General features: G+C 46.1%; 3 protein-coding genes across 3 annotated transcripts; 2 read left to right on the top strand and 1 right to left on the bottom strand.

Moving 5' to 3' along the window:
• The first annotated feature begins 35,868 nt into the window (after positions 1 to 35,868).
• ALDH1B1 (aldehyde dehydrogenase 1 family member B1) lies at positions 35,869 to 41,011 on the top strand. Its single transcript, XM_082842293.1, has 2 exons — positions 35,869 to 35,903; positions 38,184 to 41,011. Exon 2 carries the CDS (start codon positions 38,194 to 38,196, stop codon positions 39,745 to 39,747), a length of 1,554 nt encoding a protein of 517 aa, XP_082698419.1. The 5' UTR covers positions 35,869 to 35,903; positions 38,184 to 38,193; the 3' UTR covers positions 39,748 to 41,011.
• Positions 41,012 to 51,744: 10,733 nt separating this feature from the next.
• Positions 51,745 to 62,721, bottom strand: IGFBPL1 (insulin like growth factor binding protein like 1; the record flags this gene model as incomplete). The annotated part of the gene is made up of 4 exons (XM_082842241.1): positions 51,745 to 51,897; positions 53,491 to 53,607; positions 54,246 to 54,355; positions 62,274 to 62,721. 4 exons carry the CDS (start codon positions 62,719 to 62,721, stop codon positions 51,748 to 51,750), a joined length of 825 nt encoding a protein of 274 aa, XP_082698367.1. The 3' UTR covers positions 51,745 to 51,747.
• Positions 62,722 to 82,886: 20,165 nt separating this feature from the next.
• On the top strand, positions 82,887 to 134,355 carry LOC309964485 (stimulated by retinoic acid gene 6 protein-like). Its single transcript, XM_082843542.1, is given in 19 exon segments — positions 82,887 to 82,989; positions 100,420 to 100,495; positions 102,253 to 102,353; positions 105,042 to 105,172; positions 108,938 to 109,058; positions 110,645 to 110,690; positions 111,744 to 111,872; positions 114,502 to 114,572; positions 115,979 to 116,090; positions 118,452 to 118,605; positions 124,022 to 124,097; positions 127,187 to 127,268; positions 127,588 to 127,636; positions 128,094 to 128,211; positions 129,303 to 129,422; positions 130,703 to 130,866; positions 131,575 to 131,721; positions 132,455 to 132,565; positions 132,568 to 134,355. Coding segments are annotated over 19 exon segments (1,863 nt in total). The 5' UTR covers positions 82,887 to 82,969; the 3' UTR covers positions 132,603 to 134,355.
• The last annotated feature ends 9,824 nt before the right edge of the window (positions 134,356 to 144,179 follow it).

Genomic DNA, 144,179 nt, shown 5'->3' with positions numbered 1-144,179 from the left:
GGCTAGCCCCCCTCCTTCAAGGGGAGAACTGAGAAAGGGGAAGAGTCTGGAAGGAGCCTTTTTGTTAAAGGGTATAGCTGGGCATGGGTCCCTTCCGTTGCTTAGGGTCTGATTACTTCTCCTTCTAGCTATTCTTTGTCTGCTCTGAGCCTCCAGCCTCTCCCTCTGGGCTGACTCCTTCTCTTCAAACAGCCCACCCTCACCCCACACTGGGCTCCCCTCCCCAAGCCTTGCCCACCCCCCTTTCCTAGGGGTGTCCTCACCAAGGGCTGTGGGTCAGGGTTCAAAGCCTACACCCTCCTCTTCCTGGGCACCCCAGCCCACCCGCTTGTCTGAGCCAATCCATTTTGTTTCATATTTATCTGCCCTGACTCTGAGGTAAAGTTTATCACACAATCCACACAGCTGGAGGGGCAGCCCAGGTTTCCATCTCATCTCCACCCCTTATCCCCAGGTGCCCTGGGCCTGTCCCTACACCACTCGGAGGCTCAGAGTCCTCACCTAAAATGGAGGGAACAGTGCCTGCCTCACAGGTGCCGCGGTGCTGACCAGGCACACGGAACTGCCACATACCATCAGGAGTGCCCTGTCCTCCTTACTCAGTGTCACAGCCCCGTGGTGTCTACTCCACAGGTCTTTCCTTGTGAAGCCCACCTTTCCAAGCAATCTTTCCTTCTCTATCCACCCCTCTCTTCTGCCCTCCTCCTCTCTTCCTGGGCAAGCCCAGCCACCCCTCGGCTTCTGCAGCCGTGAGGACACCACCGGCTCCCAAGCCTGCATCTCCAGCCTAATCTCTCTCTCCTGAGCTCTGGAGGCCCTTCTTGGCCCTCCCTCAGGCACCTCAAACTCAACAGTCCCAAACAACGTGTCTTCCCCATCATACCTTCTCTTCCTCCTGAGTTCCCCATCTCAGGGAGTGGTCCCACCATCCACTCAGTCCACAAATCCTGAAGTGATCCTTCCCTCCAGACAGCCCAAGTTCAGTGACAGCTCTGTCACTTTCAAGCTGTGTGACCTGGGACCTCAGTTTCCTCATCTATGAAATGGGATAACAGCCCAGAGGTTGTGAGAGGATTAAATGGCATCATTCACTCAGGGTGGCAGCACAGAACATGGTATGGCCTAAAATCTATTGTAAACTATTGTTATTATGATGATTACTAGAGGGGCCCTCTTCTTAATCTAACAGCCACTGTCCCTCTGGATTGGCTTGGGAGGAAGGCAGGATGATGCCCATGGAGCCATGGAAGGAGACAGGGGAGGATGGAGCCAGATGAGGAGGAGGAGGGTTCATGGAGCAGGGGATTCCCAGTAGAGGACTGTCTGTGGGCCACGAGGGGTAAGGCTCCTGGGGAAGAAGAGCTGGCATGGGACAGGGAGATGTCCAGGACATGCTAATGGGGCCCAGGTTAGTGCCCAGATGACTCCCTCTCAGGTCCTTTCCAGCTGTACATGCTCCCATTCTGGGGAGTTCTCTGCGTCTGACACCATCCCCTTCCTAGAACATTAAAGCCAGAGAGGCATCTCACTGAGCTCAAGACCAGAACTTCCAGCACAGCTGTACCACTATGCACTAGGCTACCTCAGGAGGTAGCAAGCAGCTGGTCAAAGAAGGTATGCAGGCAGAGGCTGGTGGGCACTTGGCAGGCAGGCTCCGGAGGGGACTCTGGTGTCTGATAACACCAGAATGAAATGATCTTTACGTTTCCTTCCTGCATGCTGCCCCAAGGGCCTGTTGTCAGAATATTCCTAATTAAACCTTATAATAAAGATAAAATATACAGGCACTAAAAAGTGCTAGACTTAAATCCATACCATGGAATACTACTCAGTGATAAAAGGGAATGGACTTTTTAAATCGATATATGCAAGAACTTGGATGCATCTCCCAGGAATTATGCTGAGTGGAAGAGTGGTGGTGAGGGAACCAATCCCAAAAGGTTACATACTGTATGATTCCATGTATGTGACATTTTTGAAATGACAAAATTTTAGAAATGGAGGACACATTTTTGGTTGCTGCTGGCGGGAAGGGTGGTAGATGCTGGAACAGAGGCGGGTATAGTTATATACGCGTGTATTCATTTCCTGTGACTGCTGTAATAAATTACCAAATTTAGTGGCTTAAAACAACACAAATTTATTCACTCACAGTTCTGGAAACCAGAAGTCCAAAATCAGCGTCACTAGGCTAAAGTCAAGATGTTGACAGGGCTGTATTCCTACTGGAGTCTCTGGGGGACAGTCTGTTTCCTGGCCTTTTCTATAGCTTCAGGAGGCTTTGCTGCAATGCTTTGCTGCATGACCCCTTCCTTGCATCACACCAACCTCTCATATCCATCATTTTCTTCTTCTTTCTTTGGCCTTCTTGCCTCTCCCTTACAAGAACTCTTGTGATCACATTAAGGGCCCATCTGGATAATCCAGGATAATCTCCCCCATCTCAGAATCCTTAATCATATCTGCAAAGTCCCTTTTACCGTATAAGATAGCATTCACAGGTTCCAGGCTACCTTCGGGGAGAGGGGTGGTGACATTCTTTAGCCTACCACAAAGGGCACCCCAGGGATCCTGTGGTGTTGGATACACAGACGTACACAGGGGACAAAATTGTATAGAACTTGACACTCAAGGAAACACCACTGAGTACAAGTAAAAACTAGTGAAGTCTGAATAAGATCGGTGGGTTGTACCAATGCTAGAATCCTGGACGTGATAATATACTATAGTTTGGCATGCTGGGCAAAGTGCACAAGAGCGCTCTCTGCATTATTTTTCACAATTGCATGTGAATCTACAATTATTTCAATAAAAATTTCAATTAATAAAAAAGTGCTAGACGGAAGTGTGGCAGAAGCCAGTTTGGTTATCTTCTGAGTGCCTCTTCCCTGGAAACGTCAGTCCCACCCACACGGTGGGCTCTTAGCAGCCATGTGTTGTGAGGTGAGCTTTCCCTCTAGGCTACAGGTGATTGGGCCAGGAATGGGCACTTGACCCAATTAGAGCCGCTTCTCAGCTCTTTGGGACAATTTAGAATTGGGACACCAGAGAGTTACCCTTTGGAAGGCTGGACTAAAAACGCATAAACATGTGCTTTGGGTATCGTGTTCCATCACACAGAGGGAGGAGCAGGGGATGCACATTCACAGGCAGAGATGATCAGAGCCTCTGCAGAGAGAAGCAGACCAGAGCTGGAGAAGAGGGCACCCTGGGTTCTGCTTAGCTTTCTACTTCCTGTTTCTAATCCCTCTGGGGTGTGGCCTGACCTAGCCCTTGGATTTCATAATATTCTCTCTGCCTTGGTACAAAATCCCCTCCCTCCCCATCCCCTAACCTCCAGCCAGCCGAAGAGGATTTCTCTTATTTACAATCAGGAAGCCCTAACTACTACAAATGGAGTGTGTCAGGACTCTGAGCTCCACAGCCTGCTTGTCCCCACCCAGGTGCCATGGAGAGGTGCATGTGTCACCCCTCCTTGGTCCTTTTTGTATCTTGGGCTTTAATTCCTGTTTCTTACCCTCTGGGCAGAACTTGTCTGTCTGCACAGTGAAGGAGAGGGCCTCGCCCAGGAGCCCTGTTAGCTCCCCACACCATCACACCGCAGGCACTTGACAAATGTGCATAAGATTGAGTAGAAGCCATCCTGAGAATCCTTAGTCTCAAGGCAGAGGACAGTCTGAGGGGTGGGCGAGCCGAAGCACTGTCACATCTTAGAGAAAAGGAGAATGAGAAGAGTCCAAGTCAGCTCCCCCAGGCAACCAGGAAACAATTTGCAAGATGGAATTCAACAAGCAATGCCAACAAGATCATAATGACCATATTTATGGGAGAATGTGGAGGCCCGAGCGTGGGTTTTCATTATCATGTGTACAAATGTGATCATCTCCGTGCAGCCAGCCTCCCGCTCCAGGCGGCAGCTGTTGGCTGGTGCATGGTAATTTGATGTAAATTGCCCCCAAATATGGTAATTTTCTCTCCTACCAGGGGAGTTTGAAGTCGCAAACCTGGAGATGTTGGCAGCAGATGTTTTCTTACTTCTTTGCAGGCTGCTGGTATTGTAGAAAAGGGCAAGCAGATCTGGAGACAATGTTTACCTTTGCTACCTTCAGCATGCATGTTGTGTGGACTGGAATGAGCCACTTTACCTCTCCGAGCCTCCAGTTTCCTCATCTGTAAAATAGGCACGATGTCTGCCCGGGCTGCTTTGAGGAGCAAAGATATAGTCAGAGCACCTAGTACAATGCTTTTATTAATATTATTGTTTCAGTTCTCAAAGTTGCCAGTTGTGGGGGGGTTGAGCAGTCAGTGCCCAGGGATTTCCCCTGGTCCCCAGTAGTGAGTTCCCCCAGGCAGAAAACAACAAGAACAAGGTGATTAAAATAAACATGAAAACTGCTGTGGGAAAAGGTCAGACCGAGGACAGACTGAGGGTTCAATATCTGTACAACGTAAGAGCTCATTGGAATTTGTAGGGAAAACATCAATACCCCAATGACGTAAATGAGCAGAGGGTACAGATAGACCGTTCCCACCAGAGAAGGGCAAATAGCAATCCAACACAAGGAGCAACGTAGCCTCCTTCTTTTTCTTTTCTTCTTTAAAAGGTAGTGAAAGACATCAAGTTGAAACAGCCTCAAGATGGCTTTATTCCCATAAAACGGGAAAATTATTCAAAAGAGGAACCTGATCCAGGTGAAGTTGCTAGTAAGGGTGGAACACCCAGCTCTTGGGGTGGCAACCTCCGCGGGCACGGATGCTTTACTAGGTGACCTAACTGTGTGTACCAAAAGTCACAACAGAACGAATGATCTGGGGGCCTCGCTAATGTGTGTTTCTCCCGAGGAAATAATCTAATAGAAGTAAAAAGCTGAGTAAACAAAGATGCTGTGGAAAAATGTGGAAAAGCAGGGTGTGCATGCATTCATGGTAGATGGTGAATCGAGCCACGATGCTTCCACATGAAATACTCTGACATGCTTAAAAGGGGAATGTTTTGAAGGGTGGGCATACAATGCGGAATCATGTTTATGGTATATTTTAAATTTAAAAACAGAACAAAAGGCTATTAGCAGCATGATTGACAATATAAGCACATGTGCCCATGTGAGGGGAGGACGGCTGTTATGGAAAGGAGAAGCCCCCTTGAGAGAATTGGGGAGATGGCACAAAGGGAGACTACCTTCATCATGAGAGTTCTGTCTCTAGGCCACAAAAGGTCGTCTCAGAGTAGCTGCAGCAGCAGCAGACAGGCTTTGACGGCCCTGAAAAGCTGACCTGGGGTGTGAGGGGAAACTCCTTCTGGGGGCTGCTGGCAGCTCAGCTCCAGGAAGAATCTTCTTGTAGTCAGAGCCTTCTCATGGTGATGTGGGCTGGGTCCTGAGGTAGTGAGCTCCCAGGGGCTGGAGGTACGCAAGCAAAAGCTGGGGCAGAGTCAAGTGCAGGTAGGCAGCTGGATGAGACGTCACCCATTTAGATGGTTAAGTGATGCTAATCTCCTGCCTACTCATAACAGCACATCTAGCCAGATATCCCCCAGACGGAAACAGGGTAAACTCATTTGTTCACGGAACACAGGGAAGGAAAGAAGGAGAGAAAGAAGAAGGAGGAGGGTGGGAAGGAATGAGGGAGAGAGCAAGGGAGAAAAGGAGGGAAGAAGTGAGGGAGGGAGGGAGGAAGGGGAAAGGGGGAAAGGAGAAGGAAGGAAGGGAGGAGAGGTGAGCCCCATCACAAGCTAAACAGGGATCTAATCCCTTTGTAAACACTGTCAGAAACTTCTCCTCCTAATTGAAAAGCCCATGCAGCTGCTTAATCCAGTCCATGTTAATGAGACCAAAACACATTACAGCAGATATTGACTGCAGGCATCACAGCGCCAGGGCTGAGGATACCAGAGTGAATACACTGACAGAAGCGAGACTGGGTCAGTCTTGGCCTTTATGGGCATCATCGTGTTGTTCCCTCACTTGAACCACCCTGCGGCGAGACTCTGTCAGACGCAAAGGGTCTGCAGGATTTTCATGGGGGAAAGTACCACTCCCACTACCTAGATTGTTGTCCCTCTGAAATGGAAAATAGTGGCCTCTAAAGGCCTAGATAACAACATCTGCTCAAACAAGTATAGCAAAGTACAAATCTGTTCATAGGACTTTTTTTTTTTTTTTTTTTTGCCTGTTTAATGACTTCAGAGAAATCGTTACCAAGGTAAAATGGGCCATTTGGGAGGCTGTGGTTGAAGCTATGTTCAACCAATTCTCCCCTCCTGCTTGTGACATTTAACTCCTCCTACAAAAGGTTAATGCTGTTATCTTCAGCCTTGCTCTTAGCAAAAGGTCTCTCGTCGTATTTTCAATTAATTAGTGAGGCACCAAAGTGCTGTGGCCGTGGACCTAGACCTTGGAGTCGCACCAGCCTTGTTCCAGCCTTGCCATCCCTCACATGGGTCTCAGGACAACTGTGCATCAATTCCCTGCTCCAACCTCACCCTCCCCAGGCCATCCTCCACACAGGCTACCAGAGTGTTCTTTCTACTTTACCATTCTGATTCTGCTTAAAGACCTTCCACGCTCCATATTGCCTACTGGATAAAGCCTAAAATCATTCATCTCCATTCATTATTGTTCTAGCATTAGCTCCTCTCACCACACCCCTAATCATCACCACCCCAACTCCCACTACAATCACACATCCTACTGCACCCCAGCCATTACCTGCTAGGAGAAAGCTACCTCACTCACAGGGCTGGGCTGAAACCACAGTATCTAGGCCAGCGCACTTCACATTTCACAGAATATGTAGTCATCTGGTTTGAAGGGTTCTTAAAAATAGAATCCTAGCTTCGCACAACACTTCTCAGTTTACCAGCCTTGTCATGTAAATTATCTCATTTAACCCTGACCCCAGCCAACCTCATGAGTGGATATTATTATGCCTGTTGTAAAGGTGAGGAGCAGAGGCTGAGGGAGATGGCTCAGAGCCTGGAGGCAGAGCTGGAACCCAAGGGTAGGAACCAACTCCCCTGAGCACATCGTGCAGTCTGGCCCAACAGTTTGTTTCCAAGATCCGAGGTATTATTTCTCCTGTCTTACCAAAGAGGAAGCTGGAGGGGCCAAGGAACATGCTGGTATCACAGCGCTACTGAATAGCAGGGCTAGAGAGACCCCAGTCCATCCAGCTCAATGCCCACATCCCAGCTGCCTTTCCGAGACAGCCACAAAGAGGCCAAGTTGAAGTTACCCTTTGACCTTGGCAGTCATTCATCGTTGGGTTCCGGGGACAGGGTCTTCTAGATCATTATTTAGAATGTGATGGTAAGTGGGCATTTAACCAGACAACAGCTGTCGTTTGAATTGAGTGACCCAATTGTCCTTGAGAAATGTGTGTCTTCTGGGAATGACTCCCAGCCCTTTCTGTGCCCTGATCTGAGATGACTAATGGGAAATCTACGGCCGACCCTGAACCCAGTGGCAAAGAGAAAAGGCTTAAACCCTGGTCTGGTGCATGGGGTGCTGCACACCCTCAAGTTGTGTTTCACAGATTGCTTTGAAATCCTAGTTATCTGCTCATTCATTCATTCATTCCACAAACATTGCTTGAGACCTATGCTGTGGCAGAAACCAGGCATTCCCACATATGTGAAATGTGGCTTCAGCCTAGTGGGGAGCTAGACAGGTAAACGTATAAGTAGGAGGCTTTCTTAGCCAGCTCCTGCCTTTACCACAGGAAGGAGCGGAGGCCTAGAGCAGGTAGAGTCTCTTCTCTGCATTCAGAGGACATATTTGCACAAATGTGCGTTTGAGCCAGAGACTTCACAGTGGCATTTTTTCAGGAGGCTGAAGGGGTTGAAATTTCTGTTTTCCCCCAGGCAACCTGTAGGAGAGTTCCTTTGACAAGAGAGTAAAACATCTGTGTTTACAAGAGAGGCAGCTAAGGGCCTCTGAGGCTGCCTCATGAAGGTGTTGCCTCAAAAGACACAGTCTGAGGTGGAGGCATCCAGAGGCGGCGGCCAGAGCCTGGCTTAGAGCCTCGGGTGCCGGTTTCTTCCTTCTGGTCTCCCGTCTTGGTGGGAGCCGGCAGACCTGGCCCGGGACCAGGTCTAGACTTGCTTCCCACTGAGTGGTTGTTTGATGGATGGACATCGTCTCATCTCTACCCTTTTCCATCCAACACTCAGCTCACAAAGACCTCAGAACACTTCTTCATCCTGCTGTTTCCCATCTCCTAGATCATATTGAGCTCCTTATCTTCACAGTCAAGGCCTTTACTACAGCTCGTCTCTCCTCCTCAAACACGCCTGCATCCCATGCTGAACCCGGATCAAAGTCCTTATTCCCAAACATGTGTCTTCTTTCCTGCGGGCCTGTGCCCTTGCTGTCTGTCCCGTCTGGCGGGCACACCTCTTCCCCAGGCCTTTGCTCTTGTCCATTAAGACCCCTCCTCCTCCTGGCCAAGAAGACTGGCCTCCTCTTTGAGCATGCTCCACTTCCCTGGGTGTTGAGGCAGCCCCAGAGGCAGAATGTTCTGAATTCTTCCTCTGCACATTCCCCTGGTCAGAGTAAAATGCACAAGGAGCTATTTGAGAACAGTATCAGGCAACACACTATCAGTTAAGGAACTAGTGAGAATGCGGGTAGGTGCTTTGCTTTTCCCAGGGAACAACAGCTGGATCAACCCCATGACAAGGGTGACTGCAAAAGTAAGTACAAACAAACTCTCTGTTGTTGACACAACGCTCCTTCGTCCCATGGAAGGCTTACTTCGACTCAAATTGTAAGTCTCTGGTTCAGTCACTAGGTCATGATGCTTGTACTCTCAGAGCCTTAGTTTCCCCATATATAAAATGGGATGGATGAACCCACCCATTTGCGGAGGTGGAAGTGCTTTGTAAACCGTGAAATGAAGTAAACCCAGCAGAAGATCCCAGGCACCCGGTGGCATCTGAGTTCTATCCCCGGGACCAAAGATATCACCTAAACAGCCTTCAAGCAACGAGAGGTCTCATCACACAAAGTCTCACTCAGAGTAGCCAGGAGTAATCCCACTGAAGAGATGCCAGCTGAGCTCTTCCCGAGACCTGGAGGTGCAGAGGGCTGGTGGAGCCAGGACTGACTGCACACAGGAGCCTTGGACGCCCCACAACGAAGAACAAGGAGGGTCTGCAGGCTCCTGGCAGGGCAGAGTCCGTGGGTCCGGGGCCAGGGCTGTAGTATCAGGGAAGAGAAGCTGGAGAGAGGGACCCATTCCCAGTCCTCTGCGTGGTGATCTGTGACCGAGTCAGATACAAGGAGGGACAGAGGCCAGGGACAAGTCTCTTCCCCTCAGTTTCCTTACTTGTAAAATACGAACGAGGTGCCCTCCAAGTCCCCCTTTAGCCCTGAAATTCTGTGGGTCAGTGAGAGGTCTCCCCCGGTGAGCAATCTGCTCCTGCACAAACACACAATATGAAGAAACCAAAGCAGATTGTTCTATATTCATTTGGAAACTAACTCCCTGAAACAGCCTCCTCTCCCCCAATGCTTGCTGTTGCTTTTCCAAATCTCGGCATCAGAGCCACAAGTTCCAGGTATCTCTGCATTTGATGCAATCAGGCTAGAGAAATCTCTCCTTCCAGACCATAGCCAGGTGGAGCCATCTGCAACATGGAGCTGAGAATAAAGCAGCAGAAAGACTGCTGTGTTGTTGTGAGTGGAGAAGAGGTCAAAAATGACCCCTCGGCCTCGGGAGGCAGAGGTAACGATGGAATGCCAGGCCTTGACCACGGGTGGGTCAGACGGAGGGACAGTCTGTGTCCCATGAAACTGACCCTCCTAACCATAGCCTCAGGAGTTAGATGTCATTTCCCCCATTTTAGAGGTAAGGAAAACAAGGCTCAGAGAGGGGAAGTCACCTGCCTAAGGTCACACAGCCAGTGGCCAAATCAGGCTTCAAAAGGTAGTCTCACTGGGCTACAGGACCTCCCTGCTGCTGACACTCATCTGTTATAAGCATGTCCCCATTAGTGGAGTGTCCCTCCAACAATAAGTGCTGGGTAGACTCAGCTCTTATCCCAGGGCTCTCAGACACAGAAAAGATGCTCAGTAAATGTGGGCGGAATTGAATTTAATTGAACTGAATTTCCATGGGAGCCCACCTGACATTGGAAATAAATGGACAGGTGATCCTCTATCAGGGCCGTGGTGTGTATCATCTCTGCAGTGGCTCCCAGGAGTCAGGCGGACAGATAAAGTGTTTCTGTCCCAGCGGGGGGCACAAGATCAGACTCTTAGAAGGAATTAATAATATCCAAGGAATTCCTCTGGAACAGTAGGGGGGAATAAAGATTCTTCAAAGAAAGCCTAATAGCGAATTCTCTGGATTTTCCAGCTAATTTGAAGGTACCTACTTGGAACATTTTCTTGTCAGAAAAGATTTTAAAATATATTCATTCAGTGTGACATGATAATTGAGCCTGGCTGCCTGATGAATGCCTTTTATCTATTCCTGAGCTATTGTTCGCTGGGATCAAGCTGATGGGCTGGAACGGGCACTTTGTTAAGTGCACAAACAGAGCTACTTTCAATGATATCTGGCCATGGGATGCAAGGGGGTCTCAGAAAGATGCTGTTGGGGGTTTGTAATGGTAAGGTATCAGAGAAAGAAGGAACTTTAGAGATCAGAAAAGGCAACTTCCTCATTGTTCACCTGGGGACACCAAGGCCCAGGGAAGGACAAGGACCTGCCAGTACTACACGCCAGGAAGATGGCAGAGGTGGGACTTAGACCTGGATGTTCTGACCCAGAAGCCAAGCCTCGCCTTCCTGCCTACAGGACTCCTATGGAGAAAACACAGCAATGGACTGTGTGTGTCCGTGTCACTCACACCCCCACTTGATCCTCTGCCTGTTGCCCGGGGAACACTCACCTGTTTCATGCCAGGGCTTGGCTGTCAGAGCGCAGTGCATTTCTGACAGCTACCTCTTCTCGGCTATACAATACTGTTATCGAATCAGCTATTTTCACAGGCCCTTTTCCCTTTCTCCATCTTTTATCTTTTCCTTTATTTTAATGCCTTTGTCTCATGGAAGGCAAATTTCCAGGCCTGGCCATCTGATAATCATTTGCAAAGGCTCCATGCTTCTTTATCATCCTTTCTAAGATGAAAGGACTTGTTTGGACTTATTGTTTATCTTTACATAATGTTATGGCTTATATTGATTTTTCTATTGAAGTTTCTTCAGTATTTTTAAAAACCAGTTTCTGTGTTAGGGTGTCTGAGAGAACTCCATATGTTAATAAATTGTTTGCAAAATTGTGACTTAGGTTTTCTGCCTTGTCAGAGCAGGGTGGCTATTTCTGTCTTTAAAAACTCAGTGAACTGCCTTTCGTTAACATTTAACGAATAAAACAGTTCCATCGGGAGTACAAAGTTGACATTTTCATTGTTTTCCTTAGAAAACACCACAGTGTTAATCATCCCTCAAGGGACTTCGTTTTCCACAAAAGTAAGATAACAAAGGCCCAGGGTAGGTGTGCATGTGTGTGCACACTTGTTGGTATTTGGACATGTATGCATGTCTGTTTTTCCATGCTAATGTCTGTGTGTCTGAATGTGTATTTATGACACTATACACGTGACTATATTTGTCTGCCAATGTATAATTAGCCATGTGTATGTCTAGGTTTTTGTTGTTGCTGGTGGTGTTGTGTGTGTGTGTCTGTCTGTCTGTATAGACGAATCTGTGTGGATCTGAATGTGTGTGAATATGTGCATTGTGTGTGTCTGTGTGTCTTACGGCCATGTGACTATATTCATGAGTAGATGTTTTCATGTACGTGTGCTGCTTTGTATGTATATACACATCTATCCAGGTGTGTGAGTGGGTGTTGTGTGTGTGATTTGTGGGTTTGTGTGCCCATGTGTCTGATTGTAGGCACTTGTGTGGGGATGTCTTTGTCTGTGTTTCACTACTCGAGTGTTTGCAGGAGGGGATGCCCAGATTAGTGTTCAGAGCCTCCTGTATACATGCACACAGTACCCTCTAGTGGACATCAAAAGAAAGCATCCCCCCAAACCCCCACAGAAAAGAAGGATCTGAATCACCTCTAGTTCTACACTAGTCCATGGCTACATACAGGGCAAAGTTTCCAGGATGGTCCTTGAGAGGCAGGGGAGGGTAAGGCTTCCACTTAACAGGGAACTCCCTGCAGGGTCCAGCCCTCTGGCAGCTGCTTCATAGTGTGGGATGAAAGGACTCATCCTCAGGTATGGAGGCTAGATCACTGAGCTTCTACTTAGTGGGGTCAGTGGGCCAGGAGGAAGGGAACCTTCATGCCATCAGATCAGGGTGCAGAGGAGCCTTACTCAGAGCTTCCACACTTGCTGGGGCCCTGCCTTTTCCATTGTCCCAGTCAGGCCCAATTATAAGAACACGTTCAGCTCCACGCCCTTCACGTACCAATGTACCAAGTTCCACGTCCCAGGAAATAGGATCCCTTCACCTGAGATGCTGTATGAGCTTCCTCTTGCTGCTGTAACAAATTACTACAAACTTAGTGGCTTAAAACAACCCAAATGTATTATTTTAGAGTTCTGGAGGTCAGAAGACTAAAACAGATGAGCAGGACTACGTTCCTTCTGGGGGCTCTAGGGGAGAATCTGTTTCCTTTCCTTTTTCAGCTTCTGGAGGCTGTCTGCAATCCTTGGCTCATGGCCCCTCATCATTCTGGCATCTGCTTCTGTTGTCACATCTCTGTCTCTGACTCTCTTGCCTCCCTCTTTCCTTGACCCTTGTGATTACATTGGGCCCACCTGGATAATCCAGGAGACTTCCCATCTCGAGATTCTTAATCACATCTCCAAAGTCTCTTACTACATGGGATAACATTATCAGGTTCTGGATATCAGGATGTGGACATCTTTGGGGGACCCATTGCTCAGCCTACTGCTGATACCCATTCCAGAGTCCCTCATCGCCCTGTACAGTTCTGTGTAGGTCAGGACAGACAGACTTGAGCACCTAGTTTCATTTGTGGAATGTTCACCCTGTGTCTGACATTGCACTGAACTCTTTATGGACCATCTCACTGGATCCTTTCAACATGTCTATGAGGTAAGCACTGTTGTTATGGTATAACTGAGACATAGCAAGGCTAAATAATTGGCCCAAAGTCACACAGCTGGAAGTCATGGGGACAGATTTTGAAAACAGAATTTTTCAGCTTCAAAACCATGTTCTTCACCATTAAAAGACATCACAAGGGTCAAACTTCCATTTTATAGAAGAGAAAGCTGAAACCCAGAGACAGAGCATTTGACATCAATCAATGCCTTAAGAGAAATGTAAACATCTGTCCTTTTAGAGACTACGGTACCAAGCAGTCATGGGTGATCCAGGGCATAAAGATTGTTTAAAAGACAGGTGTAGGGACTTCCCTGGTGGCTCAGTGGTTGACTCCATGCTCCCAGGGCAGGGAGCCCGGGTTCGATCCCTGGTCAGGGAACTAGATCCCACAAGCATGCTGCAACTAAGAGTTTGCATGCCACAACTAAAGAGCACACGAGCCGCAACTAAGGAGCTCGCCGGCCGCAACTAAGGAACCAGTGAGCTGCAACTAAGGAATCTGCAAGCCACAACTAAGAACTGGTGCAACCAAATAAATAATAAAATAAATAAGATTTAAACATTTTTTTAAAAAAGACAGGTGTATTAAGGTATAATTTACATACAGTAAAATTTACCCGTTTTTGGTGTACAGTTCTATGAATTTTGACAAACATATAGCGTTTTATAACCACCACCACAATCCAGAAATAGCATATTTCTGTGACCTGCCCAAAATTTACCTCATGCCTCTTTATAGTCAAACCCCTCATTCCATCCCAGCCCCTCCAACCACTGACCTATTTTTATGTCCCTTCAGTTTTTGTCCTTTCCAGAATGTCATAAATGGAAACATAGATGACCTTTTAATTCTGTTTTTTATTGGGGTCTTATATACATGTTGTAAAATGTATGCTTTTTTGTATAGAGTTCTACAAGTTTCAACAAAAATGCCCACAGTCATGTAACCAATGCCACAGTCAAGACACAGAACTATTCTATCACCCCCCAAAATTCCCCTGTGCTGTGCTTCTGTAGTCATCTTTCTTCCCCACCCTGACAGTCAGTGATCTGTTTTCCATTCCCATAAGTTTGTCTTTTCCAGAATGTCATATAAATAGAATCATACAGTATGTAGCCTTTGAGTATTTCTTCTTTCACTAGCCATAGTGCATCTGAGGTTTATCCACGTTATATGTATCAGTAGTTCATTCCTTTTAATTGCTGAGCAGTATTCTATTGTAAGAATGAACCAGTTTGTTTATCCTTTGACCAGTTGAAAGACATTTAGGTTATTTCCCAATGTGGCGATTATGAATTATCCTTTGTAAGTTGTGCTGGATTTGCTTTGATAATATTTTACTGAAGCCGTTTGTATTTATATTCATGAAGAATATTGGACTATAGGTTTTTCTTTTTTCAGAATATCTTTGCTTTTGGTATCGGGGAAGTGATGGCCTTATAAAATGATTGGGAAGTGTTTCCTCCTCTTCTACTTTCTGTAAGAGTTTGTGTAGAATTGGTATTATTTATTCCTTAAATAACTTGGTATTAGAATTCACCAGTGAAGCCATCTGAGTCTGGAGTTTCCTTTGTTGAAGGTTTTCAGTTATAAATTCAATTTGTTTAACAGATACAGGGCTATTCTTGTTATCTATTTCTTCCTGAGTGAAGCTTTGGTAGTTTGTGTCTTCCAAGGAATTTGTCCATTTCATCTGAGTTATTAAATTTATTATTGTAAAGCTGAGGAGAAAGTATTGAAATAACCAAACACAGGAGTGAATGAGTTACTTAAGGAGACCATAGCAAACAAAGAACAGAAATTCTGGGTTAGGAAATAATTTGAAATTCATGAAAAACTTTATGCTTTTTTGAAACGAGTCAGTGTATTAAAAAGTACAATTATGCAGAAAGATGTAGCGCAAAGTCTTATCAAAAAATTGGAAACCACATAAATGTCAAAGTTAATAGAGTATATTCACTTGATAGAATATATGTCATTTAAACCATGTAAAAATATGCATAGCAAAGTCTAGAAAGAAAAACACCAAAATGTTCATAATTATTTGTTAAGGTTTTGAGTCTATGGGGTCCTTTTCTTCTTCTTTTCTATTTCCTCCAAATTTGCTATATAACATTTTTTAATGGGACAAAAAATCACATTTCCTCCCACCTCTAGTGGGGTATAGAGTTCCTATCAAAAACAGGACCTGACACATAGTAGCTCCTCAATAAATGGAGTAAAGGACCATCACCTGAGATGTGAAGGCCCCTCTCTCCTGGGGCCTTGGCTGCTGCCAAGTCTGCTACTTCTGTTGCCACTGTCACCATCACCGCCACCAATCTGGGCTTAGGTCCAGCCCTGCCTGCCTCCTTGGGTCCTACATTAACTCCACACTGCCCCAGGTATAGTGTGCGTGCACATCAAGTGGCCAGGCCAGCTGCTTGGTCTGCACACTGCCCTCTCCCCATGGGGCTGAGCCCACGCACGCATGTCCTGCCACCAGGCATGTCTCCCCTCTCACATGCGTGCTCCGCTGTCTCATTAGACTTCATTTACAAAACACAAGTTCAAAGGTAAACGTATTAAGCATTTCAAGACAATGGCAAATGCCCTGTGCAACTGCACAGGTTGCTTTTCCGGAAAACCAGCCTGGTAAAAGCATGGTGGCTTGGGCAACAGGCTTTATGTGGAATGATATCCCTTAGAAGTCAGAGTGGGTGCCAGGGCAGGCCCAGTAGTTGCTATTTTTGGAATACACATATACTCCATAACTACAATTGTGTAATTGTATATATTGTGGAAAGTAACAGGAAACCAAACATCATGAGGACAGAGAACATTTATTGGTTTTATTTACAGCTATATCCTCAGAGCCTAGCACTTAGTGGGTAATGAATATTTATTAAATATAATTCTAGAGATTCCTAGCCTTAATCTTTCTCATGAGCTTGATAACTCCTATACATCCTTCAAGATCCTATTGAAAATGCCCCTTCCTCTAGGAATCCTTCTGCAACCCTTCCACAGTTGGTGATTCTTCTTGTGCTTTTACTGCACCTTGTGCAGCCCTCTATATTAGCACAGAGCCAAAGCATGAGATTATACAGCAGCACATTATATAAATCCTCGTAGCTTGGTTTAGTTTCAAAAACTTTCCTTAGGAATTTTGTAACTATCAAAATTCTTAACCCCATCAACTAGGATAAAGCAAATTATTCTACAGCATTTTCTAAGAAGGAAGGTATCTTATCTATTAATCATCCTTCCCTCCTTTTTTGCCAAATGCTTTTATTTTAGTCCTGAAATGTGGCTGTTTACTTTTTTTAAATAAACTTTTTATTTTGGAATAAACTTAGATTCAAAGTTGTATAGATAGGAGAGAGTTCTCCCTGTAGTTAGCGCCTTACATTACCATGGTACATGTGTCAAAACAAAGAAATTTGACATTGGTACATGACTATTAAGTAAATGCCAGACTTTATTTGGATTTCATCAGTTTTCCATTAATGTTCTCTTTCTGCTCCATGATCGAATGCCAGACACCATGTTGCAGTGAGTTATTGTGTCTCCTCACGGTCTCCTCTGGTCTATGACAGTTTCTCAGTCTATCCTTGTTTTTCATGATCCTGACAATCTCGAGAGTCCTGGCTGGGTATCCTTTGGAATGTCCCCCAGTCTGGTTTATCTCTTGTTTTTCTCATGCTTAGACTGGGGTTGGAGGTTTATGGAAAGAATAGCACAGATGTGAAGTGCCTTTCTCATCACATCACTCCAGGTGACACTTGACATCACTGGTGAGGTTCTCCTTGTTGCTTGGTTGAGGTAGTGTTTGCTAGGTGTCTCTTCTGGAAAGTTACTATTTTTTTCCTTTCCATGCTTTATTCTTTGGAAGCAAAGATAGGATCTAGAATTCTATCTCATGTGTCCCAGAACCTATCACCATATTATAATTAAGTGGACACCCAATGATCTGAGAATTACTATAAACATGTGATGCTGTGTTACTCAAATTACAAAATAACCCTGATTTTGAGGAGGTAAGATGAGAGTGTTAGTGGCCCTAATTAGTGTTGTTTGTCATAAGCCCTGTTCATATTTCCAATGCTGGCTGCATCTGGCCCCCTATGACAAATGACATAGTTGTTCCCATGCCCCTACTCTGTCCTAGATGTTGTCTTGGGCTCTGTGGCTTGGACCATAGAGTTGAGCTGCTTCAACCCCTCTCTTATACAGTAGGGGAAAGTGAAGACCAGAGAGGGAGAGGGCTTGCCTGAAGTCACACAACCCTTGAGTAGCAGAACCAGAGCTGGAACTTGAGTCTCTCACTTGCCCAGTGTTTACAGTAATACTAGCCATAAACTGGGACCCTCCTTCCCCAAATTCCTATTCAGACAGGAAGGGTTCTCTGCTTTTCTGCATGGCTTCCCATTCCAGTCTCAGTATCTGTGTCCCTATTGTACAATCAAGCCTGGGTCTAGCATGGAAGGTCCAGAGAAAAATAATCATACTTCCACACGGCCCTAAAGGAGCCTCTGGCAGGCAGGGTGACAGTTCCACTGAGGGCTTAGTACATGCTGGGCACAGAGTAGATGTAAATAATTGTTGGATGAATGGATTAGTAGAAACATTTAAATTCACCAGCCCCTTCCACCTGGTTAAGGCCCATGATGGTAGCATATTCCAGCTCTTGAGAACACTTAGCAACCTCAACCTTTACACCAGTGGTTTGACTAGAGACCTACTAAGGGCCCTTCCCCTATAAGAACCTATACTCTGAGGGCAGGGGCCATGTTGGTCATTCTCACCAGCTGGATGTCAGCATTTAGCACAGAGAGTAAGCACCTAGTAGATGTTTGATGGGAATGAATGAGTGAGTGAATGAATGAATGAGGTCCCAGGCACAGAGAGGACTGGGCTGTCACACACACACAGCAGCCAAGTCTTCTAGTGGCCCAGATGCATCTTCCATTTCTCACCAGCTGCCAGGCCATCACATCCGATGCAGGTTTTCAAATAGAAGTGAGAAGTTGAATGTTTGAAGCTAAACAAAGCAGTGGGCTGAGCCAACCTTCCTGGAGGCAAGCTGCTTCCCCCTCCACCCCGCCTGGCACCTCAGAGCCCACAGCCAGGCCTGTCCCACAGCCAACCCTCAGCTTCCAAAATCTGCACCCAGTCAGGAAATGTGGGGCTAGGGGCTTCTTCGAGGGAGGTCCCCCACCATCTTCCCATCCTGGACGGCCAGGGCAGACCTGGTTTTCCTTTCCTTATCCACCCCCCTCCCAGCCAACACACCCAGATCCTGGGGGCAGAGGGGGGAGGAGGTCTACATTCAGCAGTGGAAAGAAGGAAAGAAGGAAGGAGATCTCACACCTGGGCACCCGCTGGGAGCTCTGCTAGGAGCTGGCTGCCCCATTTGGACTGGTTGCTCACAGCTCATTACACATCAGAGGCAGGGGCTGTGACCACCTTTTACAGATGTGGAAAAGGAGGCTCAGAGAGGTTATGAACTTGCCAAGGCCACACAGCCCCATTGGTGGCAGGGCTGATTGGACCTCAGCTCTGTCTGATCCCAGAAACTGAAGTCTTACTCCAGGCTGTGGAGAAGAGGTTTCTGGTCCCAGACTCTCTTGTCTTCATTGCCAGAGTATTTCCCTTTTCTCTTCAGTCCACATGAACCGCCACTAGAATGATTCACTCCTTTGTTTATTTATTTTGTTTCTGCTCTTAAGGCTAATATAAGTAATGGGGGACAGGAGTGTAGTTATGGGGCTACCAGCCATTCACTCCCTGGTGTGAATTACTGCAATCCATTTGCTTTCCTTTTTTTTTTTTTTTTAAATCTATTTTATTGAAGTATAGTTGATTTACAATGTTGTGTTCATTTGCTTTCCTTTTGACCCTGACCCCCAGCTGAGTCTCCCTTGTATGGAGCAGGTGGAAATGTTGTTAAGAAAAGAGAGTCAGGGTCACTTAACAGCCTTCACTGTAGTCAGTGGGCAAATTGGGAAAGGTCAAGGGCAAAGAAGAGAAATGCCCAGAAGTGGGGTTAGGAAAGCAGGCAGAATGAGACCCCAGTTCAGGAATAGAAAAGGAGATTCCCAACACCAGAGTGAGCTCTTCCCACCAAAGTCCCCTGCTGAAGGTGAAGGAAAAGCAAAGGTGAAGGTGGTGGGGGAGAGGTGTGGAAGGAAAGACGGAGATTTTCAGAGAAAGCGTCTTTCTGAAATGGGCCATATCTCCTGGGATACAATTGCCTGTCCCAGTAAAGGAGGCCCAGCCACCCCGCCCCCCAGCACCCACACACTTATCTGAAGACCCTAGTTTAAAAAGATGCAAGCAGAGACTTACCTGATGGCGCAGTGATTAAGAATCCGCCTGCCAATGCAGGGGACACGGGTTCTATCCCTGGTCCGGGAAGATCCCACATGCCACGGAGCAACTAAGCCCATGCGCCACAACTACTGAGCCTGTATTCTAGAACCCGCAAGCCACAACTACAGAGCCCGCATGCTGCAACTACTGAAGCCCGCACGCCTAGAGCCTGTGTTCTGCAACAAGAGAAGCCACCACAATGAGAAGCCCACGCACCGCAATGAAGAGTAGCCCCCGCTCGCCACAACTAGAGAAAGCCCCCGTGCAGCATCGAAGACCCAATGCAGCCAAAGATAAAATTAATTAATTACTTTAAAAAAAAAAGATGCAAGCAATCTAACCCCATAGCTGGCAACAGCCTAGTATCTTAGAAAGTCTGTATTCTCTACCTGGGTTCCAGCCCCTGCTCCACCACTTGACGAGGCTTGTGGATTTCTCTGAGCCTCAGTGTCCTCTTCTGTAAAATGATTGCTTCCTTTTGAGGGAAGAGTTCATGACTATAAAGCATGTAGTACACCTAGTATATGATTGGCTTTCATGAAAAAGAGAACAACTACCTTTTGTTAGGACTAGAAATGGACCTTTTACTCGCTTCTCACTCTGGTTCCTCCTAGGGCCTGACCTGAACTCTCTCACTGGTCTGCACAACCCAGCAGAAACCCCTCCCAGGCAGTGCACAGAGGCCAGGCCTGGAACCCAGGAAACCTAGATTCGGTTCCCACCTCTTCCAGAGACATGCTGTGTGACCATAGACTCGTGCCTTCACCTCTCTGGGCCTTAAATCTCCCATCTGGCATTGAGGTTAACAGTCTGTAAGTGCTTTATTTCATTTATTCCTTATGCCTATCTTAGATGATAAGTATTATTGATACTCCTTTCTCACAGATGTGGAAATTGGGGCACAGAGAGGTAAAGAGACATGCCTAAAGTTATTCATCTAGTGAGGGGCAGGGTCAGGATTCAGTCAAGTGTCTAATTTCAGTCATCCTGGAGAACCTCAGGAGTGGTGAGGCAGATGGTGAGCATGGTGAGCTCCAGACAGGCTTGCAAGTCTGTGACAGATTTGAGGAGAAGGCAAAGGACCAAAAGACTGGGAGGAGGTGGGGGAATGTCTGACTCATCAAGGCAGCTGCAAGGAGAGGAGCCGGTGAAGACTGAAGGCAGTGGGGGAATAGGGCCAGAGCCAAGTCTGTGGCCAGGGGCAGAGGGCGCTCCTTGGAGAGTTTGAGGGGCTTCATGGGCACAGTAAGGAGCCCTGGACTGAACTCTTGGATGGCAGAGGATTTGTGTTGGGGCAAAGGCTGATGTAAGGAGTCATGGCCTTGGGTGTAATGCTGATCTATCCCATGATTATTGTACATTTACAGCCCTCTATCTCGTCACTGTGTGATCTGCAGGTGTTTATCAGTATGTCCTCATGGTGATCTGGGGAGGGAAGTGGGGAGGTGAGGCCTGTTTCACAAACTTTAGAGGTGGGTATTGAGTGGGAGCAGAGAATTTAGAGAGATTTGAGCCATTTGTTGGAGCCAGTCCTGGGCTCCCCAGCAAAAGAGATGTAGGAAATCCTCCTGTCTAACCCTCAGCTGCTCTGTCACTTGAATTCTCTCCACCAGAGAGGTTGAAAACAGGTGGTCACCAGTCAAATCCGTATTTTGTTTCGCTTGCAAAGGGTGTTAAAAATTTGTAGTTAATATTTTAAAACAGGGAGATGTGGGGCAACTGGAACTCTCATCCACAGCTACTGGGGTGTAAATGAGAACAACCTCTTTGGAAAGCTGTTTGACATTTATCTGCTAAAAGCTGAATACCTGCATGCATGCATGCCCAGAGGCCCAGCAATTCCTCTTCCAATTGTATCTGGGCACCAAAAGACACACGCTGTTCAAAGTAGCACAATATGTAATTGACCCAAATTGGAAACAACCCAAAAGCCCATCAAGAGTAGAGTGAATGAATAAATTGTGGTATATTCACACAAAGGAATAATACTATACAGCAGTGAGGATGAAATAACAGCTACATGACTGAATCTCTCATGATGTTGAGGGACAAACACTAGATGCAATGTCCTATGATTCCCATTAATAGAGTCCCATTTTTGTAAAGTTTAAAAACAGGATAAACTGGTTTATGGTGTCAGAAGTCAGGACAATGGTTACCTTTAGGGAGGGGCACTGGAAGGGGCACTGGCTAGGGTGGGGCTGTCTGGGCACTCATAATATTTTGTTTCTTGATGTTGATGCTGCTCTCACAGGTACATTCATCTTGTGAAAATTCCTCAAGCTGTACACTTGTGATGTATGTATCCACTTTTCTGTCTGTGCATTATCCTTCAATAAAAAGTTGGGTTTTTTTTTTTTTTTTTTAAAGCAGTACAGCTTAAAAAAAAAAAAAAAGAGGGAGGTTGTTTATAACTACCCAAGTTTTCTGCTTCTTTGGAAAGTAAGAAACTCTGACCACTCTGGCTTGTGACCCAGCCTGGCTGTCCCAGTGAGAGTGTGTGGGATGCCTGCTGACCACAGTCCTCACCACTTTGTTCCCTGTCCTGAGACAGAGGACTAGTTACTGTATATCAACCCAGTTGCAGCATTATTTTTCGTAGAGTAGAGAAGTATTTGCATCTACCAAAAATAGAACAGAAAGAAAGACAGAAGGAAAGATGGAAAGAAAGAAAGAGAGAAAGAAGGAAAGCAAGCATGCAAGCAGGCTAAGAGGGCCACATGATCTCAGAAAAAAATTCGGAGAGACGATTCTTGTTTGGCTCTCTACATGTATATATATATATTTTTTTCTGCGGTACGTGGGCCTCTCACTGTTGTGGCCTCTCCCGTGGAGGAGCACAGGCTCTGGACACGCAGGCTCAGCGGCCATGGCTCATGGGCCCAGCCACTCTGCGGCATGTGGGATCTTCCCGGACCGGGGCACGAACCCATGTCCCCTGCATCGGCAGGCGGCCTCTCAACCACTGCGCCACCAGGGAAGCCCCCTCTACATGTTTAATATACAAACCTACTTCACTCTTGGCAGGTCATTTGCCTGGCCCCTGGATGCATTTCAGTTTGCAGCCCTTGCTCTACAATCACCCCTGCCAATGTCTGGCCTCTGTTTGCATACCCTGATGACAGGGAACTCATTCCCTATCAAGGCAGTGCTTTCCATTATGGGGCAGTTCTGGTTGGAAAGTTCTTTCTCAAGCTGACCTGAAATCTGAGAGTCTCAGACTGCGACGACGCCTGGATGAGACTTGAGAGATTTCCCAGCCAGAAGTCCTCAGCCTTTTTTGTCCCCAGAGGCCCCTGTCATTACCCATTCCCTCAGGCTCTTTGCTGGGATCTATTGTGTCTACCTCTCAAGCTCAGTTTATTAAGTACTCACCTGAGAGGACGTATTTCCAAGCAATAGTGTCCTCTGGAATTTTTTAACTCTGAAAAGCCTTTTACTGGGAACCGCTGGTCTAGTCTAGCCCCCGGGCTTTGCAGGTGAACAGCAGATGCCCAGAGAGGAGAAGAAAAGTCCAAGGACACATGGTGAGAATGCCTTAGCAGATATAGCTCTCTGACCACTCCAAACCCTAACTGGTCACTGGGGTTGTTTTCATCCAGCCTGACCCAGGCAGAGAGCAGAGGGAAATGGGAAAGGGACAAAGGAGGGGTAAACTTTGGTGAAGAGAAGAGGAAGGACACAAAGGTGAATCCAGGGCAGTTTGTGCCTCTGTCCAAGGCAGAGAGTGCCAGGAGGGAGGCCAAGTGCACTGGGCAAGGGGCAGTGGATCTGGGGGCATAGGCTGGATGGGAGATGAGCCGGCATATGAATAGAGGGCAGATTCCATCACAAGCTTACTTACCCAAGCTTCATGCTCCCTCACTCACTCTGAGCCACCCGTTCCCAAACCCTCCCTCCCCTCCATGCTCTTCCCACCTCCAGGGCTTTGGTCCCAATGGTCCCTGGGCTGTTCCCTCCTCTCTCCTCTGCTGCTCAAATGGATCACTGACCAACACAATGCTGGACTTGGTTGTGCCCTTTGGTGTGCTGGTCACACTCCACAGTCGTGGTTCTCTTAGTCCTTACCGTGGCCCTGCAGAATGAGTATAGTTATTTCTAACTTACAGACAAGAAAACTGAGGCTCAGAAAAAGTACATTTTTTAATTTTAGGGACCCCTAAAAAATGAAGTGGGGAAATGAGACTGGGACCCCAGGTCTTCAGGCTTCCAGGTCAATGTTCTTTCAACTACACTTCACCACCGTGCCTTTCATGTGAAAAATATTCCAAACCACGGGGTCTCATGTATATTCATAGAAAACAAAACTGGATAGAAACATCCAAAAATGGGAATAGTGGTTATCACTGGATGATTTTTATCCTTTTCACTCCAATATTTTCAGTTCAATCCGTTTTTTTTTTTTACAATGAACATGAATTGTTTCTATAATCAGAAAAAAAAACCCCAAAAAACATTAGAAGTTAAATCATTCTCATCTCCCCAAAGCCCAGCTTGGTTTAGAAGAAGAGCTCCCTGGAGATTAGCAGCTCTGTCCTCTAAACCTTAGTAGTTGTGTCCTGCAGTCCTTGCTATGGACTGAATTGTGTCCACCCAAAATGCATATGTTGAAGCCCTAACTCCCAGTAAGACTGTATTTGGAGATAGGGCCTATAGGGAAGTAATTAAGGTTAAATAAGATCATATGGGTTGGACCCTGATCCAATAGGATTAGTATCCTTATAAGAAGAGAGCTTTCTTTCTCTGCCCACCATGTGAGGACACAGCCAGGAAGTGGCTGTCTGGAGGCCAGGAAGAGTGTTCTCACCAGAAACTAACTCTTGGCCTCTAGCCCCCAGAAACATGAGAAAATAAATTTCTGTTAATTTAGCCATTCAGTTTGTGGTATTTTGTTATGGCAGCCCAAGCAGAGTGAGACACCCCTTCAACAGCAGAGAGGAGTGGGCCTGGAGCAGGGGTTAGGGTACTCATGAGGCTCCCCGGGGGTGCTTGGGTGTTTGTGGAGGACACAGACTACCAGATCAGCCCCCACCCCCAGGATTTCAAGTGGGCATGTCGGAGGATGAGCCCAAACAGATTCAGGTCCTAATCCCTGGAATCTGTATTATTTCAGATGGGAAAAGGGACTTTGTAGATGTGATTAAGTTAAAGATCTTAAAATAAGGAGATTATCTTGCATTATCCAGGTAGGCCCTAAATGCAATCAATCACAAGTATCCTTACAAAAGAGAAGCAGATAATATGCTGCTGACTTTGAAGATGGAGGAAGGGGCCGTGAGCCAAGGAATGCAAGAAAAGTCATTCTAGAAACTGAAAAAGGCAAGGAAGTGGATTCTCCCTTAGAGCCTGCCCTGTGCTCAGGAAGGAGTATGGCCCTGACACCTTGATTTTCTTTTTTTTTTTTTTTGACACCTTGATTTTCGTCAATGAAACTGATTTCAGACTTCTGACTTCCAGAATCATAAGACAGTAAATGTGCATTGTTTCAAACCACAAGTTTGTGGTAATTTGTTACAGCAGCAATAGCAAACCAATACACAGTGTCATATCCATTTGGTACAACCAGGAATGTTTAGAGCAGGAAATAAATATCACCTCTGGTTCCAGAGCTGTAAGTGCTGGAGGTTTCAGGCTCACATATGCCTTTGTTGTTAAGGGGAGAAGGAACTTCCTCAAAGCCCCAGTTCCTCTGAGAGAGCAATGACTGACACTGATTTCTGGAATGTTCAAGTGAGTCTGGGTGAGTTGGACATCCTGGGTTAGAGTCCACCACTCATTAGCTGGGTGACCTTGAGCAAATTATGCAACCTGATCTTTTCTTCTGATTCTGACTACACATTAGAATCACCCTGAGCATTTCAAACCATACCCGTGGCCAGTCCCTATCCTTAGAGACTCTGATTTAAGTGGTCTGGGGTGAGGCTTGGGCATCAGTGTTTTGTTTCGCTTTTAATGGATTGTTTTTGGCCGAGCCACATGGCTCGTGAGATCTTAGTTCCCCAACCAGAGATTGAACCCATGCCCTCAGCAGTGAAAGCACAGTGTCCTAACCACTGGACCGCCAGGGAAGTCCCAGTATCAGTGTTTCTATAAGCCCCCTGGTGATTATAACATAGAGCCAGACTGAGCAACCCCTCTCTCAATCTGTTCCTCCTCCAAGATAGAAATCATAGTTAGGTACATATGACATGGGTGTGAGGAGCCTGAAACGAGGTAATCCATGGTAAGTGTTCAGCACACAGTAAGCCCTCAGTAAATATTAATTATTATTATACTTCAATCTAGACAGGTGGATCATCTTTCATCATCATCATCTTTCAGTGTCCCCTACTCTATCCCTTTTCAAAATTTTCAGGATAAATAGAAAGGCCCAGTAGATCACTAACATGATGACATTTTCAGGTACACTTAAAGCAAGCATTTCAAACTCCAGGGAGACACAGACGCGGTCTAATCAGAGGTCTCTCTGGCTTTGTGGGAATCCAGTGCCACACAGGGCAGTGTCACCTAGGTGAGTGTCTCACTCCCAGCATTGCCTTAAGGTTGCAAGAAATGACCCATTTATAAATATTCTGGATGGAAAGGACCTGTCTGGCAAGCAGACCAGTAGTTTTAAAAAATCCTTCAGGTTTTAAGACCAAGAGCTTGATTTACAATGGACTCAAGGGCTGCCTCGAAGGGGTGGCTTCCAGTTTTCAAAAATAATTGCTTTTCTTCTTCCGTGCTCCTCAGAGCTCTTCAGGCAGAGGGAGAAACAGTTTCCTAACTGGAGAGAGCTTTGGGAATGGAACCCAGCGGCCACAAGCCCTGGGAGCAGGAATCGGGGAGCAAGCAAGGGCAGACCCAGGTTTTGTGGGGCCTGAGGCCTATACGTTACGGGTGGGGTGCGGCGCTCTCTGCCACACCTGGGGCTCTGGGAAGCAGAACCGATGATGTTGATTATAAAGAGATAATGATTAAACAGGTTGGCAAACGTTGCTTGGTGAATAAACCACCTGCCCCAGTATAGCTGTTCCTTTGTCCCCGCTTGAGGTCTGAGATGGGCTGAGGTGGAAGGCAACCAGAGATTCCAGCTGGAAGATTGTTCTGCCCCCTAGTTACCCGTCTTTGTTTTGATTTTGCTTGAAAACAAGATTGAATTATCCTTTTTTCCCCTCTGGGTGTTACAAGTCAGGAAGCCTGTTAAATAAACATACCTATTAAAGGCACTGATCTGTCCCCAGCATGCAGTTAATTGCAGCTCCAAGGCCACAGATGTAGTGGCTTTCAGATGTGGAGGCTGCCTCTTGGTGCTACTCTACCCTGCCCTGGCCTGCTGCGGTCTCCTTGCCTGGCTCAGGGTAAGTCCCTGTCCCTCTCTGGGATCCAGTATCCTGTCCCATATAATCAGGGTGACAATACTATGAATTCATAGTCAACCCATCACAGTGATGAACCCCTTTGGCGCAAGCCCTAAATGACAAGGCAGGACTCATTTTCAGCTGAAAAGCACTAGTATTGCCGTATGGGTACTTTAATATAAAACGATCACCTACTACTTTGTAAGCAGCCGATGTCTAAGCCCCCAAGAGCCCACCTCCACTCTGACCTCCCAGCCCCTGCCCTGGGACCCCGCCCCACCCCAAACCTCCCCATGATTCAGCATCTAGAGGAATAATGCCTGGCCGAGTGAGGGGGACCCAAGGACTGGCCATAGAAAAATTACAGCCAGGCTCACGTACATTGTCAGTGCTGGATGTTCTGTTAGTTAACATTTGGAAGAGCATGCCTGGGCCCTCCACGGACTCAAGCACTTCCCAGTCTTGATATTGTCTCTCTGAGGAGCCTCTCCCACCCTTTGCATCCCAGAGTGGGGCCCAGCTTGTGGAAGAACCTGAGTGCAGCTGGGAATGAAGCCACTTCCCAGCCAGGAACCCGTGATCTCTCTACCCACCCTCCTTTCTGGCAGGTCATCTGGTCCAAAAAGTTGGCCTTGAGAGGACAGAGCAGGCCAGCTGTCCTCCAAACCCATGGAGGACTCTCACCAGACCAGGTAGAGGCCACGTTCCCTGGTTCCTGCTCCTGAGTCACTTTATACTGCCCCTTCCTCATGAATAGTCCCAGACCCCTCTACCCAGGAGCATAGCTGGGAAGGACCACAGAGCTACAGAGACCCTGGAACTGCCTCAGGGGTCACCAGGGTAGGGGTCTAGCAAGCTACTCCTCTTTACCTGGCTTGACATTGGCCTTTTGTATAAAATTTCCCCTCAGTGTGTGGACCGTTAGGCCCAGAGGGCACATAGTGAGGCAGGCCTCTGGCCCCCCCAGCCACATGAGATGCCACTGCATCTCGTGTCCTCTCTCCTCTGTGGTTCCATTGTCCTCATTGTGCAGACACATCACTCTGTTCTGGGGAAGGAATATTCCATGACCCATACATAATCCATATGAACAGATGTACAATGGGAAGCAGCTTCCTTAGTCCAATTTCACCAACCTGCAGCTAATGCCTTAATCAGCCTATCTGAAAAGGTGGTTTAAATACCACACCTGACACCAGGTGAACAGTAAATAAGACTGTGGCACTTGTGGGTTCTTATTATGGTTGCTGGTCCAACCCCCTCCTCCCCATGAATTGATTCCCTGAAGGACCTGGAGAAGCCCTTTTGCCTCTCTGGGCCTCAGTCTCCCCATCTGTACAACGGTGAGGTTGAAGCTCTAACAGCCCCCTTGTTCCCTGATCTGTCCCTGATTTTATAAGGCCAGGGGCAGGATTAGCCATCATGGGAATCCTCTCTGCTAGGGGCTACTCCTCCTGGATGACACACTGAGGCAGATACATGGCAGGATCTTTAGAATCAGATTTGGAGAGGAGAGACTCAACCTGGGTCAGTCACCTCCAGTAGCTTGTGGGGTGCTTAAGAGAGTGGCATTCAAATGCAAACTTTGCAATTCCAGATGTACTACTTACTAGTGAATCATTTTCTCCTCTCAGCCTCAGTGTCCTTAGCTGTCAAAGAAATTGATAACACTTGTCTTCACAGCAGAAGGGTCTGTAGACTCCTAGTTACCCCATGTCTTGTCTTTCCACAGTCACAGAAATGGAAGCCCTCAAAATGACCACCCAAAATAAAAACTACTTTCCCAGCCTCCTTTGCAGCTAGTTGTACCATGTGACTAAGTTCTCGTCAGTGGGATGAAAGTATAAGTGTTTGGGGGCAGCTTTGGGGGCCCGTCCTTTAAGCAGCTGGCATGCATTCTTTGCCTTTTTGTCTTTGTCCCTTCCTCCATCCTGCCGCCTGAAATCTGGATGTGGCAGCTACCATTTTGAACGATGTAGACAATGCTTACTGCTAAGATTGACCAAATCATGAATTGGAAGGGGCAGATGTCCTTGAGGATCATTTATCACCTTCCTAGACTGCTTACCTCTGGGCTTACTTTACTTATTTAGAGAAATCAACTCCCATTTTGCCACTGTTATTAGAGTTTCTGTCACTCAGAGCGAAACCGAATCCTCACTCACTGCCATGGGATCTGATGAAATTAGAAGGTTCTCTCTAACTAAGGCACCCTCCTGCCTTAAAGTCCTTCTGTGCCTTCTCAGGATAACATTGAAATGCCTTAGCATGACATTTAAGACCCTTCGTGATTTGTCCCCTCTAACCCCTCCAGCCTTGGCTCTCTCACTGCTCCCCACCCTGCGCATCATACTGCAGGCACCGGCCAGCAGGAGCTACTCACAGCTCCCTGACACCAAGCCACCACTCACCTCTGGCCTTTAGCACATGCAACTCTGTCTTCCAGAAATGCCATCTCTCCCCTGGCCCTTTTCAGATTTCAAGATTCAGCCCAAGTATCACCTCCTCCAGGAAGCCTCCCCAGACCTTCCCAGGCTTTGTTTTGCTCCGTTTCTTGTTTCTCTTTCCTCCACCGCGTGAGAGACGCACACCAGTTTCTGTGTCTGTCTGCCTCCCCAGTCTATGGGTGGCCTGAGGATGGGGATGGTGTCTGGTTCATCTGTGCACTGCCAGGGCCTCTGTGACAGGGTTGTCATAACAGGAGCTGAGGGAGGGAGGGATAATGGGTGGCAGATGCTTGCCAATGTGGAAACTGCTGGGCCTGGTGAGGGCTGTGCTGAGGGAATAGTCTTTGAAACAGAGAGAACTGACTCGAGACAGAGGTGAAAGTCAAGGGCATCCTGAGCAGCTGTTCATCCCTGCTGCCCTACTCTGGTCACCTAGGAGCTGGATACTGCTGGATCCAAGATACCCTGGTGCATTCGTTGGCAGATCTGCACTATGTATCGTTAACGGTGGGGCAGCATTTCAGGATCACTCAATCAGAAAGTGTGTGAAGATACACTTGGCCCCTGCCAACTCTTTGCACTTCAACCGTTGCCTCATTATGGCCCAGAACCAGCAAAGATAACAGGAAGGGAAAGTCAGTTGAATGGGTTTCATAAGTAACATGCATTTGGAGTCCAAAGTTTGTGGTCCAAGGACTCTGCTAACAATGAACATTATTTAGCAGCTTTACTAGAACTTTCTGGGGCCCTGATCACCTAATGGCCCTTACGTTCATCTCATATCCCCTCCTTTTATAGTGGAGAAGACCAAGGCCAAGAGAGAGGAAGTTGCCCAAGGTCACAGGGAGAGGCTGGTGAAGGGACCAGGAGCCAGGCTCTCACTCCAACCCTCATGCCCTTTGCACAACCCTTGCCCGTTCTGTGATTGCTGTCCAATAATTAACTGTGGATTTAGAAAGACATGGACTCCTTGGAGCCATTCATGAGGGTCATGAAGGGACAGATCCATTATACAGAGTCTTTGAACCAGGAAGATACATCCTATTGATGTGGTAACATAATCTTTTCCTATTTTTTTGAAACTTTTATTATGAACAAATTTAAATATACACAAAAATAGAGAGAGAGAGAGAGAGAGAAAGAAAGAGAGAGTATAATGAATCCTCTGTGCCCATCAGCAGCCAGCTTAATAATTATCAACGCCTGCTGTTCTTGGTAATATAACTTGGTAACATAACTTTTCCCCAGGAAACTAGAGGAGATACGTGCTCCAACCAGTATGACCTTTTCAAATTGCACACGGGATCGGGATCGTGTTAACTGACCTCCTTGTTCCTCAAAAGTCTAATAGGATCCTCTGCTGTCGAAAAGAAGACAGAGCAGGGCTCCCACCCTGCCCTAGACAGCCTACCTCTTGACTTCTTTTAAGTGAGGGAAAGATACACTTCCCTTTTCTTTAAGCCACTTTTATTTTGGGTTTCCTCTTACGTCAGTAGTTCACAAGTGTAGCTACATATTAGAATCAACAGAGGAACTTCAAAACAAAAAATGAAACAATAAAAACCAGACAACGCAGTACAACACTGAGGGAATTCCAATTCAGTTGGTCTGGAGTGTTTCTCAGGCATCAGTGTTTTAAAAAGCTTTCCAGGTGATGCTAACACACAGACACAGTTGAGAACCTCTGTTTAATCATATGTGTCTGAACTGATTCTGGTACATGGCTCAGCTGAAAGGTCATCTTCTCCCAAGAAGTCCCAGGAGAAGGAAACCTGGACTCCCTCTTTGTGCTTCTACAGAGCTGGGTGCTAATCTCTATTAGAGGTATATGGCAGTTTATTTTTATTTTATTTTACTTTTATAAATTTGTTTATTTTATTTATTTATTTTTGGCTGTGTTGGGTCTTCGTTGCTACGCACAGGCTTTCTTTAGTTGCGGTGAGCAGGGGCTCCTCTTTGTTGTGGTGCGCGGGCTTATTGCGGTGGCTTCTTTTGTTGCAGAGCACGGGCTCTAGAGCGCAGGCTCAGTAGTTGTGGTGCACGGGCTAAGTTGCTCCGCAGCATGTGGGATCTTCCCAGACCAGGGCTCGAACCCATGTCCCCTGCACTGGTAGGCAGATTCTTAACCACTGCGCCGCCAGGGAAGCCCTATATGGCAGTTCAGTGCATTCATTTTGTTTGGGTCAGTCTCTCTGCTGTCTCCAGGTGGTACCATGTGTGCCTGGGCCAGGGGTCAGAGTTCTTAACTGGGCCTCCAAAATTCTGCATGGCCCACGCCTCCAGCCTCTTCCAGAACCATTCACCCCTTTGCGCTTCCCACTTCTGCCCACTTGTCTTTTCCCAGTTCTTTGAATGCATCTTGACCCCTCCCACCTCCAGGCCTGGGCACACGCCTGTCCCTATTACCTGCAGTGTAACCTGCCTCTTCATTCAGTTGGGCCCTCCTTGTCTTTCAGATCTCATCCTCTATCCTTGCTACTCAGAGCGTGGGCTTGGCACTAGCAGCACTGGCATCACTGGGCAACTTAGACACGCAGAACAGAAGGCATTTGTAGTTAACAAGGTTTAACAAGGTTTCCCAAATATGTAGAATGTAGCTATGATGGGTAGTTCTGACTCAAAAATATGATTGGGGTGAAGGCAGGAGAAGGGGGTGCTGTTTTTAGAAGAAAGGAATGTTGGGCAGACAAAAGAAATGATGTCCACCATAATGATGGAGTGTCTACACAACAGAATACTGTCGACCACCTGGCCTGCTCCAGCTAGGCCAGAGGCCATAATCCCAAATGCCTACAAGGCCTATAGATTGAGTGAACCAATGTATTAGTTTCCATTTGTTAGCTGTAACAAATTATCACAAATTTAGTAGCTTAAAACAACACAAACTTTATCTTGCAGTTCTGGGGGCTCAGAAGTCTGAAATGAGTGTCACTGGGCAAAATTAAGGTGTTGGCAGAGACCCATGTTCCTTCTGGAGACACTAGGGGAGAATTGTTCCCTTGCCTTTCCCAGCCACTTGCATTCTTTGGCTTGTGGCTGCATCACTCCAACCTCTGCTTCCATCATCGTATCTTCTCTGATGTTGACATTCCCGTCTCCCTTTGATGAGGACCCTTGTGATTACATTGGACCCACCCATATGATCCAGGATCACCTCCCTACTTCAGGATCCTTAACTGCAGACATCCATGTGCTGCCACAACATCTGTTTCCATCCCAGTGTTATTTGTGTGTTTGTGTGAGAGTCTCGATTCTAGTCGGAACTCAGACACTCATTCTCCTGTGTGACATTGGGCAAGTCCCTCTCCCTTTCTGGATTTCAGTTTCCTCAACCATGAACTGAGGTGTAGAGGGAGGGAACGAACAAGGAAGCCAGGCAGGTGGGAGGGAAACAGTTTGTGGTAAAGACTCAGGGCTGCTTTGGTTTGACAACATTCAGACTTAGTTCATGTTCACAGACTGTAAATTTAGCAGAGTGTAGAGGTTCACGTAGGAGAAAAAGAGGGGGGGAGGTGTATTTTGGGTTGCTTTTACATGCATCTTTATTTTTAAACTTCCATTTCTTGCACCTCCCTTGGTGTCTTGACCCCATCTTCCATCTTCTGTTCAAATGCAGAGAATGGAGGCACCTGCTATGTTCATTGTAGAATCAATGCCCAGGGAAGCTGGCATGTCTTTTTGTTTGGAATCTGTCTGATCCATTCATTATCTCAGAGCCTGGAATCTTCTCCAGCAACTTCCTAGACATCCAAGGCTTCAAAACCCTGAAAGAGAGATATAGCTTCTCTTTCCCCACCAGGCCAGTGTAAACACATCCCTGGGTGACATTCTTTGCTGACAATGACCTGACTATGGCTTGTGTTATCTCATTATTCCCCTTCAGTCCTTTCAGTCCAAACACTCACAGTGGCTCCAGGCCCAACTTGCATTCTAGAGGCCTGGATCATTTTTTGCCAATTAAAAAGATGAATCTAAAACATTCCTTCTGCAGAAATAATCTGTGCATTTTACCCTGAGCCATTGCACATTCATCCGTCTCTCTAAACCATAAATGTCAAGCACTGGGGAAGGTTTTAAGTTTTAAAATTTTTGGATGCTTTTACAAATGCCTTGCAACAGGACTACCTTCTGGTGCCAGCCACAGCTTATGAAGTGTCAAGGGTGGGTCTTCTGGATGGACTCTAGATATAGACAAAGCATTCACTTGTTAAGTCCCTTTCTTAAAACCACCCATGATGGAATCAAAGAATCCCAAAGACCACTTAGGCTGCTGCTTCCCAAATATAGTTGTGCATCAGAAGCATATGGGGAACTTAAAAAATTCCTGGATCACAACCAACATCTAATAATTTAGAATCTCTGAAGGTAAGCCCAGGGAGATTATAAAGTTTTGCTTTTTTTTTTTTTTTTTAATGCTCCCCAGGCAATTCTGATGCACAGCTACATTTGGGAACCACTGGTCTAGTTCAGTCCTTATCTGGTATTCTCCTCTATAGGATTTTGCCAAGTGGTTTTATATCCCTCCTTGTACTCCTCCAGTGATGGGGGACTGACTGCCTTTCAAGGCAGCCCCTCCCACCCATCCTTAGCCAGCTCTGCTTTATCATGAAGTTCTTCCTCTGACCTCGTTAACTTCCTCTCATGGGTCTGGCTCTGTCTTCTAGGGCCCCACAGACTACGTCTGTTTTTACCCTTTGGAGATTTGGAGGGTGAAATCCTGTCCCTTGAGCTCTGAGGGATGGATACGCCCAGTTCCTTCAGCTGCTTCTCACAGGACGCAGCCTCTCCCAAGGGGGTCACTTCTTATTTGCTGCTGGCCTCTCACACCTGCCACAGCTTTCCAAGTGGTCTGACCATATGAAGACTGACTGATACTTGCTTTGTCAGACTCACTGCCTCTTATCAATGAGGCCTGTTAATAGTTGACCAAATAATCCTTAAGTTAATCTACCAAGGAGTGCCATGCCAAGTGCCCAAGGGGTGCTAGGCTGGCCATGTGCTGTGTGGGCCACATGGTTGCTGGGAAAACATGAACATAGATGTGGCAAGACACAAGATGTAGTGCTTTTAGTGAAGAACTAAATTTTGCCTCAAGGACTGTGAACATCCTAAGGATGACATGGTAACAAAAGATTGCATAGAGATGTAGCTTAAGGAAAGAATCATGTGAATTAGTCAGGTTCAACAGGAAAATGTGAATACTCTAAATATGTGGAGAGGTAAAGAGTTAATACAGACATTGGGTGCTGACAGAATTGCTGGAAGGGCCAGAGGGAGGGAGAATCAGGGAGGACTCGACCTTCAGGACTGATGCCCAGAACGAGATGGATGTGGCCCACCAGCGTTGTTACTATCTGAGGCCACCTCTGGAGCTATTTAGCTCAAGACACACCCCTGCAGCCATGATTCAAAGAGCAAGGGAACAGGTAGCTGGAGTCAAGGAGCTGCAGTTGCAGTGGCCACCCCGCACCCAGGAAGCTGGAGAAGGATGCAGAAAATCCTCATGTTTCTGCCATCACGCTAGTGATGACCCAAGGGGGCAGGACAATACCCTCCACCTTCCACATGTGACAGGGGTACTACTAATCGGCACCACTGAGTTCACATCCAGAGCTCTAGCTGCAAACAAGGCTGCGAAACAGCTTGTAGCTTCCCAACGTCTCCAACCAGAAGGAGGGTGCAGTGTAAGTGAAGTGACTGAGAGATGCAGGTTCTGGATTTAGCTTCCTTTATGGCAACAACAAGATGGAGACAATCTAAATGTCCATCAACAATCCACCCTACCATGGAATTTTACACCACCCCGGAGAGGAGGATGTTGTCTTTTAATTAGTGACATGAGAAAATGTTCATAATAAATTGCTGTTAAAAAAAAAAAAAGGTAGCAAAATAGAGGTCACCATATGATTTCATTTTTATTAAAAGAATTTTTGAAAAATGCAGAGGAAAACATACCAGCAAGGTGAATGGCAACTTTGGGGTGAAAGGATTGAAAGTAATATGTTTTCTTCTTTTATCCTTTTCTGTGTTTTCCAAGCTTTGTACCTTGCACATATACTCTTTATGTCCTTTAAAAAAAATGCAGCTTTTAAAAACACAAATATAAAATCAACTGGGAAAAAGAGCAGAGAGAGTGGAAGACAGTCAAATTAGTGAAACAAGGAAAAAACAGAGAGAGAGGGGAGACCCAGAAGGGGTTAAGGAGAAGTTCAAATGATGGTAACCTAACAAGGCGCCTCGTGGTGCGAGAAAGGAAGAATACAATTGGGGTCCAGTCTCCGATTGCTGTGTGACCTGTGAACTCCTACCCATTCGGGCCTTAGGACTCCAGCTCTGAGCGGCGATGCGAGAGGAGAGCGCTGGCGTGTTGCGGGATACCCCGCGGGGTACGGGGCGCTGGGACGTGGGAAAGGTGGGGCGCTCCCCGCCCCCAGTCCCATCACCCCAGTCCCAGCAGCCCCAACACGCCTGCGCCCGGAGGGAGGAGCTGCCTTAGCAGCGGGGCTGGAAGTCGGCGGCGCGCCAGGCGCAGGCGGAGCCTCATTGGTGGCTGAGCCCCGCCACTGCGCGGAGGCGGGGCCTGCGGCAAGCGCCCAGCTAGAGGCCAGGCTAGACCTGTGAGAATCCGAACCTGCACCGGAGCGCGAGCGCCAACCTGCTGCAGGTAACTGGCGCCCTTCCCACTCGGCCCCCCGGGCAGGCCGCAGCTCCCCTTCCTGCAGTGGAGGCTTCCTCTCTGGGTCTCGGCTTCTCCACGTGGTGGCCGGCCTTTCTGCCCCGGAGGCGTGCCCTGTAGGAACCTCTTCACGCTTCCCACCCCTCCTTACGCACCCGGGTATCGGGGTGGCGCCTTATCGCCCCGTGGACTCACACCCTCGAAATCTTCCCGGGTTAGCTCGGCCTCATCGCTCCCGCCCACCGGGCCTACTGGGCCCTCGACTGGTAGCTGAGAGGCCAGGACACGCACCCTCTCCCCGCAGAAAGGGTGAGGTGGGAGCCACCCGGTCCTCGATGACCCAGAAGGTCCGGTCCTTGGCACATTGGGCGCTAATAGTGGGAACTGTAAGAAATTGTCCGTAGTACGGAAGAAACACAAAGCTAGGGCTGTGGGAATCCAGCCTGAGGCTCCTATTCTTTTTTTTTTTTTTTTTTTTTTTTTTTTGCGGTACGCGGGCCTCTCACTGTTGTGGCCTCTCCCATTGCGGAGCACAGGCTCCGGATGCACAGGCTCAGTGACCATGGCTCACGGGCCTAGCTGCTCCGCAGCATGTGGGATCTTCCCGGACGGGGTCACGAACCTGTGTCCCCTGCATCAGCAGGCGGACTCTCAACCACTGTGCCACCAGGGAAGCCCGAGGCTCCTATTCTTAATTGCTGTGTGTCCTCAGTGAGTCCCAGAACCTCTCTGATCCCCAGCTTTCTTCCACAATGAGGGTCATCAGGGCTGCTGGAAGCCTCGGTGAGTTAACTACTGAGAAGGTGGCCTAGAAACTGCAAAGCATGGTGTGCTTTGAGCAGTCCTCTTCCCATATGCAGGTGGAGGCCCAATGTACGCCCCACGTAGGCTCTAGAGTAGAAACAGCCTTGGCTGGGCGTGAAAGCAGGCTTGCCAGCCTTGGTCTGTGACCACCCCTCCTGCCATTTGAACCCTTGCACCACCACCCCATGGATTAGTGGCCCCGCATCCCCCTTATCCTGACCTCCCCTGGGACCCCTCCTTCCTCAGACCCAGGCCTGTTGGACCCAAGGCTGCTTCTGTCCCAGCATGGGGCAGAGTCCTGAGCAGAGTGGACCTGTGTGCACCCCTGACAGTTCTGCTGGCTCAGCTTCTTCCCAAGGGATGGCTTCCTGGGCAGCACTGATTTGCGTGGGGCCAGGGACCTGGCCGGGGTCTTGTTTTCCTGGATGAGTTCTCTGCTCCTTTCCCTCCCCAGTGGCAGAGGGTGTGTGTGTGCTGGGGTAGGGCAGGTGCAATTCCTTTTGGGGGCTGGTGGGGTAAGGCTCAAGAGAGACAGCAGGAGTGGAGGGATTGATGTCCTAGCTGGAGAGCAACTGCTTTAATGAATCTAGGAAATGTATATACCATTTAAATTATATTGAATAAATTATATAGACTGTTGAAATGTTATAGTTGTTTTAATAAAGTTGAAGGCAATAGAGTTGTAGGCAAGAGTAAACAGAGCCTTCTTTCCAGCTGCCGGACTCACTGCACTCCTGGGAAAGCTGAAGCCAATCCCCCGGGGGGACTGGGCTGGGCTGGTTTCTGAGGGTGCCGCCAGCTCCGATGACCTGGGTGGGCGTGCCAGGCTTTTCATACGCACGACCCCATTCAGCATTCAACAACTCTGGCTCTGAGTCCCTTGGGGTTTTACTCTACCTGTAGGTCAGTTAAACAGCCTTAGTAAACAGCCTTTGTGGATACTTTGATGTTTCCTCTGTCTGTCATTTAATAACTACCCACTGAGCAGCTACTCTGTAGCCAACGTAATTCTAGGTATCAGGGACATAGCAATGAATGAAACAGGAAAAAAAGTCCCTGCCCTCATGGAGCCCATTTTGTTGGGGAGAGGCAGACAATAAACATAGAAGCATGTACATGTACTATTTGGTATGTCAGATGGGGGAAGATAGAGCACAGTATGGGGGAGAGAGAGTCCTGGGGCTGAGGAAAGTTGCAGTTTTATAAAGGGTGCTCAGGGAAGGCCTCACTAAGAAGGTGACATTTGAGCGAAGACCCAGAAGAGGTGAAGGAGTGAGCAAGAGGCTAGATCGGACATGACAGAATTGAACCAGAGAGTTCTTCAGGGCTTCTGTAGCCCTTATGATCCGTGTTTTCAGAGGTGACACCCCTTTATGCTAGAATCTTGGAACATCTGAGCTGATGGGCCTTTGGGGGACCCCTGCTTCCCTCTCCGTGTTCACCCTGGCTCCTGTCCCTCTCCAGAGTACTCAGCATGCTGCGCTTCCTGGTGCCCCGGCTCTTTTGCCTGCGCCGTCTGGCCACCCCGTACTCCTCAGCAGCAGCCCTCCCCAGCCCCATCCTGAACCCTGACATCCGCTACAACCAGCTGTTCATCAACAATGAGTGGCAAGATGCGGCCAGCAAGAAGACCTTCCCAACAGTCAACCCTGCCACGGGGGAGGTCATCGGCCACGTGGCTGAAGGGGACCGGGCTGACGTGGATCGGGCGGTGAAAGCAGCCCGGGAGGCCTTCCAGCTGGGGTCTCCATGGCGCCGGATGGATGCCTCGGAGCGGGGCCGGCTGCTGAACCGCCTGGCTGACCTAGTGGAGCGGGATCGTGTCTACTTGGCCTCACTGGAGACCCTGGACAATGGGAAGCCTTTCCAGGAGTCTTATTTCTTGGACCTGGATGAGGTCATCAAGGTATACCGGTACTTTGCTGGCTGGGCTGACAAGTGGCATGGCAAGACCATCCCCATGGATGGCGAGCATTTCTGCTTCACCCGGCACGAGCCTATTGGCGTCTGTGGCCAGATAATCCCGTGGAACTTCCCCTTGGTCATGCAGGGCTGGAAGCTGGCCCCGGCACTTGCCACGGGCAACACTGTGGTCATGAAGGTGGCAGAGCAGACCCCCCTTTCTGCCCTGTACTTGGCCTCCCTCGTCAAAGAGGCGGGCTTTCCCCCTGGGGTGGTAAACATCGTCACAGGCTATGGCCCAACAGCAGGAGCGGCCATTGCCCATCACATGGATATCGACAAAGTTGCCTTCACTGGCTCCACCGAGGTGGGCCACCTGATCCAGAAGGCGGCCGGCGAGTCCAACCTCAAGAGAGTCACCCTGGAGCTGGGTGGGAAGAGCCCGAGCATTGTGTTGGCCGATGCCGACATGGACCACGCCGTGGAGCAGTGCCACGAAGCCCTGTTCTTCAACATGGGTCAGTGCTGCTGTGCCGGTTCCCGGACCTTCGTTGAAGAATCCATCTATGATGAGTTTCTCGAGAGAACTGTGGAAAAAGCTAAGCAGAGGAAAGTTGGGAACCCCTTTGAGCTGGACACCCAGCAGGGGCCCCAGGTGGACAAGGAACAGTTTGAACGAATCCTGGGCTACATCCAGCTTGGCCAGAAGGAGGGGGCGAAACTTCTGTGCGGTGGGGAGCGTTTTGGAGAGCGAGGCTTCTTCATCAAGCCCACGGTCTTTGGTGGTGTGCAGGATGACATGAGGATTGCCAAGGAAGAGATCTTCGGGCCTGTGCAGCCTCTGTTCAAGTTCAGGAAGCTGGAGGAGGTGGTGGAGAGGGCCAACAGCACCAGGTACGGCTTGGCTGCTGCTGTGTTCACCCGGGACCTGGACAAAGCCATGTACTTCACACAGGCGCTCCAAGCTGGGACGGTGTGGGTAAACACCTACAACGTTGTCACCTGCCACACGCCATTTGGAGGCTTTAAGGAATCTGGCAATGGGAGGGAGCTGGGGGAGGATGGGCTTAAGGCCTACACAGAGGTGAAGACAGTCACCATCAAGGTTCCTCAGAAGAACTCGTAAGAACGGCTGCCAGGGAGCACCAACTCTAGTCCCAGGATGCCAAAACCACCTACCAGTGGTTGCCAAACAGTTTTTTAGCCACGGACCCCCTTTATTTGTTCCAGATGAACACTTAGAGGAACCTCAACAAATAAAGCAATTAAAATGAGAGCTGCTCTAGTTAAAGCAGGGATGGGGGCTGGGCTCAGAGGCCTGTCCACCTGCACTCCAGCCCCCTTGGTGGCCCTGTGTTACTTCCATGAAACCTTAGGAGTCTCGGAAAACAGATTAAGAAACACTGATCCAGACCATGGCTCTCAGTTCTTCTTACTGATCCAAGGACTTCCCGGTGGATTAACTGATGTCTTAGTGGGTAGACTCATCTCAGACATGGGATTGGAAGGCATTAGGAGTTTTAAGCTAGACCCCATAATCTTGGCCCCCTTCTTCAGTGACATACCCTAAAAATCAAGGCTGCTTTTCTTTTTCTAAGTACCAGTTGCTGACTGGTTTGCTTGCTTGCATTGCTTCATTTTGCTACTGATTGTCCTTAATTTGAGGGAAGGGGTAGACAGAAAATGCATTTATATAACCATTCACTTAAAATAAGCTCAAACAGGGGCTTCCCTGGTGCCGCTGTGGTTGAGAGTCTGCCTGCCGATGCAGGGGACACGGTTTCGAGCCCTGGTCTGGGAAGATCCCACATGCCGTGGAGCAACTAAGCCCGTGCGCCACAACTACTGAGCCTGCGCGTCTGGAGCCTGTGCTCCGCAACAAGAGAGGCTGCAATAGTGAGAGGCCTGTGCACTGCGATGAAGAGTGGCCCCAGCTTGCCGCAACTAGAGAAAGCCCTCGCACAGAAACGAAGACCCAACACAGCTGTAAATAAATAAATTAATAAAAAATAAATAAAATAAGCTCAGACAGCTCTAATGTCCATCAACTAATGAGTGGATAAACAAAATGTTTCTATGGAATATTTCTTATACTGTTCAGCCTTAAAAAGGAAAGAAGTACTGACACATGCTACAACGTGGGTGAACCTTGAAAGCATTATGCTAAGTGAAAGAAACCAGACGTACAAGGCCACATATTGTATGATTCCATTTATATGAAATATCCAGAATAAGCAAGTCCATAGAGACAGAAAGTATACTAGTGGTTGCCAGGGGCTGGGGGAGGAGGGAATGGGGAATAGCTGCTAATGGCTATAGGATTTCTTTTGGGGAGGTTTTGAAATGTTCTGGAGTTAGTGTTGATGGTTGTACAACTTTGTGAATATACCAAAACGCGCTGAATTACATACTTTAAAAGGGTGAATTTTATATGTGAATTAATTTCAGTTAAAAATTAAACTCACACATTCTGTTTGCAAATCAATTTTGTATCAATATTCTTTCGCTGCTGAACATTTTACAGAGTCTTGGGGATGGAAGGGACCCCGATAGTCAGAATTCCCCTCCATGATATTTCTAGTTTCGATTTTGTTTTCTCTCACCTGAGTGACAATGTGCAACTTTAAGACCCACAGAGAAAAGTGCTGGGTCCTGCCTAAAACCAGTTTATTTCAGCTCTCATTTCAAGGCTTCTGCTGGCGTTGTCCCTCCAACCCTCACCAATACACACCAGCCCTCAAGCCAAGCTCAGCGTCAGGGCCATCCTGACACGCTAGCGTTTGGGGAATTTCAAACCTGAGAGTTCAGTTTGTTTGTTGTTAGTCTCACAACTCCATTCCGCAGCTGATGAGAGTGAGACCAGGTCAGCCAGACCCCGATTCAGAAGCAGAATGCTGATCCTCTCTCTCCTTGTCGTCCATCTTTCTAGACCATGCTGCTCATGACTCACCATACTTTTAGGTCCACTCAGCCTTGTGAATGCACCCGCCCACCCCGTCATCTCTTTAACACCCCATTATCTCACCTAGGCATTGAAACGATTTTGTTCAGTATCTTACCTTGGAGTTGGCCTGAAACTGCTTCCTGAGGACTCAGGGTCTGTTTGGTCCCTTCATCTCGCCTTCCTAGGATCTCCTTTCTACACCATTTGTCTAAGGCTGGGGTGACCCTGACTGCCCCGCAAAGTGCACATTTTACCTAGTTTTCTTGGAGGCTATTGGCACTTTCCAACATCTCAATGTTTTAACAAATTCATTCCTCATTTGCTTCTCAATACTTCTAAACCGGACTTCCCTGGTGGTGCAGCGGTTAAGAATCCGCCTGCCCATGCAAGGGACATGGGTTCAAGCCCTGGTCTGGGAAGATCCCACATGCCGCGGAGCAACAAAGCCCGTGCGCCACAGCTACTGAGCGTACGCTCTAGAGCCGACGAGCCACAACTGCTGAGCCCGTGTGCCACAACTACTGAGCCTGTGCTCTAGGGCCTGCGTGCTGCAACTACTGAGCCCGCGAGCCACAACTACTGAGCCCGTGTGCCACAACTACTGAAGTCCGCATGCCTAGAGCCTGTGCTCCACAACAAGAGAAGCCACCGCAATGAGAAGCCTGTGCGCCGCAATGAAGAGTAGCCCCTGCTCGCCACAACTAGAGAAAGCCCGCGCACAGCAACCAAGACCCAACACAGCCAAAAGTAAATAAGTAAAAAATAAGTAAATTTTAAAAAAAATTTCTAAACCAAAGAGGAGTTTTGTAGAGGGTGTCCCAGTATGGGGTGGGACTGGAAAAGGTTAATCTTCTCGGTCCCTCATTTCAGTCCCTAAAATTCTGAGACTGAGGAGTCAAATAGGTCAGATTCCCAATCAGCTCAGCCCCCAAAATCCCTCTGTTCTCATCATCATTGCTCTGAATGCGGGGAAGTGTGAGCAGGGAGGCTGAACCGGGCATCATTACTGAGTGTGGACACTGCCTGCATGATGACTTCACTTGGTCATAGACGTTGCAATTCCGGGGCATCCACCCATTCGACCAACTTATACCAAGCACTTAGTTTGTCAGTCTCTATGCCTTACATGCCTTTGAAGTCTCACAATAATCCTATCAAGTAGGCAGTGGGGTTACCCTATTTTTCAGAGGAGGAAAGAGAAGCTGAGAGGTTTTGTATGCAGCTCATTTGGAGTAATTTTCCCATGTGCCTACACTATGGGCCAGGAGGAAGGTGTGATACTGTGATTTATAATGAGACATATATATTTGGTCTTCATGCATTTCTGGCACGGCTCCTAAAACCCTTGGAATTTCCTAAGTGATGAGAGTGATAAAGGTGTTTTTCGTTATGTTAATGAAGTGACTTTTGGGCCTTGTCCATCAGAAGCACAGGTGGACTTGTGGCTGGCATCTGAAGGGGGGGGTGGAGCGACGACGACGACGGACGGACGGACGACAACAGTCTAGTAAGACTGACCCCTAAGTGGGATTTGGGTATCTATCTATCTATCTCTGGGTAGTGTCAGAATTGAGTTGAGTTCTACTACCTGCTTGTGTCTGAGAATTGCTTGTTGGTATGGGGGACCCCCCCTTCTGAGCAACACGCACTTTGGAATTGGGTCCAGGAGACAGGGGAGGGGGAGGCAAACTAAGAGCACATATAATCAAACCCCGAAGCCTGGAGAGCCCACAGCAATGCCAAACAATCCCAAACACCCAACCCCTTTGCTGGAGTGGTCAGGCTGCTGCTCCATCACCCAGATGCCAGGCCACTTAAGAACCTCAGTTTGAGTTGGCTGTATTCTGGGTGTGAGGCTGCCCTCTGGTGGCCACTTTGTTAATTAATTTGAAGGCTAAGGTGCTGGCTCTAGGCAAGTTGTAGGGAAACAGAATTGAATGAGGCCGTCCCTGCCCTGCAGGGGCTCATGGTCTGGCAGGGGGATAATTACAGACCAAGGTGAAAAGTGATAAGTTTTAGTGAAAAGTGATAAGCTGTGATAAGTAGAAGTACAGAGACTGTAAGCTCACAGAAAGAAATAATATTAAGCACCCACAATGTTTGTAAAGCACCTACAATAATGTTTGTTATATCATTTAATGCTTCTGATTACCCTCAAGGCACTTATTATTATCATTCCATGCTTGATAAATAAACATGGAAGCCCAGCCATGTTCAGCTAGTAAGTGGAGCCAGGACTCAAATTCAGGTCTTCTGACTGCCTTCTGCACCCAGCTCAGCCCAAGGGAAAGGCCCAATGGCAGGAGCATGGGACTCTGCAGCATGAAAAGGAGGTAATCTGGCACAGCGATGCAGGAAGGGTATTCCTGGGAAAGGAAAGGGCATGGAGTCTGTGAGAGAGCACGGAGGGTGCAAGGAATGGTGTGAGGAAGGGAGAGACCTGGGAGGAGGCAGGGACTGGATGGGGAAGGGCCCTTACCCCTGCGAGGAAGGCCGCTTGTTGTCCAGCCACGAGGGTTTCAAGGGAAAGTGATTGGGTCATATTTTGGTTCCTAAAGCTGGCTCTGCTTCAATGTGCAGGATAGGTTGAGGGGTCAGCTTGGTGTGGGAGCCCACTCGGGACACTGCTGCCTATGCCAGGGATGCTGACCTGAACCAGGTGTGAGGGTGGGTGGGAGATCCTGGGAGCCAAGAGGTGGGCTTTGGGGTGTGGTGACAGACGGCTTGCAAGAGGAGAGTGAAAGTTAGGGTGACCCTGAATTCCTTGCTGGGATAACAAAGTGGGTGATTGTGCCCCCACTGGGAAAGGGAGCCTAGGTGGAGGAGCAGGTTTGGGGACAAGGTAGTGAGTTTATTTATCTATTTGTTTGTTTATTCAGCACACTTCATTGAGTGCTGGCTATGTGCTGGGCAGTATTGTTGGTGCTGACGATACAGCAGGGAACTAAAGTCCTGCACATCCTCCCCATCAGGGGGAGGTTGACCATAAGTGAAATAAATGAAACATTTAGTCTGTCAGATGGTTAAGGTTATTAGGGAGAAAGGTCCTGCTGGGAAGGGGAATAGGGAATATGGGTGGGGTGGGGTAGGAATTGTTATCTTCAATAAGTGATAGACCATCTGAAGAGGTCCATCACTTAACAAAGGTCTCACTGAAGAGATGACAAAGGACTGAAAGAGGTGTGGAAATGGCAGGTGCAAAGGTCTGGAGGCTGAAGCACACCTGAGGTGTCCAGGGAGCTGGATGGAGCAAGCAGTGGGGAGAGACAAGGACAGAGAAAAGGCAGGGCTGGGGGAGGGGCAGATGGGGAGAGCTTTGAAGGCCACTGTGCCGACTGGGGCCTTTACTCTGAACCGTGAAGGAACCAGAAGGGGAACAGGGCTGTAATGTGATCTGACATGTTTTAAAAGGATCACTGGGTCTGCTGTGTTTTCAGCAGATTGCAGGGAGGTTAAGGATAGCTTGATCTTGATGATGCTGACATCAAGGGGCGGGTGGAGGATGAGAATTCTGTGAAAGACACTAAGGAAAAGCAGGAGAACCTGGGAGAGAGGAGTCAAGAAGCCAAGGAAGGTGGGAACGGGAGGGAGCCACGGGTGGAATCAAGTGTTTCCAAGAGATCAAGTAAGAGGAGGCTGAAGCCATGGGGCTCCCTGGAGACCTTGGTAAGGGCAGGTTGTGTGAATGGGTGGGGGCAGAAGCCAGACTGCTGTGTGTTGAGAGCACCACTTAATCCCCCCAAGCCCCAGTGATCTGTACATTAATCCTAGATTGGAAGGAAAGCAGGAAGGCACATTGTGAGGGCCTTTGAGAGCCCCTAGCCTCCCCATTCACTTAACTAGAGTGGACCGAGTGACCGTCCAAGGCCAAGGAACTCAGTGGGGTCAGAGCGTGGCCTGGATTACAGGTCTCTTGCCCCCAACCAAATGCTCTTCCCACATGTATCAGGGTAACATTAGCTGCCACAACAAATAAACCCCCAAGTTTTCAGGGTTCAACACAACAGTGCCTTATTTCTTGCTTATTAGATAATAATCTAATGCAGGTGTGGTTAATCAGCACTTGTCCTCCATGTGGAGATTCAGAAACACAGTTTCCTTCCATCTTGTGGCTCCACTGTCTACAGTACTTCTTGACCATTTTTATGTTACGTATTCCTTTGAGACGCTAGTGAAAGCTAATATTTTTCACCAGAAATAAATACACACATGCACATCCACACAAAATCTGGCACACTTTCAAGGGGCTCATAGACCCCATGCAGTCATCTGTAGAATTCCTATGAGTCCATAGGCCCAGGTGAAAACCTGCTGCATGGGGCCTTAGAGACCTCATGTCCCCTGTTAGATGGGGAAGAAAGCACAGAAAAGGCACAGCTACTTCTTAAGGCCCTGGCATTGTCGTGGAATGCACTGCTTCCATGCCCAGCCGTTGGCAAAAACCATCTGACCCAACTGAGGTGCAGAAGGAAGCGGAAACGTAGTTATGGGGACACTTCCATGTTGTCCTCAAGTTTTGGAGGACAGCTCGCTCTGGCGCACAGAAGCACCTCTTTGCAGTTGTGCACAATGGTTAGAGTGTGTCTTACAAAGATGCTTTTAAAGCTTAATCCTCTTGTGGGCTGTTCACTCCTACCTTCCAGCCTTACTCAATGCTGTCTCTTTTTCCTTCCTTCTTTCCTCTCCAAATTCAGGCCATTGTCTTGGAGCCTTGTTGGGGACCTACCTCCTCCAGGACGCTTTCTCTGACCATCTCAATCAAGTCATCTCTGGCCCCTTTGAGCTCATAGCACCCACCCTTCCTTTAGTCTTGCCTTGTGGAAGCTCTTGTTCGTTATCACAGGTCTGATTTTCTGTCCCACTAGGCTGTGTTTCCCGCAGACCCCCAGCATGTCTGATCTGACTCCCTGTGTCCTTGCCACTCAGCTCACAGCCCTCAGTATCCCCTAGAGAGTGGACGGTGCATGTCCGTTCATGCATGGGATCCTCAGGGCAGCAGGACAGGGCAGTGATGCTGACCTGCCTGGACTGATGAGGAAATGAAGGCTCCTAGAGTAGAGGCAAGTGCCTCAGACCCACAGACCATGGCAGGGTTTGACCTTGGTTCTGGGTCTTTCAACTCCAAATCTAATGCCTACTCTATCCCAGGGATGACTGCAGCGCCTTCAGTAGCAGAGACAGGTCCAGCTCTCTGCACCAGGGCTGCTACTCCGGGGGCTGTGAGCAACAGTAGATCCCTCAGCACCAAGCAGTGCCTGGCGCCCAGTAGGTGCTCTGTAGATGCGTGTGGTGGGTGGATTTACCAATGGAGATGAGAAAAGCTTCTGCTCCCTGCCTCCCATCCCCTAGCATTAATGATTTTTACTCTTCCCCTGACATCCAACCACTCCCTAATATCATGGGGGAGATTTAGGATAACAAAGAGACAGCCATAGTGAAAGGAGACACAGGTGCAGTCAATGCTGAACTCAGAGGCAGCCATGACTGTAAAAAAGTTCAGGCTCCAGGAGAGAGGTGTCGGCTTGAGCTGAGAGTGGGCAAGTGTAGCCACTTCTGCCCTGGATGATGGGCTCCCTACGCGCTGAATGCATTATTCAGCTGCAGACACCAGGGCACTTTAGTTTCCCTTAATTAATTAAAATATCACATAATAATCATTCTCTGATTTAATGTTCAAGAGGCTCTGGCGAAGGCTGGGGATGAGGAAATTTATTATGAGAGACTGTTCACTGTCAACTGGTTTGCTCGTTCTTATTAATCTTTCCTGCATCATCCACCTCTGGAGGAACGGAGAGGGCAATGTTTTTTAAAGACATGGGATTAATTGCACCCTAAAACTTGAAGAAAAAAATCCATTTTGACTAAAAACTACCCTTTCTTGTTTAAGGTGGAAAGTGGATACCTTTGGGATTGAACACTAGCTTTTGGATTATCTTCCTCAAGCCTAGTTATAACCCAGTTGACAACAGAAGACTGAGATTCAGGCCCACCTCTTATAGCATCAAGTCCAACCTCTTCTGGTGGCAGTTAGGGGTGTGGCCAAAAGCTACCCCATTACCTGCCACTAGAGCTCTCAGCCACAACTGGTCACTACTCCCCATGCACAAACTACACTGCACTTCTCCACCCCTGCTCCTTTTACGTGCTACTTCCTTAGCCTGGAATCTCCCACATCACTTCAATCCCCAGCTCAGATGGCTCTCCTCTTCCAGGAGGTCTTCCTTGATCTCCCCCTACTCTGATCACAAAGCAGACACCTTGTGCTGTGTGGCAGGATGGCAACCTTGTCCCACTCATCCCCACTCAAGTCTCACCTGAGTGCAGGGCCCAGGTCCCACATACCTTCATATTGCCAGTGTCTGCACCCTCTGGCCTCTGGAGAATGCTGTTCCGTGTGCATGTGGGGTAACAGAGGGCAGATCTAAGTGAATGGATTAAATAGTAGAATGCTTATACAGTGGGAGACACCAGTTCAGAGGGAGTTAGAAGGATCAGGCTGGCAGTAGATGATTAGTTAGGGCTGGTTAAAAATTGGAAGCAGGGTGACCAGGTACGACAGTAACCACAGCTCAGGTGTGAGAGGTAAGGACAATTCGGATGACAGTAGTTGATGTGGGCAAGCAAAAGAAGGGAAAGATGCATAAGGGATGATGGAGAAGTATCAGTGGCACCTGGGCCCACCTACAGCAGCGTTCCAAGGACAGAGACCACAAAGACTGTCCCTAAAAACATTTATTTTCAGAGTGCAGGGGTCCTGTGACATCATCACATCTATGAAAATAGGGTAGAAAACATAGGCTCTGAGGGCATCATGTTTCCAAATGATAAAAGCCACAGCACGCACTCGCTTAGCCTCTGAGAGGTCTTGGGGCTCTCGCAGTTGAAAAGTCATTAGGTTGGAACAATCATGCTAACCTGCCTTTTTGGTTTTGGTGAAAACTTCAGACAGTGTAACATTTATTATTATTATTGTTTGTACATCATTACGAGGCTACACCCAGCCTCCTGCGGGCTTGATGCTCAGCCCTGTCACCCCGGGGCTCCATCTACCCTGCTCTTTGGGTCCACATCCAGCTCTCCAGATTTGACTGGGCAAATGTGAGGTGATTCAACTGATTTTGCTGAATGTGCTTATTAGCAGATGCATGATGTTGTTCTACTACCTTCTCTACAGTTCCCTATGCCTCTGACATGGTTTCACTAAGTCTCTTCCGAAGCCATCTCCCAACCACTCAAATCACAGAGGAATTAACTGCAGACTTGGATACGGAAATCACTGCCGTGGGGTTTGGGGGAGCCTAGTAGGGAGGGGACGTGAGCAGATCCCCTGGAAGGCCCAACCTCCAACAGACAAGGACAGCTTCCCTTTTGATCAGGTTCAATTTTGACTTTATTTGAAGAAGGGGTTCCAATGTTTTTAAAGTTTGAAAACCACCCATCTAGTTTCGTTCCCTTATTCAAATGAGGAATTGAGGTCCAGAAAGTGAAGGGGACTTTCTCAGGGTCACCCAGAAAGATAGGGGTGAATTCCCAAATGGATCTCATGTTTCTGGATTCCTGGGCCACCCTCCTGCTATGTACGTCAGGGTGATGCCACCCCAGCATTTCAGATGTGGAACAGCCAGGCTTAAAGGCAGAAAATGCAATTCCAGAAAGGACTCCAAAATGCAACGCCCAGTGTGAGTGGCTTGAGAGTGTTGCTTTAAAAGTTGAGATGGACCTTAAGGAGAATCCCTGAAACCTGTGGAAATGGCAGCATCTTCCTTTCCATAGTTACGAGATTTTTCTGAGAAGCAGCACCATGGAGTGGAAAGGGTGCCAAAGAGGACCAGATGCCCTCAGCTCCTGTCCTTCTCAGAGGCTTTCAGGCCTCAGGCAAGCGCTTTACTCTCGGAGCCTGGTTTTCTTCATCTGTAAAGGGGGAGGGACATTAATGCTTATCCTGCCTGCCGTCCCAGAGATGGGAAGTGACCACAGACAGGACAGTGTTTCTTGAAATTTAACAACTATCCATATGTGAGATCCCAATTCTGATTTTAAAAAATTTTAGTCCCCTAGGGGGTCTATTTTTTTAGGCCAGATATTAAATATTCTCCTTTTTTCTTTCTTGATTAAAAGAAAAGAAAGAAAGCTTTATTTCTAGTTAAGGTCAAAACATCTCTAAGTAAAATGTATTCTACTACACTCTAATTCCACAGCCCAGAGAGAGCAGTTAACCCCATTTTTACAATTTGATGTCCAAAAGCCAGGTCTCCACTGCCAGCTTGGTTAGAGAATTCTGGGCGTGTTAATAAGTAGACATCTTGGTCCCCAGATGCCCAGCCGAGGGGCCCCCGAGTCTGGTTAAGTGTTCCATCGAGGACTAAGACTCTTTAAAATGGGAAAGCAGCAGGAATAACAGCTATCCACACCTTCATGTGAAGCAATGGCATTTGTTTTTGAGGGAATATTATTTTTAAAAGAATGCTAAGACTACACTTCCCATATTTTTTCTGTAGGACCATCTTACTCCAGGATGGCAGTGTTTGAAGGGACATGAGTAACATCCAGTCCAAATACCACATTCACAGCTGAAGAGAACAAGGCTCAGAGAGGGAGGGACCTACCCAGTTCACACAGCAAAGTTAGAGAGGTCAGGCAGAGGACAGCAGGACCCTCCCCCCTCTTCCTACAACACATACTAAGTCACTAATCAGCCCTAGACAAATGAGGTAAAGAGTCACAGCTGACACACACCTCGGTCCAGCCCTTTAGAATTACAAATATACCTAAGGTGACCTTCCCTTGGAGGGAGAAGTTAAAAAAAGAATTCTCACAGAGCTATTCATTTCAGAAGTATAAAAAGGCTACATGCAGTCTGTTTTCCCAATGTTTGCCCTGCTAAAAACTACATCTGCATACGAATCTAGTTTGCATCTAATTTTTAAAAACATACGAAAGCGGTTATCTACAAACACAGTTCTTCCAATTCTTCACAAAGCAAACAAGATCCATGACTTGACTTTTCCATCATCCTGTAATCAATGTTTCTAAGACCCTAGAAGAAAAGAGGGAAAAGAATTAGAGAAAAAAAGCCTGCTCTGTCATAGTCAACTATGTGTTAGATGAAAGGTGGGGGAAATGCCCCTAACATTAAATCTCTCCCCAACCAGGAGTGGTGCCGGTGGGAGCAGAGATGCCTGTGGGGGTCTAGGAAATACATGTAAGGCCAATGGATGGGCATTTCAGGGAGGCAGATTCCAGCTTAATGTGCAGAAAAACTTTCAACTATTGGAAAAATCCACAGATGGTTGTTTGGTGGTAGTGAGCTCTGTGTCCCTGGAGGTATGCAAGCAATAGCCGGCCAATTCTGCATGTTGTAGAGGGAACTCACGGACTGGGCTGTGGCAATGGTATTAAAATTCCATGGCTCTTTGTGACCCCTTTGAAAACTCATTTATAGTAGACTATATTCATACCCTGGTATCATTTCTGTTTTTAAAATATAAATATATGTACTTATAAATTATACATATATTTAAAACATGAAACATACACACACACACATATGTACATACAGAAGTATACATACAAGTGTACAGGACAAAAAGTCTCGATACTTGACTTTTTGATACATATATATAACTATACACATATATAAAAAACTAAAAGTTAAGTATCAGGAGGGCAACTTTAAGAGCCATCTCCTCACTGAATTCCTATTTGACGATTTTACACCTTACATTTTCCTCCCTGTTTCTAGAAGCTCTAACTACTTGCAGAGCTACAGACAAGGAAGAACCTGGGAATAGACCCATGAAGCTCAGACCGTCTTCTTTGCAGGCGTGTTTTCACCTGGGTGCTGTCATAGTGACCACATCTGCTCTCTTAGCACCCTCACTGGGCAGACTTGGAGAAATAGAAGAAAATAGGTGGTCTTTTTCACCTGACGGACACCCATAACACTCACAGCTCTTGACTTTGCATCCTAGCGGGAAGCCCAGTGTGATACGTGTGTAGAACATACCACAGAGTCTACCTGCCAATTTTGTAATATGTTCCTACTCTTGGTTTGCATTTCTCTGGTTTCCTTGATTCATGTATTTTTCTTCTTATTTATTATTCATCTTATGACTCATCTCAATCTCCCGTGACACAGGTGTACAAATACTGCAGATGACTTGGAACATGCACATTACCCCCTCACATGTGGTCATCTGGACCTGGGAAGCGGGCGGCTCTGTACTGGCTCCGATCCACCACGGTGACTGTGCCGTGCGACTGGGCCTCCCCAACCGCGTTGGCTGAATGGCACTGGTACACCCCCTCGTCTTCCTTCCTCAGAGGGTTGATCTAGAAGTTAAACAGGCAAGTTTGTACAGTCATATATGGCATAGCAAAATTACTTATTTAGTTCTTAATGATTCTGAACACTTACTCCTTTTCAAAATAAGACAGAGCTCACCCTCTATTTCTCTTCTTGCCTCGGCTGCCAAGAAAGAGTTAAACTTCCTTCTCAGTACCCTCTCTATCCTGGCTCTCATTTTAATGTTTCCTCTGCATTTCTGCCTTTTACTGTGAGCTACCTGGTCCTTTTATTGAAGGTGATAGGTATAGATTCCAAGGAAAATACTGCAAACTAAAAGAACAAAACTCTACTGACCACAGAATAGCCCTCAAATGCTCCCAACGGACGCAGCCTTTACAAAATAACACCAGAGACAACCTTCCCCCACCTCTCCTTGTAATAAAAGGAGGGGAATATGCTTGATGTGAAAAAGCCATGGACCCAACTGCATTCTGAGTCTCTGAGCTGGGTGGAGAAGTTGCCCACGCTGGCCGAGATGGGGGTGGAATGAGGAGGACACCCTCAAGGGCCCATCTCACGCCCCTGCAGAGGAGATCCACGGTAGCTCCCTCCTCTCTTGCTTTCTCTCGTCATAACAGCTTCTCTCAACTGTGAGTCACTACAGACTGGAGGGGGTATGTGCACCCTATCTCACTTTGATCCCATGGTGGCTGAAGGCGGAGCATCGTTACCCTCACATTACAGGAGACTCACAGGTAAGTCACAGACTGTTAGGGTCACTGGACATGGTCCAGTCCAAGGCCCTCTTTTTATGGTTGTGGACGCTGAAGCTCTGAGAGGTAGGGTAACTAGCCCCACTCGGGCCCCCATCTCGTCATTCCATCGCCCTTTTAAACACAGGGCGTTCCCTCTAGAGCCCTGGAGGAGGGTGTGAATCTGCCATCTTCTGTCTTTATCAGCCATGTGGTCTCAGGCAAGTGTATTAGCTTCCTATGGCTGCTGTTGCAAATGACCACACGTTTAATGGCTTAAGACAACACAAATTTATTATGTACAGTTCTTGAGGTCAGAAGTCCGAATGGTCTCAGTGGGCTAAACCCAAGGCATCAGCAGGGTTGCCTTCTTTCTAGAAGCCCTAAGAGAAGCATTCTAGAGGCTGCCTGCAGTCCTTGGCCTGTGGCTCCCTCTTGCATCTTCAAAGCCAGCAACAGTAGTTCATGTCTTCTGACACTGCCATCTCTCTGGCTCTCTCTCCTGCCTCCCTCTTCCACATTTAAAGGACTCCTGTGATTATATCGGGTCCACCCAGATAACCCAGGATAACTTTATTAAAGTCAGCTGATTAACAACTTTAATTCCATCCTTATTCCCCTCTTGCCACAGAACATACCATATCCACCAGTTCCAAGGATTAGCACATAGACATCTTTCCGGGGCCATAATTCTGCCTACCTCTGAAGATCACTTCTGCTCTCAGGGGTTATACTACCTGCCCTACTTTCCTCTCAGTTACTGTAGGGTCCAAGGAGAAATGGATCAGAGTATTTGAAAGGTGTAACATGTTATAGAAATACAAAAGGTGCTTTAGAAGGGCCAGTCAATAATAGCCAATAATCCTAAACAAATGAGATACTCACCAAAACCCAGGCCGTGGCTGCATGGTCAGAAGGGCCCCCTTGCACCTGGACAGCTATATTGATGTGGTCCCCAGGCAGGTCCTTCAGCACCTGGGTGCCCTCAGGAGACCGTGTGACCTACAGAGGACAGAAAAACCAGGAGTGATTTAGAAAAAGCATTTCTGGATAAGGACCACCCCACAGACACCCTCGTTGTCTTCACCCTCCTGCTGACTTGAAGGCTGACCCTAGTATCTCTTATTCCTATTAAATGCCAGTTTCTTCCTAAGCCTGAACGTATGTACAGACAGTGCTCCCTGCTGGACAGCGACGATGTAGACACCACCACTATCAGAATCTCATTGTCTTTCTCAGGGCTGTTGAGATAAGGAGACAACATATGCCAGTCTCTCAAAAACTGAACTGCAGAAAGATCTAGTTTTGGAATAGGATTGGGTCATTTGCCACCAGCCAAGTCTTTCTAAAACCCAGATCCAGTGAAGGAAGCTCTAACTTCATCCCAGCTGACCTAGGCTAGATAAACAGCAGAACTTCCTGGACAGCTAAGTGGCAGAGGGAGCAAATGGCAACACCCCTTCTCTGGGGAGAGGTTTGGGGTAAAGTTTTGAGGCATAAATCTGGAGGCAGAGGAGTGGAACATAAGTTTTTTTTTAATCCTCCAATTCACATATAAACACACACACACCCTTAAAAAACATTTATACACCCCACCCCCCCAAACACACACACACAGAGAAGTTCTTGGATATAAATACCTTCCTCCATGTGACAACTGGGGCAGGCACAGCTCTCACCTCACAGGACAGGGACGCCTGTGCCCCGGTGACATTGTGAACACTCCGGGGTGGAGTGATGACCACAGGAGCTGGGAGAAGAAGACAAGGGAAGACAGCCTTGACCCTGATCAAGCCCCCCACATCTAAGATACCCTGCCTGCAGAGAGCATGTTGGGGCAGATGAGAGCTCCCCACAGAAAGGACACACTTAAAGGCAAGGAATCATAGAAGAGAGTTTTCTTAGACCTGGAAGGATGCCTACTTGTTTCCTCCTACATTGCCTTTGTTCTACCAACAGGAAAACAGGGATCCAGAGAGGAAAGGCGACTTCTCAAAGTCGCCCAGCATGTCTGTCTGTGGTCTCATCACACTCCCTCCCAGGATCCCTTCCAGGACCCCAGCTGCCATCTGCTTACAGCTCAACTACACTGACAGTGCGCCAGGCTCCGGGAGGGGCTGGTGTCACTTCACCCAAGGCAGAGTCTTCTACCAGATGGGCTTTTCTCCTTCCGCATGGAGGGCATTTCAAAGAATAACGCCGTGCAGAACAGCTGCCCTCACCCCCTGCTGAGACCCCCTGCGGTTCAAGATGCTCATTTGCATATCACAGGCTCCACACACCTCCCCATCCCCGAGGATAAAACTGCAGGCATGGACATCACCTCGCTGCGTGGAGAAAGGTAAATCAGGGAATCCGGCAATGTGGTGCTAGGCTGCCAGCACACTACAGAAAGGACAGGGCGGGTGTGGGCCCGCTGGGCGGGACAGGAGAGCATGTGGCATTTGAGTTAGACATTCTTAGCTGATACTCCACACTCTGCCCTTCTCCCTGTGCCTGGCATCTGCTCTGCTCACACTGGAACTAAAAGAATCAAGTCCAACTGCCTCAGCTTTCAGGCCCTCCGCCCGGCCCTCAGCGTACCTGCCTGCCCTGCCTTCCCTCTACGTGGAGTGCGCCCCCAGCTCCCCATCCTGAGGGCCTGGGGGTGTGTCCTAGTCCAGGACCAGGGCGTCTGCCCGCTTTGACTTACTGAAACCCAGCCTGCCTTGCAGTGCAGGTGCTTCATCTCGTCTCACAGACCCACCCTCGCAGCTGGCCCCGTGGGGTCTTGGGCGAGGCGCAATGTGGAGGCTTGGTGAGGAGTATGCTCTCTGCTCAGGTCTGCTGTCTGTAAGATGGGGATAATACCCCCTGCTTCACAGGGCTGTTGAGCTGATCTTACCACGTGATGAGTGTGAAACTGAGGGTTTGAGTTAACACAATATCCCAGTGGGGGGCAGGGGAGGCCTGTTAAACAGATGACTCCTCGAAGAAAGGCATGACAAAAAAGCAAATACATTCACCCTTGGGCCATCAAAATGCAGAGTTCACGACTCTTGGGGCTTCACCTGGGGACTCGGACATCCCTGCAGCCCTCCACAGGCCAGCCTTGGAGAGGGAAAGGGCCCTCGCCCACCTAGGTGGGGCTGCAATGAAAAAGGAGAACAAAGGGAGAGAGACAGAAGGCTGGAGCAAGAGCATGGAGGGAAGGAGTGAAGGGGCGCAGAAATGAGACTGGCCTGACCCCTCCAGACAGACTGGGAGGCAGACCCTGTCAAACTGGTGCCAAAAAATCTCTGGGAAAGTGTCTTAGAGCTATGGAGTCTCAAACTGGAGGGGCCCAACTCCCCAAGAGCATGTGCCTATCTGTGACGGGCTCATCTAGTCTTCACTTGCATGCCCCCAGTGATGGAGAGCTCACTACCTATGAAGCCAGGTCCTTCTGTCCTTGGCTCTGCTGGTTAGAAACCTTGTTCTCACCTGGAGCTAAAACTCACCTCCTGTAACTCCCACCTATTAATCTCAGGGCTACCCTCAGGAGCCCCACAGCACCTTGGGTGCCTCAAATGGCTTCCAGTGAGTTGAATACAGACCCTGCCCTCCTCACCCCCAGGCTGCTTTCTTCCCCCTCAGCCTGATCAGCTCACTCCTTCAGCTGTGACCAACTGAACGCCCTCCAAGCACCACACCGCTACCCACAGCCCCGAGTGTAGCCAGTCCCCTGAATGGACTAAGGTTCTAGGCTTCTAACATTGCCCAGTGTGACCCAGCCACCTGCTGACCGCTACAAAGAACCACAGCACTGCTGCTCTCTGGCGGAGCCCCATCTGCAATGGATGACAAAGAAAGTCTAATTTATTCACAACCCCCTGCCAGCATTACTTCCTTTGGAGCCCAAACCAGTCGTCAAATGGCTCGCTGTGGGAACAATCAGACCTGCATCTTATTCCAAAGCCCTCAGTAGATTCCAAAGGGACACTCAATCAACATGCTTTACTTTCTTTCATGTAGAGTCATAAATTTTAAATGAGATTTCATCAGTCCCTTTCAGGCCTAAATGAATAAGCCAGTAAATCACATTTCATCTTTCTCTCTCTTTGCATTTCCCCCTTTTTCCATAACTACAATTAAGAAAGACCATCTTGGAAATACTGCCTTTGCCACTAATTTCAAGGCAGAAAATAGCACTTCTTTTCCAAAAGAGCCCCCTGCTTTTGGTGATAAAGTGATGTTCAAATTTTGATTTCTTTTTAAATGTACATACAGTACATTCATTCCTTCTAGTATACAGTTCTAAGTTTTGACAAATGCATACGCCGTGTAACCACCACCATACCCAAGATATAGCATTGTTCAGTTATCTTGAAAATTGTCCTCATGTTGCTTAATCTGTTTTTAATTTTAACATCTGATTTTAAATTTAAAATATTTTTATCCGTAATAGCTCTTTACAATCAGTCATCATTATCATGATAGTATTAATGGTAATAATACCACCCTTCTGCTTACAGGCTTAAGCCATTCGATCCTTCCAGCAATCTCCCCAGCTGCCAGATGGGGGAGCTAGCCAGGGTTACCCAGCCTTAAACAGCTGGGTGAGGCTATGAGCCCAGCGGTCTAGCTCTGAGCTCTGTCCCACACCATCCTGCCTTCTCCTGAAATGACAGGGAGTTCCATGTCTGCTACTCCTTTCATCCTCACACCAGCTCTGTGAAGTAGGTGCTTTTAGCCCCACTTTACAGATGAGAAATCCAAGGCTCAGAAAGGTGAAGCACCTGGAGGAGTGAAGATGCAGACCCAGGCACGCTGATTCCATTAATCCCACATGGATTTTTAAAGTGAAACATTTGTTAGCCATATGGAGTCCATTCCAGAATAAGAAAGAGTTCCTTAGGGATTGTGTTGGGGGCCCCCAAGATAAGTCCCAGGATCAATGATTTGCTACAAGGACTCACAGGACTCGGCACAGTTTACTCACAGCTGGGATTTATTACAACAAACAGAGACAAAGCAACTCAGCAGAGGGAAAAGAGACTCATGGGGCAAAGACCCGGGAAGCCAGGAGCACACTTTGAGGAGCCTCTCCCAGTGGCGTCACACAGGACGTGCCTAATTCCCCAGCAACGACTTGTGACAACACGTGTGGCGTGCCCTCTACTAGAGAAGCTCACTAGACATTCAGTGCCCAGGGTTTTTATTGGCGTCCAGTCCCCCAGCCTCTGCCTCCTACGTACCAAAATTCCAGACTCCCAGAAGTAAAGCAGGTGTGCAGCATAAACCATGCTGTTTGTACAGTGAGCTACTCTTATCAGTTCTGGAAACGGTGGGAAGCCTCCCCACATCCAAATTCTCAGACACCAGCCAAGGGTCAGCCTCGCCAGCAGGGCTTTCTAAGGATAACAGCCTCAGGCCTGCTATGTTTACTCTTTTCTGCACAGCAATGAAACTCTCCATAATCACCCCAGGGAAAGCTCTTGTGAAGATACCATTAAATGGGCAATGTGTCCTTATCCCTGGCAGGACATTCCCAGTCTTACTGTCCCCAAGGGCTCATTCGAGTGTGGCGCTGGGGTCCTCCACATATGACTACCACAGGCAGGTTCAATCCTGTCTCTGCCACACTCCAGTTTCTTCTTTAAAATGGGCACAGGAGTCCATTGTCTCTGCTGTGCCCTCTACACAGGCTGTTGTGAGGGCAGTAAAAAGACCTCTTGCCAACTGTAAAAGGCTTCCACGGAGGGACCTGAGGACTCGGCAGGTTGTGCCACCCCAAAGGGTGGTCTCCTCGAAGATGCCCTGCCTGCTCAGGACCCTCTACTGACCTCTGGTGAGTGGGCCTACCGGTCGGACCCCGCCTGAAGGCTCCAGAGGCCGTGGCCCAGAGCCCTCACTCTGGCGAGCCCGGGGTGCAGCCTCTCACCTTGCTGCTGCCCGAGCTGCCACACTCCTGGAAGAGCCAGGGCTCTCCTTTCTACCTGCCTTTGGCAAGAGTCATGTGGCTTTCAGGAGGGAGGATGGTGTCTGGTCAGCCCGGTCTGTGAATGTGCCAGCTTTGTCTCCCTAGTTCTTCCTTGCTAAACACTTGTTTCCTTCTGCTTGTGTCAGCAACAGCCCTGGAAATGCTAGGCTGGCACAAACCCACCCATCAGGTAACAGAATAGTCACCCAGGTGGGCACTGGGGGTGGGCCAAATAGCACCAAGGGAAATTCAAATGCCCAGGGGCCTGGTCGCTAACCATTGGGCAAGCTGCTAACAATTTCCTCCTTATCTGCAAATGAGGATAATGACTGTGGCCCTACATCCTCCGGGGTGAAGGGAGAGAATGAATGTGACTGTGTTATTAACCGTGTGGATCTATACAAATGAAAGGGATCGATATTGCTAAGTGTGTGGGGATCTGTCCCCCCACCCCGTCAACTGAGTGTCTTTGATGGCTGGAATGAAAGATCTTCCTTAATGCCTCTGAGATTTCTTTAAAGTTAATGGCGCTCGGGAAGGAAAGAATATCAGAAGTCATCCGCCAGGAACCCATCTGCTCATATGAAAAAAGCACACAACCAAAGACTTTAATAATCAACACACTGAACAGCCTTGATAATTTATGCTAATAGTCAACGTGAGGATGTGGAACCAGAAACAGCTTAATCCGGCTCCCTGCAGCCTATGCCTCAAGCCCCCTCCCTCGGCATGAAAGGCTTTTGAGCACGAGGCCCCCCTTTCTTTGTCCCTCTCACAAAGTGGTATTCGCTCCCTCTCCTGGTTACCTGGTAACACACGCCTTGCACAGACTGAGGTTTCTAAGTGCAGCTGGAATTTCAACCGAGGCGAATTTTCTAAGATTTTGGATCTCAAGAGCTCACTGAAGCTTCAGGGGCTCAGTGCCCCCACGGGCACTGGCACGGGACCCCGTTCCTATTTAATGCAGCATTGAAAACACGACCTCAGCCTGCTTTCTGCAGGATCCCAACTCCTCCCAATGCTAGCAAACAGGGTGCATACATGGAACAAAGCAGCCTTTTATTTTATTTCATTTATTTTTGGCTGCGTGGCATGCAGGATGTTAGTTCCCCGAACAGGGATTGAACCCATGTCCCCTGCAGTGGAAGCTTGGAGTCCTAACCACTGGACCACCAGGGAATTCCCCCAAAGCAGCCTTTTAAAGTAATGATAACAATAACAATTACAGTATTGTCACTGATAATAACAGTAACAACAACGCCATGCCACCTTACTGTTGAGAAATGGAACTAATAACTCAGTACAGAATGAAGTGTCACCCTGCAGCATGGCACTCAAGGCCTGCAATAAGCCTGCCCCAGACTACTCTGGGTATCATCTCCTCTGCCAACCATCCCACTGGGTACTGCCCACGGGTCCACTGTTCACACTCGGCCCAGGATCTCCTTCCTCCTTGTATTCGTTCATGCTGTGCCTCCCCATCCCCCCTTCTCAACCCAGGAATTTTCTACCCATCCTTCAAGGCTCCTCTCAGGTGCCTCCCCTTCTGTGAAGCTATACCTGTTCCTCTCAGGAGCCATCACCTGGTGCTAAACAGAGGAACCAGCAACAAGCCTTGGGGAAAAAAAGGAAGGTGGATTCAGACTGAGAAACCCTGAAGATTCAAGGGTAGCCAATCTGCAGCACCTTCCAGAGTGCTAGAGGTGCATGGCCCCATCTGAAAACAGCCAGGAAAACTCAGGCTGGAGCCCACCTCAGCTGGGAACTAGTTATGTGGCTCCAGGGAATTCGCTTCTGCCTGCCTCAGTTTGCCCTTCTATTAAATGGGAGTGAGACCTGGCCAGGGTAGTTGTAAAAATCAAGGAAGAAGATGGAATGCAAAAGCGATTTCCAACAGCAAAGAATTATTCTTATGTGGGAACATAGTGGGTCTTCAATACATGTGTGTTGATCAAAGGATTACTCTCATTAATAGCATTTTGGGGCATTTCAGAGAGTGGGGGAAAGGTCAGAATTTAAGCCTGAAAACTGTTTCCAAATGCCCCTCAGAGGCATGGGTAAGAACACTTCCCACACTCGGGAACCTAATATTTACAGAGGCCTCATTCCCTTAAAGTCAGGTGCTTGCTTATTTGAAGGCACAGGTGAGGACTGAGGAGGGGTGATTTTATTACCAATATTGAAGCAGAACAGCTGCTGCTCTGACAGTCTGTTTCCCTTCAAGCAAGGTCCCCAGGGGCATTGTTAAAAAGTGCTCCTGCCAAGTCATCTGGATAAAGGATGGCTTGAGGGCAGCACAGAATGAGGTGCTGCCTTCCCTGGCTGGAAAAGATCCCCCGTCCACACCTTCATGCTTCACCAGGACACAAGGGCAGGGGGGCCACACAAACATTTCAGGACAAAACGAGATGGGGAAACAGTGCCGGGGTCTGGATAGTGGCTGATGACACAATCGCTGGTAGGGAAGGAGAGCAAAATTCTGGGGAGGCCCGATGCCTGTCACTAATGGGATCATTAAGAGCAGCTTCTGAATTGCCTCTGTTCGGCCCCATGAACATCTTTACTCCCAGGGCCTGTGCCTGAGGTGGGCTCAGAGCCCACAGATCAGAGTGGAGGGGCTGTCACATTTACTTGTCATTTGGTAATTTTCAATGAATTAGGGGTATGGGGCTTCCATCTGCCATCTGGCCACACTCTGGTAACCATGGCAACCGCCACCTGCCTGACTTAACACTATCAAGTCCTGTCTTGAAACAGTACTGAATAGGGTGCCGGGGACCCAGAAGCTAGCCAGGCTTTACAGATCACCCTGGATGAGTCCCTTGCCCCATGGGTCTCAGTTTCCTCTGCATAACAGCAGATTTGGTCTAAATGCCTTCAAGGCAGCTGTCTCTTAGGAACAGAATACCAGCCCCAGGAGGAATCATCTGAGACCATCAGCACCGGTTAGAGTCTGGGGATCTGGTCAGCATTTCTCATGTCTCCTGCATGTGAAGTGAAAGTGTTACCTGTCTGGAAACAAAGAGACCTGCCTGTGAATTAACTGCTGAGGAAAGCAGATTGTAAAAGCAGGTGACAGGAATGAGAAGAAAGGAGACAGGACTGTCTAAATGCCACAGGGCAGAAACAAAGGTTTGAAGTGGAGGAACCTCTACAGTGGCTCCACAGGGGCTGACACAGCCCCTGGAAGGAACCAGCCCAAGGCTGCAGCCAGGGAAACACCAGCCAGCTCTCTCCTCCACTGGGAGCCCCAACCAGAAACAGCCAGCGGTGACTTTCCTGTGCTTCGGGGGCTGCCTCAGACCCCCCAGTGGGCAGCACATTATTTCCAAGTTTCCAGGGACAGGGGCCTTCTTGCCTCATCTCCAGTAGGAACATCCTGCTCCCCAAACTCCCAGTCTCCTGGAGGCAAACATGCCAGGCCTGGAAATAACTGTACCAGCAATTACTTAAGTACCAAAAGGGACAGCAGGCTCATCAAAATTACGACCAGCTCGGTGGCTGGTGTCTCCATGGGTTTGGTAAGGAAGGGTACAGGTTGTGGATTCCTGCCCCGGCCTCCTTAAGTAACTGGCCAGGTAAGGAAAAACTGACCCGAGGGAAAACTGAGGCCCGTGCAGTGCTGTCCATCGCGGCGCACGGGGTGATCCTTCACCCCACAGCCCAGGGGGTCGGGGTCCCTCTTTCTTTACCCGCCCCAGCAGTGCAGGGCAGAAGCCAGACTCACCAAATTCGCAGGGTCCGTCCCGCGCCTTGTGCAGGTGGCCGGGGTGCGCGCGCGGCACCTGCCGGGCGCGCAGGCGCAGCGCGCAAACGCTGGGGTACGAGCGGCCGTCGGAGCCGCAGACGGCGCCGCGCTGCGCGCACACGCAGAGCCCAGTGCCCTCGGGCCCGGCCCCCGCGGCGCGACTCGCGCACACCAGCCCGGGGCCGCAACGCACGCCGGCCCACCCCCCGCAGCTCGCGCCCTCGGCGCCCAGGCAGCGCGCGCAGCAGCCGCACTCGTCGCGCGCCGCGATGCTGGGCGCGGGGCAGCGCGCGGGCTCAGGACAGCGCTCCGGCCGACACGGATCGCACTCGGGGTTCTGGCCGCCCGCGCCGCGGAGCCCGAGGCCGGGTGCCGGCTGCGGCTGCAGCAGAAGCAGCAGCAGGAAGAGCACGGGTGAGCGTGGCATGGTCCGCTCTGGGACGGCAGTGGCGCCTCTATCTGGAGCTCCGCTCAGCGAGCGCGGCGCCTCCACCCCGCCCGCCTCGCAGTCGCTGATTGGCCGGGCCTGCACCGCGGGGCTCCCGCACTCGGCTGCTCGGCCCCGGACTAGCGCGGCCCGGTAGGCTCCTGGCCCGGCCCGGGTTCCGAGCTGGAGGGGTGTTCTGAGACCTGCTCTCCGACAGCCAATGGGCTCTTGGAGACCCAGTCGGGGCGGGAACTTGCCCGAGGTCGCTCTGGTAGAGCAATGATTGGATGTACGGTCTCCGGATCCGAGGTTAGCTCCAGGTACTATTCCACTTAATCCAGAAGGATGCGCTCTTTTATTTTATTTTGCATTTAGTAGTTTTCTAAGTTTTATTTTAAAAAGGGAATATATAGTTTAAAATTTCAAAGTTTACAAATGGATGTAACTATGAAATGAGGGCTTCCCTTCCACCCTATGACCCAGTATCCCACCCCCCAGCTTCAGGAGGCTACACCTTTTATCAGGTTCTTGGGTATCTTTCCAGGAATTTTGTATGTTTATAAAACCACGTATGATTGCATGGCCCCTCCCTTTAAACACACACACACACGCACACACACACACACACACACAAGCATGCTCTACACATTACTCTGCACTTGGTTTTTCTACCCACGGTATTTCCCATAGTTTCCCCACCTCTTACCATCTGTGAAACTGACCGTCTGTAAATACAATCAATGGAGTGGAGTTTAACTGGCTTTCTTCCGCCATAATGCTACATAAAGTCATGGTGCATCTCAAAGTCAGCCGTGACTTTGGCTGTGATGAGATGGTGATACATTTTGGATTGTCCTTGGACATTTTAACTTTGCAAAGTGTTTAACTGCACAAAAACGTAGTTATTTAACCAGTTGTTTTCAGTACTTTTGCTACTGCAAATAATGCTCTGATGTCCTGGAGCACAAGCGGCAGCGTATCTCTGGCATAGTGGGGCGTGCGTGTTGGGAAGACACAGTGGAACAGGTTCTTTCAGTCAGATTTTTATTCCTGTGGCCCCTGTGCTTGCGCAGAGTCAGACTCTGCACCCCGTCCATGGCCCAGTCCTGGCAGGGGTCCCAGACGAGAAACTCAAGGGAGTCTTGATTGCTGGAGTTTAATGTGTGGCCAAATGAAGACACTGGATGGAAAGAAGGACTTGTTGACCAGACTTTACGAGTGGCTTTTCATGCCTTCACCCCCAGCCCTCATTTGCCCTGTGCTGTTTTCTTTATTTTCTGAATTTCTAGAGAAGAGATGAAGGAAGCCTCTTGGAGTCTGGGAAGACCAGCTACAGTACTCTTGTGTGATGTCCATTTTGCTTTTCAAGGTCCTTTCCAGTTTGCAGCTTTCAGGAGATGTCCTTATTCCCAAAAGGAGCCCCTGCAGAGGCCACTTTATGTAGTGTTCAGAGCAGGGCCAGCTGCCTGGCCTGCTGCAGCTCTTCCCTTGCAAGTAGATACATAGAACAGGTACAGGCAAGCACCATGGGAGTGGTGGTAGATGGTGATAAGGACTAAATATAATAATGTCGGTATAGCACTCGACATGGCTCTCACTACTTATTAGCAATTGATTTCAACCAGGAGGCTGCTGTCTTTACCTGGAATGGTCTTTAAAAGTGCTCACACCCCTTGACCTTCTACACCCTTCTATAAGCCTCTCCTAAGGAAATATCACTATGTGTGAAGATTTCATTCTGGAGTTGGTCACTACAGCAAAAATTTGGAAAAAACCTAAATGCTCACTGATAGGCAATGATTAAATAAATTATGGTATATCCAACAATAAAGGATTATCTGGGCATTGAAAATGAGGAAGGAGAGGTAGCTTAACTGCAATGAAAAGATGTTTGTAATATATTGTTTAGTGAAATAGCAATAATAAATTGCATGTCTAGTATGAAGGCATATTTATAAATATGTGGTTTTGTATACGTGCAGAAATTCAAGATAGTTTAATGATGTAAAGGAAACACTTATAATGTTAAATGGAACAAAGCAGGGCTTGAAAACAAAAGAGATAAGCTCCATGCTGGTTTTCAGAAACATCCTTCCTGATGGGTTCAAACTTTTAAATGGTCATGGCTGTCCAAAGTGAGAATGGCCTGCTCCAGAGGTAGTGAGCTCCCTGTCAGTGGAGGAGTTCAAGGATGGCAAGGAGTGTGGAGGGGATCAAAGCGTCAGGGATTGGGTGAGAGGATCTCTAAGTCCTTCAAACTGAGCCACGATTCCCATGGTACAGTGCCCTGAGACCTGGACTGGACAAAAGCTGGTCGTGATTGGCAAATAAATGTACACAGGAATGATTTGCCAGCTTTTAATGCAAACATTGAGAATGCAGTAATTGAATGGTGTTATAATGATGAAGTTAATGTGTGCTTACTGCAGGTTGGGATACACAGTCACAGAGGCACATTTACAATGATCTACATGCCTTTTAAGTAGTAGGAAGAGCATTCTGTAAGCATGACTCAGAATTAAAGCAGAAGACTCATTTTCCAACACTGAGCCTGTGGTATCTGGTTGGAGAAAACATTCCAAAGCTTTGAAGGTGATAGGCATCCATTTCCTTTTAAAAGTTGCCGGCAAGCCCATAGCCCAGCGAACTCTGGTTCCCAGAGCACCAGTTAGCACTGTGAGCAACACCTGTGGGCCCATAGGATTATGGGAAAAATGGAGATGAATTCTCCCGGCGGGAAAGGGGGTTGAGGCACCTCTGCCACGTGGCAGGTATGAGCTCCCATGTCGTGAGTGTCTACCTCCTCTGCTCCCAGCGAGCACACAGGGAAAGCTGGCTAATGCCCCACTCAGGGTGGATGCACACACACCCAGCAGCTGCTAACATGGGTGTGAATGTCCCAACCGATTCACTCCTCCTGTGAATGTAGATATGAACGGCTCCGTTCATATCTAACTTGCCCTCCGGGAGTGGAGAGGGGCTCACGTGAGCAGAGGACCCTCCATCCACAGGCCATACCCTTGAATCTCAAGCATGACAGTCAGGCCAGGCATAGAAGGTCCCCATCCAGGCTGAGGGAATATGAAAGCCCTGTCTCCAGGCCTCTGCTGGACCATTCTAGAGTAGAAGGAGAGGTGGGTTTCCAGAGAGAAGCCCATGAATGAGGGGTGGCAGTTCTAGGGACACAGATGTCAATCCAGTGCTGTGTAAGAGGGAACATACAAGATGTAGAGCTCTGCAAAGATGGGGCCTCAGATGCTGAGCAGCCAAGTAAATGGTAGAGGGCTTTGCCCTCCTGCCGTAAACAACTAAAACCTGGACAGATAAAGAAAACAGCTGTGTGCAGGCACTGCATAGTATTTTCCATCGTGGGGCTGTGATCCTTGAGAGGGGACACACGTAACGTGAGCCCCACATCTACCCAGACCTTCCTCCTAGATAGGTTTCCCAGGCCACCGTATGGGGAGGTAGAGCCCAAGCAGATGGCAGATGAGGCAGAGATCAGAGTTCAGGGCTCAGGTAGCTGGGTTTTGTGGGGAGGCAGCCACAAAAGAGGGAGGAACCACAGAGAGGGAACCCTGGAAGTCGGTGTAGAAATTCCCCTTCAACCTTTGGCTGATCCTGAACCACACAGGTGCAGGGTGAGATCCGGAGGCTCCGTAGAGAGCAGCCGCTGGGGGGCTGAGGGCTGGGTGGAGATGCTGGGGCTCACACAGGCCCATCCAGAATGGAGTGCCCCAGCCCACCAGGAACCCTTTCTCCAAGCTCAGAGACACCAGGCAAGCAGCTACCCACTGCAGAGGTGTGAGTTTCAGCTCTAAGAGCTCATGCCGTATACTACTAAGTTTAAATAATTCCAACCTTTCCTGTTTTTTTAAAAAAATATTTATTTGGCAGCTCCAGGTCTTAGTTGTGGTACATGGGATCTTCGTTGCGGCACGTGGGATCTTTTAGTTACGGCACGTGAGATCTAGTTCCCTGATCAGGGGTCGAACCTGGGCCCCCTGCATTGGGAGTGCAGTCTTAGCCATTGGACCACCAGTGAAGTCCCTCCCTTTGTTTTTCTAGTCCTGATAGTGATAGCTGCTTTCTGCAGTTGCTACCTCCAAATTACCTAGTTAACAGTTCTTTATGTTAACTTCCTTTTTTTCCACCTGATTAGACCCTAAATGGAGTGGTCTCAAGAAACAACCCTTAAAGATGGGTCACAATCAGAGAACCAGAGAGCTTAACTAGAAATAAGCACCAATAATAATATAAGTTATTTACTAAAATAGTAAATTTATTTCTTATAAATAAATAAGGTGAATTAGGGTAAATATTGCTGAAAATGACATAAAATTTAATTGTGTGGTTTGCATAATTACAAAGTGAGTTGAATTTACAGCCTTGCCAATCTCTTGTGTGAAAGTTAGGCCATTGATTAGGAAGGAGTGGGAACTTGGATTTTGATTGGTTAGCCTTAATTATATGTGGCATAATCATTTCTGGTAACCAAATCATAAAGTTCTATCAGGGTGCCCATGTCAGTGGTGCTCTGCTGGTCAAAATTTGAGACTTTGAAATAAAAATTTTGTCGTATTTGTGCCTCCAAAAAAAGAGAGTTAAAATGGGGATATCTGGTGGGCTCAGAGGAAGCTGAAAGTTTGGAGCCTCTGAGTTACTCTGAGCCTCTCCTGCCAGTGGAAGCAGCTTGCAAGTTATGTGTGGGAATACTCACTTTCCCTTGCTTAAGGACACTTTGATAAGGTCACCCAGGGCAGTTATCTTGCAAGGGATACCTTTTCTCCTCAAGACTTAACCCGCCCCCTCTTATGGCCAGTAGACTCACAACTGGCATCAGAACTCCACATGTTCAAACAGGGCAAGTACAGAGTGTGATCTGGGAAGATACAGCTTCTCCACTGAAAGAATGGCAAGATTTTGCTAAACTACATTGCAGCATCCTGGGGAGTATGTGCAGGAATGGATTCTAAGGGTGTTAGACCAAGGAGGACAGTTGAATACATTCAATAAAAGTTGAATTTATTGATACAAGTGCCTTACCTGAGATTATGGGCTTAATGTGTTGGTTTGTATAACTGGTTATGACTTAGCTGTTTGAGTGAAATTGAGACTTGATGAGCATCTTCCCTATTGTGTTATGAAGGAAGGAATCAAAAGGCTTATGGGAGATGTTGGAAGAGAGTTATTATTGACAACCTGCACGCCCACCCACCCACTACATTCCCCAAGGGGGGGCCCAGAGGACTTTCCTTTCCCTACAACATGGGGGAATTCATTAGTGGGGGGAGCAGTAGTATCCTTGAAAAGCCCTGTGGTGGCTCTCCTCTGTCGGTCACATATGAGGATGGGAGATTCCACCATTGAGATTGGCTCCTTGAATCCACTGGGGATGATGGAATCCCAGAAGAACAGAGGCCAACTGCCAAAGACTTAGCTGGGTGCAGGTATCATAATGGATGGCAGGGTGAATTGGATATCACAATATTTGACCCACAGGGATCTTTGGCCTTGGCTAATTGTCACAGTGTCCCTAGGAATGAAATAGATGGCCTCCTACTAAAAGGTTACTTGCTCTATTACAATAGGAAAAACTCTTGGTCTCATATCCAAAAACCAGTTTGAATCACTGTAGAAGAAAGCCATGGTCTCTATCTTTTTTTTTAATTTTAATTTAATGTATTTTTCTATACAGCAGGTTCTTATTAGTCATCCATTTTATACACATCAGTTTATACATGTCAATCCCAATCTCCCAATTCATCGCACCCCAACCCCCGGCCGCTTTCACTCCTTGGTGTCCATACGTTTTTTTCTCTACTTCTGTGTCTCAGTTTCTGCTCTGCAAACCGGTTCATCTGTACCATTTTCTAGGTTCCACATATATGCGTTAATATATGATATTTGTTTTTCTCTTTCTGACTTACTTCACTCTATATGACAGTCTCTAGATGCATCCACGTCTCTACAAATGACCCAGTTTCATTCCTTTTCATGGCTGAGTAATATTCCATTGTATATATGTACCACATCTTCTTTATCCATTCGTCTGTCAATGGGCATTTAGGTTGCTTCCATTACCTGGCTACTGTAAATAGTGCTGCAATGAATATTGGGGTGCATGTGTCTTTTTGAATTATGGTTTTCTCTGGGTATATGCCCAGTAGTGGGATTGCTGGATCATAGGGTAATTCTATTTTTAGTTTTCTAAGGAACCTCCATACTGTTTTCCATAGTGGCTGTATCAATTTACATGCCCACCAACAGTGCAAGAGGGTTCCCTTTTCTCCACACCCTTTCCAGCATTTGTTGTTTGTAGATTTTCTGATGATGCCCATTCTAACTGGTGTGAGATGATACCTCATTGTAGTTTTGATTTGCATTTCTCTAATAATTAGTAATGTTGAGCAGCTTTTCATGTGCTTCTTGGCCGTCTGTATGTCTTCTTTGGAGAAATGTCTATTTAGATCTTATGCCCATTTTTGGATTGGGTTGTTTGTTTTTTTAATATTGAGCTGCATATGCTGTTTATATATTTTGGAGATTAATCCTTTGTCCGATGATTTGTTTGCAAATATTTTCTCCCATTCTGAGGGTTGTCTTTTTTTCTTGTTTATGGTTTCCTTTGCTATGCAAAAGCTTTTAAGTTTCATTAGGTCCCATTTGTTTATTTTTGTTTTTATTTCCATTACTGTAGGAGGTGGATCAAAAAATATCTTGCTGTAATTTATGTCAAAGAGTGTTCTTCCTGTATTTTCTGCTAAGAGGTTTTTTTTGTTTTTGTTTTTGTTTTTGTGGTACGCGGGCCTCTCACTGTTGTGACCTCTCCCGTTGTGGAACACAGGCTCCGGATGCACAGGCTCAGTGGCCATGGCGCATGGGACTAGCCACTCCGCGGCATGTGGGATCTTCCTGGACCGGGTCATGAACCCATGTCCCCTGCATCGGCAGGCGGACTCTCAACCACTGCGCCACCAGGGAAGACCCCACTAAGAGTTTTATAGTGCCTGGTCTTACATTTAGGTCTCGAATCCATTTTGAGTTTATTTTTCTGTATGGTGTTAGGGAGTGTTCTAATTTCATTCTTTTACATGTAGCTGTCCAGTTTTCCCAGCATCACTTATTGAAGAGACTGTCTTTTCTCCATTGTATATCCTTGCCTCCTTTGTCATAGATTAGTTGACCATAGGTGCGTGGGTTTATCTCTGGGCTTTCTATCTTGTTCCACTGTTCTATGTTTCTGTTTTTGTGCCAGTACCATATTGTCTTGCTTACTGTAGCTTTGTAGTATAGTCTGAAGTCAAGGAGTCTGATTCCTCCAGCTCCGTTTTTTTCCCTCAAGACTGCTTTGGCTATTTGGGGTCTTTTGTGTCTCCATACAAATTTTAAGATTTTTTGTTCTAGTTCCGTAAAAAATGCCCTTGGTAATTTGATAGGGATTGCATTGAATCTGTAGATTGCTTTAGGTAATGGAGTCATTTTCACAATATTGATTCTTCCAATCCCAGAACATGGTATATCTCTCCATCTGTTGGTATCATCTTTAATTTCTTTCATCAGTGTCTTATAGTTTTCTGCATACAGGTCTTTTGTCTCCCTAGGTAGGTTTATTCCTAGGTATTTTATTATTTTTGTTGCAATGGTAAATGGGAGTGTTTCCTTAATTTGTCTTTCAGATTTTTCATCGTTAGTGTATAGGAATGCAAGAGATTTCTGTGCATTAATTTTGTATCCTGCAACTTTACCAGATTCATTGATTAGCTCTAGTAGTTTTCTGGTGGCATTTTTAGGATTCTCCATGTATAGTATCATGTCATCTGCAAACAGTGACAGTTTTACTTCTTTTCAAATTTGTATTTCTTTTTCTTCTCTGATTGCCATGGCTAGGACTTCCAAAACTATGTTGAATAATAGTGGTGAGAGTGGACATCCTTGTCTTGTTCCTGATCTTAGAGGAAATGCTTGTTCAGTGTTTCACCATTGAGAATGTTGTTTGCTGTGGGTTTGTCGTATATGGCCTTTATTATGTTGAGTTAGTTTCCCTCTACGCCCACTTTCTGGAGAGTTTTTATCTTAAATGGGTGTTGAATTTTGTTGAAAGCTTTTTCTGCATCTATTGAGATGATCATATGGTTTTTCTTCTTCAGTTTGTTAATATGGTGTATCACATTGATTGATTTGCATATATTGAAGAATCCTTGCATCTCTGGGATAAATCCCACTTGATCATGGTGTATGATCCTTTTAATGTGTTGTTGGATTCTGTTTGCTAGTGTTTTGTTGAGGATTTTTGCATCTATATTCATCAGTGATATTGGTCTGTAATATTCTTTTTTTGTAGTATCTTTGTCTGATTTTGGTATCAGGGTGATGGTGGTCTCATAGAATGAGTTTGGGAGTGTTCCTTCCTCTGCAATTTTTTGGAAGAGTTTGAGAAGGATGGGTGTTAGCTCTTCTCTAAATGTTTGATAGAATTCACCTTTGAAGCCATCTGGTCCTGGACTTTTGTGTGTTGGAAGATTGTAAATCACAGTTTCAATTTCATTACTTGTGATTGGTCTGTTCATATTTTCTATTTCTTGCTGGGTCAGTCTTGGAAGGTTATACCTTTCTAAGAATTTTTCCATTTCTTCCAGATTGCCCATTTTATTGCAATAGAGTTGCTTATAGTAATCTCTTAGGATGCTTTGTGTTTCTGTGGTGTCTGTTGTGAATTCTCCTTTTTCATTTCTAATTTTATTGATTTGAGTCCTCTCCTTCCTTTATCTTGATGAGTCTGGCTGATGGTTTTTCAATTTTGTTTATCTTCTCAAAGAACCAGCTTTTAGTTTTATTGATCTCTGCTATTGTTTTCTTTGTTTCTATTTTATTTATTTCTGCTCTGATTTTTATGATTTCTTTCCTTCTGGGTTTGTTTGTTCTTTGGGTTTTGTTTGTTCTTTGGGTTTTGTTTGTTCTTCTTTCTCTAGTTCCTTTAGGTGTAAGATTAGATTGTTTATTTGAGAGTTTTCTTGTTTCTTCAGGTAGGCTTGTATAGCTATAAACTTCCCTCTTAGAACTGCTTTTGCTGCATCTCATAGGTTTTGAATCATCGTGTTTTCATTGTCATTTATCTCTAGGTATTTTTTGATTACCTCTTTGATTTCTTCAGTGATCTCTTGGTTATTTAGTAACGTATTATTTAGCCTCCATGTGTTTGTGTTTTTTACGTTTTTTTCCCTGTAATTCATTTCTAATCTCATAGAGTTGTAGTCAGAAAAGATGGCTTGATATGATTTCAATTTTCTTAAGTTTACTGGGGCTTGATTTGTGCCCCAAGATGTGATCTCTCCTGGAGAATGTTCCGTGCACACTTGAGAAGAAAATGTAATCTGCTGTTTTTGGATGGAATGTCCTATAAATATCAATTAAATCTCTCTGGTCTATTGTGTCATTTAAAGCTTGTATTTTCTTATTAATTTTCTGTTTGGATGATCTGTGCATTGGTGTAAGTGAGGTGTTAAAGTCCCCCACTATTATTGTGTTACTGTCAATTTCCTCTTTTATAGCTGTTAGCAGTTGCCTTATGTATTGAGGTGCTCCTATGTTGGGTGCATATATATTTTAAATTGTTATATCTTCTTCTTGGATTGATCCCTTGATCATTATGTAGTGTCCTTCCTTGTCTCTTATAACATTCTTTATTTTAAAGTCTACTTTATCTGATATGAGTATTGCTGCTCATATGGTCTCTTTAGAGACCACCTCTGTGTCTTTTGGTTGGAGCATTTAATCCATTCACGTTTAAGGTAATTATCGATAAGTATGTTCCTATGACCATTTTCTAAATTGTTTTGGGTTTTTTTGTTGTTGTTGTTGCAGTACGCGGGCCTCTCCCGTTGCGGAGCACAGGCTCCGGACGCACAGGATCAGCGGCCATGGCTCACGGGCCCAGCCGCTCTGCGGCATGTGGGATCCTCCCGGACCGGGGCATGAACCCATGTCCCCTGCATCGGCAGGCGGACTCTCAACCGAGAAGCCCTTGGGTTTGTTTTTGTAGGTCCTTTTCTTCTCTTGTGTTTCCCACTTAGAGAAGTTCCTTTAGCATTTGTTGTAGAGCTGGTTTGGTGGTGCTGAATTCTCTTAGCTTTTGCTTGGTGTAAAGCTTTTGATTTCTCCATCAAATCTGAATGAGATCCTTTCCGGGTAGAGTAATCTTGGTTGTAGGTTCTTCCCTTTCATCACTTTAAGTATATCATGCCACTCCCTTCTGGCTTGTAGAGTTTCTGCTGAGAAATCAGCTGTTAACCTTATGGGAGTTCCCTTGTATGTTATTTGTCATTTTCCCCTTGCTGCTTTCAATAATTTTTCTTTGTCTTTAATTTTTGCCAGTTTGATTACTATGTGTCTCGGCGTGTTTCTCCTTGGGTTTATCCTGTATGGGACTCTCTGTGCTTCCTGGACTTGGGTGGCTATTTCGTTTCCCATGTTAGGGAAGTTTTCGACTATAATCTCTTCAAATATTTTCTTGGGTCCTTTCTCTCTCTCCTCTCCTTCTGGGACCCCTATTATGCGAGTGATGTTGCATTTAATGTTGTTCCAGAGGTCTCTTAGGCTGTCTTCATTTCTTTTCATTCTTTTTTCTTTATTCTGTTCTGCAGCAGTGAATTCCACCATTCTGTCTTCCAGTTCACTTATCCGTTCTTCTGCCTCAGTTATTCTACTATTGATTCCTTCTAGTGTAGTTTTCATTTCTGTTATTGTATTCATCTCTGTTTGTTTGTTCTTTAATTCTTCTAGATCTTTGTTAAACATTTCTTGCATCTTCTCGATCTTTGCCTCCATTCTTTTTCCGAGGTCCTGGATCATCTTCACTATCATTATACTGAATTCTTTTTCTGGAAGGTTGCCTATCTCCATTTCATTTAGATGTTTTTCTGGGGTTTTATCTTGTTCCTTCATCTGGTCAAAGTCCTCTGCCTTTTCATCTTGTCTATCTTTCTGTGAATGTGGTTTTTGTTCCACAGGCTGCAGGATTGTAGTTCTTCTTTCTTCTGCTGTCTGCCCTCTGGTGGATGAGGCTATCTAAGAGGCTTGTGCAAGTTTCCTGATGGGAGGGACTGGTGGTGGGTAGAGCTGTTTGTTGCTCTGGTGGGCAGAGCTCAGTAAAACTGTAATCCGCTTGTCTGCTGATGGGTGGGGCTGGGTTCCCTCCCTGTTGGTTGTTTGGCCTGAGGCGACCCAACACTGGAGCCTACCTGGGCTCTTTGGTGCAGCTAATGGCACACTCTGGGAGGGTTCACGCCAAGGAGTACTTCCCAGAACTTCTGCTGCCAGTGTCCTTGTTCTCACGGTGAGGCACAGCCACCACCTGCCTCTGCAGGAGACCCTCCTACACTAGCAGGTAGGTCTGGTTCAGTCTCCTATGGGGTCACTGCTCCTTCCCCTGGGTCCTGATGTGCACACTACTTTGTGTGTGCCCTCCAAGAGTGGAGTCTCTTTTTCCCTAGTCCTGTCCAAGTCCTGCAATCAAATCCCGCTAGCCTTCAAAGTCTGATTCTCTAGGAATTCCTCCTCCCGTTGCTGGGCCCCCAGGTTCGGAAGCCTGACGTGGGGCTCAGAACCTTCACTCCAGTGGGTAGACTTCGGTGGTATAAATGTTCTCCAGTTTGTGAGTCACCCACCCAGCAGTTATGGGATTTGATTTTATTGTGATTGCGCCCCTCCTACTGTCTCATTGCAGCTTCTCCTTTGTCTTTGCATGTGGGGTATCTTTTTTGGTGAGTTCCAGTGTCTTCCTGTCAATGATTGTTCAGCAGTTAGTTGTGATTCTGGTGTTCTCGAAAGAGGGAGTGAGAGCATGTCCTTCTACTCTGCCATCTTGAACCAATCTCAAGCCATGGTCTCTTAACCAGGTTCAGACTTCATCTAGACACGGAGCCCCTTGTTGGAAGAGGAGGCCACGCCCCCTTGAAGAACTCTGTAGAGATTCTAGAAATCTTCATCTAAGCCCCCTCCAGAGAGACCTGTGATCATTTACTAGAGTGGTCCACTGTAGCCCACAGTCTACGTGGGGGCTTACAGCAGTCAGGGCCCATATTCCAATCACAGTGAACCCACCTGTGCTTACTTCTCCAGGTCCTGAATCGACTAGACACCCCTGGCAACTGGCAGAATCCCAACATCAGTTCTGTGACACATGGAGTAAAGTCTCCTGTTAGAGGCAGGAAGCCCCTGGAACTTACCTTTTCTGCCAGGAGAGTGAAACAGCTGCCATCAGTGTCTGTATAAATAATTGAAAGAGGAGTCACCTTGCCAAAGGGAGCATTCATTCTTAGAAAGCAGCACAGCCTAGTCTCACATGAAGAAAGCGCTGGCCTCTTTTAATGAACATTTGGCCCGGCTCCTTTCAAAGTAATAATGTGCCTTTATTGTGCTACGGAGCATTTGGTCCCTTCCTGAACCAGGGTCAACAGAAAAATAAAGTTTTTTTTCTTATTCTCAAATGACTCCCCTGTTGGGGAGGGGGAGTTTCTCCATTGATCTTACTATAGCTCATCCCTAATTCGTAGATTCATTGCTTCCTTCTTCATTCAGCAAGCTCTCAGAGGGCCTAACCCCTGCCCGCCAGGCCTGTGCAGGGCACAGAGGGGGTGGGGATAGAAGAGCAAGACAGGCTCTTCAAAGAAGGCAAGGCAGATAGGAAAAGCAACTTCAGTGCAATAAACGCTGCTACAGAACAGTGCTTGGGGGAAAAGGGAGTCAAGGAGGTTTTCTGGAAAAGATGCTTCTTCAACTGGGTCTTTTTTTAAATGTTAATATTTAATATTAATAATATCTTACAGAAAAACCCATACGAATTTTTGGCCAACCCAATACAATTTTTAAAGGTTACACTCCATTTACAATTTTTACAAAATGTTTGCGATATTCCCTGTGCTGTACAATATATTATTTTTTCTTTTCTTTTTTTAGATAGACTTCTTTTTACATTTTATTATTTATTTACTTTATTTTTTTAGCTGTGTCGGGTTTTAGTTGTGGTACTAGGGGTCTTCACTGAGGCGTGTGGGATCTTTCATAGTGGCGTGGGCTTCTCTCTAGTTGTGGCGTGCAGGTTTTCTCTCTCTAGTTGTGGTGCACCGGCTCCAGGGCACATGGGTTCTGTGTTTGTGGTGCACGGGCTCTCTCTTTGAGGCGTGTGAGCTCAGTAGTTGTGGCATGCGGGCTTAGTTGCCCCACAGCATGTGGGATCTTAGTCCCCCGACCAGGGATCAAACCAACATCCCCTGCATTGGAAGGCGGATTCTTTACCACTGGACCACCAGGGAAGTCCCTGTACAATATATTCTTGTAACGTATTTTAAACCTAATAGTTTGTACCTCTTACTCCCCCACCTCTGTATTGTCCCTGCCCCCTCCCCTCTCCCCACTGGTAACCACTAGTTTGTTCTCTACATCTGTGTGTCTACCTCTTTTTTGTTATATTCATTAGTTTATTGTGTTTTTTAAAGTGCATATAAGTGATATCATACAGTATTTGTCTTTCTCTGCCCGACTTATTTCCCTTAGCATAGTACCCTCCAAGTCCATCCATGTTGCTGCAAAGATTTCATTCTTTTTTATGGCTGAGTAGTATTCCATTGTATGTATATATACCACATCTTCTTTATCCATTCATCTGTTGATGGACACTTAGGTTGCTTCCATATCTTGGCAATTGTAAATAATGCTGCTATGAACACTGGGTGGCATGTATCTTTTTGAATTAGTGTTTTCGTTTTTTTTAGATATATATACACAGGAGTGGATTTGCTGGGTCATACGGTACTTCTATGTTTAGTTTTTTGAGAAAACTCCATACTGTATTCCAAAGTGGCTGCCACCAATTTACATGCCCACTAACAGTGTATGAGGGTTCCCTGTTCTCCACATCCTTCCAACACTCAGCTGGGTCTTGAAGAGCCAGTAGGTGCTGCCTGGAAGGACAGTGGAGAGAGAGCACAGAATGTCCGAAGGCATGAAGACCAGAGAGAACAAGGCATAGTCAGGAAGGAGGAGAGAGCTCGTGGGGATGGGGGTGGGAGGTGCAGAGGCACAGGAGGCCGGAGAGGGCAGTGAGGGCCAGATCACCAGCCTTGCCCAGCCAGCTTGAGAAGCTTGGAAATGTGGAATATCCAGGCTTGGCCCCTGTAGCTCAGGGCCTGCATTGTTGTCTGAGACTGACACTTTAAAGGTGGAGGGGAGAGGGACAGCACATACCCTTCGAGGAGCCAGAGGATAAGTCTTTGAGGAGACTCCTTCCTACTTCTCCGTTCTTCCCTTCAGCATCTTTTCCCAGGGCTTCCACCAAAATGCAAGGTAGGTATAGCAGCCACCTGTGCAGACTGCCACCTTGTGGACAATACAGGGATTACAGATCTAGATATGACTTCCTCATTCCTTAGTTCAATATACTGTAGTATTTCTTAATAATTCAGATGAGCCAAAGTGCTGGGATAAGGTGCCCTTTGTTTGAGGGGAGGACAAAAATGCATACAGGCAATCACCGAATGCTCAGAGGTGTAAGTCTACCTGAAGCAGTGGGGTCGGTGAGGAGATGTGGGTAGGCTTCACAGAGGTGACATCTGAGCTGGGTCAGGTAGGGAGCAAGGGTCTTTAGAGACCACCTCTGACATCCTCACTTTACAGAGAGGGAGACTGCAGCCCAGCGTAGGAAGGGACTCGCTCAAAATCAGAGTCCTTCAGGTGGGGGTCCCAGGCCAGGGCCCCTTTTCCTGTGCATGGTTGGCCTCCACTTAAAATGGGTCCCCCTCCCAGTGCCAGAAATGGCCTTTGCAGAATGTGATCTGCTGCGCCTCCCTGTCCCCTGGCAGCCCCATCCCAGCAGTTTGTCCAGCCTGCCTATTGCTGCAGTAATCTCTTCCCTCGTTCTCTGCACTCGGCCTGTGATGAACTGCAAAGCACTGAAACCCTCCCCAGGGAGGACACTGTACTTAAGCCAGGGTCTTGGCTGACCTGGGAAGACGGCGGGTGTCTCCAGGGCATCTACCCTCAGGGACTACCATACTTCTCAGTACACAGGTACTTTGTAAATTTTGGGACCTGAATGAATGGGTGAGGTCAGGGAAGGGGAGGTGGGTGGCACCTGAGAGGTCAGTCAGATGTCTTGTGGACTTCTCCAGAGCTGAGTCTAGTCTGGGAAGATAAATTGGGGCCAGGTCACAAAGGCCACTGAACGTTCTCCCAGAGAAGGAGTTTGTCTTGCATTTGTCTTTCTTCTGCCAGCAGAGGGCGCCAGGCCTGTTTGTGACAGAGGAGGGACAGGATGGGAATATAGGATAGCTTCATTCTTTTTCAAAGTGAGAAATATTGTCCCTAGTCAAGGGTCATACCCATTGATATTACTTAATGAAGAAATTGCCCTGCCCTAGGTCTTCCAGATATTTTGGTTCTTTTTTTCTAAATTAAATAATTAAGCCATATGTCTATAGAATAAATAGAGGCTGTCCTGTGATAAGCTCCCAACACTCGGGAAACAAGCATGGCCTTTGTGATGCACTGCTGAATTTCCTTGTGTCATGTCTCCAGAACCCTGGACCCTGATAAACACAGGGCTTAAATAGAGTAAGTCTTCCTAACCTGGGTTCTCGTGTAGTCATCTCTTTCCTCACGTTCTGCCAACTGCAGCACCATTACATGGCTCCCGGAAAGAGGTCTCTAGCGGAGTGCTTAGGGCTCTGTTCTATTAAATGTTTTTATCAATAACCTGGATGAACTCAGCGAAAGTGTTCAAATGCCCGAGTACTTCAAAAAGGAATTAATGTACATTGGATAGAAGAAGCGGTATTCAAAAAGGCTTGCAGAGGTTAGAATGGCAGAGAGAAATCAAATGTTGAACTGTCCTACAGACACATGTCAAGTTCTGCATTTAGACTCGACACTAAAATGAGAAAGCATGAGGGGGAAATTGAAATGGATTACACAGGGTTGTCTCCAGGTTCAAAGAGGCCATGTCTGGAGCATGGTAGCCACTTAGAAATGATTCCTTATTACTGTGACTGAAACTGTGCTGAACTGAAGCATTTTAGAACAAGAGTCTTGGCTTTTCTCCCACTTTAACATGGCCGTCTTCCTAACTCCCCTGGGCAGTCAGTGGCGATTCAATAGTGACTCTTCCTTAATGGTGTGAAGAGAGCAATTGTAGAATTGTGACGGAAGTAACCAGGAGAATCCAAGAATTTAAAATATCCATTTGGAGCCTGAGCAGTGGAGCCAGGAAGCACCTGGCAGATGAGCAGTCACAGAAGAGATGGCATCTCCATGTGCCTGAAGGAGGAGAGCTTTACACTTCTTTTCTCTGAATGACGCGGCATGGAGGTACCGAGAACTGCTGCTTCTGGGAAGGAGAGGGCCTGCTTTCAGAGGAAACACATTGACAGTGTTTCTTTGTTTGCAGGTGTCCAGTAAGAGAGTTATGTTGTACTGATCCTCATATTTCTCTGTCTTTTTCGTTTTTCCTTCATCATTTTCAATTTTGAAAGCAAGCATTTGTGGGGCCTCCCCTGTCTCCCAGGCGTCATGGCGAATCAGGCCTAGTCCTGGCTTCCAAGCTACCGTGATCTAACAGGGGGACTGGGACCTGGGCACAATTAACTGGGATGTGACCGTCTGCTCCACTTTCCAGTTGGCACTTGGTGGAGAGCATGCGCCCTCTAATTGCTCATGCTCGTTGAGGGCTTGCTGTGCGTCAGGCACCCTCCTGAGCATTTTATATTAGCTCATTTCAGCCTCATCTGTCATGAAGTAGGTGTAGCTTGTCTCAGATAAAACCGAGGATCAGAGGGGTTAACAACATAACGTGGCCAAAATTACAGCTGGTAAGTGGTGGAGTTGGCCCCAAAGTCCACGCTCTGTACCACTGCCCCAGGCTGCTTCTCCACAAATATGTGCTAAATGGACGAATAAAGAAGGCCGAATATGTGCCATAAAAGAGATGTAGGCCAAGCCAAGAGAAGTAAGGTTACACCATGGCGATCAGAACACTACGCCAGATACTATGCTTGAGGTGGGACTTAATGAACGAAAAACCATGGCGATAAGCAGGTGGGAGGTGCCGTTCTAGGCAGGAGTAAAGGGATCAAGGCGAGCGAACACAGATGGCCTGAATTGTCGGTTATGGTGCCTATTCACTGCCTCCAGGACCCCCTCCCACTCCGTCAGAGCTGATTAGACCAGGGGTGTTATGGACTGAATTGTGTCCCCTCCCAAATTCATATGTTGAAGCCCTAACCTCCAGTACCTTAGAATGTGACTTTATCGGGAGACGGGGCCTTTAAGAGGTAATTAAGTTACAACAAGGCCATTGGGGCAGCCTGATGCAATCTGACTGGTGTCCTTATAAGAAGAGACTAGGACATAGAGATGCTAGGGTACAGGTGCACAGAGGAAAGACCACGTGAGGACACAGCGAGAGGGCAGCCGTCTGTAAGCCAAGGAGAGGCCTCAGGAGAAACCACACTTGCAGACACCTTGATCTTGGGCTTCCAGCTTCTGGAACTGTGAGAACATAAAGTTCTGGTTTAAACCACCCAGTACATGGTATTTTGTTATGGGGGTCCTAGCAAACTTATACGAGGGGTATAGGACTGAGCCAGAGACAGGAAGGCATAGACTGGCTGTAACCACCTGGGAAAAAGATGAACTGGGGCAGATCTTTTCTCTTAGCAGTTAGAACTGGGGAACTCTGGGAAGGAGCCAGTGGACTTTGGGGGTAGAGGTTGAAAGGATACTATGAACTAAAGTCAGGATGGTGGTGAGTTAAAACCCCAAGAGAGCAGAAACCCTAAGGAAGCAAAGGGGCTGAGTCAGAGAGAGGAAAGATTGAAGAAAAAGGCCAAAAAAGGAGAGAGACAAGAGAAAGACCACTTGGCCACAGAGGGGAGGAACCTTTCCCAAGAGTGGCTTCAGTCTCCAACACCTTCCCTGGTTGGGCCCCAGCCCTTGCAGGGGAGGAATTGGAAACCCCTTGAACTCCAGGCAACTCGAGTGGATCTCTGTTCCTTGTTCCCTAAAGAGCCAGAGTAACATGAAAGGCCATGTTTAGGGATGGATAAGCAACTTTGAAAAAAATATAGATGGAAACCAGTGGAGATGAGGCTGGAAAAGAGGGTTGAAGCAACTTCTTGGAGGGTTTGGAAAGCCAGGGTTGGGAGAGCAGACCATGGAGGACGTTTGGCAAGTCTGAGCTCTGCTTTAGGGAGATGCGTGTCTGCACTAAGCATGGAGACTGGGGGCTGCAGGCCTGTTAGAGAGCACTTGTGTTGGTCCAGGCAGGAGGTGGTGAGGGCTGCAACTGCAGCAGTAGCAATGTGAATGGAAAGGAAGTTGTATTGGTTAGGATAAGGACTAGCTGCTCTAACAAACAAACTCCAAAGCATATAATGGCTCTTACATAATAGAAGATTACTCCTTATTTGTGTAAACTCTCAAATGGCTATTCCTAGTCTCCTCAAGTGTTGATTCAGGGACCCAGGCTCTTTCCATGTTGTGGCTCCACCATTCTGAACACCACCTCCAGGCTGGCAGAAGGGAAAAGAGGAATGAGCCCTCTGACATCCAAGGGATGGATAAGAGCCGCCAGGTGGCAGAACGAATGAGGCGAGAGAAGGGGAGGAGCCACAGACAACTCATGGGCAATAGGCGTGCGATGCTGCCACTAACTGGCCTGGCAGCTGATGGATGCGGTGAATCAACAGACGAGAGCACCTGGGGTCTAGTTCCCATTTGGCTCGGGATGATCGTTTGGGAGCAGGGTGGCCATGTAGAATCCGTGGGCCATTCTGGTAACTGGGAAATCTTAACACACTTCTCAGCAGCAAGAGTCATGCTCTGCCCTGATCAGGACTTGACCATTCCTTAGCTTCCTGCATCTCTCTGGGTGTTATTTGGTTCTCGGTCCCGCTGATGAGTGTTTAGTTCTTGTTCTGTGTCTCAAGGTCAGACTCCTGAAAGAGGTGGCCTGTTGGACAGAATGTCCATCACAGATGGCAGATTGATGTGGTTTATGACTGGCTGCCCTTGGGTCAGGCACTCAGCTTTGGTCCAGTGAGCAGTGCTCTGGGGCACAGAATTGCATGGCACCGGCATGGATGCTCACACCCTTGGCACAGCTCTGTGGACGTGGCAGGCTTTCTCAGGCTAGTCCTCTTAGTGTACTTCCCTTCCTTAAGCCTCCGTCTTCTCGTCCTTAAAATCAAGAACTTGGACCACATGATGCTCACAAGTCCTCCACGTTCTGTGCTGTGTTAGCTATAGGGCAACACCAGCTGCTGTAACAAACAAGCTGGCACTCCACTGGCTTATTACAGCAGACCTTTATTTCTTGCTTATGGACAGTTGGTGTAGAGGACATCTTCCCCTACATGGTGATTCAGGGACTCAGGCTCCTTCCCATCCCATTCCTTTAGGGCCTTTGAGTCCTAAACCAGCAGGTGCGGGAAGGAGAGGGTAGAAAAACCACACTTGCTTCTTAACTGTCTTAGCCCAGAAGTATCACACATCACTTCTGCTCACATCCCATTGGTAGCCTTGATCCCGTGTTTATTCCTAGACTCCTTGGTGGGCTGGGGAGTATGCCCACTGGCTGGGCCGGTCCTTGCCAGCAACAGCTTCACTTTATGGCAAGGGAGCAGGAATTCCTTGTGGACAGCTAGCCCCGGTTCTGCCACATGCGTGGGGTTCAGTTTTGAACTTGTCTCCAGCCACTTCTCCCAGCAAATTGTCTTGTTTCCAAGGAGAATCTTGAAGCCAGTGGTGCTAGTTTCCTAGTTTATTGCCTTGAGGCAGAGTCCTACTTTATTGCCTGTAATAATTCTTACAGCTAGCCGAAGAGGCCTCAACTTCTGGGCAAAGCTCCAGTAGCTCAAGGAGCCAGTGCCCACAGCCAGTGAGAGGCAGCAAGAGTCTTGGAGAGAGGAACTAGGAGAGCAGTTCCTGCTTTTGCATGAGAAAGCATGGGAAGGGCGGTAGAGCAGAAGAATAGCCAGTAGTGTTCCCAAACAAGGAAGGAGGCCACCCACTTGCTGTCATTTCTCTGGTAAATATTTGACTGGATGTTTGCCTTTCGCTGAGGTTTTATTTTTGGGTTCTGGGCAGAACGTCAGAACATCAGAAGCAGTCATCACCAAGAGGCAAGAGAAGCCCAAAGAACCGTCCAGAGAAGCAGATTGCTCACCAGAGCTGCAGGCAGTGCTTTTCCACCAAGATGCTTTCCTCAAACGCAAGGTGAGTTATCAGGGTCAGGCTTGAGACAAGTCATGCTGGACAACTGTATGTTCCTGGCAACTGTATTCTTCTTCTTTTTTTTTGGCCATGCCCTGACCAGGGATTGAACCTGGGCCCCTGCCAGTGAGAGCACCGAGTCCTAACCACTGTACCGCCAGGGAGTTCCCCCTTTTTTTTAAATAAAAAAATTTTAATTGATGTATAGTTGAGGTACAGTATTAGTTACAGGTGTACAATGATTCACAGTTTTTAAGTGAATACCCTCCAAATCCATCCATGTTGTTGCAAATGGCAAAATTTTGTTCTTTTTATGGCTGAATAGTATTCTATTGTACATATGTTCCACATCTTCTTTATCCATTCATCTGTTGACGGACACTTAGGTTGCTTCCGTATCTTAGCTACTATGAATAGTGCTGCTATGAACATTAGGGTGCATGTATCTTTTCAAATAAGTGTTTTTGTTATTTTCTGATATATACCCAGGAGTGGAATTGCTGGGTCACATGGTAGTTCTATTTTTAGTTTTTTGCGAAACCTGGCAACTGTCTTCTTTGCTATGGTGATTCATGGAACCGGGAGGAGGGCATGGTTTACCTAATTTGTAGGCAGCTGGCACAATGGGTCGGTGAATAGATTTCTGTTCATCTTCAGTTTAGAGCCACAGAGTGGAGAGGGAAGAGCGCAGATACGGTGTTAGCAGACCTGGGCTTGAGTCCTGGCTCTGTAGTTTCTAGCAGATCTTAAAGCCTTGGTTTCCTTATCTATTAATCAGGTGTAATAACCCCTGTCCTACCTAACCCACAGCTTTGTGAAGATCATCTGAGAAAAGAGTGTGAAAGGACTTTGAGAGCTGTACAGTCCCATCTAGAAGCGTTCTCACTCAAACATATAAACTTAAACACTTCATTTTAAATGATCCCAGTACTAAAAAGGCTGCTCAAAAATAGAACAAATATTAGAGCCATCACTTTCTGGTGTCACAGTGTTCTCTGTTTAGATTGTCAAAGGATGTTATTGTGGGGATGGAAAAATAATTTTCCCTTCTAGGGAAAGAACCCTTCTAGGTTCTTGACTGAGACACCCCTGTAATAAAAAGATTAACAGGAGAAAAACAAACAAATTTAATAATATGTATGCCTCCTGTATACATGGGAGATACCCAGGAAAATAGAGTAACTCCCCCAAATGGCTGAAGCTGTCACCCTAAATACCATCTTCAGCTAAAGGCAAAAGAAAATGTTGGGGTTGAGGAGTTAGTTATAGGAGGTTATCAGGAAAAGCACAGTAAACAAGGGTAAGGTCATTATGCAGATTTAAATAATTGTTTTCTACATTGATAAGAGTTTCTAGAGATAAGGTCATCTTACCTTGTCTACCTTATCTACCATTCCTGGTACAGTGAGGAAGACACCCTTACAAACAAGAGATTTCCCCCATACATGTAAATGTCTGCTACAAAAGCTCCATTTTTAGAGCTTCCCCTATGTCTGCAGTTTCTTAAAAATAACCATGTTAAAATAATCCTTATGCTGAGTAGGCATATCTTGGGGTGACAAATTCTTCCCCCCTTCATCCCACCTTTGAAACTTCAAACAAGTTTCACAGTCCAGAAGCTGAGTTGACAAATTGCTCCATATCTCATTGAACCTGTCTCAGTAGTGAGAATAGGTCAGCTTAGTTAAACAGTTGTGTCTCATTTCAGGAGGTGGTCTTGCAGGTGTGCTCCCAGAGTTAGGCCTAGATAGTGCCAGTGGTCAGGTATTTATTAAGAGGCATTTCTATGGAAACGGAAGAAAACTAAAGCTTAATGGTTGGAGAAGACTCTAAACGACTTTCTGAGCCCAGGAGGCAGCCAGTCAAGAAGATTTTCTCTATGTTAGGGTTGAACCATCTTTTGCAGTTTGAGTGTCTCTGATGATGTCATCAGGTGTTCAGTTACACTTTCTGAGTGGCCCACAAAGCAACAGGCACAAGCAATGTCTAAATATGAGCTGTTATGGTGATTTCTCTGAAGTGTATATCAAGCCATTCACATTCAGTTTGCAGGGTTTCAGGGAAAAGGGCAGCTTTTGTTTTTAGTGATTCCAAGTCAAAAAGGTGGGAGTAAATTGGAAACATTAGTTTGGAGATTTGTGGCCGGATATTTGAGGAAACTAGAATTCAGGATCCAGTCCAGTTTACGGGTAGAGAACAAAACCCCAGAGACAATTAACAGAACTAGAATCTTATCTACAAGTGTGTATTATAGTTTCTACTGAAACATAATTTTTCTAAAATCACCCTTATTTCTATCAAAGATAGCCAAATGAAGACTAATTTGTTCACAAAATAGGTCTAGTTTCAATAAACTTGTCCCGATTATTTGTGCAAGTGCAGCAAGAATAGCAGTTGACCATGTAGGGTCTTTTAAATATTCTTTGCTGGCTTTTCATAAGGAATTTCAGATTGAACTTTTTGTTTGTTTGTTTGTTTGTTTTTGCGGTACGCGGGCCTCTCACTGTTGTGGCCTCTCCCATTGCGGAGCATGGGCTCCGGATGTGCAGGCCCAGCGGCTATGGCTCACGGGCCCAGCCGCTCCGCGGCATGTGGGATCTTCCCGGACCGGGGCACGAGCCCGTGTCCCCTGCATCGACAGGCGGACTCTCAACCACTGTGCCACCAGGGAAGCCCCAGATTGAACTTTTAAAAGCATCTAGAGGAAAAAAAAAATAAAAGCATCTAGAGGTCAGGAAGCCAAGTCAAAGACTTTCCATCAGACTTTGCCTTAATGCTTATAGATTTGAGTTGATTCCTCTCTTTTTGAGGTCCCCCAAGTATCCTGTACCTGCCAGGAAGGGACTTTCCTTACTAACCTGGTAAGACTGTCAGGAACCCTGAAAGCAAGGTACCAGGCTGTTTTTCCAAGGGGATTTATTGTCTCTATAAACTCAGCCTTAATTATTTAAAACTGTCTTGTCATATCTGATTCTATGAATCTTCTCAAATCTGACATTCCAACCAAAGCTTCGATAATATAACAAATGTTTCCAATTGTGTCCTGTTACAAGAAGAATAGATTCTTATTAACTTATGCAAATAAATATTTTGTCATAAAGAACATTCACTAAGCTTCCAAATTCTGAAGGGATCAGGTAGGGAGAGAAAGTAATTGTTTCATCCTTATTCACAAAGGTGAATTGCTCTATCAAATTGCTCTAAGTCATAGGTAGCTTAAGAGAAAAAGTTTCCTTAATATTAAAGAACTTAATCTGGAAAAACAAAACATTAAGGAACCAACAATGTTTCAGACAAAAAGTCATAAAATTATAATCATCATCATCAGTTCGTTCAGTCTGTTATTAATTCTTGTTCTGCTTAAAGCCAGTTTTTTCATCAGTTCTGGAGATTCTTACTCAGTTCAGTTTTATGATCTTTAAGTTATCAGAAATCTGTGCTTGCCAGAGTCCTTTCCATGAATCTCCTTGAAGATGAAGCACACTTGCAAACACTTCTGCAAAAGCATCAGAGTAAAACAGTAACTTCTGTAAATGGCAAAGACTTAAAAGTGGCCATGGTTAAAGATCTGATTAGAGTTCATTACAATGCGATTGACAAAGAAATTTGGTTATCTCTGTAACAGACAACATTCTAGTTATTATTAAGGTAATTACTAGAATTATGACTGATTAACATTATACCAGACATATCAAAATTTTAGGAATTTCATACAATTTCTGGAATGCTTATATACCTATACAAATACAACTTAAAGAAGGCTTAGTATTATGTCTTACTTGACAGTGCTTTCCATATAATTTAACATATCAATAAGCCTCTATCTCTCTATCTTTAAGGAGAGGAAATCTTTTGAGATGTTCCAGGGGCCCTCTGGAAAATCCCCAAATTACTTCCATGTCAAAAAGACTTTAGTTAGAGTTTGATTTGGCAAAGTTTGTCAAAAATATCAAGAAGTTTGGACACTTGACTAAGAATCACACTATGAAACAATACATAGTTGTCTACTTAACCAAAGTGACAATAAAAGATTTTAAAGGCAAATAGAGATCGTTACACAGTTGTGAGCAAAACTTATCTCTTTTAATATTGAGATGATTCAGTTCTCTTAAATAATCAAAGACCTGATTAAGACAACATGTAGCACAGGAAATTATTTTGATAAAACACCAAATCTTTGCTTTCTAGGCAGATTACTTAAGAGGTAAAGAAAAACCTTTCACAACTTCTTATCAGGAGAAGACCAATAGTCCAATAGAACTTTGTCCTTTTAACAGATGAAAGAAAATCAAGTTCCAGTTTTATATAAGTACACTATTAAGGCTTATTTTAAATACCCTTATAATAACAATTCAGATTCAGCCAGCTTGATTACACAACGTAAAATTCTCTTTCTCTCCCCCTTCAACTTTCTATATACATTTAGTTTATCCTTTATTTTCCACCTTCCCATTCTGAAATAACCAGCTTTACTTTAGGACAAAATCACTTTCATTTCCTTCAACAGAAATGCATCTGCATACATCATATCTTTTCTTAGGTAAAAATATATCTTACTTTTCTTGCATACAGAGTTGTTTCCCATATTATTTCTGGTACCTTTAATTACATATATTAATTAGAATTCTTAACCCTTAGCAACCTTAACTTCTGGTGAAAACTAAGAAGTGAGCAATTGTGAACTCTTATACCAGAATTCCGTAGACTGGCAAATTTATGAATACATTTCGTAATTTTGAAGCGTACACTTTTTCATAGTACAATCTTTCAGTGTGGCACAAAATACATTTACTAATAAACCCAAATATCTTTAGTTTCTCTGTAATAATAAGAGTCAGTAAACCTGTGTTCAGTAATTAATGTTTCACTGTTTCATCTTATTTGGAAATGACCTAGATATTCAATGAGATTCCATTATTTAACTTAGCTTAGCAAAACTTTAAGGTTTCAAGTTACCAAAAAGATTTTGGTAGCTATTTTTAATTAGAATACCATACACATATTTATTGCTGAAAAGTTCACCTGAAAACTCTTATCCCATTTACCTCTATCTACATCACTTCTTCCCAACAATTATGTTTAGACTATTCACAAAAATCTAATGAGACATTAGACAAAGTCAGCCATCATCCCAAGCTATTTTCCTTGCTGACCAGTTTTGCAACAGAGATAACGTTATCTATGTATTTATGAGAGTTTTAGAATACCCAATCCTTACAAACACGTGTCCTTCAACCCACATAAATAGAGCTCTTTATACATTAATTTCGACAATACCACGTGGAGGTAGAGAGATATCACATCTCTACAACATACATGTATAAACATACATAAACATACAGACAGATGCAAACAAGACCTTATAACTGTTGTTCTAAAATTTTAGCCATGAGACACATACAATAATACAAAACTCACTAGCTTATAAAAGAACAGTTGGATTCAAACTTTGTTTTGGCAGTTGTCACCTGCTCAGATGGCTAAAGCTTTTTACTAAGATTTGTGGGAGGACATTTAAGATTTTTCATTAGTCTGATTTCCACATAGTTCCTTCTCTTCTGCTTCTGATGAGAAACTTCTCCCTAAAGTTTGCTTTTCAAAGAATGGTTCTTAGGTCCCAGAGAAGATGAATGTAGAAAATGTACATCAAGAAGGCACAGAGAAAGTACTCAAGTTTTCTCCAAGGAGTTTTGGGGTATATTTGCCTATTATTAGAGGTCTAGAGTAATTACTATTTAAAATTGTCCTTCTTTTTCTTAAGTGCAGTACAACTCTGTTTCTGAAATCCCAGTATCTACAAGCATTTTAAGATGAAAAGGGGAGATTTGGGGATTGATAAGGCTAGGTGGACTTTGAATTGTTTCTAGAGCCACATTTCTGGTTTTGTAGAGATTTGCAAGACAAAGACAATTGTTTTCTATTTCGGAGAATTGGGTTGTAACCTGAATATCAAGAGACTGACCCACCCATCCAACTAAATTTGCTGCTTTGTATAAGGGTGATTTCCTATTGAGATGGAAATAAAAAGATTTCTACATTAGAGAGTTTCAGGGTTTAATAGACTGAAAAAGCCTGTCTAAGGTGTTTTAAACAAAGGCCTTATTTCTGAGTGCATATTCAACCTTGGACCAATTCACCTTAGGGGGGAAAGCCTCTACAATTGCTCTATCAGCCTCTGAATATCAGCCTCTATTGAACCATTTCCGAGTCATTTGTAGGAGGGCCTGGGAGAGATTCTGGCTGTCTGATTCCTCTGTGAGGGTTTTTTTTCCCAGGGGCCCGCCTGGCTTGTCTGCTAACTAATAATCATGCGTGGGAAGAATACCCCTTAACAGCCAATCTAGGTCTCTGTGAGTGGGGTTGTGAATGGTCACTGATCTTTCCAACTCCTCTCTTAGTTTGGTAGGATCTTCTGAAAGTAGAGGTAAAAGGGCTTGGTAATTGAAAAGATCTGCGTTTACTTCACCTCTCTAAAGCTTTATCCTTGAAGTTGGAATAATAGTCCATGCTGCATAGGTTGTAAAAAGACTGAGATAATAACTGTAGAGACCATACATAGCCCAATGTCCAGCATGTGATAAACCTTCAATGAACGATAGCTATTATTATTTTACTAAGTGAAAATAAATGAAAATGAATGTTGATTTACTGGACAGTTAAGAATGGTAGGGAGCAGAAAATGGGCTTTTGTCTTCTTCAATCACCAATTTTTTGCATGGTAACTCTGTCTGAAGTTGTCAGATAGGTGTGAAAACATTCTCATACACTCCCTCCGAAAGGAGGGTACCTACCAGGTGCAGATCATTCCTCTCAGTACAGCAAGCTCAAAATGAATGGGCAAGGTCAAAAGGAAAATAAACAGAGATCTGGACACACAGAAGAGAAAACAGAGAGGCCCTGGGAGAAGATGGAATAAAGACAGGCCAGACACAAAAGGTCAATCAATATCTCTTCTTAAAATTAGCACCCGTGGGGACTTCCCTGGCGGTCCAGTGGTTAAGACTCCACCCTTCCAATGCAGGGGGCGCGGGTTGGATCCCTGGTCCAGGAACTGAGATCCCACATGCCGAGCGGTGCAAAAAAAAAAAAAAAAAAATTAGCACTTGTATTTGAGTCCCACTGTGGACAAGTGACAGGCTCCCTCTGACCCGTGCTCTCTGATGACCCAGTGAGACCTTGGGATGAGAGTGCTTTATAAACTGTAAAGCACTGTTATTTCCCACAGTGCCCTGCTCAGAACAGGGGAAGATCTCGCAGCCCCTCTGCCCTGGGGGAGAGCTCTGTTCCCAACTTGACTGAGCTGATTCTGTCTCTCTGAGTCAGTTAACCAGGTGGTGGTGGAGCCAAGGCACCCAGCCAGGGTGTCCAGCTCTTTGGTACTGTGGCTCCTGTGTCTCTCCGTAACGCCAGTGTCCGCCCCCCCTCCCCCGGGAGGGGCCCCAGGGTCTGCGGGGGGCCGGGCTGCTGCTTGGAATCCTCCACTCCCACCTCGTGGAATAGCGTCTGTGGGAGGGAGTTGTGGGGAAGGTGGAAGCAGGCCTGAGAACCAGCAAGCATGGTGCTTCCCAGTTAACAAAGCACCATTCATACCCATTCTCTAATGATCTAGGGAAGTAGATCACATCCATTCTACAGATGAAGCAACCAAGGCTTCAGGAGGAGAAATGATTTACCCCAGGTCGCAAGGTCTCTGACTCCAAATCCCTGGCTTTTCCTCTGGGCAGATCTGAGGACCCACATGGGCATGAAAACCCACCTATACACACTGTCTGGTGGAGGTTACCAACCAGAGCCGAGAATTCCTACCTGTAAAGCAAGGTCCAAATGGATGGGAGTAGTCAAGGCAAAGAAGCAGAAAACAGATTTGGACACACAGAGAAGACAGAGACCCTGGGGGAAAAATGGAATCAAAAAAGGGTATCAATGTGTATTTTATTATGGAACTTCCCCTGATCTCACAGTCACTGAAAGTGACAGACAGGGACAAACCAATAGGCAGTAAGAGAGAGAAGCACAGAAAGACACATGGAACTTTCTGGGAAGGGTGTCAGAGGCAAGCCTGTGGGGGATGGAGGAGCTGGGAGGAAAACAGAAGGGACAGTCAGCAAGGTGGCAGCCTGTGTGGGTTTTGTGATAGTCGTGGACTTTATTTTATTTTAAAAATTTAAACTTTTTATTATGGATGTGTACACAGTTATACAAGAGAAGAGAGAATAATATAAAGAACCCCCTATTCCCATCACCCAACTCCAGCAATTGTCAACACATGGGCAGTCCCCTGGACACCCCTGCCCACTCCCCCTCCTCAGACAGCCTATCATTTCCTCATGGATTTCATCTTGAGGGGGAGTTTGCTTTCCCCCACACCATTCTTAAAGTTGTGCGTACACCAATGACCTGCACACACATCCACTCTCAAACCTTCACAAGCACCCGCAATTCTCATGTGTTTGTGCCGAAAGAACTCACACTGCCCTGCCCATAGGAACAGAAAAATTCATTCAAGAGTCATGGAGGATGACAGCTGTCAGTTACTTACGTGGTCATCCACGTTGCCAGGGTTCAAGTCCTGGCTCCACTGCTCACTGGCTGGGTGAGCTTGGACGGGTTTCCTCATCTTCTGGAGCCTCAGTTTTCTCATCTGTGAAATGGGGTGATGATAGTACCTCTCACAGGCCTGTTGTGAAGCTGAAATTAGTTAATAAAAGCATAACCCTTAAGGTATAGCTTGGTGCACAGTAGGCCCTTGAGAAACATTAGCTTTCCATCCATCCATTTAGGAAACGTTAGTGGGCACCTGCTGTTGCCACGTTGGGCCAGGAGCTGTGCACATGAGAAGAATGAGGAAGGTCCCTGCCCCCTAGTATCTCCCCATCCAGTGGGGGACACAGACGCAAGAAAACTTTTCCACGCAGTGGGCTGGCTGCTGTGACTGTGGGCTGAGTCCCAAGCAGTCCAACCTTCTCAATTTACAAGTGACCAAACTGAGACCACGGGCCCCCCTGAGCCTAAGGAGGCACAGCACTTAGCAGCAGAGCTGGGTGGCCTCGGAATGGTTTCTCCTGGCCAGCCACCTTTATGTGAGAGCCTCAGGGGAAGCTGGTGGCTCTGGAGGACAGCGGGGCCAGTCTGGGCAAGGGTGCTCTGGGCCCCCCTGCCTGCAGTGTGGAGCAGGACACTGGTCACAGGGCCAGGTATGTGCAGCGCTCTGGCTACTGGTTAACCAGGTGAAGGACTTCAGTCCACTGTGTGGTCAGGGGCCCAGGGCAGGGGAGTCCCGGATACCCCTTCACCTAGCAGGAGGCCAGGGATGCCAGGCCAGCTGCCCATGACGTGCACTGGATTGGGGCTGGGGAGGCGCTCAGTCTGGAGACGGCTCACCCCAGATGCTCCAGGGACAGAGGAGCAGATGGGGTCCGGCATCTGAGGAGGTAGAAACAGCCAGTGAGAGTTCCCTTTCAACCCAATGAAAGAAAATCCTTTTCTTTGGTCCAAAAGCAGGGAATGGACGGGAAAGTTCAATACTGACTGAGCACTGGACTCTCACTGTATCTAATCCTCACGGCAGCCTGTAAGGGAGTATTAGATCCATTTTCAGGATGAGAAGAGTAAGGCCCAGAGAGGGGCAGGGCCCCTCTACGGGCACACAGCTAATGATTGCTGGAGTGGGGCTCACTCCCAGGTCCAGCACTTTTCCCTCTGGGCCCCCTTACTCGATGAGATGGAAGGGGCGACTTGGAGGATTCCCACCACTGGAGGTGCCCAGATGAGGCTTCGTGGCTGCCCATGTGTGGGGGGCTGGAGGCAGGTCCTGGGGGCATTCAAACCACCATGGCCTTGGGTTCCAGAGCCTTTGAGTGACCAGGCAGGAGTCTGTGAGTCCGTGGCCAAGGGTGGACTGGAGTGTCTCACATCACGGGTGTGGACAGGGTGCAGCTCAGCCATGTGCTTGCCCAGCACGCAGAGTACACAGACGTTTCCCTCTCTCCCGCCCACCTTCCTCCCCTTCCTTTTCCCCCTTCACTCATTCATTCAGCACTTGCTTGGATTTGTTATGTACCTTGTCCCTAGTCAGAAGCTGGGGGTGGGGTGGGGTGGGGGATGGTAGGAGTTCAAAGTGGAATGAAGCATGTTTCTTGCTTATGAAAAGCCCAGTCTGAAAGTGAGAGATTAAGCATGAAAAAATGCACCTGTAGCAGGAAGCAGAAGTGATGAGCACCAGAGAGCACTGCAGGCTAAGTCTGGGGGAGGGTGGAGTGTCCTTTCCAGGTGACTCCGGCCTCAGGGGGGTGAACAAAGAGGCTGGTGCAACAGTTCCAGACAAGTGATAGGGCCTGAGCTAAAGAGTTTGCAAATGACCTTACCTGCTGTCTATCCATCAGAACAAGGCCTGGTATTCGGGAACCCTGCAGTGCAAAGACCAATACTTGCTGAAGGTGTCAGGAGTCAGAGGCCTTCAGGGGTGCACAGCCCCTACCCTAGCAGTCACCTCATAGTCAAGTCTTTTTTTTCCAAACAGCTGGTTGACACCCATTCGCGGGTTGTAAAATTAATTTCGTGTTTACGGCCAGCATTTTACAAAATGGGATGGAAAAGAACAAAATGAATAGAATTGAATTGAATTAAAGTTACCAGAGATCATATTAATGGTATTGTTTTATGAAAATTTGTTTTGCACACATGTATCCGAACTGGGTCATGGCTATAATGTATATTTGACTTGTAGTCAAAAAACTTAAAAACACTGATCTGGTCCAACCCCCTCATTTTGCAGAGCTTTGGGAGAAGAGGGTAGGGTGGGGCACTGGCCCGCTCCTGTGTTCTCTCTGCTAAACTTGTCTTTCTCCTAAAGCATAGTTTATATTGACATAGGTCTCCAAACTCAGCCATCCTCATTATTCCTGACCACTCCCAGAACCAGTGTCCCATCTGCCCAGTGGTGTGCCAGGAAATGTGTAGTAACTGGCTCCCTGAAAAAAGTATGCATATACTTACATAAGTTTAATATAAATTGTACTGTTAGAATAGATTATCACGCAAAATTTACAAATAATAAAATATACAATGATCTTTCTTGCAGATTGCACAGAGCCAATTAAATCTCAAAGAATGCTTTCATTGATTTTTGCCAAATTCTTGTGTCTGTAGCCAACCTGCCATTGACCCGTGAGGTTATTTTCGACATGAATGTTGGTTGATATTTTTATTGACATTAATGAGTAACACAGATGTGAAACAATGGAGACAAGGTATATATAAGTTAGAACTTCACTCATTTGTCAATGTCAGTTGCCAGAAACTATTTTTTCAATGAATGGGATAAGAGTTTTAAATTCTAGAAGAATATTTCCTCTTTTTCTTTTTTCTTTTGCTATTCACAATGTAATGGCTACAAACATATGTTTAAATTTAATCTGCCTTGTTAACATTTTCTCTGTCACTTTCTAGACAGTCTGCAGAACAGTAAATCAAAGCCTGATTTGTAGTGTTCACCCATTTCCCTGGTATAAATTCCCCCAGCATGGCTAATTTCAAGCTAACAACATGATGTTGCTGACATGGAGATGTGAAGAGAGGCACGGTAGTGGCACAGACCATAACATAGAGTTTTCATGGTGCAGGTATAACAGATGTAAATAACCTCTAGAGAATAAATCATAGCAAAACGTAGCAAAATAATTAGGAAGTGATGGGTTTTGAGGCTTTACTACCTTCCTTTTAAATAACTTATTTAATTATACATTTATATAATTTAATTTTTACCAGTGGTGGTGTTTAACAACCGGCTTGCAAAATTCCTGATAATGTGACAGTTCCAAGCTGGTACAAGCCAGCCTGAGCACACTATTACATCTACCTCCGACCCCAAGGCAGGACTGTGGGGAGGCTGTGTGTTAGAGGATTGATGGGATTCACAAAGGCAGGCCAGGGCTGGCCCAGAGTCAGACACCCCAGCACACAGGCTACTGCATTGCTGGAGGCATCACATGGACGGGCACGTGTGCGCGCGCACGCACACACACACACACACACACACACACACTGCACATACCTCTCCCTCCTTCCCAACCCTTCTCTGCACTCAGAAGTGGGAACCAGGTCAGGGTCCCGCTCACTGAGCCCCTTGAGCTGGACCTGAAGTAGTCCTGGGCTTCGTGATGTTTTCTGCCCACTGGCCCTCTCTGGGCCTCAGCTTCCTGAGGGAACTTCCCTTGGAATTTAACAGACATGCCCTTATCCTGTCTGTGCCAGGTGCTGGGCTGGACTTGGGATCAGAGATGAGTCAGCCATAGCCCGGAAGGTCAGAGAATGCTAGGAGCTCCAAGGGGCCACATGAGCCAGCAGCGGGGGCTGGGAGGATGGTGACATGCAGGGGTGCCTGGCTCCCAGCCTCACCTCCTCCTGGGCAAGTTAGGTAACCTCTCCTGGCTTCAGTTCCTCATTATGAAAAGGAGGTAATACAATCTACCTCACAAGATTCTTGTAAAGATTAAATAAGGTAATATAAAATAGCAGGATTCCTAGGACATAGTGACACACAATAAAGTGACATTAATCAATAAAAGTTATTATCATATGTTTAACTTATGACTATAATTTATTTATTTTATTTATTTATTTTTGGCTGAGTTGGGTCTTCGTTGCTGTGCGCAGGCTTTCTCTGGTTGCGGTGAGCAGGGGCTACTCTTCATTGCAGTGGCTTCTCTTGTTGCGGAGCACGGGCTCTAGGAGCCTGGATTTCAGGAGTTGTGGCACGCGGGCTCTGGAGCGCAGGCTTAGTTGCTCCGCAGCATGTGGGATCTTCCCAGACCAGGGCTCAGACCCGTGTCCCCTGCATTGGCAGGTGAATTCTTAACCACTGCGCCACCAGGGAAGCCCTAACTTGTGACTATAGAGTGATAATGTTAGGACCAAAGGAATCAGGACTGCGGGAGCACAGAGACGCCCCACCAAGGCCATCAGGCAATCAGCGTGGGGTGTTGGAGAAAGGAGTTGGGAACGCAGACGACCCTTGCTCTAGATGCACCAGCTGTGTGTCCTTGCTTGTTTCACCCTCATAGCTTTTTATTTTCAATATTTTTTAAATAATGAAAGATTTGTAATTTATGCCCTATCACAGAACAAATCTTGCATGTTTTCACTTTATGCTGATTCCTGGGCGACTTCCCTTCAGATGGTGTTTTATTGCTTTGGCATAAAGTCCAGTCTTTTCCCTGTTTACAAAAGCAAGCCATTCATTCATTCGACATGTGTTTATTACTGTGTATTTTGTGTCAAGCACTGTTCTAAGCAGCTATCAAGCAATGCATCTGTGTACTACCCTTGGGAACTTCAAGAAAATCATTAAAAAAAAGTAGAATGAATGCAAATCTTACAACCCAGAGATGACCACTCTTCACAACTTGGGATCATATTGTTTTATAATTTTTTTTTTCACTTAACAGTGTATCATAAACACAGTTCCAAGCTATCATCAGTGGAAATCGGATTTCCTACATTTGGGGGTGCTGTTTGGCTGCTGCCCTGCAAAAGCTGTTTACCCCTCAACAGATCTGCCCCTCAAGCCCTGGACCCACTAGGAAGCAGTATGAGTCTCAGAGACCAAGAAGGGGCTCTCAGTGGCCTTCTAACTTGGATTGACTCCAGTGCCTGCTTCATCTATTCACTGCTGGAGTGAAAGCATAGCTTTCATCTATTCACTGCTGGAGTGAAAGCATAGCTACACTCTCTACTGTCCCTGAGCTCACCTGTTTCTAGCTGCTACCAGACTAACTCTCAGCTCTGCCCTCCAAGCAAAAGACGGGCTCAGCAGTGAATTGGTGTAGGCAGAGTCACCCTGATGAACGAGTTCTGTGGGTCTGTATATCGTAACGTTAGAAATTGCCTTTCTTTATTAAAAGAATTCCATTTCCTTTATTGATTAAATGAAGAAATCAAGTTTAGTCCAATTCCATTTTTGCTTGAAACTACAGGTTATAAACACACATAATTATGGAAGGAGAAAGGGCTTTTAGTTACTACTTTACACATTTGTAAGTATTTTGAATGTTTTACGATGAACATACATTACATTTAAAATGTTATACACACATATGAGGGAGGGAGGGGGGCAGGAAGAGTGAGAATCTTAGCTTTCTAGTACCTGAATTCAGGCACCTCTCTGATTATTTCCATAGTGTATATTTTTTAGAAGTAGAATTCCTAGAAGTGGAATTGCTGTATTTAAAGGTTCTTGGTGTATATTGCAAAGTTAATCCTCAGAATGGTTATACCTCCTTACACTTCTGATTACCAGCAAATGAATACCAACTTGTCTTAGCCTTCACTAATGCTGGCCATTTTTGGCACCAGGGACCGGTTTCATGGAAGACAGTTTTTCCACGGAAGCCGGGTGGTGGCGGGGCGGGGTGGGCGGCGGGAGGGCGCGGTGGGGGCGGGGGGGCCAGGGGGAAGGCGGTGGGGGGGAGGGGGGATGCGGGGGATGGTTCAGGCGGTAATGCGAGCGATGGGGAGCGACGTGGAGCGGTCCATGCCTGGGGCTTGGGGACCCCTGCTGGGTGGTGTTGTTAATAATTCCCACTTTAATAGATAAGACAGCATTTCATCTTAATTTCTCCTTTTATTACTAGTTGAAATTCTAAAAATGTATTGAATATTTTTATTTCTTCTTTGTTGGTGGCTTAATATTCTTTGGACAGTTTTGTTCTTGTGGTGTTTCAATTGTAGTCTTTATTTCATTTTTTTCTCTTCCTGTGTTTGCTGGAGTGATTGAATTTTCATTCCTTCATATACACTTCTTAATACATTGATTTACTTTCTGTTTATATCCTTCTAGTAGCTAACTGTGGATTTTTAGCATACCTACTTAGAATTATATTTTACTTATAAAGCCCAGAAAGAGAAAGCAGGTTTCTACATCATCTTTCTAAACATGACAAGAACTTGGTCATCATTTCACTTCCCTTTGTATCTACACCTGTTCCTACCCACCTCTCCCTTCTTCCATGTGGTGTATCATCTGGTATTTCAACTCCAAATTGGCATTTCAAACATTATATTTCACAATAATTACCTAGATATTTAACACTACATTTTCCTAATTTCTCTGTTTGTTATTCCTCTTAAATTCTTCCCCTTCCTCCTAGATTTACTTGAGAATTTCCTCCAATATTTCTTTCAATGAAGGTCTTTCTGAGTCTTTGTGTTTCTAAAAATGTATGTATATATGTGTATATATTTAAAGTCCTGAGCTCAGGAGTAATGGGAAGTTTTGCTAATTACTTTCTGTGGCTTTTTGCACCCTTCTACTTCCTCCTAGGTTCATTCTTCTTGTAGAGAATTTCCTCTACTCCTTATCTCAGAGAGGTTCTGTATTAACTTCATTTCCTTAGGGCTCCTCTATCTGTTGAATTTTTGGCTCCCTTTGGTGGTGTAATCTTTCCTCATGTGTGATGTTTCTGGGTTGGGTGCTTGTCTTTGTGCTGGAGCTTCCACTGGGATATTTGTTTGGGGGTGGGTGGCAGCTGCTGCCACAGCTAGTACTAAGGTGTGCTTTCAGTGCAGCAGGATGGAGGTACCGCTCAGGTACCTCAGGATGGATGTACCGCTCAGGTACCTCAGGATGGATGTACCGCTCAATGGGGTACCTCAGCAGCTGATCTACATCCAAAGCACCCGGTCCTTCCCAGGTGCCACCTGTGATCTGGAGCACTGCCTTTCTCTCTGTGACCCATGTATACTACTCCCAGAGAGGTTAACCCCATTGCCTCTGGTCGGCCAGCAGGGTGGGAGGACTCTTGGGTCTCTGTGAGACCCCAACTCATCATTCTGTGGTCTGTCGGCAACCCCCACCTGCATCAGCCTCTTGCATATGAGTGTAGAGCACTCTTCTGTGGTCACAGCCTGTAGCCCTGCTGGCTGATGTTTTTTCTCTTTGATCTAGTCCTAACTGCTCTCCATCATTCAGCATCTTCTAGTAGTTTCTGTGTCCCTGATAGATGCCCTTCTTGTTTTCAAATATGGCTATTTTTTTTCTTTCTTAAAAAAAATTCTTTCTGCTATTTTGAGGGTTTTTGTAGAACAAGGAGACGGATGTATGTGCTCAGTTTACTTTCCTAAAAACGGAATTCTAAATTTTATAGTTCTATCACATTTCCGACAGCATGAGTCACCCTCATCTCCCCCCACCACTTCTAAGTTGTCTTATTCCTATGTTTAGACATCACCGTGGAGTACTGGAATTTTAAAAACTTTCAGGGAAGTATGCCATGGTTATGGATTCCCAGAGGAATGCTCTTCCCTGAGACTTCTGGGAAAAGTGGGAGCTGACCGGGAAGGAAGCCCGAGGGATGGCCAGATGGATGCTGCAGGAGTGAGGCACAGAGTGAGCAAGGATCTGGAGGGTGAGCGTTTGCTGAGGTGGTGCAGTGCAAGTCAGAGCAGTGATAGTGAAGTGTGGCGGGAGCCCAGAAGGGAGCAGGTCCCTTTCAAAGAGAGACCGGGAAACTACTGTCATGTGTTTCACACACGAGACCCCAGCAGCCTTGTCCTGCAGACTCTGAGGTCTGGAGAGGACAGAGTCCACAGTCTGTCGTCCAGATGACCACTGTCCTGCCCCAATAGCCCAGCAGTGAATCAGAGTGAGCAGATGCTTCTTGACCTCCGGCTACGAAAAACCATGTCCGAAGGCTGGTTTCCTGTGAAGTTACTGAAACTTAAGTCTCAGGGGCCCTCACTTGCACAGGACCCTACCAAGGCTCTAGGAGGGTGGGAGGCACCTTGGTTAAGTGTTTACATGGTGATATGTTTTCCTTAAAATATGAAAAGATAAGATATTTTTGTAGTTTTATTTGAAAAGAACATCCAAATAATATAAGCTTTGGGTGCCAAGGAACCTGAATCTGTCCATGACTATGTCATCAAGAAAAGAAGGAGTTAAAAAAAAAAGAAAAGAAGGAGTTAGATCCAGTTAGTAGGGCAGTTGTATAGATAATTAAGCTGGAGAAAGAGATATGAAAGAAGATAATCCACTTAGTGAAGACACATCACAGGTGAGTGGCACTGACTCAGAAACGGAAGTTAAAAAAGATCTGATGGGGCTTCCCTGGTGGCGCAGTGGTTGAGAGTCCGCCTGCCGATGCAGGGGACACGGGTTCGTGCCCCGATCTGAGAAGATCCCACATGCCGCGGAGCGGCTGGGCCCGTGAGCCATGGCCGCTGAGCCTGCGTGTCCGGAGCCTGTGCTCCGCAACGGGAGAGGCCACAACAGTGAGAGGCCCGCGTACCGCAAAAAAAAAAAAAAAAAAAAAAAAAAAAGATCAGATGATCTCAGTGGGCTACAAGCCAAATTCCTGACAGTGATGCTCAAGGCTGAAGGGTCAATGCCTGCAGCAGTGACTGATGATGTGAATGTGTGTTTCGGTTGTTTTTCAGGACCAGGCGGCTAAATGGCACTTGTGCCAGCTCGGTGGACATGGAGCTCTTCCTCCATTACTCCCTCATCCCATCAGTAAGTGAAGGCAGGGGAGGGTGGGTGAGGGAAGAGAAGGGGAGCTGGGGTGCTCCCGTACACAGTCTCCCAAAGGGATCTGAATAGGTCGGCAGAGACTTGCTCTCTTACATTATGCACTAAAAACACAGGCAGAAGAAGGCTTTGAAGGTCCCAAGAGTCAGGGGCACTGACTTTTAGGGGAGTCAGAAAAGGCTTTTCTGAGGAAGCAGTGCTGGAGCTGAGGTCTGTTGGAAGACGTAATGAAGAACATTTCAGGCAGAGGAGAGAGCACGTGCAAAGGCTGCGTGGCGGGCGGGAGCATGGAGAGTGTGAGGAGCTGAGAAGGCTGGCGTGTCTGGAGTGGGGAATTGGAGGTGGAGGTGTCTGGGGAGGTGGGCAGGGCCAGGCCGTGTATGAAGGAGTTTTGTCTTTGTTCTAAATACAATGGGAAGTAGTGGAGTGTTTCTGGCCCAAGGATGGTGTGATCAGATTTATGGGTTGAAATGATCTCTCTGTTTGCAAGTGGGGATCAGGTTGGAGGCAGGTAAGAGAGGAGGCAGGAAGGCCAGTTAGGAGATGGTTGCAGGGGTCCAGGTGAGGTGATTTTACATCATCCTAGATGATGGTGGTCACCTCCAGATGTTCAAGGGGTAAAAGCAGTAGAACCTGGTAGTGGGTTGGATAGAGAGATGAGGGAGAGGGAGAGGTTGAGGATGACTCTTGGGTTTGTAATTTGCACAGCTGGAAGAATGGTGGTATCTGTCATTCACTTGTTAAGGAAAATTAGAGGGCATCCAAGTTTGTTGTGGATGAAGGAACAGGGCAGGGAGGAAAATCAAGAGTTCCATTTAAGACATACTGAATTTGAGAAGTGTTCAACACATCAAAAAGAAATGCCAACTATGTAGTTGAACATATGATTCTGGACCACAGCTGGGCTGGAGATTCAAGTTTGTGAGTCTTCTGTGTATTTGGTGGCCATTGAAAGTGTGGACATGGATGGGGTCACTGAGGAAGAGAGGATGGGGGAGTAAGATGAGTGGTCCTTGGAATGAACCATGAGGAGCTTCACATCTGGTGGTTGGGTAAAGAATGATCCAGCAAAGGAGACTGAGAATTAGAAGAAAACCAGAAAAGTGTGGCTGATAGAAGCATAGGGAAGAGAGTATTTCTAAGAGGAGGAAGAGGTCAACACTGAATGCTGCTGTGAGGTCAAGCAGATTTGGGCTTAATGTTTACATTTGGATCGAGCAACAAGGTGGTAATTAGTGACTTTGGCCAGAGCTGCTTCCGTGGAGTATGGGAGTAGAAGCCATGTTAGGGGGTCGAAGAGCAAGTGAGAGGTGAGGAAATGGAGACAGCAAGTGTAGATAATTCTCAGGAATTTTCTAGTAAAAGAAGAAAAGGGGCATCAAGTATAGGAGAATCTGACTGAATCCACAGGAATAAAAAGCAAAGAAGGATTTGCAACCTGGAAGTTATTACCCATTTTTTACAGATGAGGCCACTGAGGTTCAGAGAAGTTAAGTCTCCCTCCCAGCCAGTGTGTGGGAGAGACTGTATTTGAACCCATGTCTGTTCAGAGCAACACAAAGGAAAGCTCAGTACAAAACATTCTGGAAGCTCAACGGTGCGTGCAGCCAGCTCTCCAAGTGTGGAGTTTGAGTCCTAGACGTTCTGAGCGCTTTGCTCACCCACACACTCTCCTTCAGCGGGGGCACCGAGGGGCTGAGGATGAATGTTCCCTCTGACAGACCCTTCTTCTCTTTCTATAGCTTTTCATCATTTTGGTCTTGTCCCTTCTCCAAAGACGAGAGCACCATAGACAGAGAGATGATGCTTCTTACCTCCTGGGGAACTGCTTCAGAATGATCATGTGAGTTGAGCCAGGGTCCATCACTACAGCTTGGGGTACTCTGTGTTTGGGACCAACACCGTTTGTAAGACTAGGCTAACCACCAATTACCTCCCCACCCACCTCTACCCCGCCGTGGACAGCCCTGCCCCTCCCTGCCCCAGTCCACCCAAGGCCCAGAGAGTTCAGAATTGGCTTCCAAGCTACTGCGCCCTCAGCACCCAGGGCTGCCCAGAAGCGCTTAAAACAACTCGAAGAGGCTCAGCTCACTATGGGAAAGGCCTTCCCACACTCAGCACCATGGCTACCCCAAGAAGCAGGGGGGAGAGAGTTCCCTGTCACTGGTGGCAGCAAGCCTCCTTGTTGGGATGGAGGCACGAGACATGCCCCAGGAGAGCCCGCTGGACCAGGGAGCTTTCAGGGCCTTTCCGACTCTGCCATTCTGAATCTCTGCTCCCCTCCTCACATTTTTCCTTGAGTTCTAATTGTTCATCTCTCTGCCTCATCACCCTCTAATTACTACTGATGATGATGATGCAATTAGCATTTGTTGCATACTGACTCTGGCCCAGGCACTGAACCATCTGCTTTGCCTACGCTACTAGGATGGACCCCAGCATGGTGGAGGTTGTCATCCTCATGTAATGGATGAGCTAGCTCAGGCTCAGAGAAGTTGAGTCACTTGCCCAAGGCCCCAGAGCTACCGAGTGACAAGAGCTTTAACCCAGCTCTGGTCGCTTTTGGCTCTGATTCTCCCAGTGTCATAACCTGAGAAGACTCAAGGATGTGAACACACTCAGGTCTCAGCCTTGGGCTCTGGAGAAGGGAGAGGAAGCCAGGATGTCAGGATGGAGTCTAAGGGTGATCTGACCTTTGTGGTGAGAGAAATCCAACAACAATGTCCATATACCATATAGCAGCCCAGAGTAGCAAACATTCTGGTTACCACCCATTAGAGCAGTCAGCCCCTCCCAAACTGCCAGGTCTAAGCCACATGGGCTGAGGCACAGAGAGAGACTGAGGCTGGTGGATAAAGAAGATCTTCAGACTTTGCCCTGGGCATTTGGCATGTAGGGCCTGGTGTAGGACTTTTTAAGTAAGACCGCTATATGGATCATGTTAAACTGCTTTGAATTCAATTAATAAAGGCACCGTTTTCTTGCTCTCTGGCCACTTTCTTATGAAAAGCCCTGCTTTCCTGAGTAGTTTTAGCTCACCGTCTTCACCCATTAATAATCCTTCGCATGTGCATGACACTCCACAGTTTATAAAGCAGGTCTTCATTTGCCATCCACAGTGTCTCTGTGATATGAGCAGAGCAGGGGTATCATCTCTGTTTTAAAGATAGGGAGACTGAGTCCCACATAGCGCTTACGTACTACAGGTGGGATTGATTAGAATTCAAATCAGTTCAACCAAGTGCGTGTCCACGAACGTGCAGTGAGCAGCTACTCTTTTCAAAGCCACTCCAGAGGAGTTTATAGTTCACTAAACAAGTGATAAGAAAAGCATGGACGTGAACTTAGCGCTGAGGGGACCCAAGCAAGGCAGCAAGTAGGTGTGCCTGATTGGGAGTGGGTTGTCAGGGAGGTTTCTGAGAGAGGTGCTCCCTGAGTTGTGCCTTGAAGATGAAGACGAGCCAGCCAAATGGAGCAGGAAGGTGGGGTCCAGATCCTGACTCCCAAGTCCCCACCTGCAGGTACCTGCAGTACCCTTCCCTTCCTGCCACCTTGAGTTTTCATTAAGCCCGCTTCAAATGGCACTCCAGTGGGGAAAGCCTTTTCTCTTTGTCTCCAATGCAATTGCTTTCTCTCACGTAGACAAAGCTCTTTTGGTTAGAGGAAACAGATACCCACTCAAGCTTGTTTGCGTAAAAGGAAAAGAAAGGACTTTTTATAAAGTTACAGAGATCTCACAGAGACTGGCAAGGTTGGCCTCATGGGAACTAGAGCTCTTGAGATGGGCGTCTCTGGGAGACAGATTCTACTTTTGCCTCTTTGTGTCACTGGGGTCCCTTCAGCACCATTTTACCGTTTTCCTCTCTGCCATCTGACTTTATCATCGGACTTAACGATCTCTGCTTCCCCCAGATGTCGGCAAGACTCAGTTTGGCATGACTTTCCAGAACAGAATTTTAACAGCTAACTGGCTCCTGTCCTCAGAATCACAAATCCAAAGTACAAGGCCAGGCACGGTGATTGGCCCATCCAAAGTCAGGTGACCATCTGACCACCCATAGTCCAATCAGCTGTGGCCAGGAGGTGTGATCACATGCAGCTAGCATAGCCAGTGATACCCAAACCTTCCCAGGGATATTGGAAAGGAGGACTCTCGTAGACCATGGCCAGGTGCAGGGCAGTTCCCCCGACCTGTCTTTCACATACTCTTTGTTTTGGTTTCTTAAGTCATACTGCTTGTGTCTCTCATAGATGAAATTCATCCCATTTTGCTTGTTGTCATGACTGCTGGTGTCCTTGCTTATGTTCCCCAGACTTGGAGCTTCTCCAGGGCAAGGATTTTGTCTTCCTCACTTTGGTACCCTGAATCTATGCCTAACCCCCCAATTGGCACAGAGGGCCTCAGGATATGTCCGTTGAAATAAATAGTTTACTACTCAATAGTCCCTCCCCAGAGTGGGATTGATACTTTGGAAATGAACTGTGGGAAGGAGCCACTTCTGGCCTCACGAGCTGTTTCTCTTATTCACAGACCTCTGGACTTCGTGGGCACTTTTCGTAACCGATGGTCCTATGGAGTAGCCTTTGGGGCTACAGCCAATAAGGTCATGTTCTTATTCTCAGAAGGTTACCAGCCCCTGCAAGTCCCACAATGGGCCCAAGGTACGTGTGCTGCCTCATACCTGCTGGGCGTTTTGCTGTGGAAATTCTTGCTCTTGGAGACTGCCTGGCAGGGATTCTCTGGGATCAGGGGATAAACTTCGTTGAACTGTCAATGTTCTTCTTAGCTTGTTACTTGCCCAAGGTCAATGCCAAGCCCACAAAGTCTCGAGCTTTTTTGTGGAGGTTTTCTCCCAGTTAGATTCAAAGGTTTTTTAGACGTAGTAGAACAAAGTCTCAGAAAATAGGTTCACTGTCACCAACCCTAGAAATCTCTCCTGAGTCATAGCCATGACTGCCTTCTTGATATCAGTAAGCCCCCAGATGCTTCCTCAGGCAACAGTGTTTACTTCTCTGGCCATCGATCTGAGGCCTCTTTGTTCCCTGTGCCCTGTGCTCTCCCTGCAGGTTCAACCATCCCTAATCCAGTGACTCCCAAACATCTCCTGTCCAGCTTGGTTCTCTCTCCTGGGTTCCAAGCCTATATGAGCAAATGCCTACAACATCTCCTTAGTTTTTAGGAGTTTTTAATGCAAATTGAAACCAAAATGATACATCTCTTAGACGTGTACAAGTTAAGCTTTGGCAAATGTTTGCGTCTATGAAATCATCACCACAATCATGATAATGAACCCCAGAAGTTAACTTTTTCCCCTTTGTACTCTCTCCTTCCCACCCCATCCAGTCACCACCCCCATCCCCAGGCAGTTATGCAAATGGAATCATACAGAATGCAATCGGGGTTTTTTTGGGGGGGGAGGGGGTCTGTTTTCTTTCACACAGCATAGTTGTTTTAAGATTCATATATGTTTAGAATGCATCAGAAATCATTGCTTTTTCATTTCTGAATAGTGTTCTACCGTATGGAGAGACCACAGTTTGTTTATCCATTCACCTATTGATAGACATTTGATTTATTTTCAGTTTTTGGCTGTTACAAATAAAGCTGCTGTAAGCATTATAAGTCTTTGTATGTTTCCATTTTTCTTGGGTAAACACCTTTGAATGGAATGTCTGGATTATTAAGATCATGTAGTAGATTATACTTTTAAAGAAACTGTCAGACTGTTTTCCAAAATGATGGTTCCGTTTGATTGTAGATTACCATCTTCAGTGTATGAGAGTTGAGTTTCTCTATGTCCTTGACAACACATGGTCAGTCTTTTTAATTTTAGCCATTCTAAGAGGCATGTTGTGGTATCTCACTGTGGTTTCAGTTTGCAGTTTTGTAATGACTGTTGTTGTTGAGCATATTTTCATGTGCTTATCTGCTATCACTGTACCTTCTTTGGTAAAGCGTTTGTTCAAATTATTTGCCTATTTTAAAATATTGGGGATTTTTCGTTTTCTTCTTATTGAGTTTTGAGAGTTCTTTATATACTCTGTATATAAGTCCTTTATCAGATGTATAAATTGCAAATTCTTTTCCCCAGTCTGTTGCTTGTATTTTTATTCTAACAACAGTTTCTTTTGAAGCGCTGGCATTTTAAATTTTGATGAAATCTAATTTTTTCATGTTTTCTTTTATGGATCATGCATATGATGTCATATAAGAAATATCTGCCTAAGCTAAGGTCACTTAGATTTTCTTCTTTGTGTTTTCTAGAAGTTTTATAGTCTCACAGTGTTTCGCATTTAGGTCTATGGTACATTCTGAGTTAATTTTTTTGAATATATAGTGTGAGGTGTGGATTGAATTCCTCTTTTTTTTTTTTGCCTTTGGCTATCCATTTGTTCCAGCACTGTTGTCATTACAAAAACCTGTCCTTTGCCCACTACATTGCCTTTGCACCTTTGTTGAAAATCAGTTGTCTACACATGTGTATGTATGGGTCTATTTCTGGACTGTCCATTGTGTTCCATTGACCTGCAATATGTGAACGTTCCAATTTCTCCACATCCTAGCCAACACTTGTTATTTTCATTTTTTTAAAAAAAATTATAGCCATCTTAGTAGGTGTGAAGTAGTATCTGATTGTTGTCTTGATTTGTGTTTCCGTGAAGCCTAATTGATGTTGAGCATCTGGCTGGACCAGAATATTGTTTCTTGCTTCATGGCTCAAGGGTTCCTCTTCTGTTTTTTTTGTTTGTTTTTTTTTTTTTTGCGGTACGTGGGTCTCTCACTGTTGTGGCCTCTCCCGTCGCGGAGCACAGGCTCCGGATGCGCAAGCTCAGCGGCCATGGCTCACGGGCCCAGCCGCTCCGCAGCACGTGGGATCCTCCCGGACCGGGTCACGAACCCGTGTCCCCTGCATCGGCAGGCGGACTCCCAACCACTGCGCCACCAGGGTAGCCCCTCCACTTCTGTTTTTACAGAATGATTATACATATGTACCCTCATTACAACCTCATATTTTCTGAGTTGGCTTCTTCCACTATTGTCTGGACCCACTACTACCCAGTTCCTAATGTTCTTACCTTCTCATTTTGGATTCTCGCTGCCAGCAGTTTCTCTTTCATGTGGGGCTTGTGCTGGGAGGGGAGTTGGATATTTAGTATAATGAGCTCATGGGCCCTGATGGCTCCAGCATCCTCAGACCTACTAACACCTTACTAAGGTCTGCTGATTCTCACCTATGAATCAAGGCCTTCAGCCCTGTGCCCAGTTTCAGCTGTTATTTCAGCTTCAATTTCCTGTGAATATCTGCTGGCAATTTTGGGTTCTTCTGTTCTTGGGATTTCAAAGATCCTATTGTCTTTCCTCTGCTTCCCCTTAATCAGATGTTGATATCAAATGAGTCCTGTCACTTAGATTTATTGTAGATGTTTGTTTTTGGTTTTGCTATCTTCACTGCTCTGTCTGCTTTCATGGTTGGGGGAATTCAGATAAATTAAAAAATTATGCTGTTGCAGCTTCTAACCTCACAGCAATTATTCCTTTTATATGGTCCTTAGCTGCCAGTCCCCCACTATTCACATTTACACAAATACTGACCACCTCAACCAACCATCTCCCCTCCTTTGAGTGAGAAATGTCCTTCCTTCCCTCCTTCTCTCCGTCCTACAAACTCCCACTTATATTTCATGGCCTTGCTAAATGTCACCACCTCCAGGATGCCTTCTCTGATACCCAGACCCCAGGTGAGGTCCATGACTTCCTCTTCTTGTCCACACAGCAGGTTGAATATGCCTCTATTATAGTACATATCACATCGTTTACTTTTCTTCCTGTCTTCCCTATTGGACCGTAAGCACCTCAAAGCAAGAACTTTGTTCATTCCCCCTATGTCCTTGGTGCCTGACCCACGACCCAGCTCAAAGTAGACACTTAGGAAAGGTCATCTTGCCCAATTACATTTTACTGGATCCTGTTAGACCATCTCAGAGCTAGTCAGTGGCAGCATTAATATTATTATTGCCTTATGGATGAAGTGCACAAGAGGTTTTAGAACACAGTACATCACTGCTGTCTGTGTTGCTGTGGTACACTTTATGGTGCTTTACTCTCAGTGATTTTTGTTTGTTCATTTTTGTGGTATGTTTCTGCCCATCATACTGTGAGCTAATCAAGGGCAGGGACAAAGTCTTCTTCATCTCAATAGTTAGCCCAGTGCCTGGCATGGAAGAGGTACCAGGAAGGGCCTGTTGCATGATTGCATGAAAGACATCTCTGCATTCCTCCTTGTACTAATCTGGGGCTTGTCCACTCATCTCCTTAAGTCCTGAGGTCTGTGACTGCAAGTCACACGAAACCCCATAACTGCCCTGGGTCTCCCCTGAGCCCGTGAGAAGAGGAACTCATGTCATCTCTGGCCCTGTCTCTCCCAGCCTTTGTGCTTCTGATCGGAGGCATCGAAGTCGGCCTGTCCCACTTCCCCTTCTTTGCTTGCCTCTCGTCGGAGTTCCGGCTGGTCAGCTCCATCCTGGGGTTCAGCTACTCTCTGATCTGGTAAGATGGACTCTGCCTGCCTGGCCTCCTGCAGTTCCTTTGGCCATGGCTGGACTCTGGACAAGGAGCTGGAGGTGACCTGAGAGCTCTCTTTGGAGGGCACCTTGCCCAGAACCGACGCCCAGGGCGGGTGGGCGGAGTGACTGGTCCAAGGCCCACCGCAGCCCCTCCTTGGAAACTGCACTTGAGGCTTCAGAAGGTCAGGCCTGCATTCTGTCTGCTCCACAGGAGGCCGCTCACGATCAGAATAGTCCCAGAAGTCAGGGCTCTAGAAAACTCCGTTTCTGTCAAGTGCCGTCAGTCCCGTGGTTAGAAGCAGGAGTTCCACTGGGTTCTGCTGCTCCTCGCTGTCGTGCTTCCCTGGGAGCCCAGGAGAAAGTGCAGGTGCCTCAGCTGGGCGTTCAGTGCTGTCGCAGTCTGGCCTCTCCCCATCTCTCCATGCCTGAGAGTCTCTAGCACGCACCTCCGGTCATGCAAGACTCCTATACTCCTTTCTCCGTCCACTTATTCGTTCAGCAGACATCCCGCTGTGAGCCAGGGAAAACACTGGAGGACAGGACAGACCCTCCTGGAACATGTGTTCTGGCCTCTTTGTCTACATATTGCTATTCCCTGTGTGGATCGTCTTCCCCGACTTGGCCCAGTGATAGATACATGCTCATCCTTTGTGGATCAGAGCCCTCAGATGTGGGACCTTTCTGACCCTCCTCTTGAGCGCTGTGCCCTCAGCGCTGACACCGGACTGGCACAGAGCTGGCCCTGGGGAATATTTTCTGGCTGAAAAATCCCATGAACACTTCTACTCTCCAGCCCTGGAACTCATCTCATTGCCTGCATCCCCCTTACCGGGCCGGCTTCCCCACTACAGCATTTTCTGTGGGGCAGGGGTCCCAGGCCCAGTGTGTGAACCAGTGCAGGGGGCTCACAAGCAAATGATACCCCAATGGCTACAATTACAGAGTTTGTGACTTGCTTTTTAAAAATTAGAAGAGAGGGTATTCAGGGTTAGACATGGAATAATATCATCTTAACAGCCTCTGCCAGACTTTCTGAGCAGGAGAGGAGAGGGTGGTCAGAACCACTTAGCAGCTTGGGCACCTTGGGCGCCTTGGGAGTATGACCAGGAATGTGTGTCCAGCCGGGAGAAAACGTTGAGGCTTATTCCTCCGGGCAGTGTTTACAGACAGGGCGTGTCCCGTCAGAAAGAGCCTCGGTCCCAGAGTCAGGACACCTGGGTCTTGGTCCTGGCTCTGGGTGTGACTCTGGAGAAATCCCTTCCCCTCCCTGGGCTTCAGTCTCCCCACCTGAGTGATGAGGGGAGAAAGCAGGAGACCTCTCAGTGTCTTCCTGCTCTGCCGTCGTGGATCCCAGGATTATGTCCTCAGTGAGGATGTGTTAAATGAATTCAGTGTGCATGTACCTAGGCACAAGCTGTATGCCTGATCTGGGTGGGATGTACTGGGGACCAGTCCTCCCAAGAAGGATTCAGACGGGAGGTAACTCCAGGCAGGTGGCATCTGAGCTGTTTTCACAGGGGCTGTGCTGGGAAGGACCCCAGGACCCCAACCCTGGTTTCTGTCTTGCAGGTTTGCTGTCACCACCCTTCACATCACACAGTGTCCCCATGGGCAGGTGAGTCCCTGCTGAGCTGTGTTTAGGGTATTCAGTCCTATCACCATGGCCAACTCACTGTGTGACCTGGGACAAGCCTTTGCCACTCTGGGCCTCAGCTTCCTCGTGTGGACAAAAGGGGAGTTGGAACCATTCATGATGCTTCCATTTGTAGAGCATCTTGTGTTCATCAGGTGTCATTCACAGGAGATGTTCTCTCAGTTGATGCTCATAGCGGCCCCTCAAGGGAGGGAAGCTCTTAGCAAACTTGTTTACAGTTGGGGAAACTGAGGCACAAGTATATTATGTAACTCTTGAGAAGCAGCAGATTTGGGAGTTGAGACGAGGTCTGGCTGACTCTCAAGCTCATTTCTTTCCATTCCTTCATGTAGCCTCAGTTTCTTTGTCTATAAAATGGGAGACTCGAACTAGATGAATCCCTTATCACTTTGCCATGCATCGTCTTTCTCAGAATTAGAGGAAGCTGGTTCATCTGTTTAGCCCTGTACCCCAGGAAAAGGAGCAAGATGAAAGAGGGGTGTCACGCTGCATCTAGAAGGGAGCTTGTGTTGCTCCCAAAATGATGACACTTATGGGCTCTCCCTCCCTCCTTCCTCCTTCCCCCGCTCCCTCCCTCCTTCCCTCCTTCCTTCCTTCCTTCCTTCCTTCCTTCCTTCCTTCCTTTTCTTCTTCTCCTTCTCCCTCTTGCCCACCCCCTCCCCCTTCCTCTTCTCTCTCTCCCCTCTTCTCTCTCTCTTTCACCCTCCTCTCTCTTGTGAGTATTTTCCAAAAGTAATATTTAATACCTAATGAGAAAAAAGCCATGAAAGCCCTTTGTATAAAATTAAATAGGGGTGCTAAGACTCAAGTCCAGGGCTGCTGGACTCCAAGTCCACTGCTTGTTCTGATGATGTGGGGCTGGGGGAGCGGGGATTGGCTGCTGACCTCCAAGCTCTGAGAGGGTGGGCCCTGGTGGGAGCAGGCTGGGGCAGGCAGGTTCCTGTGCACAGCCTCACCAGTGGCCTAGCCCTTCCCTACCTAGAGTCCACGCCCCATGGTCTGCTTCTGTTGCAGTTTGTGGGGAAGTATGAGACTGTTGTGTTCTACTGGCCCTCGCTGCTCTGCCTGGCCTTCCTTCTGGGCCGCTTCCTGTACATGTTTGTCAAGTCTCTGAGGGTCCACCTGGGCTGGGAGCTCCAGACGGTGAGTACTAAGTAAAAACACCGTGTGTGTCCTGACAGGTTAAGTTTTCCCAACAGCCTTGTGAGGTAGGTACTATTATTACTTCTCCCACTCTGTATTAGGAAACTTGGACCCAGAGGTGTCAGTTGCATTGCCCAAGCACACATAGCTAGTCTATAGCAGAGCCAGACCTGGAACCCAGAGAATTTGGTTGTTGAGGCTCTCTCTTACCCATTGTGCTTCTTTCTCTAGTTCCTCAAAGTAAAGAGTTAGGTTGTTTGCATGAGATCTTTCTTTTTTTCTTAATATAGGCATTTACTGCTATACACTGCCCTCTTAGAACTGAACTGCTTTTCCTGTATCCCATAAATTTCTGTATGTTGTATTTCTATTTTCATTTGCTTCAAGATATTTCTGATTTCCCTTTTGATTTTTTCTTTGACCCATTGGTTGTTCAGGAGTGTATCGTTTGTGAATTTTCCAATTTTCCTCCTGTTATCAACGTCTAGCTTTTTGTGGTCAGAAATTATGTCTGATATGATTTCAATCTTCTTACGTTTAAGACTTGTTTTGTGGCCAAACATATGCTCTATCCTGGAAAATGTTCTTGAGAAGAATATGTATTCTGCTGCTGTTATATGGAATGTTCTATAAATGTCTGTTTGGTCCATTTGGTCTATAGTGTTGTTCTAGTCAGCTGTTTCCTTATTGATTTTCTGACCGGATTATCTATCCATTGTTGAAAGTGTGGTGTTGAAGTCCTCTACTATTATCATGCTGCTGTTTATTTCTTCCTTCAGTTCTGTTAATATTTATTTTATATATTTAGGTGCTCTGATATTAGGTATGTATATGTGTTTACAATTTTTATATCATTTTGATGAACTGACCTCTTTATCATTATATAATGACCTTCTTTGTCTCTTGTGATAGTTTTTAACTTAAAGTCCATTTTGTCTCATGCAGAATCTTTAGTTGTGGCATGTGAACTGTTAGTTGCGGCATGTGGGATCTAGTTCCCTGACCAGGGATGGAACCCAGGCCCCTTGCATTGGGAGTGCAGAGCCTTAGCCACTGGACAACCAGGGAAGTCCCCATTATTTCTTTTTTAAAAAAATATTTATTAAAAAAATATATATTTACTTATTTTATTTATTTGTTTTCCTTATTTATTTTTTTTTGGCTGCGTCAGGTCTTAGTTGCAGCACACGGGATCTCTGTTGAGGCATGCAGGATCTTTTCATTATGGTGTGTGGTCTGCTTGGGTTTCTCTCTAGTTGCGGCATGCAGGCGTCTCTCTAGTTGTGACATGCAGGTTTTCTCTCTCTAGTTGTGGTGTGCAGGCTCCAGGACACATGGGCTCAGTAGTTGTGGTGCGTGGGCTCCAGAGCATGTGGGCTCTGTAGCTTGTGGCATGTGGGCTCTCTCATTGAGGCGTGCAAGCTCAATAGTTGTGGCATGTGGGCTTAGTTGCGCCGCAACATGTGGGATCTTAGTTCCCCGACCAGGGACTGAACCCGCATTCCCTGCATTGGAAGGTGGATTCTTTACCACTGAACTACCAGGGAAGTCCCCCCATTATTTCTTTATATAGCTTTCTGCCCTTTTCTCTTTCTCTGTTCCTTCGAGGACTCCAGAAGGACTCCCCCACCCCATTGACCCCCTGCCCCATTTCCCTGCTCTTAGCTTTCCCCAGACTATTCCGCCATGCTGATCCCCTCAGTGTTCTGGGTGGTGTGAGACAGGAATGGATCTGTTGGGCAGTGTCCCCCAAGACTGGGGAAGGTGGGCTCTCACTTCACTTTTATTTTCCCTCATAGGAGAAATTACAAGCTAAGAGGGCCTTCTCTCTATGCCCTGAGCTATACTACTTTGGAGGAGGAGTGATGTTGGTAAAATGAAACTGTTCTCCTTGTTCTCTTTCATGCATCTATTCTTGGAGTTTTTGCTTAACTAGCGTGCTGTAACCTCCAAGGTAGATACTTGGGCCCCCACAAAGGTACTCTCACCTGTGGGTGGTTGTCAGAGTTGGAGCATCTGAGGGCATATGGGAACTGGAACCTCCTGTTCCTCCAGCTCGCTGATGTCACTTATGAGTCAGAATTATAACCAGGTCTATTTTACTCTGCGCAACATCTGCAATAGATAAGATTTCGTCTCACAGTGTGTAAAAGTTACATATTCAAAATATTGTAAAACAGATGACTACTGTGGAAAGCTCATTACACTTGGAGAAAACATTTCCAAACATACTATTAAAGTTCATTTCAAAATAAGAAATGAGCAAGAGAAATTCCTTTTCATAAAAAATAAAAACACTGGGCTTTTGGGTGTTTCATTTCTGGAACAGTGTTTTGAACTATGATGAGAAGTCACCAAATCTCAAAGGGAGAAATCGACTTCACAAAACAAAGGCTGGTGTAAAGCAGTTAGCAGAAGAGCCAAGGGAGGTCAGGCCTCTGGCATTTCATGAAAGAAGTGCTTGGGAAACAGGAGACGGGACCCTATAGTCTCTTCAATAAATGACGGGTGTCTGGGAATGGCAAGTTTTACCGAAAATCCTGGCCTCTAGGGAAATAGCCCCTCAAAGAGACCAAAGCCCTAACAAGACTTTGTGAGCCAAAACATCAACCTCTCTCTTTTCTCACAGGAAGAAAAGCCTTTCCTGGAAGTTCACCAGGCAGAGCACGTCAAACAGCTCCTGAGGAAGTGCCCCCTGCAGTAAGCACAGTTATATTTGTTCACGCCCCTCGGCGTTTGCACCAGTACTGATGAGCCCTGACCGGGTCAGAGACCTGGAGATGACTGGAAGAGCGCTGTTTTAGCACGCTTGTTTGCTAATAACAGAAACTCGACTCAAATGGGATTAAAGAGAAACAGGAAAGTTATGGCCTTACATAATTAAAGAGCCTAGAGGTCGCCAGTTTTCAGACACAGATGGATCCAGGGGTTTGACTGATATAATCAGAACTAGGTCTCTTTCCCTCATCTCTCAGCTCTGCTTTTACCTATGTTAAACTCTTAGTTAGGTAGGCTTCCTCCCCGTGGTGGCCTCCAGAATCTCTAAGCTTATACCCTCCTGTCTTAAGCTCATAGAGAAGAGAATGTTTTCTTTCAAATAATTCAAACAAAATTCCCATGAATGTGTTTCATTGGATCAAGTTGGACCACATGGCATCCCAGAACCAATTACTGTGAGTAGGTGATTGGAGTAAACTGATTGTTAAACCAGGGTCACATGTTCACCATGGGAACTAGGAAGTGGTTCAGCTTCACTTAAACCACCAGGACTGATGGTGGGGAAGAGTAGATTCCCAGAGAAAAACTGAGATGTTGTTACCAATAAAAGAGGACATAGCTCTTGACCAGGCAAGAACACCTGGTCTTCAGTGACCATTCAAGTCACCCTACCCCTGCCACTGCCACTGTGCACAAGGGTATATTCCCAGAGAAGGGATATGTCTAATCCAAGGTCATAGTGGCAAAACTAGTTCTTTGGTTAGAGTTACATTTGGCTACATATAGCAGAAAATGCAAAATAATCATGGCACAAATAAAAGAGAGATTTCTTTCTTTCTCATGTAAAAGAACTCTGGAGGCAGGCAGTCCATACTAACCCTGGACTGCCCACCACGCAGTTTACCCATTGTCTGTCTTTCTGTTCCAGTAACGTAGTGGTTTCCATCATGAAGGCTGTCTGTGGCCCAAGATAGATGCTGGGGCTCCAGCCTGGGCCAGCCACCATGTCTGCCCTTCAGATGGCAGGCAGGAGAAAAGAGTGAAGTCAAAGGGAATCCTCCCAGCTGTGTCAGTTCCACCTGACCAGCCTCCCCAAAGTCCCACACCACATCTCTGGTCACGTCTAATTGGCTTGTTTAGTCTTGGTCACTCTTAGCTGTAAGAGAGGTCGGGAACTATAGCCTTTAATTTGGTAGATTGCTGTACTGAATAAAACTGAGTCTTTGTTCTTAAGAATGAGGGGAGAATGAAAACTGTGGAATCTACCAGTGCTGTTTGTCTTCACTATACGCTAAGGTGAAGAAGAGGAGATGATATTATTTTCAGAAGAATCAGGCATTTGTTTACCAGCCACAACCTGTCTTCTCTTGATGTTTATTCATTCACAGAGAGAGAGAAAAGTCTTGGTTCCAAACCAGGATCTATGAGTGGGACCCTTACTTTCAGTTCCCAAGCAGGATGATTGGAACCACTGTGTTGGCTTTCATCTGCCTGTACCTTGTAAGTAGATCTAAGCAAATCCTTTATTATTTTATAAATGGGGTGGGTCTAGGATAGGGGTTGTTCTTTAAAAGCTGGGTCAAAATTGAGTATCTGTAAATCAAAAAAGTACAATTCTTTGACCCCACCATTTTGACTCCAAGGACACTTATACTCATGTGGTGAATATTACTAATAAATATAATCGAGTTATTTACGGAGACTTCCAGTTACCAATTCCACATGTAAAGAGCTTGCAATATGCCAATCCGTCTTAACAACAAATACAAATCTGAACAAATTGAAGAATCAACAACTCTTCTTAGATCCCTAAGAGCAGTGAGGTCATGGAGCAAACCTTTACCCCTAAAACTGAAGAGACACGATCATCACAGAATGGAGCAGAAACCCCATGGCAACCGGTGCCAAGGTAGGAAAATCTGAACTGTAATTGATGCCATCAATCAATTGGATATTTTGGAAATCCAAAGACTACTTCATCAACAACAGCAGAATACACATTCTTCTCAAGAGTAAATGGAAAATTCAACAAGATAGACTATATCCTGGACCATAAAACACGTCTTAATAAATATAAAAGAATAGAAATCATACAATGTCTGCTCTCAGATCAAAGTGGAATTAAACTAAAAATCAGTAACAGAAAGATAATGGAGAATCTGCAAGTAGTAGGTATGAAAACAACACACTTTAAAGTAACATATGAGCCAAAGAAAAACATCAAGGGAAATTAAAAATGTCTTGAACAGATGAAAATGAAAACACAACTTATCAAAATTTGTGGGAGGCAGCAAAAGCAGTGCTTAGAGGGAAATTTATAGCATTGAATATACATATTAGACCTGAAGAAAGATCTTAAATCAATCGTCTAAACATTCACCTTAGGAAACGAACAAACAAAAAAGAGCAAATTAAAATGCAAAGTAAGCAGAAGAATAGATGTAATAAAAATTAGAGCAGAAACCTATGAAATTGAAAACAGGAAGTCAATAAAGTACAGAATCAAAGCATTTCACCTGGTCATTGTTATCTGAGATAAAATGTCTGAGTCAAAAGCAGGGTCAAATGGCGGGATAAAAATGGCCAAATTGTCTTCTGCTCATTTTAAATGTACTAGGATGATACCTGTATAAACTAATCCTGTGATTAAGTTTTAAGTGGATGTATTAGGTTATGATGAAGTACCACATAAACCCACAAATTTCAGTGACAACACTGAATATATTTTGGCCCACCTAACAGTGTTGAGTGAGTGTTGAGGTTTGGGAAGTAGCAGTCTTCCACGTGTTTGTTCCATAACTGGTTTCTCCATCGTGTGCCTTCATCATCCCTGAGCACCCTCACCACCTGCATCCAGTCAACAGAAGGAGAAAGCAGGTGGCGAAATGCCTGCGAGAGGTTTTCAAAGGCTATGTGGACCCAGCACACATTCCTTCCACTCTTCTTCCATTGACAAGAACCTTGTTATTTACCCACATCTAACTCAAGGGAGGCTGGCAAATGTCGTCCAGCCTGTGCCCAAAAAAGGGGAGAAGAGATTTTAATGGACAACTAGCTAGAGTTCTCTGCAGCAGTGGGTAAATCACTAGGGGTTATTGTGTTTATTAAATCATTATTGGTTGTCTACTCTATGCCAAACACTATACTAAGACCTGGAAGAGAGAAGAGAGCTGATTCAGCAGAGTCTTGGCCTGGGAGTAGCCCATGGTCTAAGACAAGAAGATAAAATACAGTATGAAGTACTGCCGTCTAACTAGAGAAAAAGAAAAGGTAAAAGTGCTTTGGAAATTTAGTGAATTACTCTGGATTGAGAAGCTGCCTGAAAATAGTAGCATTTGAGCTCCACATTCAGTTCGGTTGATGAAGTAAAATGGCGTCAGGGACTCTAGAAGCAATGGCATGGTGATGGGGGCATGAGGGCAGGATGACAGGATGATAGGAGGGGAGCAAGCATGACATGCATACAGGAAACAGCACCTCCTCCAATTTGGTCATTGCCAAGATACAAGAAGGGGAACAGTGAGAAGTGTTTGGAATTGTCCCCAGGGTCACCCCTTATTCAAAGTCCACTCTGTTTTAATTATTTCACTCTGATTTAATTAATGTTTGAAGAGTTCTTTGAGCCCTTGTGGTGCCTACTCTTATATGCTGTTGTGTTAAGAACAGAGTTTGGGGTGACTCCTGTCTCCAAAGAAGTCACAATCCCATTCATCTCAGTAGAGCAAGTGTCCAGAGTCTATTGCAGATGAGTTTTGAGCTTCAGAGAGTTTTGACCTCAAAACCAAAGAGAGACCCATATGTTATTCATATACTGAGCTGGACTCAGGTGAGACCTTGAAACATTTGCTCTGTGTCCCCCAGTTCATTGTCATTGAGTTCTGCATGTTCGTGTATGTGAGAGATGAGCTGGATGTGTTTGAAGGCGAATTGGAGAGCTACGTCGCCTCCATGAACCAGACGGGTACCCTGACCCCAGTCCTCCTGCAGGTGAAAGAGCTGATTAACGTCACCAAAGGTAAAACCATCCTCCACCTTTGTTCCTGCTGCCTGTGTAGGAAACAGAGAGGGACTTGTGACCTGTGGCAGGTGCACACCTATAATGATTATTGCTGCTGGTCTTGATATTACCTGTGTTACAGTTGCTCTATGCCTCCCTGGGTTGACTCAAAGGAAAAAGGGGTCAGGACACAGGCCATTTTGTTAGAACCTGTTTGGGGCTGAATTGAACATGCCCTGATAATTTTCTAATCTCAAATAGCCTATTTTGTTTGATGCCAGTGGAAACAACTAAAATCATCATATTTTTTTCACTTTGGAAAAGATAAAACAGTGGTCCATGACTTTATTATTATATGGAAAGTTTACTTATATCATTCAAATTTAATTTCTGCTTAGTTCAGGTTGCTATAACAAATTACCATAGACTGTGTGGTATGAAAACAGACATTTCTTTCTCACAGTTCTGGAGACTGGGAAGTTGAAGGTGCTAGCAGACCTGGTGTCTGGGGAGGGTCAGTTTCCTGACTTGCAGAAGGCCACCCTCTCTTTGTGTCCTCACATACTGGATGGAGAACAGGGAGAGGAAGCAAACTCTCTCATGTATCTTCTTATAGGGCACTAATTCCATCATGAGGGCTCCACCCTCATGATCTAATCACCTCCCAAAGGCTCCATTTCCAAATACCATCACATTGGGGATTGGGGTTTCAACACATGAATTTTGTGGGGGGTGGGAGACACACACATTCTGCCCATAACAGTCACTTTACCTTAAAATAGTAGCTTTCTTTGAAAATGACATACTCTAATTATATGTCCATTGCCCATGAAAGAAGGAAAGTTCTTCACTATTCCTTGTTGAGAAAGGACCTGGACAAGATGTCAGGATAAACTCTGTCATTGGACAAGTCAGGTCCCTTCTCTTGGCCTCAGTTTCCTCATCTTTAAAATGGGACTGGGATGAGGGTACCAAATGGTTTCCAAAAGCCTTTGTAGCTCTGACATTTAATGGCTGTAAATTACCATATGTTCCTTAAGCCATGAAACAGGTGATGCAAATAATATTTTCACTTAAGACTCACAAGCTAGTAGAATATCAAAACCAGAGGGGAATAGATCTACTGTGAATTATTTGAGGAAAATTCTCTTATACATACATGACATAGAAGGTTACACTAAGGTGGGTACTGCTTCTTCCATATTACCATACTTTTTCGTTGCCCTTGAACACTTCTATTCATCTTTAATGTTCTGCCTGATGAGTCCCTTCCTATACACTCAGCGAGCATATTCTAATGTTTGATTTAATAATACTTGTTTTAAGTCATACTTCAGAAAATTCACATTTCTACCCCTGTTCTGGGCAACTTTTTAACGCTAACCTCAGTCACTTGGTCTGGGTGAATTGTAGTGAGTATATCACCATATTCACTCATGTTTTATCTCCTCTTTGATATATTTCTCACGTTTAGACACTTTAAGAATCAGTATATAACATTTTCACTCTGTCTCAATCTCTTCCAGCTTTAAACAGCTGCCCTCTTTCCAAGAGAGACTCTTAGGCTGAACATGCTTCACCTTTGGGATGATAAAGGCATTAAATTAAAGGTGTGTGGTCATGTTCTTGCTGCTGGCTGGAAAAAGTCTGCACTCACTCTTCTTGTGGCAGACTCCTTCCATCCTCTCCTTCCAAGGATGTGTCCCCTGCATCCCCTGGGGTGAGATTTATGGTGATTTACCCACATCCTTTGTGTTGGTGGAGGTTTGGGATAGAGCAATTGCCTAGTCCTGGTGATGCTGATAAAGACACATCTGAAACTTGAAAGGCATGGAAATCAGCTTTCTTTTTCCTTCTTTTTAAAAACAGCTTTATGAAGATATAACTCATATACCATACAGTTCACTCATTTAAAGTGTACCATTCAGTGGCTTTTAGTATTTTGAAATTTATGCACCCATCACCACAGTCAAATTTAGAACATATTCATCACCCTAAAAGAAATCATGACCACTTTCAGTCACTCCCCATTTCTCAACTCTCCCCGGCCACTATTTTCTGGCTCTATAGATTTGCCTATTCTGGACATCTTATATAAATAGAATCATACAATATGTGGTCTTTTTTGATTGACTTCTTTCACATAGCAAGATATTTATAAGGTTCATCTATATCATAGCATATGTCTCAGCTTCATTCTTTTTTATTGCTGAATTTTATTCTGTTGTATGAATATACAATATTGTATTTATGTATTTGTTGATGCAAATTTGGGTTGTTTCAACTTTTGGTTATTATGAATAATACTGCTGTGAACATTCATCTACAAGTTTTTCATATATTTTTATATATCTTGGGTATATACTTAGGAGTGGAATTCTGGATCATGTGGTAATTATGTTTAAGCTTTTGGGGGAATTGCCAGACCGTTTTCAAAAGCAGCTTCATCACTATGTATTGCCATCACCAGTGTATGAGGGGTCCAGCTTCTATACCTTCATCAACATTTGTTGATGTTATTTGTTGATTGTTATTTTTTATTATAGCCATCTAGTAAGTATGAAGTGGTATCGCATTGTATTTTTTTAAATTGAAGTATAATTGATTTATAATGTTTCAGGTATACAGCAAAGTGATTCAGATATATATATATATATATATACACACACACATATATATTATTTTCCAGATTCTTTTCCATTATAAGTTATTACAAGATATTGACTATGGTTCCCTGTGCTATACTGTAGGCCCTTGTTTTTTTTAATCTATCTTATATATAGTAGTGTGTATCTGTTAATCCCAAATTCATAATTTATCCCTCTTCCTCCCCCCCACCTTTGGTAATCGTAAGTTTGTTTTCTACGTCTATGATTCTGTTCCTGTTTTGTAAATAAGTTCATTTGTATCATTTTTTTAGATTCCACATATAAGTGATATCATGTTATATTTGTTTTTCTCTGACTTACTTCACTTAGTATGATAATCTCTAGGTCCATCCATGTTGCTGCAAATGGCATTATTTCATTATTTTTTATGGCTAAGTAATATTCCATTGTATGTATATACCACATCTTCTTTATCCATTCATCTGTTATTGGACACTTAGGTTGCTTCCATGTCTTGGCTATTGTAAATAGTGCTGCTATGAACATCGGGGGTGCGTTGCGGTTTTGATTTTCATTTCCCTGATGGCTGATGATGTTGAGCATCTTTTCATGTACTTATTGACCATTTGTACATCTTCTTTTGAGTAATGACTACTGAGATTCTTTGCCCACTTTAAAATTGGATTATTTGTCTGTTATTGAGCTGTAAGAGTTCTTTGTATATTCTATATACACATCCCTTACAAGAGATATAATTTACAAATAATTTCTTCCATTCTGTGGGTTGCTTTTTCACTTTTTTGATGGTGTCCTTTGAAACACAAATGCTTTTAATTCTAATGCGGTCTAATATATCTTGTTTTCTTTTATCACTTGTGCATGTCTAAGAAACCATTATCTAACCCAAGGTCACAAAGATTTACTCTCATATTTTCTTCTGAGACTTTTATCATTTTAGCTGTTACATTGAGTGTATGATCCATTTTGATTTAATTTTTGTATACGGTATGAGGTAAGGTTCTAACTTCATTGTTTTACATGGGGAATATCAGTTTCCCCTGCACTATTTGTTAATAGGCATATTCCTTCCCCATTGAATTGTCTTGTCATCCTTGTTGAAAATACATTGACAATGGGGGTTTACTTCTGGATTCTCAATTTATTCCATTGGTCTATTTGTCTATCTTTATGGCAATATCACACTGTCTTATTACTGTAGCTCAAGAAATGTGAGTCCTGTAATTTTGTTCTTCTTTTTCAAGGTTGTATAGCCTATTCAGGGTCGCTTCATTTTTATATGAATTTTAGGATTAGCTTGTCAATTTATCCAAAAATGACATTGGAATTTTGACAGGGATTTGAATCTGTAGATCAATTTAGGGAGTATTGCCATGTTCACAAAGAACAACCAATACGTAAAAGTGATACGTTTTTCCATTAATTTAGGTCTTCTTTAATTTCTTAAAACAAGCTTTTGTAGTGTTTTTTTTTTTTTTCCGGTACGCGGGCCTCTCACTGTTGTGGCCTCTCCCGTTGTGGAGCACAGGCTCCAGACGCGCAGGCTCAACGGCCATGGCTCACGGGCCCAGCCGCTCCGCGGCATGTGGGATCTTCCCAGACCAGGGCATGAACCCGCGTCCCCTGCATCAGCAGGCGGACTCTCAACCACTGCGCCACCAGGGAAGCCCTATTCTTAAGTATTTTATTCTTTATGATACTATTGCAAGTGCAGTTGTTTCTTACTTCATTTTCATATTATTTGTTGGTAGTGTATAGCAATACAATTGACTTTTATATATTGGTCTTGTGTCTTACAACCTTGCTGAACTCATTTATTAATTCATTTTACTTTGTTTATTTATTCCTTAGGATTTTCTATATATAGGAACATGTTGTTGGTGAATAGAGAGAGTTTTATTTCTTCCCTTGCAGTCTGGATGCATTTTCTTGCCTAACTGCCCTGGCTAGACCCTCCAGTACAATGTTGGATAGAATTGGCAAGAGCAGACATTGCTTTTCTTATTCTTGAACTGATGGGGAAAGCAGTCTGTTTTTCACCAATTAAGTATGATGTTAGCTGTGGGTTTTTTGCAGATGCTTTTTATCCAATTGAGGAAATTCCCTTCTGTTTCTAGTTTATGGAGTGATTTGAGTTATAAAGAGGTGTTGGATTCTTTCGAATGCCTTTTCTGTACCTATTGAGAGTCGGCTTACACAGAAGCTTTTACTTCCTTCCCTCTGTCTCCATCCCTCTCTCACAAGCACACAGAATCATTCTGAAAGCAAATTAGGTACGAAATAGTAAAAACATACTGAAAGATGGATGAATGAATAGTCAAGACCCTGATTCCAGTTACCGTTGCACAAGGTGACTGTTTATTGGGTAACCACCCCCCCCAAAAGCGGAGATTGGAAGTTCAAGAATTAATGATGTTTTACTAGGCTGGAGGCTACCTACCATGTGTACGCTCCATAATTTTCTTTTTCTATTACTCACTGTAGATTGAAAATATTAATACCAAAGGCAAAGATTATAAATACGCAGGAAATAAAGGATATCGAGGGTGTATGGCTAAAATGAAACAGAAAATAAGCAAAACGTTATTTGCACAAGAGGTGTGTTAAAGGAAGTGCAGTATATTTTGCCCAAACCTTTCTGTTGTGAGTTTCTGCATTTTAGTTCTCCGACCAGGGATTGAACCCAGGCCCTCAGCAGTGAAAGTGCGGAGTCCTAACCACTGGACCACCAGGGAATTCCCTCTGCATTTTAAAAATAGTTTCTGGTTCATCTTCTGAGGCCTCTCGTATCACCTTTTCTGTTTCAGGAGTCTGGGTGGTGACCATCTTGCCTGCCTCCCTCACGTGTGTGAGCTACCTGTTTCACATCTTGGCTTGTTACAGGTAAGAGGGTTCTAGGAGTCATTTGTGTGTCTTCAGCCGGGAAAGCAGCTGACAGACTTTTCTCAGAATTCCCAGGCAGTGCCAGCAGTGCCCAAACTGGGAACAGCAGTATATATAGGGTCTAGGGACAACCATACCTATTGGTAGTAAAAGACAAAAACAAACAAACAAAAAACTATTGATTTGAGCTCCCACTATAAGCTTGACATTGTGATTAGAGTCTTCTTTTGGTTTTCAGCAAAACCCCAAGCGGTACTTTCATCTCCATGTTCACTGCTGAGCAGGCGAGACTCAACACAATAGCTTTAGCCACAGGCTGTTAGCAGCTGATCTCGTCTTCTGGCGCCTTCTGACCTTGTCATTTCTTGTACACTTCTGCATTGCTACTAGGTGTTAGACCCGCCCTGCTCTCCAGGACTAATCACACTGTGCTCCCAGCAGGTGAATCTGGCTCAAGGGACCTCACAGGAGGTTGGGACAAGGGAACCAGGGGTATCCGTCTCTAGAACAGCAGCACAGGAGGAGGGGATGGCCTTCAGTATGTAGCTGGCACTTGCATGCAGACGGAAGTTGAATTTAGGTATATATTGCTCCCTTTTCTCTCCATTTCTCTGCCTTTGTCTCTGCCTCTCTTTCTCTTTCTTTCTTTCTTTCTCTCTCTCTCTCTCTCTCTCTCTCTCTCTCTCTGTCTCAGTCTCTAGTTCACAGTCTCCCACTCACTCACAGGAAGCCCAGGACCAATTCCCACCCCTGCAGAACATCCTGCTTTTGCATCCTCCCCATCTGGCTACTCAAAGGTTGGGTCTCTTGCAGATGACATCTAAGTGAAGACTCTCCTGGCACAAAGAGCCCCAGTTCTCTATCCCAGCCCTGACTTGCTCCCTGTCTCTGCTTTCTTCTCCCTGGGCTCTGTGGGTGGACTGGACACTGCTGCTTACCCTTTCCCTGCCTGTTGTAGGGATATGTCTGCTCCTTCCTTCATTAGCCTACAAGTGGCTGGGAGATATTCACTGAGGCATTTGACCGCAACCAGGAACAACCACAATGCAGAGCTGGCTGCATGGATGTGGGTGGAGGGTAGCTGAGGGCACAGGGACAAGAAGGCCCCTGTGGTGGGGAGGCCTCCTTCCTGTCCAGGCTGGCCCTTCCCTCCCACACCTGTCACCCAGGAGTGACAATCCCTGCCCTGCCTCCTTTACAAGACCATGGGGCAGAGGAAATAATGGATGAGAAAGCACCCTTTGGACAGCACTCGCACTGTGCCAGTATTGTTATTTTTCTTATAATTATGCCAACCTATCTACAGGCTTGTGTTTTAAAAACAAAGTTACAAAAATATTTAGTGTAAAGTAAGTCTTCTTCCCATCAGGCCCCAGATTGTTGCCCAAGAGCTAAGCACTATTATTCATTTTCTGTGCATCCTTCCAGAAATTTTCTCTGCAAATATATCTGTGCATGTTTGTATTCCTGGTTGCACACCTCTGGTACTGCCAAACAGAAACACAATGAAAGCCACAGATACAATTTTACATTTTCTAATAGACACTATTTAAAAAAGGTAAAGGAGAGGTGAAAATAATTTAATAATATGTTATTTAACCCAGCATAACTCAAATATCATTTCATTATGTAATAAATATGCAAACTATTAATGAGATACTTACATTCTTTATTTCATACTAAGTTTTCCCAATTCAGTGGTGATGAAATTGCAAAATAACCTGGAAATTGCTGGAATGGGATGTTAAGAAAAAAGGAGGATATAGATATGAATGTGGACTGTGAACAAAACTGTGCCAATCTAATCTTTAGGCAAAAGGCCAGGCTGAGACGGGCACATGGGAAAAGCACACAGTGATTTCTTTGGGTGCTGGGATTGTGAGGAATTGTGGCTTCTTTTTCATTTCATTTTATGTTGTTATAAGTGGGGGGCTATTGTTAAAATTTTTTTACCTGTTTTGAAATAATATTATATAGGTAATATATATTCATTGTAGAGAAAATAAGAAAATAGAGCAAGCTAAAGAAACTAAAAGCCACACACACACTCTCAACTATCACATTCAGTCACCATTGAGATTAGGTAGCTATATGCTATTTTTACAAAATATATTAAGTTTAAGATTTTTAAATTATCAGGGAAATGCAAATCAAAACCACAATGAGATGTCATCTCACATCTTTGAGAATGGCTATTACCAAAAACACAAAGATAAGTGTTGACAAGGATGTGGAGAAAAGGGAACCCTCCTACACTGTTGGTGGGAAGGTAAATTGGTGCAGCCACTATGAAAATAGTATGGGGGCTCCTCAAAAAATTAAAAATAGAGCTACCATATGATCCAGCAATCCCACTCCTGGGCATATATCCAAAAAAGTGGAAACAGTAACTTAAAAAGATACATGCACCCCAGTGTTCTTTGCAGCATTATTTACAATAGCCAAGATATGGAAGCAACCTTAGTGTCCATGGATGGGTGAATGGGTAAAAAAGATGTGGAATACACACACACATACACACACACACCAGAATACTACTCAGCCATAAAAAAGAATGAAATCTTGTCATTTGTGACAGCATTTATGACCTTGAGGACATTATGCTAAGTGAAATAAGTCAGATGGAGAAAGACAAATGATTTCACTCATATATGGACTCTAAACAAAACAAAACTAAAACTAAACTCATAGAACAGATTGGTTGTTACCAGAGGTGGGGTGGGGGGAGTGAAATGGGTGAATGGCATCAAAAAGCACAAACTTTCAGTTATAAAATAAATAAGTCATAGGGATGTAATGTACAGCATGGCGACTACAGTTAAAAAATAGTGAATATTTGAAAGTTTCTAAGAGAGTAGATTAAAAGTTCTCATCACAAGAAAAAAAATTTTGTAACTGTGTGCAGTGACAGATAGTAACAAGACTTACTGTGATCATTTCACAATATATACAAATATCAAATTATTATATTGTACACCTGAAATAATATCATGTTATATGTCAATTATATCTCAATTTTCAAAAAAAGTATTAAAAAATGATTTTTAAACCCTGGTCATGAGCATTACTAACTCCCACTTTTTCTTTAGGAAGCAAATGAAGAGGTTGTGGGCAGGAGATAAACACTTTCTCCCTTTGACGTTCCATAATCCTTCCTCGTCAGAGAGTGTGGTAAGTCTACAGAGGCCTCTTTCTGCTCCGAGGCCAAAACCTGCTCTCCTGCACCTCAGACGGGGGGAGGTGGGGGAGGAAGAGCTCTGGGCTGGGGGTCCAGAGTCCTCAATTCTAGTATGTTCTGCTGCTGGGTGACTCGGGACAGCCACTGTCCCCATCCAGCCCTCAGTTTCCTCATCTGTAAAATGAGGACAATCATGACACCTGCCTTGGTGGGTTGGTGGGTGACCCTCACATGAGACAAGGATGCCGGACACGTGTTAGAGGTAATCAGCATGTCTCCCCTCTCAGACCCTTTTTTCTTTCTAAATCTCAGGTGGCCATTGCAAGGTACTCTGGCTGGCAGATAGCTTATATTCTGTGGGGTAAGTGCCCTCACATGACCCATTCAATTCAATACACATTCCCTGGGCACCTGCAGAGTCCTGGCTGTGGGTAGGGAGGAGAGACGTAGGGCAGAAGTGGCCCCAGCTCTTCCTTGAGGGACCCTCCGGAAGGAGTGAGAAGCACACATTCGTGTAGGTCATCATCACCACCTGTCCTGTGCCCACGGGGTGTGTATGCTAAGGGCGGCGGTGACCCAGAGGAGGAAGTGACTGTCCACACCCAGGACAGGGCAAGAAGCCTTTCTAGTGGAGTTATGTTTGAACTGCACCTGGCAGGGTGAGCAGGTCAGCAGTCATGCCAGGCAGAAGAAAACAGTGCAAGTAAGAGTGCCAGGACCTTCGTTTGGGAGGAGGCTAGAGGGAAGACTGCAGGGAGGGACCTGTGTGACTGGATCCTGAAGGGCCTTGAGCGACCACCGGCTCCCTTGGCCCACAGGCTACCTCATCATCCACGTGATGCAGAGCCTGTGTGGCCTAGTGATCATGTACAGCCTGGTGCTACCTGTCATCCACCATCAGACCCTGGAGATGCTCCGAGGACTGGGCATCGGGATGTAAGTGCTGGGCGGGCTTCCTGTCACTGCCCAGGGCCTGGGAGCTGGTGGGTCTTCACAGCTGCTATTTGAAATACCCCTTCCCTGCTGGGCTCTCACCAATCCCCAGACCCATGCTCCCAGCTCTGACCCAAGGATGGGCTAAAATAGCAACTCATTGTGATGGGAACCTCACAGTTTACAAAATGTTTCCACGCTCACTGTTCAATGGTGTCCTCACAATTGTGTCTGTGGGAGATATATATGTGTCCATTTTATAGGTGGGAAGATTGAGGTTCAGGGAGGTGAAGTAAGAGAAAGGACAGTATATTGGAAGGAGAGAGGAAATCTGAGCTTGGGTTTTAGATCAGATGTGTGGCTTGTAAGTGCCTCTCTGAGCCTCAGTTTACCCATATGGAAAGTAAAAGTGAATGCTGACATTATTGAGAATTCACTACACATCTTTTCTCTTAAGAACTCTTTGAGGTTGGGACTTACATTAGCTCCCTTTTTTCAGATGAGGAAACAGAGGCACAGAGAGGCTGAGCAGTTTGTCCCAGGGGAGGAGGCAGGACTGGGAGCTGGGCAATCTGAAACCAAAGCCTCTTTAAACCACCACCCCACATTGCCACTCAGAGAATGCAAACACAGGGCGTGATGCCCTCTGGGGACCTCCCTTCTCTGAGGTCCTTTGTTCCAAACTCACCTAGAGCCTCCTGTGAGTCTGGGGCAGAACCTGCCCTGTCCACTCTCCCGTGGCCTTCATGAGCTCTTCTAAAAACCCCATCCTTTCTTTGATTCCTATGCTGTTAAACCACTCAGCCCAGCTGCCACCCCTCAACAAAAAGACATAATTAAATCCTGGAGTTCTGGTCTGGAGCCAGAAGACCTGATGATGCAACTTTGAGAAAGTCATCTGCCCTTTGTGAGCCTCAGTTTTCTCATCTGCACAGTGGGCAGGAGAATGCTCTGTAGGCATAAAGGGCAGAGCTCAAGCTACTGTTGGTCTGGCGGGCAGTCAGCATCTCTCTTCTCTCTATCAAGGGGCATTCGAGATGGGCTTGGGAAGAACGGACAAGGCCACCTCAGGATGGTCTCACCTTGTGTTTCAGCCTCACCATATCCATCGTCCTGGGCCTCATGGTCCTGCAGGTATGGATCGCCGCCAGCTTCTTCCTGCAACCAAAGATGGGAACAGCTGACAAGCAGAAGCCCTTGGCTCTCAATAACAGGTGAGGGCAGAGAAGGGAGCGGGGCATTGTAGGGCTTTGGCCTCAGCAGTCTCGTTCCTTCCTCTTCACCCTTGGCAGGTTCCTGGGTGGACTCTACACTCTCTGAGAGGGTGAGGGGCAGTGGTTCAGAACCGGGGCCTAACTGCCTGTGGCCAAATCTTGGCTCTGCCCCTTATGAGCTTTGTGACCTTGTGTGACCTTACTAAACATCTATGAACCTCCACTTCCTCATTTTACAAATAATTGTGCATACATCAGAGAGGTGTTCTGAGGCTAAAATGTATTAAAATATGAACTTAGAACAATAGTGCCTGTCCCGTGGGTAATCCTTTCTAGTTCATTCATTCAAAGCTGTTCACTCATGGAGGAAACAACATGGGCACTGAGGATAAAGAGATACCCCACACAATCTGCCTGTGATGTGCTCACGGTGCACTGGAGCCGACAGACACAGACATATAGGGACAGTAGAGTCCAGAGGGTGTGAAAGCATTGCAAGAGAAACATGAGTAACGAAGAAGGGGGTGGGGTGGAGGAGAGGCGGGGGGGGGGGTGGGGGAGAGGCGGGGGGGTGCAGGAGAGGTGGGGGTTCTCTTTCAGCTGCAGTCGGGACGTGTGAGCTGAGGTCGGTGGGATGGTAAGATTCCTACAGGCAGAGATGAGGAGATGGCGTGGCTGCAGCCCCCGCTGCACCAATGCAGGCAGGAAGCCATGAAAGGGCAGGATGTGTTGGGAGAAGAGTGAGAATCCAATATTGTGGCCATGTGGTGGCCTTAGATGGTGAGGGACAGGAAGGAGGTACAAAGTGGTAATGCCAGAAAAGCCCCTCTCAGCGAGGACCCCAGAATTCATAGGCAGTGTTTGGGCTTCATCCCATAGGCAACAGGAGATGGATCACATGATCAGGTGGTCATTTGAGAAATTTCACCTGGAGGACTTGGAGCAGTTCTAGCTGGGGGCAGGTCACTGTTGCAATGGACAGTGGGAAAGCCACACCCTCTGCCGTAACCACAAACCCAGCTGTAGCCACATGAGGTTTACAGTCCCCACTCACATTCAGCCTGCCCTGGGCTCAGCACCCTCTACACTGTTTCTGAGCCAGTCCTCACATCAGCTGCGAAATGGGGACAGTCAGCTCCTGCTAACAGCACAAGGTCACACAGCTAGGAGATGGGAGACGTAGGCTTTGACCACAGGTCTGGGGGGCCCCTGAGCCCACCTGCGTAGCCACCTTCTCATGCTGAAAGGTGCTGCCCCCCTCCACCTGCTTTTGTTTGCAGGAGAGCATTCCACAACTTCAACTACTTTCTGTTCTTCTACAACGTGCTGCTGGGCCTGGGCGCCTGCCTCTCCAGGCTTCTCATCAGCTGCATCCTGGGCACGTGGCTGATCGCCCGCATCGACAGGACCATTCTGCAGAGTGGCTGTGAGAGAGCAGACATGGGTACGTGGCCATGCATCTGGGGAGCGCTGGTCTTGTACTTTTGCAGAAGCTGCCTGGAAGTCGGGTACCAGAGGCTTCACTTATGCTTAGAGTTTATCTTCCCATGGAGGCTATAAAGCTGAATAGAAAAACAAAACAAAACTATTCAGCCCAATGGTCAGAAGGGAATTCAGGCTATTAAATACTTGTATGTTTGACAGACCTTTGAGGTAGAATGAAGGGCAGTAAGAGGTAGCGAATTCTATCTGAACAGTTAGAAGGTAATTTATGAATGCATGACTCTGAAAATTTTGAGAAAACACATCTCAGAATTACTGGTGTTGTTAGTTGCAAGCTTAGTTAAGAAAATGGTTTGTTCAGTTTCAATGGGCCAAAATCAAAGCTTTTTCTGTGGAGAAAAAACAGTTTTTATCCTATTTCTGGCCCATGTCTGTTCATTCACTCATTCATTCATTTAATGGCTGCTGCCTTCTTCATATAAGACACAGAGGCTCCTAGCTGCTATGAGCTTCAAATTCCCATAAAATGAACAGATTAGGGTGTGATCTCTGAGAATCTTTCCAGCTCCTTATACCTCATTTTCTAGATTCTCAGCAAAGACACAGGCACCATTTGGGAACAAAGTGATGCTGCAGTTACGTCATAACAAGCACAAGCTGGGCCATCCTGGGACGTACTGCATGGCCTGACTTGCCTTCTGGATTTCAGGGTTCAGTGCGTGGATTGGCATGCTCTATGTGGATCATTATCACACCAACCCTGTGCTCGTCAGCTTTTGCCACATCCTGATCACAGGCCACAGAGAGAGGAGGCTGCAGCAGGCCATCAAATACTGGTACCCAAATCAGTCAGCAGGTAAGTCTCCTGTTTGAACCTACACTGGGGTCGGACACCAGGAAACACATACCTTCAGGCTTCCCTGGGATCCCTAAGATGTCCCAGGTTCCTCCTTCCCTGCCCCTCTTCCTCCACACTCCCTGCCCTGGGAGCCCTTCTACCCAGGGGATCAGGAGGCTTTGCCCCCAGTCAGCCTGGCTACAGGACCCCTGAGGCCTTGTGTCCTTGTCCTGCCAACTGGGCTCCTCCCTTGTTTCCAGAAACGAGTTCTAGTTCTGATAGCTGAGTCCTTCATTCAACCATTTGTTTGAGATGCTACCCATAGCCCAGGCTGCAAGCCAGGTGCCCTCCAAGATGGTGTGCAGTTTTGCTTAATTTGCCCCATTCCTTACCACAAGCTCTCCCAGCCACCGACTCCTATCCCCTGAAGGTTCTATACTGTCTACTCCCACCCCTGCCACCCCTATTATTCTGCTCTGCCTTCCGCTGGGAAGCCCTCCAGTTAGCCATGTTCTGTCGTGGACACTCAACACTGACCTGGACCGTTTTCATTGCTATTCCCAATGCTGCAGATACCCAGATCTGTGGGACAAACTCACATCCCTCCAGCCGCCCTCATGTCCCCAGGAGTCCTGGTCCAGCTCCTCCTTCCACACCTCACACCTTCTGGGCAGCTTTCGCTACAGCCTCTGAGAAGGACAGAGACAAGCTGCCCCCTCCTCCCAGTCTACTGGTTCTGGTTCTGTCCTAGGTCCCCGCACCTCAGTGAGGTCCAGGACAAGGTGGCTCCTGCTGCAGACCCTGATCAACAACCCCAGACTGGTCACGCTCAGAAAATCAAGGCCAGGTCATGGCTCCCAGGACTTACCCAGATTCTGTTGATGTGCTCGGAGAGCTGACGTTGACCTCCCACATTGCGACAAGGCCATTCCAGGACATCTGCCCCTGAGAAGGCCCAGGCTACCCAGCAGCTGTCCCCTGCAGTGTGACGGGATGCACAGGCGCTGTCCACACAGATGGCATACAGGCCAGCAATTCATGGGATGGATGGCACTTGGGCTGAACAATGAAGTCTCAGGTCTAATTCATTCCCTTGGTAAAAAGATCAAGAACTAAAGAGAATTTCTGTTGAACAAACTTTGCCCAATAATGATTTCCACTATCCATGGTTAGGAGGCAGCCTTGGGGAGATCCATGTTGAGACACACTTAATGTAGCCACAGGGCAGAACTTTGTGTCACTGAAAGAGGTGGTAAATTTTTTTATATCAGGAGAGTTTAACCATTTGGCACAGTTTTTCTCTGGGAGAAAGTATGGCCTTAATCCAACAGGGTCCTCATTGTTTCCTCCTTTCTAGGTCTTATGGTGGTGGGAGAGAAGGAATCCACGATCCCAGCCTCCAGTCTGGTGGGTGAGCAGACACACACTGAGTTCTCTCTCCCACAGCCACTGGGATGGGGAACGGATCAGAACTGACCTGGGCCTTGGTCACAAATCAGATGTACAGATTCTCTCTGACAAAGAGGGCATTCCCTGAGAAAGCCACTTGTCTGAGGAGGCAGAGATGGGATGGGCAGGCATTTAAGGTGGGGGACAACAGGTGCAAAAGTGTGGGCGCAGGTTTGAGGAGGGCGAGCCCTCTGATGTATGCAGGGCATGGTGCTGGGGCTGGTTAGACCATCCAAGGGGGTCCAGGTGCCCGGTTGAGAAGCCTGGACCTTTCTCTTTGTGCAGGGGGCCCAGTACTTACCCAGATTCTTCATTCCCCAGCATAAGATCTCTGATAAATGGGGACCTGTCACTCACAAAACCTGTGCAAGTACCAGGAGGACTCACCCATAGGGTGAGGGAAGTCCCCATCCACCTCACAAATCCCAGAGCCATTGAAATCCAGTAATCATTATTGAGTACCTTCTGTAAGCCCAGTCCTTTGCTAGATGTGTCTGCCAGACGTATCTCTTTTAACTTTATCTCTGCAGCCAAGCTTTGTCATTCTGCTTTTTGAAACTAAGGAAACTGGGACTCAGAGTATTGGGATCCCCCCCCACCACCACTTTCTAGCTGTGTGACATTGGCTAAGTTACCTCACCTTTCTGTGCTGTCTTTCCCCTACGTATTAACATAAAAAGGGAATGATACCCGCAACGCCAAAAATTATTTTGAGGATAAAATGAGTTAATATACACAAACACTCCTAAGCTAGTGCCTGACATATCCTAAACTCTCAATAAATATCAGTCGTTGTTTGTAATGTTATCCTTTGTGGTGACTGATTCATGTCTGCCTACCTCTCACTATGCTCTCGGCTCCACAAAGAAAGAGGCCTTCTCAGATTTTCCTCACCATTACCAAGTATCTGCTGTGACATAGTAGGATCTTGGAATGAATAAAATAATAAGGCCGTGATGACTGAATATCTCAGCCATGAATTCAATACTGAAATCAACCCTGGCATCATGGTTGAGTGGCCGCTAAACAGAAGGTCAGGAGCACTGGGTTTGGGTTCCAGCTCTGCCACTAGAATGAGTCTCAGTTTCTCTAAATGAAAGCTAGTGCAGACCTCACAGCCAGTGCCCCTCACTTGCACCCAGCCAGTGCTGACCAAGTACTTGCTACGTGCAGTCACCGCTCCAGGGACACAGGACACCTGAGGAGATGAGGTTCTGCCTCAGCATGTGGCAAGGCCTCTCTTTGCAGCTCTTGCTACAGTTGTCTCCCAGCCTCTTCCCTGGACTGGTTTGTGAGCTCCTCAAGGGCAGGGATCAGGTATCTCTCATCCTTGAGGACATTATATATTGATAAAAGGTACAATCCATCAAGAAGGTATAATAATAATATAATAATTATAAACATATACATATCTAACAGCAGAGGTCCCAAAACATATGAAGCAAAACCTGACAGAATTGAACGGAGACATGGACAGTTCCACATTAATAGTGGAGATATCAGTACTCCCCTTTCAATAATGGATATTACAACCAGACGAAAATCAGTAAGGAAATAAAGAATTTGAACAACACCATAAACCAATTAGACCTAACCCTCCACCCAACAACGGCAGAATACATATTCTTCTCAAGTGCGTAAAGAACATTCTCCAGGATAGACCATACATTAGGCCACCAAACGAGTCTTAGTAAATTTTTAAAAATTGAAATCATGAAAAGTGTCGTTTCTGACCACAATGGAATCAAACTAAATATCAATAACAGGAGGAAAACTGGGGGAAAATCACAAATATGTGAAAATTAAGAAATACAACATTAAACACCCAATGGGTGAAAGTTGAAAATGAGGGATACTAGAAAATATCTTGAATCAAATGAAAATGAATATACAACATACCAAAACTTATGACATGCAGAAAAAGCAGTGCTCACAGGAGAATTTATAGTTGTAAATGTCTACATTAAAAAGAAGCAAGATCCCAAAACAATAACCTAACTTGACACCTTGAGGACTAGAAAAGGAAGAGTAAACTAAACCTGAAGCTAGCAAAAAGAGGGTAATAATAAATATGAGAGCATAGATAAAATAAAGAACAGGAAAACGGTACTGATGAACCTATTTGCAGAGCAGGAAAAGAGATGCAGATGTAGAGAATGGACCTGTGGACACAGCGGGGGAAGGGGAGGGTGGGACAAATTGAGAGAGTGGCCTTGACATATATACACTGCCATATGTAAAATAGATAGCTAGTGGGAAACTACTGTATAGCACAGGGAGCTTAGCTTGGTGCTCTGTGATGACCTAGATGGGTTGGATGGGGGGGAGGGGTGAGAGGGAGGCTCAAGAGGGAAGGGATATATGTATACATATAGCTGATTCACTTTGTTCTACAACAGAAACTAACACAACATTGTAAAGCCATTATATTCCCAAAAAATAAATAAAATAATAAAGGAAAACAACAGAGACAGTGAATCAAACCAAAAGTGGATTCTGTGAGAAGATCAACAAAACTGATGAAATTTGAAGCTAGAATCACTAAGAAAAAGAGAATAGACCAAGTTATTAAAAACAGAAATGGAAGTTGGATAATACTACTGACTCTACAGGAATAAAAATGATTATGAAAGTATATTGTGAATATTTGTACTCTAACAAATTGGATAACCCAGATGAAATGGACAAATTCCTATAAGGACACAAACTAACAAAGTTGACTCAAGAAGAAATAGAAACTCCTAATAGACCTATAACAAGTAAAGAGATTGAATTCTTTTTTAAAAAAATTAATTAATTAATTAATTTGGCTGAGTTGGGTCTTTGTTGCAGTGTGCGGGCTTCTCATTGCGGTGGCTTCTCTTGTTGCGGAGCACGGGCTCTAGGCGTGCGGGCCTCAGTAGTTGAGGCTCACGGACTCTAGGGCGCAGGCTCAGTAGTTGTGGCTCACGGGCTTAGTTGCTCTGCGGCATGTGGGATCTTCCTGGACCAGGGCTCAAACCCGTGTCCCCTGCATTGGCAGGTGGATTCTTAACCGCTGTGCCACCAGGGAAGCCCAAGATTGAATATTTAAAAAACAAAAACAAAACTACAACAAAGACATGCCCAAGACTGGATGGCTTCACAAGTGAATTCTACAAAACATTTTAAAAGATTAAAATACATTCTTCTCAAACTCTTCCTAAAACATGGAAGAAGAGGAAACATTTCCTATCGCATTGTATGAGGCCAGCATAACGCTGATAAGCGAGCAGACTAAAACTTCCCAAGCAAAGAGAACTACAGACAAATATCCCTTATGAAAATAGATGCAAGAACTTCAAGATTATAGTAACCAAAGTAAAAATATTTCTACTTGCTGACATCATGATTTTATAAATTCTTAAGGAATAAAAATAGAAGCAAAAAGAAACTGTTAGAGCTAATAAATGAGTTCAACAATGTTACAGGATACAGATTAACACTCATTTATCAACTGCCATTCAATACAACTGTAGCAATGAAAGTTTATTATAATTCTGTAGAAAGGAGCAACCTGAGGAAAATTATTTGCAAGAGCATTAAAAATAATAAAGTACTTAAAAAATATTTAACCAGGAGGTACTAGACTTGTACTCTGAAAACCACTAAACATTTCTGAAAAAAAAAAAGCTAAAGAAGTCATAAATAAATGAAAATCTACGCCATGTTAATGGATTGGAAAACTTATGATAAGATGGCAGTACTCTCTAAAGTAATCTGTACGTCCAATGCAATCCCTATAAAATTGCAACAAATCTTTCTTGCAGAAATGGAAAAGCTGACCCTAAAATTCATATGGAATTGCAAGGAATAGCCAAAACAACATTGGAAAAGGTGAACAAAGTTAGAAAACACACTGCCTGATTTTTAGTCTTACTATAAAGCAGTAGTAATCCAACAGTGCACCATTGGCATAAAGATAGACATAGACCAGTGGAATAGACTGAGAGTCCAGAAATAAACTATATCTATGGTCATATGATTTTCAACAAATGGTTGAAATTCAGCAAATGGTAAAGACCGTGGAATGTGGAAAACAGTGTTTTCAACAAATGGTGCTAGGAAAACTGAACATCCACATGCAGAAGAATGAATTTGGATCCTTACCTTATACCATATACAAAACTCAAAATGGAGCAAACCTAAATTTAAGAGCTAGAACTATAAAGTTCTTAAAGGGGTAAATATCATGATATTGGATTTGGTAAAGGATTCTTAGATATAACATCCAAAGCACAAGCAAGAAAAGAAATAATAAGTTCATAAGACAATCTATCAAGACTTCATAAATATGATAAACTTTTGTGCATCAAAGGACACTATTAGGAGAGTGAAAAACAACCCATGGAATGGAAGAAAATATTAGACCTGATAAGCATCTAATATTCAGTATACAGAAAGGATTAATAGAACTGTGATGGTCCTCCATGTCAATTTGGCAAGGTTATAGTTCCCGGTTATTTAATCAAACACATCTACAATCAGTTGACTATAGAGGATATTACCTTTGAAAATGTGAGTGGGTCTCAGTCATTCAGTTGAAACCTTTGAGAGGCACCCACAGGAACCCTCTGTTCCCTCCAGTTCCATCCAGGTCCAACCTGTTTTCAGAGATGGGTGTAAATAGCCCTTCCTCTGGGAGGTTGTCCTTGATGCCAGCCCACTTCCCCCATCTACCAATTCAATGGGTCTCCCACTTCTGTATTATCAAATTCTCCCAGTAAATGTAAGACTTGGGACGGAGCAGGGAGTGTGCTGCCCAGAGGGTCTCTGATTTCCACTCCTCTACCACTCTCCCACAACGAGTACCACAGCTGTTCACCTTATTCCTTTTCTAGAGGAATATTCCTTTTCTGGAGGTTGATCTGATTCCCCTAGGAGGCAGACGACTAAAGTGCATCAGAAAGAGCCCCCTAGCCCATCACTAGTACCCCATCCTCGCCCTTTTCATGTTGCACTACCACCAAGGCCCTTGAGGGGGCAGTGCACACCCAGAAAACAGGACTTGGACCTGGGCCACGCTGTGGACTCCAAAGCTGGGGGGGACACGGGAGCTGAGACTCAGAGACCTTTTAACCCAGTCTTCTCTGATGACAGACAGGGAGACCAAGGCCTCAGTCAGGAAGAGACTTGGAGGAACCCACATCTCTTTCTCCTCCATGGTACCATCTGAGGGGAAGGCTGACTCCAGCTCCAGACCAAAATCTGCAGCTCTGCTGCTTCGCCAGCAAGGAAACCGAGATGGGTGTCTTATGTCCCTGATGCAGCCATTTAGACCCAAGGCTAGGCAGCCCGTTCGTCCACTTGGTCCGTGGGAGTCCCCTGCAGTGCCCATCCTTGGTGAAGGTAGGGTGCCCTCTCCTGGGAGATGGAGGGAAGACCAGAGGAGCAGCAGGGGCCCGGCTTCCTGAGGACAGGCTAGGCTGGTTTAGTGAAGAAAGGAACTCCCACCCGCCCCACCAGCCTGGAAGAAGCTAAATGCCAGCGGGATGGACCAGCATGGAAGCCAGACACCTGCTGATTCTGCCGGTTCAGCATCCCCTCCTGGAACAGCCAGCTGTTGCCACTTTATCCCATTACCAGGGCCTCCTGCCCCCAAACTGTCCCCCACCTGCCCACGGACCAAACAGACCCCTCTTCCTGTTAATCTAGACAAGACAAAACTGGAATTTTTCAAAGATACCTTAAGTGAGAAATGAAACGGCACCGCGTCTCGTGCCCCTCTCCCTCTCTCTTTCTAGACTTCCAGACTCCACTCTGCCTCGATGAGCAGCTCCCAGCTCTGTGAGTCGTCTTTGCCACCAGCTGTTGAAAATTTGGGGAACTCTTCCTCAGGGGAGGGAAAAGGAAAGAAGGAAGGAGAAATTTGTGAATAATGGGGGTTGTGTGAGTGTAAATCCCTTTTATTTGAGAACCCAGATGATCCAAACTGTCTAGATGAGGGTTTCCACCTGGTTCCTCTGAGCTCTAAGGGCTCCGTGGGCCTGGGGGGAGCCCTTGTGTTGGCCGCCTGGGGCCTCCACTCCCATTTCTTCTGAGCAGTTCTATTTTGAGTAAATTTTGTTTCAAACGGACATAGTTTGTTGCTATAAAGGAAACACTTGAAAATCTCTGATTTGTCTCAACCCAGTCTCTGATATTTAAGGAAACGGATTTTTGAAGCAGTCCTAGGGAGGCTTAGAGACCGCATCCACCAGCCCAGTCCCTGTCCCCAGGGTTCGCTGCCTCCCAGGAGGTCTGGGCAGTTGAAAGAGGGGGCAATGCCAGCCTTATGGGAGATTCCTCATCCACCTGGTGCTCCTATGGAGAGAGGCCTACACACCTGGAAACTTCTCCCCATGTCTTCTTCAGATGGTGAGTGGAGGTGCTCTGCAGAGCAGAGAGGATGGCGTGCAGTGAGGAGAAGTTCCTGAGGTTCGGCATTCCTGGGGAAGGTAAGAGAATGAGCTACGAGGTGCGGAGCTGGAGCCCGGCTTGCTCCAGCTGAGCCTTGCAGAGCATACTGCTCACTGGACCAGTGGCTCTGCCCAGGATGTGAGTTCTTTGCCATCCCCCCACCAACGTGCCACCTCTGAGTACCCCAAGTTCTCTGGAGCTATGCAGGCACCCCCAGTGCAATCAGGCAGGTCTACAGACTGCTGGACCTGATGGGCCTGGAGAGTCTTGAAAGGAAGCTTCACTTTTCTATTTCTCCCCCAGCTTTAGGATGTATTGTCAAATTTTAAACTTTCATAATTTTATATGAAATTATGAAATTTTATATGAAATTATTATATTTCATAATTAAAATAATTTTCATATTATGACTGAGCCTGAGGCATTTACCCAGGAATGGAATTTTGGGGTCATTGAGTATGTGTAAGTCCATTTTTAGGAGATACTATCAAAGAGTTTTTGAAAGTGGTTGTAGGAGTTTACACACATAGCAGTGTATGAGAGTTCCAGTTGCTTCACATCCTCACCAACACTTGGTATTGTCAGCATTTTTCAGCCATTCTGGTACACGTGTAGTGGTGTTTCATTGTGGTCTTAATCTGCATTTTCCCGATGAGTAATGATGTTGGGCAGCTTTTTATGTACCTGTGTGCCATTTGGTTATCTTTCTGTGAAATGCCTAGCCAAATCTTTTGCCCATTTCTTTTTTCAGGTAGATTGTCTCTTTCCTCTTATTAATTCACAGAAATTAGTTACGTATCCTTTGTGAGGCTTTTTCCAGATAAATATATGACACGTATTTATTCTCCTTCTGCTCTTTCTTACTCTCTTGAAGGCGTCTTTTGATGAAGTGAAGTTCTTAGTTTTAATAAGGTCCAGTTTATTAATTTTTGTCTTTATGCCCCAAGGTCAAGAAAATATTCTCCTATGTTATCTAATACAAATGCTATTATTTTAAATTTCCACATTTAGATTTTAAATCCACCTAGAATTGATTTTTTGTTCATGGTGTAAGGTAGGAGTCAAGATTAATTTCTTTCCCATATGGATAACTAGCGACCCTGGGCTGTTTACTAAGACTATCCTCTCCCCATTGCTCTGCCGGGCCTCTTTAGTATATACAACATAGATGTTCGTATGTGTGGGTCTGAGTTGGACTCTCTGTTTCTCTTTGTGTTTATCCTTGCGCTACTACAGCACATTGCCCTGATGATTGTAACTTTATTCTAAGGCTTAATATCTGGTCGTGTAAGCTGTTCAAGTTTATTCTTCTTTGAATTGTCTTGACTATTCTTGGCCATTTGTACTTTTATGGAAATTTTGAAATCAAATAGTCAGTGTCCACCAGACATCTGCTGAGATACTTTATTGTGATTGTATAAATCTATGGATCAATTTGGGGAGAAGTAACATCTTAACAATACATAGCAAAACAAACAAACAAATAAAAACACCAAAGAAAACCCAATCCAAACCGTCATAATAAAAAGGAAGAAATGATAAACTGTGAATATTTATAATTCATATTACAAAGGGGCTCACATGCCCAATATACAAAGAGTTCCTAGAAATTGATAAGAAAAAGAACAGACACACAGTAGAAAAATTGGCAAAAGACATGAACCCACAGTTCACGGAAAAAGAAATGTGAATAGCCTTAAGTATATGAAAATATGAATAGACTAGAAATAGAAATGCCTACATATGTTCACCATGCAAAAGAATGTTCAGAGCAGCATTATTTGGTAATTCTCTAAACTGGAAACCGCCCAAATGTGCGTCAATAATAGAAAGGATAAATACGATGGGTTATATTTTTGGTAATGGGTTATCAGAAATAAAAATGAACTACAGCCACATTCAAAAATATGTTTGAAACTTACAAACATAATGAAAGAAGTCCAACATAAAAGGGTACATTCTGTATTATTCCATTTAAGTTCAAAAACAAGCAAAACTAATTCATAAGTTAGAATATTTGTTACCCTTGGGAAGGAGAGGGCAGTGACTTGGGATGGGTACATAAAGGGGGCTCCTGGAGAGCTGGTAATGTTCTATTTCTTGTGGGTACTGGTTACCAGGTGTATTCCCACTGGATAATATATTAAGCTATACACTTATGATTTCCGTACTTTTCGGTATGTGTGCTATAGTTCAACACACAAATCCTATCAGTTGGATCCAGAACTTTTTTTCTGGTTAGTCCCAAGGTCAGATGACATAGTGTTTGGTTCAAAACTCTGGAATTACATGGTCAAGATTCACATCCTGGATTTAATCACTTCCTATCTTGGAGATCTTGGCCAAGTTACCAACTCCCTGAGCCTCAGTTTCTTCATCTAATTACAGTACCCCTCTCATAGTTATTGAGAGTATTAAACCCTCTCAATAAATATTAGCTCTTGAGGTGGTCCTTGTTGGTTTTCTTTCTATGGACTATGGAGAAGATGGACGATGGACTGTGGAAGAGGAAGGAAAAGGATGAAGTTCAAGTCAAGAGACATTTTCAAAGTGAAGACTGAGGGGGAAGATACAACGTTGAGGTGCAGGAAAAAGAGTCCAAAGGCTTGGCTTCACTCCTTCCATTCCCTGTCTCTCACCTCCTTGCCCATCTCTAACACGGGAGGTGGACTCACCAGATAATCTCTAGCTGGTTATTCTTTCCAGTTAGAACATTGTAGAGTTAGGAGGGTAATACAAATGCCATCCAAAAGCCAAACACAAATTTCCATGTTTGATCCAAACTCAAATACAAAAGCCCAGAAACTTGGGAATTAAGGAAGGTAAATTCTCAGTGGTGATATTATGGGTTATTTTTATTTTCTCCATTCAATTTTTTTTCTATTTTAAACAATGTGTGTTGCTTACTTGGAACCCAGAAAGCATCTATCTGAGCAGGGAAAACACAGTTTCTGATGTAGAAGGGCCAAGCCAACAGGGCCTCTTAGACAAGACAGAGATCTCGCTAACTGCAAATAATTCCTGGACACTTCCTATTTTTTATTGTGTTTTTCACCCTTAACCTCACTTAAATATACTTTCTCTTTTTCCAGCTAAAATTAGTCCAATCACTTGTTACAATATTTCACCTTGTTAATAAAACCTGGGACCAAAGAAGGGGAATAAAAGGGTTTCTATTCACTGTTTCTTAATTTCTGAAATTAGTCTGGACAGAATGATCACTTATTCAAGGAAGTTGTCATAGGGAGCATTTATGAGCAATTGGGACAGGGATCCCTGCTGAGGGGAGGGATTCTCTGAGGAGTCAGGAACCCCACACCTATAGGAAACCCTCACCAGGTTCAGTGTCAGCCACAAGTATCTTCAGCCCTGGCTGTGCAGGACTCTGGGTGCATGTGTGGGAAAGAGCCAACTCTGGGAGTGTCAGACCAGGACACTCCGGGCATTCGTGCATTTACCAGGGAGCACTCAGTGTGTCTGAATAATGTGCAGGACACTGCTGAGGGCAGTGGAAGCTGGATGAAAGTTAGGAGGGCACACCTGCCCCTCAGAAAACCCCTTCCAGTAGGATGCCCTGAACTCCTGCATTTGACAGCGACCAATGTACAAGCACGTTCAGGGAAAGGAGAGGTGACGGGGTGAGGAAGGGGAGATGAGGGTCAGAATGAGTCGGGGGGATCTTGTCACTGGCAGTGGCTGGAAGTATGGGTGGGTTTGAGGTGTGTGGAAACAGAAGGATCCCAGCAGAGGAGCAGGGTGAGGAAGGGCAGGGGGCAGTGGCAGATGTAGGAAGAGTGAGAAGTTTGCTGAAGCAGGGAGAGTCAGGGTGGGACCCAGATGCGGGGGGCCTCTGAGGTCATCTAGGGACTGTGGGCTGGGTTTGGTAGGGGCTGCAGAGCTGGTGAGCAGGAGAGTGGGTACCTCAGAGCTGTATTTTAGGAGGGTTATGCAGCAGTGGTGAGTTGGGTGAATGGAACTCAAAGAGTCACATAAATTAGCCTTTTAATTGTAATTCCATTCAAGCCTGAGGCCTGGATTCTGAGCCCTTCGACCTCTTTTAGTCTGAGAAAGAGATGGTCTCTTTTAGAGATGCTTTCCACTTCTTATTTATAGCCATGCACTATCTATGCTACTTCCCAGCAGAGATTGGTTTTAACCAAGACAAAGAAGATAGGATGGTTTTTCTTGACCACAATGGCTCAGAGATGCATCTCCTGTCTCCTGCTAATTTTCGGAATATTCAATGTGCTTCTCTGGAAGCTCCTGCCAGCCCTGAGGTATCCCCTGCACAGAGAAACTGGCAGGAGTTTCACTACTCCACGAGGGGGGTTCCCCGTCGCTAAGGGCAACCCGCCTCCTCCTGGGAAAACGCGTGAGGGCGGGGCCAACGGAGCTCCCGCCCCTCTGCGTTGCCTTGGAGACCAAGTGTGTCTAGTTGCAGTTGAGGTTGGACTTGAGTGGCGCTTTCTGCTGGTGCAGGTGCGGGCGCGGCCGGGTCCCTGGGCGCAGGGCCTGCCTCCACTTGGCGGGTCTTAGAGGGCCTACCCTGAGACTGCCCCTTCTCCTTGATGGGCTTGTGGGGCAGGCGTGAGAGGAGCCTGCTGGGCTTC

The sequence above is a fragment of the Leucopleurus acutus genome (assembly GCF_964270905.1).
Source record: "Leucopleurus acutus genome assembly, chromosome: 7".
Taxonomy (NCBI): domain Eukaryota; kingdom Metazoa; phylum Chordata; class Mammalia; order Artiodactyla; family Delphinidae; genus Leucopleurus; species Leucopleurus acutus.
This window is presented reverse-complemented; position numbering and strand designations above follow the sequence as displayed.

Excerpts from the sequence above, each read along its gene's own strand:
- ALDH1B1 (XM_082842293.1), top strand. The coding sequence starts at position 38,194 with ATGCTGCGCTTCCTGGTGCCCCGGCTCTTTTGCCTGCGCCGTCTGGCC.